Source organism: Molothrus aeneus, chromosome 3 (genome assembly GCF_037042795.1).
Source record: "Molothrus aeneus isolate 106 chromosome 3, BPBGC_Maene_1.0, whole genome shotgun sequence".
Classification (NCBI taxonomy): Eukaryota; Metazoa; Chordata; class Aves; order Passeriformes; family Icteridae; genus Molothrus; species Molothrus aeneus.
In genome coordinates, this window is record NC_089648.1 from 62,212,260 (window position 1) to 62,354,404 (window position 142,145).

Consider the following 142,145-nt stretch of genomic DNA (forward strand, 5'->3'; position numbering starts at 1 on the left):
AAAAGATACAGAAAATGTACAGAAGAGGTGAATAAGTGTCCTTGTGTCTAAAGCAAAGCATACTACAAAAATGACATTAAAGAAGCACATAAACACATTACTGTAATTTACTGGGCCTCGCCTCTCATGGGAAAATAAAAATCTAGAATGAAATACGGTCATTCAGCAGGCAGTGCTCCAATGTCACACAGCCTGCTCTATCCTACCCTGGTTAATCTCTCCTGAGAACAGAAACATTTTGCTGAAGAAAGGGACATCTCTGTGAAGAGCTAATACCACTTCTCCCTGATGTGGCATCAAAAGAAAAGTCAATGAACATGAGACGGTGCCAGGGAACACACTACACACGAAGCTTAGAGGCAGGAGAGTAGGAATTATCTTGGAGGGGGAAATGAGCTTTTCTTGTGTTGCACCCCTGGTGATCTTCACCTGTGAGATAAGAGAGACTTCCAAGTGACAGTTCAAAATGGTATTGTAAATGTGAAATATGTTAACTCTCTAAAACTTACTGATGAGTGGAAAGCAACATTCAGTGTTACCAGACTTTCATGCTGACATGCCACTCAGTATTTTTCTTTCAATATCTTGGTAAAAAAAATCAGTTCACACAGTTAAAGTATGCCTTCCATATATGTTTTACCACAAGGAAGCCAGACAAACACTCCCATGTACAAACACGAAAATATATATGTATTTTAATTTTCATTTGGTCATATTTTATTTAACAGAATGTCATTCTTCCTCAATAACCAATGATGATTCAAAGTAGTAGCACTCTCCAAAGCAGCCCATTGATCACAGAGAACTGATGATATTTCAATATACAATATAAAGAGTGATGTTTCACAAAGTTGCTTTATCTTCAGACTTTAGGTTAGAACACAACAGACCAAAATTAACCATTTCACTAGGTCCAAGAATAAAATTTAAACTGACAGCAAGTTGTGAAAAGAGAACAGTTATTGAAACTTTGCAGAGAAAGAACACGATTAATAAACTTGTCCTGGCTTTACAAGTCTCAGACCCCCTGAGTCCTAAAAATACTAAACTGAGAAACAAACAAATTTTATCCTGAGGATACAAGCATTGTTTGTAAATTACTCCTGCAATTTAATTTTGAATTTTGATATGGTGCTTCAATATTTTCCATAAGGCTCCAAAGTAGTGCATGCAAAAAGAACATTATTCAGTAGTTACTGCTATGCAAGTACTACAGATCACAGGAGCCTTAAGGCACAGATTGCCAATCTGCAATTTTAGATGCCACCACGACTAGCTGTTAATCATTATTGTCATAACAGAGCTGTATTAACAGATTATGTGAGTGCTTTTGTATTTGCATGAGTGCAGAAGCAACAGAGTTAACATGATTTGCGCACGGCTTTCACTGGGACACGAGTACTTCCGTAATATGTTGTTGATTAAAAGTTGGGGCAGTAGTTCCTATGTGAAGAGTGACAACTAACAGTCAGGGAAGGTAACATCTTAAATCACAAGAGTTGTTTCACCTACACTTCTAGCCAGACTCTTTCTGGCTAGAAGTTTTGTATTCCTTTATGATGTGGTTTGTCTTGGTCTCATTTTCCAGCTCACTCTGTTAACTAGAGATTTATAGAAGGGAAATATTTCAAATACTGATCCTCAAGATCTACTCTGCAGATTATCAGTATGTTTGGGTTTTTTTACAGTTTTCTTCAGTTATTCATAGAATAAAGCACACACAGAAGACAGGATGCTGTTGAACACAAGAGGGTAGGAGAAGGGATAAAAAGCTGGGAATATTTTGCAGAGCACATTTCACACAGCAATCCTTAGGGTGAAAGAGCTAGAGAAGCAAATGATTTAAAAGAGCCATTATTCTCAATTTGAACACTAGAAAACTGCAAAATAATTTTTCTTATTATTGTCAGGTAATCTAAATGTGTCCCTCTGAATATATTCATAGCTTTAGAAAATTTTCATTTTCTACTGTTTAATTCCTTTTACCATTGCTGCATCAAAAATGCATGTGAAAGTCAGGGACAACCATAGTTAAAGAAAAGTGATTTTACACTAAGTCCTATCAAGGATACAATGCAACCAAACCCTGGAAGTCTTTAAGTTATCATAATCTTATGCATTACTTGTAACAATCACTGATTTAATATTCTTAGGCATTAAGTGTAATGCTTAAAGTTGTCAGTTTCCTTTAAATCATCTCTGCTCTGAGTGACTAATGGCTACAATTAACATCACCAGCAGCACTGTTCAAAGACACAGGACACAGATCACCAGCTACAGCTTGAAGGCTGCATAATTAGCACAAGACACAGAGGTTTGCAGGGGAGATTCCCACACCACTTCCACTCACACCTTTCCACAGAGTAGGTGATGATATTGATGTCAGGACAAGGCAAGCTGCAACTTGAGCAAGCGCTAAATTCTCCTAAAAATTTTTCTCTGCAGCAGGGTTTTACAGAATACGTCCCTCTCTTCTCTTCCTATGGACAGATTGGGGGGCTCTGCCCTTCCAGCTCCTGCATGCTACATGATACCCACATCCTGAGAGCTACTGTGGAAACAGCAGCACCAGAGGCACTTCAGGTTTAGCATATGCATCAGCTTTAAACATATCCAACTGAGTTTGTGTGGGAAAGTGAGAAACATGTTATGTCTCCTTCCTGATAACAGATGTGTCATGGGGTTTGTAAGTCCTCTCTAATATTACTGAACAGGTGAAAGCCTCCCTCATAATTAAAAAGGTTAGCCAGTTCACTCCAAATACCTAATGTTGCTTTCTCCCTAGGCCTGCCACCTTTCCTTACAGCCATAGGGCTCTTGTCATTATCTCCTTCCATTACTTCTTCACTCAGGCAGGACACAGCACTTCTCATAATCCTGGGACCCATCTACAGGTGTCTCTGCTGTCTTGTTCTGACCCCTAAAATTATATTTGCAAGCTCAGCTACAGCACCTACTAATTTACGTGGTAACTCATTTTCTAAAGATTTGGGAAACTCCATTGTGGCCATACATGGTAGACCATGTGAAAAATGGAAACTCTGATCATAATGTAGAGGGGGGGACTCATGATAGGCTACTGATTAATTACTTGGAAGTGTTAATGCAAATTCTATCACATAATTTTTGCCAGTCATATGGCTTTCCACTGCAAGCTTGCTTCTTTCTGTTTTGTTTTTTTTTTTTTTAATTATTGTGTTTTATCATCTTCTATTATCTCTCCCCTTGATTTTTTCTACTCTTAAATTTTTATTAACCAAGGGACCTGATTTGAGATGCCTGCCTTTAGGCACTGCTGTTTGTTGCTGATGATGCGACAGCCTCTTTAAGGAATCACAGCCGCATTTCCATATCAAATAAAAATCCTAATTAACTCCTGCCATTTGTCTACTGCAAATTGACAGATATGTCAATTCCCTGGAAGTGAATTCTCTACAAAAGGAAGCTTTGTCAAACCTTTATTTGAGAGGACCTAATGTGAGCCAGTGGTTCAGAGAGAACAGATCTGGCTGACCACAATCTCTGCAGACAAAATACTTTGGCCACATTTTAAAAAATGTGTACCATAAGGAATTGCCATCATCTTCCTTTGGAGGTCTCTCTATTTCCCCTGTGTGCAGTGCTTCCCCCCGGCTTTGGATTCCACAGCAATAGCTGATCAATTCATATTTTGAACTCACTGCAGAAACTTCTTTTTTCTCTAGTTTTAAATTCATACCACGCAAGTGTTAACATGTCTTTTATCAATCAAAGCAGTTTACACGCACAAAACACTGGAGGAGGAGTGACAAAAGAGTGGGAACTTCTCACCCATGTTTCAACTTCACCACTGCCCAGCACTGCACAAGTTGTTATTTTTTAACAACAAAAAAAAACCACTTTGCAAATTATGCAATCCAACAGGGGTCAATGCAGTTTTGTGTCAACAGACACCTAGGAAAGAAATAAATTATGATCCCAAAAGCTGATAGAAAAAAATTTCTACACAACTGAAAGCTGAAATGCAGACTGAAAGGAATGTCCAAAGCAATCTGCTAAATACAGATTTTGACACAGGATTATTCAAAGTTACAAGGCAATATAGGACATGGGATTCTATCTACCTAGCTTGCACTTTCATTTGGGGTCACCTGAGCATGCCTCTAAACAAAATGTTGATGTTCCTTGTATAGTTAATGGAAGATAAGTAGCTTGTTTTGTCTCTGACAGATTTCTTTATGAGGAAAATTTCAAAATTCCACTTTGTAGGAGTCTTTGGATTGAACTACCTTTTTTCCCAAGAATGAGACAGAGAAGAAAGGGATTTCATTTGGAGGACATACACCCTCTTTGCCATTTTCTCAGCAGTAATGCTTAAATCTACACTCAGATTTAACTCCACAGGAAAGCAGATCACCCCTGGTTTGCAAAGGTCTCTTGGTAAGGTGTTTAAAGAAACTAGACATGAGTGAATCATCAACAAGACCTTCTTACACAGAACAGGGACACATCTCCTGTTAAAATCAGACTGGGTGATCAGTGTAATCTTTTCCACACAGAAAAATGTTTTCCATTGAGATATGTCTCTAACTCGCTGTGCTCCTGTTTTACTACCTGAGAAACGGGATGGCGATTATTTTCTCAATTTCATAGAGTGTTTTGAAGTTTGTGGACAAAAGAGCTATTCTCACCACCAGAAGTACACACTCCCATGCTACTTGCAAAATACCTTTCTTTAGAGGGACCTGATCCAGCTAGCAATGTGATTGTTTTCTTCAGTACAATGCTTTGAGACCTTTGCTGTTGTCTTTCACATTGATATTTATCTTCCAAATTTATCTTGGAACCCAATGCTGCTAATAGCTCAGCAGGACATTCCCCAGACGCAATTTAAGATTATAAAATCCAAACTCCCCTTAAAATCCCATTTTAATATTCTAAATAAAATCCTGAAGCCTGATTGGTTTTGCTTTTTTCTCTCTTGCATGCTCTTTCAAACATGACTTTATCAAAAAACTTGACAAATACATACATCAATAAACATAACAGAAACAATATAATAACAGGGATATGACCAAAACTTATTGCAAGGTGTTTTCCAAGTAATGCTAAATGGTAGTTCTTATGATGCTTGACTTTAATTTCCCAAACAGAACAGGAAAATAATAAAAGACATGAACAAAATACTGTCAGGTTACAATTTTGTCAGGTAATATGCTTAGGCTTGGCTGTGACTGTGATTAAATAATACAAAGAGCATTCCATGCAAGGTACTGAGCTAAAACATTTGAGAGCGACATTAAAGTGAATCTGCTCCTCCACATATCAGTGACCTCTTGAGGTCCCTTTTACTCTTCTTTTCTTTAATTCTGTTTTCAGTTTGTGACTAGGCATAGCATGTTTGTAGAGTGCAAAACATCTTCTTAAATATGCTATACAGTAAATTTACATTTCTGTAAAGACATCTCAAACTATTTTACAACTAATAACTATTGAGAGGAAGTCTGTGTATTTGTTGGAGCTTAGTGGGTCTGATTACCTGTCTCTATAAAGCCAAGAGTTTATTGACATCTCTAATTACAAGTAGATTTTGGTCATGGAAGTTTCCATAATTTTTCCATATATTTTTAAACATTTGTGTCTTGGAAGAGTCATTATGTAAGAGGATATTTTTAGATCATCAAAAGCCCAAAACTATCAATTTTTACACTTTTTTTAATTCTCCTTTTTTTTACATAGTTGGACAGGTATATCCAGTTTCTCCACTAAGTTCCTTATATTGCAGGATATTTTTATATGCATATCAGCATGCATAATTACAACAAGTTTTTATTCTACCCAATACACAAGAAAGGTAAGAAATTAAGAGGAGTTCCTCCCAAGCATGTGCATTCTGGTTTTAGCACTTCAATTCTGCTATAAAAATTAGACAGCAATTCCTATGATAATAAAGATTGGAAAAAGTTTTCAGTCCAAATTCATCTAATAAAAATTGAACAACCTATAAAGATTTTCTACAAGAAAGGTGGAACCCTTTATGTACCCTGATATGTAAAAGAGAAATGCCTTCAAAGAATAGTGAGAGCAGGTAAAATATATTTATTTCTTTTACCCATTTCCATATTCTTTTTCAATGTCACAATTGCAATTACCACTGTCAGAATTTGATTCAGCGAAATAAAAGCTGCAGCCAAGATGACCTGTAGCCCAACTCTTCAAGAGAGAGGATCTTATTGAAAAAGTAATTTTGTTCTTACTGAAAGATGAGGTCCCAGTTACACAAAATTATAATATATCCTACTTCAACTTTCTGGAAAAAATGTATTCATACTCATTACCTTAAATTGGAATCAGACACCAGAAAATATTACATAAATTACAGTTAAGTGCACAAATAAAAGATTTTCAAACAAAAATTTATAAGCTTCAAAACAAATTTCAAACTTCATACAGTGGAACAGATTTGCATTTTGTGATTAGACAGGTGGTGTACTCTGAAATCAGCATTCTGCTGTCTTATACCAGTCTGGCCCATGTATGTAAAAGGATCCGTGAAGATTTTTACACATTGTGTCACAGCTTGTGTAAATGTGGAGTACTGACTAAATCCTGAAGCCCTTATAAGGAGAACATTTCTACTGATGTTTTAGTTTTATCTGATAAGAATTTTTAAATCATAACCATGGCAATACACTATTCCACTAACCAGAAGTGTGGAAATATATAACATACATTCAAAAATGGCACTTATGCGAATACTGGAGACACATCTCACTTTTACAGCATGATTTTACAAGGAATGTGAAAAATGAAACTGAATAAAAGAGTACATAAGAACTGATCATTTTTTCAAGTCTCTCAAACCACAGAAGTAGTATTAGGACAGTTTTTACTACTGACAGCTTTTAGAACAGACTGATAAGAAGTTCAGGCTCCATATCTTTCCTCTCTGCATTTCCTAACACATACCATGAAAACAGAATTAGGAAAGCAGAAAGGCAATGAGTTGTTCAGACAAGTTCCCGCAAGCTGATGGCATATTAGGGCATGCACTATTTATCAGTGCTGCTAATGACCTGTGAAGTAGGAAAACTTTATCTGTGATTTGCCTGGGCTAATCAAGGGTGATGCTGGAAGAGTCAGGGTCGTCTCAGCCCTGAGAAACGCTGGAGCTGCCACCACAGGAGTTACAGCTCAACTCGAGACGACAGACTTTCAAGTTCTCACTCTCTGCTCTTAACCCATCTCAGCCTACCAAATCTTACAGCTGTAATCATCCCGGATGAGAAGAGGTGACCTACAACCAGTAACTTGGAAACTCCACCTATCACTGGAGTGATGGAAGAAATGTTTTAAACTCTAGCACTCGGGAGGCAGGGTTGCTGTGAACAATCACCTCCAGTGTGGTCAGTGTTTTCATAACTAATCCCTGCACTGCCTGAACATGCTCTTTCAATACCTTTAGTTATTCAGATTTCTTGCTGGGCACCCTGTGTGTCTTCCCACTCTGACAGTCAATTTAAGCCCTAATAAGAAATTACATTCTCGCCTCAGCACGCCGCTGGCTGCACACACATCAGCCAGCGCACAGAGATGACACAGCTCCTATGTTTCAGCAGATTTACCCAATCACTAGTGAAAACTGTTGCCCTTTTGAGGTAAAATGTATTTCTCTATTATGGCACATGTTCAGTATATACAGTTGCACTACAACCAAAACAAAGGTGTCCCAAACTATAGGCTGAGATGTTTGACTAAAACTTATTCATATTAATCTTTGCTTGGAGTGGGGTGCTGTTGATCTATGGAAAGTTTTACTATAGTAATAATGACAGTGTCTCAATATACAATCTATAATATATCTAAGTACATTGAACGGGTATGATTTCTTGTATAAACCTTCAATGAAATATACTTATCTAACAATGTCACCTCATATGCTTGTCAGAGATTGGTAAAAATATATATATATATATATATGTATCCAGTCTCCCAGTGCACAGGATTCAGTGACTAACTTCTGCTGCCAGGCTTTACTTTCAGGTACTGGTTATTCCACTGTAGTTAGAGGACTAATGTCTCACTCCAAGGGAGAACAGAGTTCTGGAAAGATTCTTGATGTGCACCCAAAATGCAAGAGAAGTAACTCCAATGTGTCCCACATGACAACACCCAGATTAGGGTACTAAGCCAGGTTACTTGTGTAAATGAAAAGTTAGGGATGAAACCTCAGAGACCCATACAGCTAAATGACAAAGCTATCCAAGAGTTGGTTCCAGTTCACCTGTGATCTTTCTCACAATGCACATTGTTTATGCTAAATAGCAATCCTAGACCCCAGTGTTATTTGAGAAACCAATTCCCACAGTTCTGAAACATTGCACTGATTACAGCATCTCCCAAGCACGTCTATTCCCTCTTTATCTTAGCACACTATGTGATCATTGCAGAAAAAAATCCAGTAGTCAATGTACTAGTTGGCTTCCCATAGGAAGGACAACTCTTAATTACCTTGGATGTTTTTCTTTGTTCAGTATGTTTCTCTCTGTGCCATCTGTGTGTGTGCATGTGAGAACACACACGTTTTCTTCTCTTTTTTATGGTGCACTTCACAGACATATTTAATAGTCACTCATTTCCATAGCACTTGTTTATCATAACTTACAAAGTAAAATTGGAGGATTATATTGTATTTACAAACAAGTTGGCACTTACAGAATAAATTATTGATTCCTTTTTTTAAATTTTATTTCATTTTCTTTTTTTTTCTCCACTTTTTCACCAAAGGGCTTCCAGAATTCAGGCAGAATAGTAACACCTGCTGCCAATATGCTACATTAACATCAGTAAATAGGATTCCAGCTGTTACACTCTTTCCCAGTGATTTTCTTGTTGCTGAGAGGCAGTGCCTTCCACCTCAGTTCATGTCCAATGCCCAAAAACTGTTAGTCAAGTGAAAGCAAGGGCTGCATGTTTTCTTCCTCATTCTTATCCATGCGTTTCAGCACCCCAGGATCCACAACTGACTGAGACCTGCAGAGGGACAACATGTTTATGTGACATTTCTAGATCAAGACAAATGAGGGTAAACCTCAGCTTTCTTTTGTTTATTTTAATTTCTGTCAGGGTTTAAAAATAAGGGTACAGCATTACCCAAGCATCTGATTATTGCAAATCATCAGGAAATACCCTCATAGAGGGATAACAGAGCTCAGTGCTGATCTGTAAATATGGGAGCAAAAGGTGGAATAAAGTAGATTCTCTCTTCAGTTAAATTTTTAAGCAGGGAGTATCCTCCACCCACAAGAGCAAACTAAGCTGTCCTCTGTAGTGACTTAAGCACTGACTGTCTCTCCAGAAGGTTATAGAGCAGTGGGCTGGCAAAGAAGGTACAATTCAGCCACCCAGCTAGCTAATCACACATTGCAATTAGCAGGATGTGTTAGCTGGAAGCACAGGTTGCTCCTTTTCTGAATAGCATCTTAATTCAACAGTGCGAGATCCTAAGTCAAACCTAGGAATGGTGCCATGGTTAGCAGGATTTCTGAAGCAGCAGACAAATATATTAAACTCACTTTTCAGCTCAACTGAACAGGGCAGGGCAAATTCACTGATTATTGTAAAATTTCTCTAGATTCTCTGATTCAGTCTGGAAGCATAACATGATACCCGTGCCCTGCAACAGCCATATGTGAGAGGCAAAGAGGAAAACTGAGTCTCCAGCAAAATCAAAATGTTCCATTGAAAACAAAGCCTGGAGTGTTAAGATGGGGTCTCACACCAGCCATTGCTCAGCCCATCCAAAAGCAGCCACTTTTGGGTGAGCTGAGTAACTGCAACCCTGGTTAGATGTTTCCTTTAGTGAGAAAAATCTCAAGCAGGAAATGCCTACTTCTCTTTCCTTCTGTAAAGATTTGAGATGACTAAAGAGCATGCGTACATCTCTACAATGCAGGCATTTATTTTTGATCAGTGGAAGCACACTGTGCCTGCAGCATTGCTGCAGATTTGCCCATTTAGAGATCTACAGTGCAGAGAAAAACCTTTACAAATTCTAACCTTTCCTAAGATAAGCATATGGAGTCAATTCCCCCCCCCTTATAAACTGACATCCTCCAGTGAAACCAATGAATAAGGCTGATGAGGTCTTTCTCAAAAAAATTTAAAGAAAGCTCACAAAAACACAAGAAAAACATCTGAATTAATGCTTGGGTGAAAACTTTAGACTCAAGGATATTTTCTAATAATATTTATCCCATTCTCATACTAATGCTAAAATCAAGAAAATTAAATCATTTAAAAATATTATCATCTCTCTTGTGCATAATTTAAACTTTTTTAATTAAGAGTGTACAATAATACTTATCCTGAACACTAGTCAGTTCCTCAGGCAGAAAACTAAACCAGTGAATTAAAAATGCTTTTTTAAAAATCTTCACAAGGTACTGTGCCAATGCAAAGTTGATTGAAAATTTGCTGGTGGAAAGCTGCACTCATGGAAAATCCAGTTCATCATGATAAGAATTGCTGTAGAAGCAAATTAACTTCAAAGGTTTGCCAGCTAAGTGCTAAAACTGAGCCTTTTCCTTGCCTGCCAGTGACTGAGCAGACAAGGTTTCCAGTTCTCATCTGGGGAGAACTGAAGGGCAGCTGGAATGGCTGCAAACCTGGCCTCCATTCCCAGTGAGGAAGCTTTGGCCATAAATTCCCAGGGCCTCCAAAGCCCCCAGTGCCAAGGCAGGTGTGAAAATCCAACTGCACAAATCCTGATCTATGTTTTGTAAACTCAGATGCCCAAAAGCCTTGAAGAAGAAGGAGATATAGTTTGCACTCAGTTTTAAACAGAAATTTACTGTCATGCTTCATCAGCAGCAATTCACAAATGAAGGTACATGAAAAGAAAAACATTTATTTAAGTCTATAGCTCCTTCTCTTCTGCCTACATCTCCCAGATAAATTTACAGACATTACTGAATACATTCTGAGAAAACAGAGTGGACCTGAGTCATACTACAAAGTGCCATTGCAGAGGTGAGGAACCAAACCACAGATCCTCTGCAAAGTTTATCAATACAGACACCTGCCCTGCTGGGTTAGGTGAGAAGAGGATGCAGGTCTCCAGCTGGGTGCCCCAGGATGACAGCCACGGGTGAACACAGCCACAGGCTAAACCTGATTGCTGAGGCTGCTGCAATGTTGCCAGATGACAAAAACAAGTTTTCCCCAGAGGTCTGTGCTACAGGTGGCATTAATTCCTCCTTATATCCATCATCCTCCCCCAGTCAACCTTTCATTCAAGGTGAGGGCATCCAATTCACCAAAAATTCAAGGAGATCTGGAGGAATGTCAGTGGTTCACACTGGGGGCAAAAAGAAATGGGGCATAAGAAAGAAATGAATTCTCAATAGCAGTTTGGTTTTAAAAAGACATCCTTTCAGGAAGTAAACTAATTTTTAAATGGTAAGCCAAATTAAACAAGATAATTGTTGGAGAGCTGCTAGATGCTTGTAAAATTTGTTCTAAGCTAAGTACTTTTCATTGCCTTAGTCAACATTTTTTTGTATGTTAAAAATTTTATGGACTAACATATACTGACTGTGGGTTTAAACTGAGAGAAACAACCCATCAGCTGCTGAATACAAGTTAAATTTAATGTTTAATAAAATAGAGTTTATCTGTTTTATTGTAACTTTTCTATTCCTGCCTTAGCAGAGTCTGTGCACTTAGTACATTGAAGTCTTGGGACTTTCTGTCAGTCTTAGTATTAGCACAGTAAGTCTACTTAGTACTTTTTACATCCAGCAGCAGGGAACAAGGATTCCAGCAGATGCTGGAGGCTTACTAACTGAGAAGGAATACATACAAGGTGAAGAAATTTTAGCATATTATATAGATACAGATTTCAACATGTTTATTTTCTGCACTAGGTCTCCTACTGTGTTAGTTCAACCAGAATGAAAGAATATCAATTTGAAGCTTATACTGAAGTGTAATACTGTATGAAAAGAGTTTTCAAGAACAAGTTAAATGAGAATAAAAATTATTTGAGAAAGAATGAAGAATCTGGTCAACTCACTGGTTTTCCACTTAGTAATATTCTTGCCCAGGACAATCTGGAAAACTCTGCTACAAACAGGATACTTCAAAAAGACTTGTCACAGGCCTTGTCATATTTTATTTTGTTGCACCCTTGGATGAAGTTATTTACTCTCCCAACATTATTTTACAGCAGAAAGACTTTTGCATTTCAGTTCCTTAATTCCATCCTTCTGTCTAAGACAGCTTCTGTTGTCTCATAATTCTTGTATTATGTGCAAATCATATATAAGTGCATTGCTCACTTTTCCCCTCTCCTGGCTCTTTTTCTCTGTCCCATTTTCTCCATTAATTGTGTTAGTTACACATTTCTAGCTTCCTATATTTGGGCATTGGGGATTTTGGAGGCTCTGGGAACTTATGGACAAAGCTCCCTTACTGGGAATTTGAGACCAGGTTTGCAGCCGTTCCAGCAGCCCTGTCATACAGTTTCAGAACCTTTTTTAACTTCTTATCTTAGCTCATTCCTATCCAGTTTCTTGCCATTTCCCACTTTCAATAAAGTAGAGGCTTTTTCAACACAAAATCCCTAAACTTTATTGGGTTTTTTCTTTTTTAATTTCCTATAGCAATCTTATGTTTTCTCCTCTGTATCCACAAAAATAACTCCCTTTTAAACCACACTGTCCTTCCCAGTCTAGGCAATATTTTCCAGCCAAAATAATCTTCCTGGCTGAGAAATCTGAAAATACTTTATCCTGCTTGATTTTTCTCCAAGAGTTTCTTTCCCTTCTGTATCACATGCTGTCTCCTGAAGCTGGGTTCTCAGCCTAGCATATCCTAACTTAATTTTAATAACTTTATATATTGGTTTCTACCTTGTTTGTTATTTTCTGATCCATTGCTAGGCCTGTCCCTTATAAGCTGTACTCTGACTTTTGCTGCCCTTTCTGCTACCTTTTCTATCACAGTTGTAACCTTTACTCTTTTCTCTCCTACTGCCCTGACAAGCTTGGATCAGATTCACTCCTTCCAAGTTAATGACCTCACTGCTCCCATAGCTACTAAAGAGGTAACTAAGCTCTTCCTATACTTCATTATGAATGGTAAAATGCAGCAAGCAATTACACCATACCTTCTCAAAGAGAAGAATATCAGCATGCCACAATCTTTACCAGACTTGAGTATAACAATTGGCACTGATTTTGATCCTGGTTCTCCTCATATTTTCTCAGGCATGCACTCACTGTGACTGATGGTTCAGATGCCATAAATGTCCTGGCACCTACAGGCTGGTAGATAGGATACCAGGTAGTGGGCTATGAGGTAGAGGAAGATAAGAGCTAACATCACCACCCAGAAAGATAATTGACCCAAATTTACTCTCTGCACAGAGGCTCACTCCAGCTAGCATTGTTTCTCTAATAAGTACTGTAGGCTGAGGTGAGATAGTAGCTTATTCCAAAGACAGTGCTGCATATACAACCTATATGACACCTCAGAAAAAAATCAACTGCACTGAGTTCACAACTCACATGTGTAATAATCACAGCCATGATCTCTCATCAACACTGACCATTTTAAGAAAGGGGAAAAAACCCCAATCTTCTTCCTATATGATAGACTGAACTACCTACAGCTTCATAAAGGATGAAGAAGGCAAATGTTAACCTTATGGCAATACTAGAAGACAACAGTACCTTTAACTCACCTTTTCATGGATTTGGGAGAGAGGTCCTTTTCTATGTCCTTTGCAGGAGTGTTGTAGGAGTCCGCATTGCATTCACTGTCATCGTCGTATTCGTGGTCGAGCAGTGTTCTTGCCCACGTGCCCATGTCATAGGGGGGCAACATTCCTCCAAACTCTGAAGGCAGGATCTCAGGGTGTATGAGCTGATGCAGGCTGTTGAGGTTGTTACCATGCAGGAATATCTGTATGTAGGCATGCAGGTAAAAACACAAGAGTATCACCAAAAAACATCAAAGTCCAAATGACATCGTCATTATTAGGAGGATGCTGTACAATTTAAACATTCTGGTTGTGTTGGGCTGGCAGAAGAAGGCACACATCATCTCTGCCTTAAGCATGGTCGTACTATGTTCATAAATCTCCAAAGTGATTAAAGCATAAATAACTTAAAATGTATTCAGGGAAAGGGACTCGGGGAGGGTAAGAACTGGTGTCTGGTAGCTAGATGGACAGAATATTAGATTAGCAAGACAAACTGCCTTGTTAATCTCTTGTCAATTGCTCTCCCTAATCCTGTAAATTAAGTTAATAAATTAAAATTATAACAAATGAATAAAAATAATATTCACCATATACAACAAGGAATATATATTGACTTTCAGCATGTAGCCATGAGTTCTATAAATAGATAAATTGTGTAGTGTAACGATAACAATGCAGGAAATATTTTCCTCCTTAATCTAGTCTTACCAATAACTTGCCAATATATGAAGTAAGTAATAAGAGCCAACCAGTGTGACTACACTGAGGGAATAGCTGATGGACTATTTGATATTTTCCATCAATGTTTTGGTAGACTGATATTCATATAAACTTTGCACTTATATATCTGTCTATTAATATGGTGTGATATGAATACTCATATTTATGTTTACGTTTAACTTTAGTGTTTCCCCTCAGAGATCTTTCATGTTCCACTTCACCTTGCAGGGACTCCTCTGGGCAGCTACACCCTTAGCATGATTTATAAGAGTTAAATTCAAAAGGCAGAAAGACAAAGACCAAATATATGCTTGTCTTTTATTGCTTATTTAAGACCACCTTCCAGTCAGCTGTGGACCCAGGAAAGTTAATATGACCATGCAAAACCAGTGATTTTCTTCCATCTCAGGAATGGATGGATAAAGGAATTTATCCTTTTGTGAAAGAACATTTATTAATGGTGAAAGTTATTTGCTTTATGGTGCCTTTACAGCTAAGTGTTTCACTTCTTAGCAGTTGTTTTATATATGCCTAGTACTGTATTTATCTGAATTTAGCTATCACTTGCAAATCTATGTGACAAATTAAAAAAATACATAATAATTCAGGATAAAAACAACGGATAAATAATAAGCCTGATAAAAAAAATATAAAGAGAATTCTTTTGGATTTGAAGGGTTTTTTTCCCAATCATTTGTTCTGCATCTAATAATTTTTTTTAAGGCTGATTTTAAATTTTATGTGCTGGTCATAACTTTCACATTTTGACACTAAGTTTAGAACTGTAAATCAATATTTAACCACCTGACTACTTTTTATAGGTATTTGCTATTGACAAAAAACGGTTGTAAAAAGTCTGCATTTCTGAAAATATATGCCATTGATTCAGGTGTCTAAATAAAAATTTAGATGCTAACTGATAAGCCTCCATGTTCAACTGCCTTGTCACTTATTTTTAATGCTGTAGCCCTCCCATGAGCTGCACTTTACTCACTAGTTATGCATATGCAGCACTTGAGTTGAAAAGGCCTCAGACATATCTGGCGCTACAATGTTCTTTGCAGAAGCTGCAGCCAACTGAGTGCAACTGAATCCTGCAAAATGGGGCTTCATTTGCATATGTATAACAGATATTACATAAAAGGCTTTGTGATCTATAGTTCAAAATCTGTAAATACCAGAGGCCTCTCAAGCATAATCTGTCAGTAAAAAACAGCTCAACACCAAGGATCATTGTGGCCTTGCAGAGTGTGTTTGAGGAGAAAAAATACAGAGCTGCTTAAGGAGCTGATTCCATTGAAAAAAAAAATCATCATGTTCTTTGTGGTGCCGTTGTACATGATGTTGATTGTATTTTCCTGGATGACAAATTTCCTGTTACAGAAATAATATCATTCTATACGCTATCACCACCAAGCTCTAATTTAATTGCACTGATGCAAATGGTACAAATTCAGTAACATCTCGGAGGCTGCTCATGCTTATGCACAGATGCATGCACACAAATTCCCTTTTATTGGTTTTCATTCAAATTAGTATTTGCAAACTAATACTACTAGATGCCAGCTGGGTATTTTAGCTCATGCTAATGTCAAGCAAAGCACACTAGGAAAGGACTATGTAGTCACTAACTCTGTTTTTAAAAGAAAGACACAAATAATTTTAACAGAAATTGAACAGAACTGAATTGAATACAATCTTAATAGAAACTGTAATGTTGGCAGTATTTTTTTATATAACCCCCAGGAGCAAGCATACGCTTGCATTTTAAAATACATTTAAGTGCGCTGCTTGACTGTGTCCTTAAAGGATAAGGTTGTATAAGTTTCTAAAACAGTTGAAGGTACCCTGTACAACACAGATATATTTAAACATTTTCCACCAACAGCAAGCTGATATCTCATGTTAATCTACTTGACTAGAGTATGATGCATCTGCTGATGACGACTGCCAGGAAATGGACAGTTAAAAAGAAGAATACCCTTTTTCGTGTCTTCTCCTTCAGAAAGGGCCGGATAACTGTGTAGAGGGCATGGATATACCATGGCTGATTGACGAAATGTATTCCTCCAAACCGAGCTGGAAAGCTGTCCTGTGTGCCACAAAAGAAATACACAAAATTTGAGCTGATTCTTAACATATGTAGCACATGCATCTAATACCTTTTTTTTTTTTTTTCTGAATGCCTTCATCTTAATAATAAACCTTTAACAAGAAGAAAGATTATTCAAAACGGCATCCTCTCAGTTGAGCTCCAACTTTCCACACCAAGGAGCAACACACCTTGGACAGGGTAAGTGTGGAGGAAGTGTGCTGAGATAGCTTTGCTATTCAAATAAAGGCACAGCATTTCTAATCTCCAGAAATGGTTGAAACATTTATGATTTGCCCATAATCCATCTATACAATGTATTTTTCTCTTTTCCACTTCTATGGATTTTATTCATTTTTAATAGTAACAGTCTCAACTCTTCCAATGTTATTGAAGAGTGCTAAAAATGTCCCTTGTCTCCTCCTTAAAAAGAAAGTGTAAATCTAAGCTACTATTCAGAATGTCTCCAATATTATCCATATTTCATAAAACTGAGGCTGCATTAAATATTATGCACAAACCCTTATGCAATATCCACGACAGTAATTCTTGTCACATAGTCTGAGGCCTTCTGGGAACATAAATGTAAGGATAGCATATCTGTATTGAAGCAATGGCTTTTCTTTTTTACTTGCTGAAAATCACAAGGGGCAGATAACTCACTAGGAAAAGATTCTGATATGCATTTTCAATTTCTAAGTCAAGAGAATATGCCACAGGGTTTGGCAGTTTCAGGAGGGCAGCCATTCTGTCCTGGAATATAATTGCTAAATTCCTTGTGTTGTCCTCATTTTGTCTTTGCCTGGTTGATCATATGCACAAACAATGCAATAAGTCAGCTCCTATGTTTCCTAGAGTTGCACTACTGAGGAAGGAGGAAAGAGGTGCAAACAAGTGCAGTTGATGCATGCTCCCTTTTGTTTTCATGGCTTATGTCAGAACCTTCTCAGTGAAGAACCTTCTCCTAGTTATACAGACTCCCTAAATTAATGGCTTTCATTTGAAGCTTAATTCAACAGGTGACACAGCATAGGCAGCCATGGCAGTCACTTGGATCACAGCCAGGTTCCTCACTGCAGCAGCAGCTCCTGTTTGACCATACAGGTAACAAACAAGGACATCCTTTCCAGCTACACCCCCTCCTCTTCCTCCTCCTATGTGGATGCAAAAAAGGCGAATTCAGGTCTGTGCCACTGGGATCAAAGACTTAAAAGGAGGCAATCAAAGGGTCTGACATAGTGCTTTGTGCTAACAGACCTATTTTGCCTCCTCTGAAGACAAGAGAGGAGGCCCTATAGAAGCACCCAGCAGCCTCGATGTAATCTGCAAAGCACCACTTGAAGCATAGGGTCATAAGGCACACACCAACAAAATGGCCAAGAAAAGAATTATAAACCATTCCAACCAATCAAGAACTATCACAAAAGAAAAGCAGAAATTGCAGGAAGGAAATCTTCCATATTCCAGATAGGAATATACTTTGAAGAAGTGCAACTGCCTGCATATCCACAGAACCTCTTTAGTTCTGTGAATGTGCTTAGCCCTGTGGGAATAACAAAGTAATGAGTCACTTACTCCTTTCCAAGGATCCATCCACATCCTGTCAGGCATGCCTAACCCAGGGGCTCTTTACAGCAAGGTACACCTTGCCTTCAAATTGTAACAGCTTGCTGGATTTTCCATCAAGGAGGCAGCACCTTGACAATAACTTACAGGGAGGATGACAACCACAGCACACACTATTCACATCTGGCTGGCCAGAGCACAAGTCAATACAATCAATGGTCGGTTTTGCAGCCTTTTCCCAGAAACTTTTGATTAACAGCAGCTCTGAAAGAAAACAATCCTATCAAAAGATTGCTGCAGAAGCCTCATTCTGCTAAATGCACAATTCCTGTCAGCACTAACTAAATGTCAAACAGGATGGTTAGTAATTTGACACATAATTCACCCTGATCAGTATTGTAAATCCCCAAACACCATTCTGAGGACACAGCTATGATGTGCAAAAGGTAGTAAATTATGTTTGTATCATAGTGATCCAACAAATCCATTTGGGAAGGATAAATCACCAGATGACACCTTAACCTTTAGTTACAGGAGATAAAATTCATCTACAGAAGGTTGTGTTTATTTGGATTATCACAGCTGGTTCTCCAGTAAAGAAAACAGGTGCTCCATGCTGCATACCATGCACAAAAGAGCACACACTTAGAGCTGGAGAAATCTCAGCAGAGCTGAGAGTCACACAGAAACTGAGGATAATTTGTGAAGAACATCTCAATAGGCAAACTGGCATGTACAAACACAGATTCAGAGCAGACTGCCAACAGCATTTGTATTCTAATGTGGCCTCAGAATGCTCTGTATCTTTTTAAAGATATAAAATTTCCAGCAGACAAAAGATTATCCTTAAAAACTACCACTTTGATGCATCTACTATATTTTCTTGCATCTTGGAAACCATTTACAAGGAGGATCACAAATATATGTGGAATGATCCTCAAACAGAAGATGCCACTTGATCTTAAAAGACAGTTTATTTCAGTGTTTCTCAGAAATTCTGAAAGCATTTTCTGGAACTAAAGAAGATGGGTATTTATCAGTCTCTGTGACTGAACCAAGGTGCCAAGATTCAGAAGCAGTTCCTAAGGTGTAATTAGGACCCCCAAAAATTTGTGCCAAAAACCGGAAAGGGTGATTTGGTCAGACTGATTCTGCACTGTATACAGTGCTTAAACTAGTATTCAAAAGCTGCTGAAAGTAGATCCAAAAGCAAATCTCAAAAGCACCTGCTGAAAAATATAAGCAACTACATCTGATGGAGAAACAGGTGTCAGAAGGTTGTCTTGCTTTTCTCAGATGCACCTGATTTCCACATGGGGATTTGCCAGACAGATGGTCATCCTTACATAAACAGCAGGTAGGAATTTCTTTCAAATCAGTGATTCTTCTGGGGATTTATGTAGATTAGGTTACAAGCACAGTGGCAGTCACAACTTCCTCTGCAGACACACAGTACTTCAACAGATGAGCCTGTAACCCATGAATCACATGAATTCTAAGTAAAAGGAATCTCTTGCCAGAAAACAGTAAGAAATGGAGATCAGATAAAGTGAGCTGTGCTTCTGACTGGAAAAGTAATAAATCTGATGGGGTATTGTCAAACTGCAAAAAAGAGCTAATTATGTCTACACAGTGGGTGGATTTTTCTTCACATTCACTGTAACTTCTGCTTCAGCGGCAGAATGTAACTTTTTCTTTTCTCTGGTGAGCACAGCCTGTGACATGGCTATGCCAGAGACACAGACAAGCAGGCAGTTTTTATCAGAGACCACACACCCCCATGACACAAGGCTTGCAAGTGACAATTAACAGCCAAGGAAGAGGCACACCCCTACACTACTGTCTGCAGCACTGGGGGACTACCAGTGCACTGGCAGCACTGCAGAACGATCCCTCACTGGGTTTGCGACTCTTGTGAAATGGTTCTGTTCACTCACAGCACACCAATTCTACCCTCTCTGCCAGACATAATTTATACAAACTATCTTTACAAGCTTTCTCTCCAAGGGCCCAGCTGCTATTGCCTGCTACCACCCTTGCCACATACAATGAAGCCAGGTTCCCACTTGCCAAAACACTGCACATTCCACACATTCCACCCTGTGCTGGGCTCAGCCATCGCCTGAGCCAGCTCTCAGGGTTTCACTGAGGGTCCCCTGCTCTGCTCTGGCCTTAAGGAACTCTTATGGCGCAGGCAGTAACAGCAAAACCAGTATAGGACATTTTCAACAGTACTTATGAGAAGAAAGTGCCAAATTCCTACTGAAAACCAATGTGAGTCTTAATGGTATCAAGACTGTTATCATAAAAATGACCCATCTTTACCAAATGCAAAAGATCAAAGAACTTCTTAAAGGCCACAGCATTCTTCACTCCTTGAGCATAACATCAACATTTAAATCTCTGAAGTCTAGTTTAAATGAAGCAGCCCTCCTAGGTGAACTCAGTACTGTAACCAAATTTGTTTGCACAGCTTTTAGAAGTGTAGTCTCAGAAACTGCTGAGTCCACTGTGTGACCAAAGGTGCTTTGGCAGCCCATCACAGCCTTAAAAGTATACTGCACATCTACAGCAAACAGACTGTCTGGACACACCTTGCCACATATTAACACGAAGAGACTGCTTGGGCATGTGTGCTCTGGGGTTATTTTTGAGGGTTTCCTGTCCTTTTGTGCAGTGAAACTGTTTTTGCAGACAGTCTAGAGACATCCTTCAAAGGACAGTCTAGACAAACATAATGAATGTGCTCACACCCTTTACTTAAGGCTGCACTTGAGCACCCTGATGAATTCAGGCTGTTGCATCTGCAGACAACAAGAGGTTACAAAGTCAAAACTCCAATAGCTGTATCTTCATAACAAAAATTGCAAGTTCAAAGAAAGCATACAAAACTGTTAATGTCTTAACTGTGACTTAAGACTTACTCCTCAAGATAATACATTAGTCCTCTTTTAGCTTTTCTGCTAAGTCAAGCACTTAAGGGAGAAAAAAAGATACTACCAAAATAGTATCTTAATAATGGAAAGCTCCACTAGAAAGAAACTGAAACACTCTGTCTTCTGCAAAATGCATCACAACTAAATTTCATTTTTAGCATGTTAAAGAGAAAACTATGGAAACTCATGGAAAGAAAAGACTCTGACTAGAAGGAATAGTTCACATCCTTATCCAAGAGGTGAACTATGAGAGGAACCAAGAGTCACTGCCATCTACATCAGGAAAGGACACCCATCTTCCTACCAAACTGCAACTTCCACCAAAAGTAGGAGAGAAAAAGACATTCCTAATACCAGACTTCCTGCCAGCATCCATCCATGAGGACTTGCAATGCCTCAAACAAACAAACTTTATGTCAAGACTGATCACCTACGCTCAAGACACGACAGGAACCAGTGGTGAGATTGGATGATTAGGAGACTGGAAAGTGAATATTTGGCATCTGAAAGAATTTGGGTTGGATTTTTTTAAGGAAACAGATGCTAAACACACCAGGAAGAATAAATAACAGGTGAGGAAAGAACCTTTCAAAACAAAGGACAGTGTTGACACTGAAACAAAGGAGAGAAAGCTGACCAGGAACACAACTAGATTGGAAGCTGGTAGACAGCTTTGAATCACCAAACATGCAACAAGACTGGCACCCTAACTCATTTTGAGAAAATTACTAAACTCTCAAGAATCTAAGCTTCACCTTGTCTAACAACAGGAGACATTCCTTTTGTACGTCTCTGTTAAGGTGCTTTTAAGGTTCAGATCCAAAAAAAGAAGACTCAGGTGGTGAAATTTTGCTTGACCCTGGAACAGCTGCACTAGTGATTTCCCTCTGTAAGACTAACATGCTGTTTTCTACTAGTCTGAGCTTTTCATTTTTATTACACAATGTTGAGCCATTTCTAAGACAAACAAAAAGTGCCCAAATAAATTTTTGTTACTGTGTTCAACCAAAAGGACAGTACCTAAAGGCAAATTGCATCATTCAGTGATATTCCTACAAAATAAGATTTAATTACCTAGAACTCGATGTTGTCATTTGGCTAAGAAGCTTCCAATGAAGCAATTTGACTTTTGGCAGTCCTTTTCATTTCTATTAGTCATTTTACCTTACAACTCATATAGAAATATGTTAAGTTGAATGAAAAGAGAAGAGAGATGGTATCCATCCAGTAAGAATATTGCTTTTTTTATTGAAGTATCTGTTTTAATTTCAAATAGTCTTCCACCTTTCATTTCAATATGCTACTCATAAAAATTATATATTGTTTAAATTAATTAGGTGGGATTTAAAATTCATTGGACTGTATGTGTCTGCAGGCTTATATATAAATATAATTTAAAACCTACACAGATTTTGTGTTTTCACTGTTTGGATAAAGGGATTATATCACTCCAATTTTTAATTAGGTAGGCTCGATAAAGAAAGTGCTTTATGCAAAACCTTCACTTTAATTAGAAATTGCTTTATTTCTTTACAAATTACCTTCAAGAGGTTTTGACCTTACTTAAGTTTTAATTAGAAATTGGAAACTCTTTTAGAAATTTTTCTTCATTTTGACAGGGGACTTGGGGTTTTGAACATTGGTCCTTGCCCTATTTGTTTAGTTTAAACCTTGAAGATTAAGGCTTTAATTTTAAAGAAGAAATTAAAAATGCTGTTTTTCAAGGACAATACTGTTTTCAACAATCAACACTGCCTCTTTTCTAACACTTAATTTGGAATGTGAGATATTAAAAACAGGGAAAGGAATGCAAACATTTTAACAGGCTAATGCTATTTTCCAAATAAGCAAAGCCAGAAAGAGAGTAAGAAGGAGGGTAGAAGTAGGTTCTTCTGTTCTGTTTTCTACCCTGTGATGAAAATTATTCCTTACAATAGACAATTATCAGATGGTGATTTCTTCTATGGAAATTCCCATAGGAAAAAAAAAAAGTCTGTTTTCCAGGCAGCTTGTGAGTGTCTTATTAGATTAAGATTACAGACAAAGAGAAAAAAAAAACACTATACTGCAAATTGCTGTGCCTAAATACAGTAGCAATACTTTCATAATACTGGTGGAATAAAAATAATGTGGAAAATTACTGTCCATAAAGGATTCCACACTCCAGTTCCTGAAGGCAGAACTCTTTGGCCAGGGACTGCATAGCAAGAGCTGAAACGCCACACCAGCATCTCAGCTTGTACCACCCCCGTCCTGAAGTTGCCCTCTTTTTGTCAGTGACACTGTCCAAACTGCCCCTGGTCTCTGCCAAACTGCTGACCACAGGATTACTGTCAGGATGCTTTTCATCAAGCAGAAAGCTTCACACAGGCCTGAGGACACATCAAAGAGGAGCATTAGTAGCTATCAGATACCACCCCCCTTCCTTGTACCTGACCACTTTCAAATATGAGCAGGTTAAAGAGCACCTGGGAACAAAGGGATATTTTAGGATAATGTTAAGATGGGGATTGAAAGAAACAAGGCAAGGCAGAAACCATAGAAATAAGATAAACGTGAGGAGCAGAAGAAATTAGCTAAAAAAGCAATTCAGGGAGAGATATCAAGATACTACTATGATCCACGAGAGAAAAACATTCATCTTGTTCCTTCTCTAGCCCCTTTTCAAAATTTTCACAGGAAGGTAGGGAAAGAGAAATAGAAAGTATTCCTGCATGGAGGACCCATATTTTACAGTCACATGTCAAGACTGATTTTAGGTGCAAACCTGAACTCAAACAGGGTAAATAAACACCAAATCCTGTCTCTTCCATGTAATTTCATATATCATTCCAGCTGACAATTTCCTAGGACCGGACCCAGCCTAAGGATTTTCAGTTCAGGATTGACTTCTGTCAAAATCTGCAAGAAGTTAATCTGAACCTGTCCAAGCAAGGGGGCACACAGGTCTGCTGATGCATAAGATGAAGAAAGATCCTGCACAGAGGCAAAAATGCATGTTTTCAAATAGCACTGCATAGCTATTCAGTACCAGTAAGTTACCGAGTTAAAAGATACCATTTTTCCTACCATAATATTCACTTTTTCTCCCCTAGAAATGGAGAACTTCTAAACTGGTGCCTACAAATTTATTATTCAAAGCTCCTCCAAAAATGCAACTCTCAGTTTCAGACAAGATGCATTAAAATTGGATTAGCCCTTTGTAAGTTTCAATTTACAACAATACAATAAACTAAAAACTATAGTGTTTCAAGAGTTATTTAATGAGCCATGTGTTTCCTCATAGTATGAGGAATCAATCTCCATCACTGCAGTAAGCACTAAGAGCCATAATCATTTTAGCCATCCAATTTTAATCTGTCACTCCATGCAAATGACAGTCCTGAGAATTGAACTGAACCGTAAAATTGGAGTTATAGTGATTTGAGAAAAATCAGCTGAGGACAGCCACTGAGATCTAGAATGCAGCATAATTAAGCTTTAAATTACTGAGGAAATTGAATAACTGACTTGAGATCCATTAATAAGTATTATATTTTATTAAGAGTAGAGGTATCATGAACTATGCAGCATACACAGTTTCAAGAGGTCAGTTCCCCACAGGACAAATCTAATTTGAGTTCCATAAAGAGTTCCAATATCTTTCTCATAGTACAGAATGAAGATTTATTTCAGCCTTTCATCTTTAAAGAAAGCCTTAGTCTGAACTGCTCAGCTACACTTTATCTTTACAAAGGTGCTTGAAAAAATATGGCTTCCTGCATGCTAACTCCAGCTTCCCTCTTCTTCTGCACTCCTGAACAACTGCTGATGGCGCACACATGCAATATGTGCCTGGGAGTCCAGGGAGTTGGAATATTGTTTGAGGGAGAACTGTCATTCAAGTTATTACTCTAGAGGACCATAAATCATTGTTGTTGAATTCTAACTTCAGACATCAGCCCCCTGTCTTTGTAAAGCCAAACAAGCATGGGTGTCTCTGGAGGGCAGAGACGTCCTTTCCATGGAGGAAATCTTCCAGTAAAACCAGAGATTCACAACAACTGGGAAAATAAATAGTTACATGTTTTACCATACATATCTAGGACAAGGCTAATGTGTGTGCTAAGCTATCAGGATATGCCAGTAATGAAGAAATGTGATGGCTGAATCTCTCTTAAAATCACACTTTGGAAACTCTTGAAAATTCATGTGCAAGGAATTGGGAGTTCAAAACCAGAAATGCAGATGTCTTCTTGCTAAGATAAAAGTGGAACCCATGTGAATGTATTCTCAGCAAGAGACAACAACAATAGCCTCAGCTCACATCACATGGATACCCACAGAGAAAAGAACACAACTCTGAAACTGTCTGGAATGTGGGATCTAGTGCTGGGCTTCCCAGTACACAGCAGACAGAGACATACTGGACACAGTCCAGCCAAGGGCCTGGAAGATGACTCAGGGATTGAAGCATCTCTGCTATGGACAGAGACTGAGAGCTGGGAATGTCCAGCCTGGAGAAGAGAAAACTCTGGGGAATCTTAGCAATGTACATAAACACCTCAAGGGAGGGTCTAAGAAGCTGGAGCCAGGCTCTTTTCAGTGGTGCCCAATGACAGGATCAGAGGCCATGGGAACAAACTGAAACACAGAAGGGTCCTTCTGAATATAAGGAAACCATATAAGAGCACACAGTTCTAAACAACACTGATGAAAAACAAAATTACTGAAGTTAAATAGTCTTTTTACCTGGTATTTTTCAAACCACTTACTACAATTGTGGTATTTTCGAAATTCCTCACCAGCAGAAGTAACCAGTGTGATGACAGACTCCTCAAAGGCAATTAAAAAATTATTTGCTGGTAGATGTTAATACTTACACTATGCAAGTTACTCAAGCTTCTTGGCTTGGCTGAGGTCACTCATCTTAACAAGTTACTGTCAAAAATGTGCTTTGTTTAGGTGCTTTCTCCACCTAAACAAAGGCTTACCTTACCTGCAAACCATGATATTTCATGCATCACACTCTTTGAAACAGGATTACAAAACATAGCCAAAGCTGTCTGCCCAACACTAAACAAGTTCAGTTTCCAAAGGCTGGGAATGAGCTGCCTCCCCAGTTCTGGCACCCACCAGTGAGCCCACCTTTTCTGAAATCTCAGAGGGCAACACAGGCAGCTCACGGACCAGGGAAAGTCAGCAACAGTCAAATTAACTCCATTCATGAACCACACCTCGAGGAAAGAAGTTCAATTTCCTTTTTGAAACTGACAATTTGCTGCTCTGCTCTTAGCTCTAGCAACATAACAAAGAGTGGTTGCATTTGAAAATATGTCTTTTTTTTAAGTATAGCATTATTTACAAAGATATTGCTTATGCATATGTAACATCTTCAGATGTTTATAACTGGAGATTGCAAAATGTTTATTGCTCTACTGCTAAAACCTTATTCAAATTGTAGCATCTTAAGGGCAATGCAATATACTAGAGCAGTGTAACCTACTTTTTCCACGAAGCGTAAGAATGTATGCAAAAAAGATCCTCCCTTCCTTATTGTATTTGCGGGGTTCCCAGACAAAGGAAGGAATGATAAATCTGACTCCATGTTCTTAGAAGGCTAATTTATTATTTTAAGATACTATATTAAATAATGCTATACTAAACTATACTAAAGAATACAGAAAGGATACTTACAGTAGGCTAAAAAGATAATAATGAAAACCCGTGACTCCTTCCAGTCTTGACACAGCTTGGCACTGATTGGCCAATAAGTCAAAACAATTCACATGAAACCAATGAAGTGATCATCTGTTGGTAAACAATGTCCAAACATGTTCCAAAGCAGCAAAACACAGCAGAAGCGAATCAGGTAATTGTTTTCCTTTTTCTCTGAGGCTTCTCAGCTTCCCAGGAGAAGAATCCTGGGCAAAGGGATTTTTCCAGAAAATATGACAGTGACACTCCCTCACCTTCCACTCTACTTTTCTGATTTAGCCACATTCTGATTTGCAGCCCTCTTCTACAGCATGGCTTAAATATTCCGCTTTCCTCTACTCCTTTCTCTCCAGTGCTAGCGGTTGGTGCTACCCAGAGAATTAAATCCCCAGCAGAGGGATAATGGCATATGGCATGCGTGAGTGGACTGAAAGGAAGGCAGAGAGCCCTGCTGGCTGTCTCTTGCTTCCCATCCATCAGCCCCAGAGAGGGCATTGTGCCGCACTGTCCGGTGCATCCGCGCTATTAGCGCCACAGCCATGCAGCCGCCATCCACGACATGCAGGCTGCAGCTGGCAAGGCCCCTGCTGTGACCACCACATGTACCTCAGAGGGAGACTGAGATTACAGAGCTCCTCACTTCAGTGAGAGTATCATTAAACATTAAACCATAAACAGGCTTCTACCTCCGCCTAGCTGAACAGGCAAGAGTCATTCCTCAGCAACACAGGATGAGCTGAAATAAAATCAGAGCCAATGCTAATACAAGCAGACACAGTCTCTTCCAACCTATCCATTCACAAACGGATGCTGTTGTTGAGACTGTGTCACAAAGCTCTTGCACCTGTACAAAAAAATAGTTTAAGCAAGCAAAATCTTTTATTAGGTATTACCAGGTGTGGGGTCACAGCAGGATGCAGATACAGACTCAAAATGCACCATGTTTTCTAGAGATAAGACATCTTCAATTGCCGATGAACAGAACTGCATTGAAATCTAAAAGGAACGTGTCAAACAGTGCATGTGTGTATGTGTATGAAAATCATTATGCCTCAAACAGAAAATTAATCTCTTAAAAAAATATTAACATGGATAATTGGGCAATATCCAGTAGTCTATTCACTTTAACATAGATTTAAGAGCTCAGGCTATGAGCATAAGACAAAGAAGGCATTTCCTATCTAGGAACAAGAATCAGTTCCTTGTGCCCTACTGGTAAATCAATTATGTATTAGAGCTGCTGCTGCTTGACTTTTAATCCACATTAGTTCACAGACCTTAAACAAATTTGATGCTACCATATTAAAAAGGGAAAGCATTAGAACAAGTTATACATAAACAAAAAGGAAAACAGATCAAGCAAGAGACCAATTAATCAGTCAGATGCTGGCAGTGAGGGGACAGGCTGCCTATTGCCAGCACACAGAGAAATGAGAAACACGCAGATAAGTAACTTAAATTTCCTTAAATGTAATTAAATCCAACCTGGAAAAACCATAAGATGATTTTTTAACACGTTTCTTTGTTAACCTTAGATTTTGGCAATTCAGACAAAGAAATTTGCTGATGTCTATATATGTGTACAGTGTAGCACTATAGATTTATAATACCTGTTCTCATCCTGAATGAACTACATTTCGAGCCACATTCTGGACATCAGACACCAGCTGTATTCTTAGCCATTTGAAGATCCTGGCTGTGCATTTACTGAAATAGACCATTTAAAGCAGTACTTCAGTCAGCTCTGCTCATTTCAGAGTCTGGCTGATAAACCTTCACATGTAGCCGAAGCATTAAAAAATCTTCCATTTTCTGAGCCCAAATTCCCACATCGTCGTATCCACTACAATCTTTCAGCACTAAAATTAAAGGCAGCATGAATATTTAAATGTTCGGTGACAAGAATGCAGCAGTTAAATCTGCCAGTATACAAAATGCAAAGGCTACCTTAGAATTTGAGTTCACTGGAGGGAGGGAAGGAAGGAAGGTAGATGTAAAAAAAAAAAAAAATGCAGGGGGGAAATTATCTCAGAATTCTTGCTAGCTATTGCTACTGCCCCCCAGGAGCTGTAGTTTGAGTCCTCTAGGCTTGCATTTCCTTACAAAGTCAATGTTATTTGGTTGAAATATTTTTTCCTACAGTGCACAACAGTGTCTCCTGGAGACAGGAAAAGATACAGCCTAGAGGTAAATGGGGATCTGAATGCTCCACTCAACACTGGCAGCTTTCCCAAAATTAAACACTTCCATTTTGACCTGTTTGATACTTTTCAAATAAAAAAATCTCTAGAAGGGAGATATTTTACATAAACATTTTATTTTAGTTGTTATGGAAAATTTGGCATTCTTCTTAGAAAGGCTTTGGAGTCAAAGGCTATAATGTTTCTGTTTAAATTTTTAGAACTAAAGCCTATGTTTCTGTGGATAAGAATGCAGCATCTTCGAGCTATTCTAACAGATATCATTCTGTAACTTGCTAGGATCATACACAACACAAGCTTACACCAGGATAAGGAATTGAATTTCATGCAGATCTGATATGGAGAGTTATGTAATGCAATAAATCATAGACAAGCACAATCCTGTGTGTCCCAAGACACCCCCAGTATTCAAACAGATTGCTCTGTTATTTTAAGCTGTCACACTGCTGCAAATTTCATCACCCAGTCCTGTGACTGTGACAGACCTCACCTGCAAAGTGAGGCCATGCAGAACGACCTCCAGGTGGAACCCAAAGTGATGCCAAATGGATGTTGGCACTTCAGTAATTGGTTCTTCTCCTCTGGCTCAGCTCTGCCCCAAAGTTCCAGCACAACTGAGCAGTTGGTGTGCTCACTGAAGCTGCCAGCTCACAGCAGGAAAAAAGTAATGAAGGTTCTTGACCATTTCTGGGTATATAAAGTCCCATGGTGCCAATGTAGACAGAGAAGCATTAACCTCAATGCCTTGGTCAAGTAACAACTCAAAGAACCTCATTCTGCATATCTGAATCCACTCTATACTTTCAGCTGACTCCAGCATTTTACAGCAGCATTTAACTGCCTCAAAGTGTCATCAAGAATGAGAAAACACCAGACACAACAACTTACCCAATGTAAGATGTGATCATGTCATCACTATGAATAAGAGTTTCTAGCAAGTGGGTCTGATGAGCCTGACTAACTCTGTGACATTCCAATCCTGCTACATCAGCCTGCAGGGGTGAGTTCAGGCTCATAAAAAAATCTCCAAGGCAATGTTCTTCACATAACAGCTCACTCATTTCAACTCACTGTGGACTTGCCGTAGTTTGATTGTATCAGGTGTACTCCATCATTTCTAACTACAGAGCCAGACCTTTCCCTAATGAAATGTACCCTAAGAAGTACCAAGATACACAAAGTAACATTCTACAAAATCCCAAGCAGCATCTACACTGGACAATTAACAGTGCCCAGAAACATCTCCTCTCCATGGAGGAGAAACTCAATTATCTATACTGTGAAACTGTTAGAGTAAGTCACAGCCACCATCCCTCTCCCAAATAATTTGGAAGGTAAACAGAAACCAAACACTCTTTCCAAAATGACCTTTAAATGTAGCTATATGCTTAAGTTAACAAAAATAATAATAGGACACAGCCATTACAGCAGAAGGGAGCAGCCCTGGGCGTGTCTGTTTTATTAGTACATAGTTATACTCAGCAAGAAACTCAGGAAAATACAAAGCAATTTTAAATTATTATGCCTTATAAAAAATAAACATATTCCCTTTCAAAAGTTAACTATGGATTTTTAAAATTCTATTCATCACAGATTAAACCTTTTAAATACCATTAATTAAACAGAGTGGCTACTCAAGCACTATGAGGTCTATTGTGTAAATACACAGTAAGGAGTCCTGAGAGATGATTTTGCTCACTACAGTGACCTCTACTGAATAGCTTTTTTTTACAAAAATTGGTATTACACCAAATGCTTCTGTTCCTATCATCCCTGTTGAAATTTTTATTGTCCATATTCTGTACAGGTATAATAGTGACTAGAAATGGCTGCAAGATATAAACAATTCTCCATGAAAAATATGCATCATTATTACTTCCTTAGCCATCAGGTCTTCAGCATCTCAGTTCCTTTTCAACCTCACTGAAAAATGTATTGTCATTTACATTTACATAAGGTAAGTTATAATTATATAATAATAAGTTATAATAGTAATATATAAGTTCTGCCCGTATTCCAATTAATTCAGCAGGTAACTCAAAGGTTTTAACCAAGAACCCTGGGATCAGTAACAACATTTGGTAAAGGGGGAAAGTGAGGGAGAAAAGCCTAGATCTGAATATCAGTTACCAGGGAAGGACACCAGAACTCACTCACAGATAAGCAGATCTAGTGAGAGCATGCAGGGGTTTGGAGAACCTCAGTCACAGCAACATAACTGTCTATGAGGAGCTGGATTCTGCATTAGGACCAGTCTGGGTAAAGTGATAAATCCAAAAAAAAGTGATAAATCCAAAATTTAAAAAATTCACATGCAGGGCTGTAAATGTTGATGGTAATAACTATTTCTGATAGTCTTAAAGAATAACTCATCTGGGCTATGTGATTTTCCATTTCCAGAACAACATATCTGTCTGAAAACAGTTCTCTTCTACGAAGTATCTACTGAATGCTTTTTCTATGTAAGAGGCTCCATATGCATATAATAAAAACAACTTATTTCCTATCATCAGTAGGGTGAACAGCACAGCCCCAGTGGGAACAGGAGCTAGATTACCAGACAAGCTGAATTCATAGTAAATAAAAAAATGTAAGCAAGACCTTGCACGGTTTTGCATTTCAAAGAGAAAAAAAATATTTACAAGCATTTTATACTTTTGAAATAAAACTCTCCCTCATTGTGTTGGTTTTCTTTGACACTAACAAAAATACAGCTGTAGATGTGTTTGCAAAAAAATTATCTTTTCTACAAAACTATTTTTCAACAAGTGTTGACAGATCAATATAGCTCAGAATCAGAGCAAAGACCTTACAATATTTATTCCAATACAGCACAAACTTTATAAAAGAGATGCATTGTTGCATGATCAGCAGGCTGTATATAGTTTTATATAGTCCACACAAGCTATAATTATACCTGATCCCTACCTATCATACTGATACGTGCTTTTCAGTACTACGAAAAGCAGTAAACAAGTACAGATGCTATTTACTATCAAAGCATGTGCACAAGTATGTGCATCATCTACAATTTCTGCAGATGAAAAGTATTCCCAGTGAGGATCATACTGCATTGCCCTGGACATGGCTTCCAATCAGGTAGGGAAGATATTTTCTCTTCAAATGAGAGATCTGAAATTATGCCTGAAGCAAGAATCAAACCACAAGTCAAAATTTTGAAATTCAAGCAAGTAACTCTCTGTCCAACCTGGCAGGCCTAGCTTTGTTCAAATCCACATCAAATTGACACCAACTCTGATGATCTCCATGGGCAGGCAACCGCTGCTAACTCTCCAAAGCTGCAGGGCTTTGGAAGCACAGGAGGCTGCACCAGAGCTTGCAGGACCATGAAGATGGGCACAGAGAATAAAGAGAACACATAAAGGCACAGAAAGACACCAGCATCATGGATGGGAAAGTTTGGACCTCCTGCACTGGAACATCATGTCTAGCTCAAAAGGAAATAGGGTTTGGATCAGTTTTGGTGAAAGTCACCTGCACACTCACTGCAGGTAACAACTGAGCTTTTTCTGCAAGGATGGAGAGCTGCATTCATTACTTTAAATGTGTTAACTAGAAATTTAATTGTTAAAACTAATTAAAGATACTGAAAATCTGGGTTTGACTCAATGTTATGTAACACTAAAGGAAATTAGATCTATTTTAGGACTCTAAAAAATAAGTGCAAAACAAATGGCACACACAAACATGAGCCTCTATCCCCAGGTCTCACTTCACAGCCTGGACATCTCCCAGCCTCAACACACTCACCTGTTACCTGGGAAACAACATGGAAATTTTACTTTCTATCACCAACACCTCTAACTCTATGCCCGATGACATTTTCTTGCAGTGACAGCTCCTATTTTCACCCCTCCTGCTCCTTCTCATTAACATATAAATGCATTACAGTACATTTCATTCTAAAAGAACTTGCTGTTCACCCCATTTCTATTTTACAGTTAATGCTCAAGAAACAGCATGCCCTCAATTACTGCCATTTTCCATCCTCTCTGCCTCCTCCTCAGTCTCCCTGATCCATGCCAACTGTCCTCCCCAAGTTTCAGTGCCTTGGGTGCTGTGGGTCATCTTTCACCTCATCACCCACAGACTTCAGCGCTTTTTCCTTGCTCACTTCACACTGAACATCATCCCTAGAGAACTCCCTTTTCCTATGAGCATTTCAGTGTCATTCCTGTGTCAATACACATATAACCTCATGTCTTCCACTGCCAAGCCTCACTCATCATTACTACTTGTCTGAAAGCTCACTAACAGCACTAAGCTCAAATTCACTCTGTTTTTATTTTTTCTAGTGTTGCAGCAATCCTCACACTGAACTCAGCCAAACTCACAGCCCTGGGTTTCTCTGTAAAGTCCTGCTCTCCTCTAACACCACTCTATCTGCAAGATCAACAGGGGTTACCAAGTCTTTCCACATACAATGTTGTGGGAAACCTGACCCTGTTATCTTTAATATCCTACCGCCACATTTCGTGCTGCCTAAAAGTTATTCTAAGGGTTGAGGTTTTTTTAATCAATATGTGTTTGATGAGCCCAGGGCTGTGAATTTCAGTCCATATTGAAAAGATCAAACCCAAGGGAGAAAGGACAAGAGCGCATTACTCACCTAATAGAAGCAAAAAGGGAAACTAGGCTGACACTATTTGAGTGACCAATTTGTGATCTATGTGAATCCTGACTGAATTCCCTTCTAAGTTTTTATTGTGTGTTGAAAAGAACATCAAGGTTCTGAACAAGGAGGGGTGAGAGAAGCAAGCAACACCTGGCCCAATATGATGCACAAATAGCAAAAACATTCATTTTGAAACCATCTGCTCTGCAGCAGAGCACGCTTCCTGCAATACAATATGTGAGTCAAAGCAGATTATGCCTGGGCTTTGCTGCAGAACATGGAACAAAGCAAGTCATTCCAAATCAGCCCCCCCATCAGACTGCGATGGATGCAAGGTCGGGAATGCCAAATAAAAAGCTGAACAGCCTGCCAGGGCTTCCATCGGCCTTACCTCAGGAAGAGGGACAGATGGTGCCAGTGACTCAGAAGAATGCCAAAAGGCTCTCATCTCACAGCAACGACCTATGTCCTGGCCCTGTGACAGTCTGTCATCCGAGCAAATGATATTTTTCAAGGACGTAAGTGTGAACTTGATGCTGGTAGGAAAACATGACAGTGTTTTCACGGACAACCTCTCCTTTTGCAACCCAGGCAAAGATAATTCTATTCTGCAGTTTCACCTGTGAGCTCCTCTGTGTGAGAAGGCAGGGCCTTGGGTAATAATGCCTGGCAACATAAATTACAGCTTAGGGTACTTCTTCTGACTAACTTTAAATTGTCAAAAACCTATCCAGGAATAAAAAGCCTTGGGGAAAGCATAAAAGATTTGTGAGCAAGACTTCATAACCTTAAAGGAAATCAATCCCAACTTTAAAATGTGTAAAAATACCCCCAAAAAACCTCCAGATTCTGCTCTTCTCTTTTCTAGTTTTTTTTCAATTACTGTAGTTGCAAAATAGAACAAAGCAATTGTAGGTCTTTTTCCTGCCTCTTTAATTTTTTTTCCATTTGCAAAGTGCAAAATAATGGCTTCCAATTTCTACTGTGGGAAAAAAAAATGCTATTGCACTTCTTTTCCCCAAAAGCAGGCACTGAGTGAATAAACACAGGGAAACACTGGCTCAACATCTGGTCACATACAGGAGGCAGGACTAATTTAGGACAAACAGAACAGGGACAGAGCTTTGTATTGGTAGACCAAGACCTGGGCACAAATGAGCTGCTGAGAAGACCTGTGCTAGTAACAGCTCCTATGATAGCATTCTTAGAGACAAGATGCTGTAATGACATAAGCACATTAAGCTTCATTGGGAAGAATAATTTTCTCCTATTAGACAAAATAGCACAGAATGAGACAGCTACATCTTGGACCAAAGTGCTATTCTGGGGAGCTGTTCCACAACAAAAGCTTTATATTGCACCTTTAGGTCCCTTATAACACAGACACTTCTACTCTTCCAGTCTCAGCTCAGTACACCAAGCACTTGGGGGTTTGTCAGCAACAGCTCAGTTTCCATTTGCCCTCCCAGCTCAAAAGCTGTTTCTCGAAAGACCCACCCTGCTTCACATGGGCCCTCAAGTACTCTGCCCTCTGTCCCATTCTTTTTTTCCCATGTGTCAGTCTGAGTGTGAGTTCACACATCACCTCTGTGCTGGCAGCTCACACAGAGACGTCCCCAGTGCCCTTCTGAAAAATAATTTAAATTTGCAGTGTGTTGTACTTAGAAATGTCCAGCTAAAGCCCAATGTAGCAAGAAAAAGACATCCTAAACCTGCCAGCCTTACCACCATTCTCAAACCTTGCACATGACAGAGCTGAGTCATTCATCACATTCAGGCCCTGTCATAGTGGATTTCAGCTGCTCTCAAGCCCCACACATCCCACCTCTGTTTACATTCTGCAAATTCTCTTTGCATGGTGTTGCTTAGACAATGTAACTGGCTGAGAAAGTGTGCTCACCAATGCAGCAAATTATCTTTTTTTTTCCAGAAACACAGAAGTGTGGCTTTCCTGTTTTTCACAGAAGACATCAGTGCTGCAGATACACATTTTTTAATCTCAATCCTCATGTCTGCTTTCCTAGCCTGTGATTTAATGAAATATTAAAGACTAGCTTATGAAAGTTCACCACGGCAACTGCTGATGTCATTGGGAACTGGATTCACAGTCAGGGCTTAAAGAAAGATGAAGACCATATTGATAATTGACAATATTTCTGACATTATTCATCTACCTAATTAAGCCACAACTCCATGCCACTACATATGCTCAGAACCAAATGAACAGAAGATGTAACACCATTAATACGCTTAGCTATTGGTCCTATGTAAAACTAGCCCACAGAAATTAACTGTTTATGGAAGGTGTAGATTATTTACTCCTTTCTTATGAAGAAGCAGAAAAACAGAATTATTCATACATGTACTTCATGATGCCATGCCTTTAACAATCCTAGTGAAAAAAGTACGTGCATTCTAAATGCTGCATCCTACACGCCATAAAATGAAGCAAGATTGTTTTATTCATTTAATTACAAGCACATTCAAGTACTGAAGGAAAGGAGACAGCTTTGGTGGTAATCATTGTCGTGTTTGCCATCCTTAGGAAAGAGGTAAAACTTTTGTGTACATACGAACACAAGAACAAAAAGCACATTCAAAGTAACTGAAGTGTACATATGTTCCCCTTCTGACTCTTTCTGAAACAAGTTACTGCTAAAATGCCTCCATGGTAGTTTGTTGCTTGCTTTATCCTTCTACAGCAGCTCAAAAGCAATGAGCTGATGGGCAGTCAGCCCACAGCATGGAGATACACCCAGTAAAGGAGAATATCTGCCACAAACCCATAACCTTCAGGGATGGTGAATAAGGGGCTGTTCAGGACTTTAGCAGATTTCATGAGGAAACAATGCAATTAGGGGAGCAAGCAAAGGCTGATTACACAGATTTAAGAAACACTAGCAATGAGTACAAACAGTTATGCTTCATGTATCTACTCTGACTACGAGGATTTTGGTGACAGGAATGAGGATGGAGGGAGACAGACCATCTTCTCCCTGCATTTAAGTGAAAGCCATGAGACCTGGAACTGTGCCTGAGTGCTGGACACACAGCCAAGAGGCTCTGCAGTTCTCCTACACAGTGTGGCTGCCATGCTCATTACAAAAACAGGGTAAGGTTGTCAAAGGAGAGCTCTTAAAAGAAGAAATTTACCGTCCCCATAAGAAACTAAAACAATCCACCAAGAAGATTTAATGGGACAAAGAGGATGAAGAAAAAAAATACACAGTAAGGCTCAACTTGCATGTAAGATGCTCCTTAGTTTGGCTTCATTCTTACAACCTAAAGCAAGAACACACATGGTCCAACATGTTCCCATGGATCATCAAATAAATTCATTCTTAACTGGCTTTCACACAGCTGTCTTTAAAGGCTTGTGTGCTACTTTCATTTGATACTGCATTGATTTTCTCTGAAGTTTTCCCCTACCATGGCTACCCTGATCAATTAGTGTGCTGTAAATAGAGCAGTCACATTCCTTTCACTGGTCTCATTAAATTGCACTCCTGCTGAATTTCTGTGGAGAACAGAATTGGATCATACTGATAGCAATAGTATGAAGACGTCCTAGCGTTTTCCAGAGAAAATCAATTGCTCAATATTCCTAACAAAATGCTTTGAAAAGCATGACCCAATGGATCTCAGCTAATGCCCAAAACATATGTCAAACCTTGCTTGCAGTTCTGCATCTCCAAACCCCTGAAAAATAAAGGATGAGGAAATAAGTGGTTAAGAGGCTCAGGCAGCTTCTCACTGGTACATAATCCCTCATCAATCACAACTATTTAACTGCATCCCCTCATAATGGAAACATGTTGCTGGAGGTATGTAGTTAACCCATGTAATCCATGTAAAATGAATTAAGAATTCAAGGAGGAACACAGTCTCAAGGCATGCTTGGTGCCTGTCAAAGTCACCATGTTATGGTGGTGTGCTCAGTGACTAAAACTAGAGGGGAATGATAATATGTGGTGCTGTGGTAAAGCTCAGTTACTGCAGCAGATGTGTGACAGCTATGATTTCAAAAGCGTTAATCTTTCTTTTCCAATGGTACATCTATATAGCTTTTAAAAAATTTGTTTTAGAGATGACAATTTAGTCAATGAGATTGATAAAACCAAAGAAGAGGAAATATAATTATCTACTTTGAAACACTTCAAAATCTAAACTGAAGCGCATTTTTTAGGTCTGTCTTCTGCCCAACACCTTGCTCTATCCCTTCATAATTATCCTGTCTTCTCCTGACATCCTTAGTGTCCCCTTTTTCCCTTTGTTAAGCACTATCCTTCAAAATCTTTTCCATCTTCCTTGCAGACAGAATCTAGATTTTCACCATATACTCTTCTGCAGGTTGAAAACCCCTCTTGCAAAGGCTGGGTGTATAACTGCACTTGAACTACTCAATGTATCCAGTGTTTCTACATGAACTCACTGTGTCTGGAGCATAATCCATGGGGTTTCTGCGTAAAGACCAGAAAGATCCACTGCAGATTTCAGAGGACTGGCTGTACCCTGCAAAGACTTTCTGAGGAGAATGCTGGAGGACTACCAGTACTTGATGATTTACCCTGGGTTCTTTATCCTTTGCACGGTGGCCTTCAGCCAGAAGATGCAGTACTCTACATTTATATTATACTATTTAATCTATACTTTCAGCCAAGTAGCTTAGCATGAGATGAAGGCAGGTCCCAACAAACTCAGAAGCTTTTGTAGGTAATAAGGCACAATCAGTGCAATGTCAGGTAAGAATTAATGAAAGCTGCAGTTGAAACACACCTTTAGGGAGGCTCTCCCCTGAATCAAAGCAGAAACACCTTCTCCTTCCAGAAAATGGTTTCAATGGTGGACACGGCCAAGAGTTGAAATGCAGCTCTCAGAAGGGAAGCTCTTTCTGAGCCCAAATCACTACTACCCAATCCTTTTCATTACAGAAAACACTGGGAAAGATAAAAAGCAGTATTTTCATTTTCCACATAATAAGAAGAGATATTTTTTAAGAATATATTCTGACTTTTGCAAAATATGCAGGAAAAGACTGCAGAAATACTTTTCGGGGAAGGGAGCTTTTTTTTAAGCATATTATCCACATTGTTGTATGATATTTTAGAAAGAATTAATACTTTTTTCTTCAGAAATAAAATTTTCCTCATTTGTTATATACCTAAACTTTCAGCTCCTGAACCCCTTTAAATCACTTATTTAAACAGTTATGCCTATTAAAATTCAAATAAAAATTGAATTTTCTAAATTGTTTTATGATTAGGAAACATGAGAGAAACCTTTACTAGCCATATAATTTCAAATTTTTTATGGTGCTTCCCCCAGAGAAGTTTCCCCACAGTTGTTTTCAAACAACAGTGAATTATGACAGCAGTATTCTTCTTGCACAGCAATCATTTATAAACAAAGTCAAAATTTTGCTTATAACCAATGGCAAATTGGATTCATAAAAAATAGTTGTCAGAGGAAGTGAACACTTGCTAAGGAATATAAACCAAAATTACAAAAAAATACATTGTATTGTTTTGTGAATGGAGCACTGTAAGATTTTGCAGAGGCACCATCTGCATGGGCAGTATATGCAGAAGACACTAACATAAAGACAAGTGTGCACAGCCTAAGAATATCACAGAGTATTTATTAGCATCATGGAAAATAAAGGTTAGATTTGTTTCAGAAAATAATTACAAAATTATCTAGTGTGTACTTTTGAGGTAAATGTGAAAGATGCATATATAAAATGGATTGATAACACAGGTAAATTGAACACTATAAAAAAAACCATATTTAGGCTCTCCAAATAAAGAGGATCCCACTGATTTCCACAACTCAACATCTCCAATGCCAAAGAAGTCAGAAGGAACATCTCCAGGTCCTGATTACAAATCGCTGCTGCTGGAGATAGGTACTGCATCAAAACCATTCCCTTCTATGCGTTACTGAGAGTCACAAACCAATTCCTACTTTGGACCCAACAGCACACAGTGAAATAGCAGAGGGTTTTATAGGAGTTGACATTTTGAAATAGAAAAATTAGGACTAATGCCGAGAGGAAATATGAAGAGCAAGAAGTCTTAGAGAGGTTTCAAAAGAAAGTGCCAGACTTGCCTTCAAGCTTTTAAATTAAACTGTGGGAAGCACTAGAAAATATAGTGCATGGGATAATCTTGCCTTAGCAGGAAGGTGAACTATGATCTTAAAACATGTCTTCTGTCTCTAACATTACAACTTACAACAAATTAGTTTTATTTCTGCGTGACCTTACAAGGAAGACTACTATTTATTCCTTTTATTACCTTAAGATACTGAAGAAAAGAGAAATATTTAGACCTTGACTGAGAAAAATTACTTTCAAAAATAAATAGATATCCTGAAGCTGAGGAATGGTTATAATCATATAGTTGTTGAAGTGTGGTTTACCAGAGACAACAGAAAGTCATTCACAGTGACAAGAATTAATTGCCTATACTGAGTTTGTGCTACAAGCCCTTCATGTTTGTGTCACCTTGGTATTGCATTCATTTTTCAGCCTAATCAGAGCAATTAAGTCACTCTCTTTAGTTAATGCATATAGATTCAGTTTCCTAATAAAAAGAAAAACAGAAATGTGGATAGCATTTAGCAAAAGCTCAAGAAAGAAGCAACCCCGATGTATGAGTCTCTTCTATTTTCCTTCTCTCAAGATACAATAATTTTATCTGGATGTTTTTCTCTGTTGACAGAACTGATGGAAAAATGTAAACTATGAGCATGTTCATTGGTTTCTACACTAACCACATATACTTTGTTGAGCAGAAGAGAACATCAGATTAAAAAAAAAAATCTTTTTCTAGATCACGCCTTTTTTTTTTTTTCTAGATAATTCTAGTAACATCCTCAAAAGCTCCCAATGTCTCCTGCCTGGGCCCATGAGGGGCAAGTCACGTGTACCAAGCAGGCCAGTTCTGGTGTGAGGAACTAAAAGGAGAGTTTCCTTAACAGCCTGGTGTCTAAAGGACTCACTTGGCATGTGAACAGATCAGGACTCGCTCTCCAGTGCTACTTTCATGTTATGAAGAGCAATGGGAGCACTGGTTAAAAGAAGATTTGGAGATGAGAAGTTTGAAGGTGATTGGAAGCCAGATGTGGAGAGCATTTGGCCAGTGAGATCACAAAAGGCTGAAATCTCCTAAGGAGTCTCAGAAGAACTTAATGTGCCATGCAGTCATCTATGGTGACTGAGGTTTTGGAGGATGCCATCAGAATAGAGATAAAAAACACCCACATGAGTGAAGACTCCTACAAAGTAAGACAATGTCAGCAGGAGTGGATGGAGGAAGTGGGGAAACAGTAGGACTGTGGCAAAGCCTGCTCAGAGCAGAAAGGGCAGGAGGAATGAGGAGAAGAGTCTGTGCCAGTTAGATCAAAGTGTCTGAATAAAAGCCAAGCTCCCCACAACTAATCACGCCTTGCTTACAGCAAATATCTGCAAACCACTGGCAAAGTGCCCTCTGTCTGTCTTTGTTCAGGTCCTTATGGAGTATGACAACCTACTGCAGGCAGATACTCCACCAGCTCCAGTAGCAGTGTTTGGAGGGTGGATATTTAACTCCATTAAGCTTCCTTGCAGTAAGATGCTACAGAGCAGAGTTTCTTGGGGGGAAAGGAGATTTTAGTGTGCTACTGCTTCTCATTTCTTTCAGAGGTAGCAGCCCACATGGCACTGTGTGCATTCAAAGAGAATCTAATGAGAAGCTCTTAATTTAGCCATGCTAGAATTCAGACTCCTGGCTTGGGTGCTCAAGATCAAGACTAAAGTCTTGAATCCTCCTGATCAAAAATAAATGTCAGCTGGACTCCAAATATATAAACTGTGACTGAAAATCAGACCATAGCCTGTCACAGTAGGCACCCCAAATTAGGAAACACTTAACAGTAACCTTGCAGCGGAATTATTCTCAGCTGGGGATAAGAAAAATAATAAGAAAAAAGGATTATGGCATCCCCTCATCTTAAAAGTGTGTTTGTGAGAATACATAAATCAACAGTCAGAAGGCATTCAACCATTTTTTTCATGAGCATCATAAAAGAATCTAGCAAGGGAAATAATTATTCTGTCTTCAGATTACAGTTTAAAAACTGGGACCACACTGAATAATGTCTGTGTCTACACAGACATGCCTGTTTGTAGCTGAACTCGAGCTATGGTCATAGAGTCCTTCCTCACCCAGCAGGTCAAGCCCATCCAGATAGCAGGCAAAGAGCTAGAAATAACAATCACTTCCAGTCTACCCAGTTTCCACAGTAAATTGCTGCTAAGCATTTTTATGGTCTTCTTACAAGTAAGGAAGACCAAGTGTAAGCAAACTCTTCAAAATAACAAGCTCTTAGGAAAAATATCCCATTAAATATCCCATTTAACTGCTGTTGCTACGGAACACGAGTTGAACTGGTATGAAATTGAGCTGTTTACAAGCACATCCCTCTGTTCTCTGGGAAGTTCTGGGCTCAGGGGACACTAGCATCTACAAATAATTTAATTCTTCGCTTAAAAAAAAAAACTGAATTAAGTTATTTACTACACTTCCTAAAAATGGAAGATACTTCCATTACAAGTTTGAGTCTGCTACTTTTTAATGTTCTGTCAAGCAATATGTGAAGTGTCAGGACCCTGTTCTCAAAAAATGGTAGAGAATTCAAGTACTGAGTGAGAGGGGTGAACAGTTTTAAGTCTGGATGTAAAAACATTTAAAGCTCTATTTTGTGCTTTGCAGCTCACTGCTAGCACAAACTGTTCCTCCAGCTCATTATTAACAATCTCATGCACTGCATGGAGCATGTGACCATGTAATTATATGAAGTCATGATACTGTTTCCAGAGGAGTCCTTAGTTCTGGAAGTTCCTGTCTTAGGAATCCTTGGCACTGCAGCAGGCTGGTTGCATAGATGTAGCCCAGAACCAGGTGGCAAAGTTTAAGCACTCTGTGCTTGTTGAACCAAGCCTAATGTTCAGCAAGATTCCCCGCAAGACCCTGTGATAGAGCTCACACTTAAAGAAAATGGGAGCAGCAAGTCCTGTCACTGTCATCACCAGCCTGTACATGGTCTGTGTCTGGTACTTCCACCTTGCACTGCTGCAGCAAATCTGGCTGGGGATATTGTTCCTACAGCTCACAAGAACAGCTGAGTGAAAGACGTTTTTGAAAGCAATTCTAGCTGCAAGGATACTGCCTTCATTTACTTTCTGGTTTGCTTTCATTTTTACAGGACTGAGTTTGTTTCAGCTTATGAAGCCTTCCTCTGTTACAAAAAAGAAAAAGGACACAGTTAAAAGACCTGCCTTGTGCCCCATAACACCATCACTGTTTCTGCCAAACACCCTTGTCCCAGAGGTAAGAGTCTTCTGTCTTCTACAACGATGCTGAGTGTCCACATATGCTCAGCTCCCCATTTAAATGTGTATCATCTCTTTTCCACCAGCTTTTTAACTAGAGGAGAAGCATTCACATTCAGCCAACTACACACTTTTACAAAGCATTGAGATGTACAGCCTGCCTGAGTAAAAACATGCATGAAAAAATCTGTCATGCATGCAACTACTATTATGCACTAAATAGAAATCCATATTTAAGGAGGAATTAGTGGTCCAGGTTTTAGAATACTAAATATCAGTAAATGCAATTCATGCATATCTATAGTGTTTCATTTTGCAAAACTCAATTATAATTACCCCCAAAGCCGTCTATCAGAGTTCATAGTAATTCCAACTTTCAATATAATTTTCAAATTGAATTTTCAGTCTTTGAAACTGTTTTCACCTGCCTTATGAAAAGATTGCTGTCTTAATAATTAAAATAAAAAAGCTTTTACAAGTCCATAAAGAGGTTTATGTAAAAAAAGGACTATCACCAAGAAAATAATAACACCTAGAACTCCCTCCCTCTTTCTTCCCAGGAGTTCTCAGCTAGGTGTTTTGGTAGCAGGCGTCAGGCCAGTGCCAGAAACAGTAAAACAAAAGGCAGGTTTTCAGAATGGGCAAAGGAGTGGAATATAAAAAACTTGATTTAATCATGCCATACCAAAAGTCCACCTAGCCTTATATCCTGTCCTTAAGAGAGGCCAAAACAGAGAGCCTAGAGCAGCTACAACTTGGACAACATATGTGATTATTTCCACTCCGTATCTACCTCATCTCCAACTTTGTACAGCCTAAGGAATTCTGAACTTTGATTTCGTTTTTATATATTTACCAATTCTCAGTTCATCTCTCTTTTCATTTTCCCTAAACACAGCTATTTAAGCATCCAGAATTCCTTATGGCACAGAGATCCACAAGTTACCCAGATGTTGCACAAAGGTGTTTTACAAAGAGCCAGGCCTCCTCCTAGTATCACCTGATGATGCTCATTTCTTAAAATGTAAATAACAAATAACTGCAGCTTGTCCACTCTCTCCAGCCACCCATGATCTTTTTTGCATCCTGGTCTGACCTCCCCACCCCTATCCATAAGGGACCCTGCTTTAAGGAGGAGGTTAGATTGGCCAAGCCTCTGAGGTCTTTTCCAAGCTGAATGATTCTATGGTTTTACAGATTTCTGTATTTTCCCTCTACAATTTTTCTTCTTCCATCCAGATGAATTCCAGCCAATTTAATTATTCCTTATCCAGAAACCATCTGATGCATTCTGGGCTTTTTGCTCAGAGTTCATCACCATCTACCAAAATTTAGGACTTGTTTTCTTCAGAGCTTTTAAAAGTTCTCTCTTCTATGGGAAAAATAGCTGAAGCACACAGATTGCAACCCATTACTGGTGAAGGAGGCAAAATTTTGTAAAGTTTTTGAAAGAGACCTTATAAGGCACACAGGTATTGAAGCACAAAATGCTGTAACATTCCCTGCTTGTTGCCATCCTACTGCATATCTTCCATACTGTCTCATTGATTTCTAATGGGCAGCTCCTCACAGCACTGACTCCTTTTTCTTCACAGCACAGCCAACAAACTCCAACTCTCTCCTCACCCAGCTAACCCACTCTTTTGTAGCACTCGTCTTCTTATTGGACACAGCTGTGGCCTGTTAAGGGCAGGCCTGCTCCTAATCTTTGGTTATTAGTACAGCTGCAACTCCTCAGGGGTGAGAAAACCTTCTGCACTATCTTTATTTTCTTACATTCTATCCCTCCACACCTGCCTTCAGGAGCACAGCTGCTGAGTAACATGAGTGTCTTCACAAGCCCAAAATCAGTGATTGGCTACAGAAATCAATGAATGGGGAAAAGTGGGCACCTAAAGACTGGAACTCACAAACATCCACATACTAAATGCAGTAGGGAGAGTCAACACAAAGTCAAGGCATATTCCAGCTCTTAAAAAATAATTTCCTTCTGTCTTTAAACTAGGTAAAGTGTAGAACCTCTAAGTGCAAATTCTCTTTCTCAATGATGAGGAGCAACAGGAATGCTGTAGGAACAAGCATGTGCAAGGAAGTGTTGTTTCTTTTTTCCAAAAAGCACACAGCCAGTGTATGAACTAGGAGTGGAGCATCAAGAGTCCCAGCTGAGTGCCCCCACCTCCACATAGTTTCCTTGTCTACCAAAACCATTTGTCCTACAAATCAGCACTGGCCTACACTGCACCAATTGTTTGGTACAGCACTGTTGTGATGGGTATGCTAGAATTTCACATCAGATTACAGACAATCACTGTCCTGTAAGTGTCAGGATCAAAAGTCTCTTTTCCTGGAAACAGCTACTAAGGAAGTTTTCCTAATTTATACAAGTAAGTTTGAGGTATGATTGTTCTTTCCACACTCCCATTTAACACATATGCAGACAAAGTTTATACCAGAACTCATCTTCTATACAGTAGAAAAGTGTATATTTACTTCTCTTACTTTCAAAAGCAATTTCTTAAACATTAGGCCATTGTGAAAAGCCAAAAAATGCCATAGCTTGTAAAGCCTTTGGTACATATCATATTGAGTATTCTGCTCACTATGGAAGCTAAGCAAATATAAGGCAAATTCAGTAGATTTCATTCAGGAGGCAAAGGGATTTGGTTAACATCAAATTCAGTGGTCACTAATCCCACTCTCACTGTCCTCTTCTGCCTAAGCAACCCAAATATTTAAATTCTTCAAATGGTAAAGTTCAGCATCTTGAGCCCTGTTAAATCTTATAAGCCAAAGCAAATTTCATTTCTCTGATTAAATAGAAAGTATTTACAAAAATCATAAATAAATAATGTGTCTGTGTTTTTCTTGTTCTCTTTCATTCTACCTGATTAAGCACTTTTTACTTTGACATCATCAAACGAATGATGTTTTCGCTATGCATTTTTCTCCAAAGTAAAAGGCAGTCATTAAAATGCCTTTTCCATCTTTCTGCTGAAGCATTTCACACCCACTTCTGCATCTCTGCAGTAAACAGTACTGAAGGCAGTGGGCACAAAATGGTGCCATATGTGCTGGCCACCATCAGCCTTGGAATATTAGAAACTACAAAGCTGGGGTCATGGGCAAGTTAAGTAAGCCAAAGGACTTCTCCTCAATTCAGTCATGAACCCATCAATGGCAGGAGAATGCTGAGTCTCAGAGCCCACCTGAAGTTTGGTAGGTCACCCCTCATATTTTCAGATGCAATTAGTCACTGCAGCTCTCTTCAAAATAACCATTTCTGAATAATGTCCAAGAAGAAACACCACCATTTGAAAACAAAGACTACTAATGCATTTGCTCATGTTCTAAACCAGTAAACAATGGCTAACTTAGAAAAAAGCACAAAAAAGAAAGCAACTTTGAAAGCAATAAAAGGAAATGCAGCACTTCTAGAGCACAGGTCTCTCTGCTGCTTTCTAAGGTAGTTGAGAAGATGATGAAATCACACTGTTGCATAAGGAAACACAACAAAATGAGACCTGAGATCTTTGTCTCATGTTAGTACCCTTCTGTGTGCAACAGCAGGCTGAATACTAGTTGAGCCATTTCATCAGTTCGATCAAAACTCCGTATTACTGCTGTACAAGTTTCTTTAGAAATCTCACTATCACAGTGAAAAAAAGTTCAAAGGTAAGGCCGTTATTTTGCTTTATGAGTAATAAAAATGTATAAATTATAGAAACATTACAGAAGAGGAATACATGTCCTTCTAAAAGCAAGGCACACTGCCACATGAGTGAATTAGATATTTTTAAGCCTGGCAACTCAGGCTTGTGTAGAAAACAAGTACTTTAGTTTCTCATTTTAACAAGAATAAAATACCATGGGAAAGAGGTGCGAGTTACACAGTATCCTTTTCACCAATGTGCCTGTGCCATGTGAAATGCAGTTACAATGAGCTGAAAAGAATTTAAATCACTGCATACTCAATCCCAGAGGCTGCTGCTCAGATTAATCCTGACCCAGAAAAAGAGCCAAGCACATGCTGAACTTTGAGTAAATAAATAGTCCCAGCTAATCGCAGGCCATACACTTTCATGACAAATGATCTAGACCCTGTCCCCAAAAGAATCAACAAAAAAAAAACCAACCTGGCATGGCATCAGCAACCCCTATTTCATTAGCCCTGTGCATAATTACAACATGAACTGATTGCTTCTAACTTCCTGTTGCAGAAGCTACCATCTGAATTTACAGAAAGACACGCACTTTGGAATAAAGACAAAAAAATTACCTCATATTTATAGCAAGGAAAGAGCCTACACATCAGGAGTTACTGCAGTTAGCTGACTGAGTTCACACTTTTGTCACAAGCAGCTTGCCTGTACACCCACACGTTAAGGTGTTAATAGCCTTGCTATTCATAAGTTGTTGGAATTTTGTTTTGCTTCGGTCTTTTTTATCAACCTAGATTTGTAATGAACTGCAAAACGAAGAAGAATTGGGAAAAGAAAGAAAATAAAAATGGTACCTGAAGGCCCTCTATGGCTAATCTAAGCATGCTTGGTGTGAGCTTGGAGGCCTGCTTGAAAGTGAAGTTGCTCCAGTCTATAATCAAAACAAATCCATTCACTTGCAGCTCTGGGTCTTCTATCATGGCTTCTAAAGAAAGAAGTATGGCACGCAGAATATCCACCAGCGTGTACCTGAGAATGGGAAGAAGAGATTTGGTTAGGAAAGGAGCAACAACCACAGAGGTGGAGAAGTTCTGACCAGTCTCCCTTTGTCAAAAGTTTAAATCAAAGATTGCAAATGTGCCCTCAGATGCACCTACAGCTGGGAAATCTTCAAAAACTCCATTACTTGAGCTCATCTTCTGGAGCAGGATTATGTACCTGTAGACCATCAGCCCGCCAGAACAAACTACAAGAATGTAACACATCAAAAACACATTTGAACTTCTCTGTAGTATCCTAAGCTGCTTTAGTATCTTTATGTGGAATTGCATTAATAAAAATAATTGCATTGTCTGTATAAGATCTTCTACACAAATTGTATTTTTCTAAAATCATAATGATACCAAAACCTGAGACTAATACTAGAAGTGTAGATACAAAGTTTCCTCATATATTTTCCTAACTAAATGAAATAATAGGTCCTAAAAAATTATCAACTAAAATTGGGAATTTCTACATGCTCTCCTTATCCTACTCTCTGTGTAATTTTTTCTCTTAAATCCACAAGTACAGAAGGCTGGTTATTCAAGGATCTTAAAAGCAGAAGGTAACATACACTAGGGCTTTGAGGTGTTTGTCTACTGAAGGTGCCCCTGCTCATGGCAGGAGAGTTAGAACTGGATGATCTTTGAGGTGCCTTCCAACCTAAAATATTCTAGGATTGTGGGATTTTATAAATAGTTACCAAAACAGACATCAATTTGCCAGTCCACACACACAATATCAAATGACACACTAGAAAGTTAAACCTGTAAAATATCAGAAATACAAATATTCCAGAAATGAAAGAGTTAAATATTTAGTGTACAGATATTTTTAAGCAAAGCTCTTTAAATGCCTTCCATGATGACATCAAACAGAGGTTTTCAAAATTGTGAGTCCCCTAGAGAATTCTTCACCATTCTGCATATGTAGCAAAGAGCATGTGTGCCTACTTAGAAATTAAATTAAATTATACTGAATTTGACTTGCTTTAATACAATGAGTATACTGCTCTGTTGTGGACAGAACTGTATTTTGAAAATATCTGCAAAAGGAAATAACACAAATGAAATTAATCTGTTGTAGCTGACTCCTCCCATCTTTCCATCTTTGTTTATTTAGCCAACTAAAATTCAGTGAACTTCCCAATTATGCAGTCATAGGAAAGGGATCAATAAAGGACTCTCCTAATGTGTGAACAGGAGAAAGTGTGTTTTCTCCAGAACACAAAAGGGGAAGCATTAAAAGTAATTTTATAAAAACAAAATTCTTCTTTTCATTTTGGAGATACTTTGGTTTTTTATTTTTGTTTGATTGACAGGGATAAAATTTTTCATATTCACTCCTTTGAACTTTTCTGAGATTTAACTCTTTTCTAATGCTTTACTTTTATGAGATCTAAGGTTTACAGGAAGTTTCGAATGCCTTGGTTGGAGGACAGTTTTGACCACAGCTCACACAAGGAATAGACATTAAAAATGCTTAAATTCTAAAATTAGCCTCAACCCTACCTGACATTTAGGTTGTCCCATTCAAAAGATCTCATTCTCCAGAAGGGCTCCACAGTGCAGACCCCTACATTCTGTCCTGGAATAAGGGTCCCAAGTTCCAGATGTACATCTCTACTGTCCTCCCTAAGGAGTTTAAGGAGACTTCACATGCCTTGGATTAACAGCTTCCTAGTGGCACAAGATTGCTAGAAATCTGGTGCATCAGACATAAAGATTCTTTGTTTATGAGGCCAGTCAGCTCTCTAAGACTGACCTAAAAATGCTTTTTTTATGTATACCTAAAAGTCCAATACAAGACGTATACACGTAAACAGAAATCATGTGTTTAATTCACTTAAGTAAATGGGAAAACTGTCAGGCAGCAATAGGAACAGGATTTCAGCTGCCACAGAGAGTAAATAAGAGTCACAGGGCTGGGTCTCCACAAATCTGTGGCATATTCACTACCACCATAACTCCTATTGTAAGTCTAGTGTAAGAAATACAGTCCACAACAGCAATAATATTTATGTTTACTCACTGAAAATAAGAGAGAAGCTCTGCACAAAACAGGTCCAGCTAAAAGCAATCAAGAACATTTTCTGCCAGAGGGAGGTACCTGAACTATTCTCAAAGTCTAAAAAGCTACATCAGGAGTACACAGGGACATGGCACTAACAATCAAGCTTCCCACCTCAAATACCCTTCAGGGCAATTAGTTGAAGAAAGGAGTTATTCTTCACTCTGTACTGGATCTCTTCTCTTGGTTTCAATACCTTACTTAAGTACACTGCAGAGCACCAGAGAGACAAATCCATTAGTGAGTATTCACTTTTACTCCGAACACATGCTAAGGTGCCAGAAATTAAACCTGGTGTGGTAGATGAAATCTCAGGTGATGCAAAATGCTGAGTATTGAAAGTATCAGCTAAGCAGCTCAAGAAAAAACCCATTTGGGTTTTGGTTGAAGAAACTGCACAGAAGCTTTCACATAGCACAGAGTTATTTGTGTAAAGACTCATCTTTTTAATCCATTCCAGCCCCATGTTGTCTGACATTTCACCTCACTGCTACCACTAGGATGCACAGGCTCTGCCATAAAGCACTCTCCACCTCTGGCTGGACTTTGGGGAAATCAAAACCCTACATAAAAATAAGATGTAAAAAATTACTCTGTATTTTGTTGCTGAAACTTCTGTTCCACACTGAAATTACATTCCATACAGATACAGAAATATGACCAGTCAAAAGTGAGAAAAACAGAACAAGCTAGTGAGTGTGAAATATATTTGGTCCAAGGCAGCTTTGACTGCCTTTCTACTTTGAAGAAAAAGAAAAAAGAGAAAATATTAGCCTTTAATTTGAAGAGACTATGGTGTACAGTTGGAGGGGAAGATGGTTCATTTTATTCTTACCAATCTGTGCTAAGTAAAAACATGTAATTAAGGAACAGCAAGCCACACATTTTGCCCTGGCACCAGTTTTCTAATGACTTGCCCCAGTGCTGTCAGATATGTGGGGTGTGCTGGGCCCAACTGGCTGCAGTGCATGTTCTGTAGCAGCCTGAAGTTCTGCTGTGAATAAATAAATCCTAATTTATTTATGGCTAAATCCAGTTGCATTCACTTGTTTAAACAGACTCTTATTGGACATATCGTAGCTAGCAAGATATTACTAATTGCTAGGATAATCAAAACTCACAGTTAATTTAAATGTATTTAATACCTTCTATTTATAGAACCATGCTTAATTCAGTGGAAAACTTGGTTAAGTTTTTTAGTTCTGTTATTAATGTGAGTAACAAATGCTGGAAATATGTTATCACATATATAATGCACTCTTAATATTCCTCTTTTATGTGAGTGCTAGTTTGAGACTGACTGAAGCAGGGACTGGTGTGCAAGACATACTCTGCTACCTCTTAAAATTTTTTATTCAGGTTGACTTGAAAGTAATAGAGCTTGAGAAGGTGTGACAAGTTAACAGCCACACTGACACTGATTCTTTCAAATGCTTTGGGACAACTACCATTTCTACCCCAACAGTGACACAGCTTTTGAGGGAAATGCCTCACTGGGGTCTTTATTTGTCAAGAACAGAAGACCTCAAACAACTTACTGAGCATCCCACTCTCTTGTAATTTAACAGTGGCAGCAATTTCCCTTCTACAGAAAAGAAAAGTTATATGAGATTTTTTTTGTGGGACATGAACAGATTCAACATATTTCCAAGGATTTCTGGGGAAAAAAGTCTGGAAGACATGGCTGTCAACTCTTGGTACTACTTCACCAGGACCTTTCACCTTTACCTCTAAGTTAAGTGGTCTATGCTCCTCTTGTATGCATCCACTGTGACCTCTACCAGGCCAACATGAAGAGAAGAAACAGGGAGAATGTACAGATGTCTCATGTCAAACTCATCTGTGTCAGCTGTTTTCAATACTTTATGCCCTTGATGATGAGTGGCATCAGCCATATCATCTGTTTAACCAGATTCTGGTTCCAGTCAATTCACTTTTGCCCTGAATAACAGATAATCTGATTCAGCAGAGTTACCCTACTATCTCTATGGCTGTTTGTCATGTCCTCCCTAAAACAAAGAAATTTGAAGTAATTTTGAGAATTAGGACTGAATGGAGTGAATCTGCCTCTCAGGATGTGAACTAGAACAGATAAATAGAAAGTCTCCTTTGCTTGAATTTCAGCCATATGTCTCTTGAAGGTCTGAAACAAATAAAGAATGCACAGTCTGTGTTTTAAGCTCCTCACCATTTGGACAAGAAAAGGCTTTTGTCAAATGAGCTCTTGTGCCACTGTGATTTAAAAGAGAAAGTTGGTCAAGTCTCTGAGCCATCATCCCATCTCTAAGGTACTGTTCTGGCTCAGTATTTTTAGAATTTCACCTAAACAAGCACCCTCAAGATACACAAATGAGTACTTTGAAATGGTGCCTCATATCTCCTTGGTTTGTCAGTCTGGGTACAGATTTGAATGCTGAGCAGATGGGGGATTGAAAGTTCTCTTATGGCTATTCTGCTTAAATAGTGGCAGCATGCCCTGAGGATATCTTATTCTAAATACAAAAAGCACCACCACTGTTACAAAAAATGCAAAGAAAAAATAGAAATAGTTTCAAGTATTTTACCAGATTAGCTTTTAGATTCAGATTTAGTACCATTAATTACGCCACATATTAGCCCAGTGGCTACCAGTCACAGCCACAGATGAAGATTCAGCTGGTCTAAAGTTTACATTGATAATAAAACTCCCTAGCCAAAACCCCTACAGTCTAAATACAGGTGATGATAGGCAGATAGGGATACCTGGGAAAAAACTAGGAAACAATAAAACAGCATCAGTCAGCAGGAGTAACTGTAGCAAAAATGACAGTGTTTAGTTATTAGTTATCATTTGGAAGATATAACTTCCAAACAAAAATTGACTGCTAAACAGTTGTGTTTTTTACTGTTAATATGTTGCTACTGTTAGCATTGCTATTTATTTTGTCACACTGCCTCCATCAGAGTTTGAAAAACACCTTGCCATCTTACCTGTTGTGATCTGAGGAGCAGACCAGTCCCCTCATAGCTACAGAAGTTACATTTTCATTTAACAGGGGGAAAGTTTCTAGCACTTGTGCACATGAAAGCCTAGTTTTGAAAGCAAACCTGTGGACTCCTCTTTGCCCTGCTGTAAACTGTCTGATGCAACAGCAAAACCAGCAGTAAATGAGTGCAGGGGATTTCCATGTTCACTGAGGATGGTGTGAGCTGACTGGGTCACTGTGACACCCACAGAACTAGGTACCATTTCATTTTTCTAATGCACTTTTTAGGGAAAAATCTGATATAATTAATACCAAAAAGGTTTCAAACACATAGCATAAAAACCAACTGATATTCCTGGGCAATGTGTGTCCAGGTGCCAGGAAGAATACACACCATGCATGACAACAGATCCCTTGAAGCTGAGAGCTGAAGTTAATTGCACTATTAATTGAAAAAACTTCACCAGCTGGACACATTAGGAGAAAGGGAGTCTTAAATGCACATAGACACTTACAAGCCAAATGTACTTAAGAATCAACAATCTGGAAGATAAGAGGGAAGGATGATCCCTCCCTGAGTGCTATCCAGCTTCCTGGCAGGAATGCCACTGGCCCACATTTTCCCCATAGAACAGACAGGGTGGAGAGTTAGTCTGGGTCACACTGAAAAGCTGCTGGGCTACTGAGTGCCTTATCTTTCACCTTTCCTTTTTTGTTTGTTTGTTTTAAATACATGTCTGATTGGGTTGTTCAGATGGCAGGACATCTGGTACAGTTTTCAGGCCCTGCTTTAATTTAATGATTTAACATCTAGTACACAGGCTTGTTTTACCACAGAAATTTTTTGCCTCCCACACTTTTCTTTCTAATTGGAGCTATGTAAATCATAGGCTGACAGTGCTATATAAATCATCTCTAGTATGTCTGCTATTCATTTAAATAACAAATTGGAACTTTTTTTTTCTAATTGTTACATCCTGGCCATAATAATTTGCACATATATGATAAAAGTGGGGGTTTGCTGTGCTCTATTAACTTAGTTTATGAAGCACAAAAGAGCCTAACCAGACAGGCTTCAATAAGTAATCTCCTATTGATGCTGTAAGAGGAACACTGGGTTATGTACTGCAATATCTCAAGTCAGTTAAGGCATAAGCCTGAGACATATTGCATAGCAGCCAGGCATAAGTTCCACAGGGCTCCCCAGGTTCAGCCACTGAGCATCAGATAATGGAAGGCCCTAAATTAATTAGAAAAGAAAGTGACCTAGCTCCATTCCCAGACGTGTCACTGACTTGTCATGTGCCTTGGAGCAAGCCACTCCCCGCAGCTGGGCTTCAGCTCTCTCTGCTTTGTCTGAGTGGTCTGTGTGAAAACAAATCCCTCGCTCAGGAGGAGAGGCGTGCCGTGAGCATGCAGGGCTCAAAAGCAGTAGGCACCCAACTGCAAACACGTCCATTAAGTACTCTAGTGTACCCCAGCCACTTTGGTGTCATAGCATAAATAATATTAATCATACAGATAGGATTTCATGAAAAAAAACACAAAAAATTCATTGCTGTGTCAGCTGAGCCCATGTACTTTAAATATCAGCATATTCAACATCAAGAAGAAAATAAACCTATTCTTTCTACATGGCATTTATTATTTTAAATGCTACTTTATCTCTGCACTTGAATTCTTGGTATTCTTTTGACTAGGATCAAGTCAAGTAATATGACAAGAGTCCCCCAAAGCTTTAGGATTTTTCCACTAATAAGAAACAACAGTATACAGTAGGTCACGCTACCTTTAACATGGGAACTTCTTCATCATAGACGTACAACTTAATAAAAGTCCTAAACATGCATTTCTTTGCTAATTCTTCCTTCAGGGATTTTTAACAGCTTGTGGAGTCGTTTTTAAAATTAAAAGTTGACCTGGTCCTTTTGTGGGAAACAAGGAAGGAAACATACTCAGTGAGTCCTTAGCCTCATCACCACTGCTCTTCACTCAGCTTTTATGCTTCATCTGCTAGATAAGCAAAGCAGAAAAAGGACACTGGCCCCAGCTCTGCATATATTCATCCACCCTTTCTAGTCGCTACCCTGGCTGTGGGCAGTGCCAGACAGCTTTCTCCTAGTCCCAAGACTCGATGTCATGGGTTAGCAAGGGACAGGAAATTTCTCCCATAGACAGTGTGGGTGTGGCTGACGTGTCTGAAGGAGAGGAAAGTCAAGGTGGGCCAGCATCCCTCTGGACAGAGACCTGTCCAAAGGTGTAACACCATCCGGGGCAGGGAGCTGTGGGAATGTTCCCTGTGATGACAATCCACACAATCTGCAAGAAGACAGCTAAACAAACACCTGAAGGGCAAACAAAAAATGCCTCTCCCCCAGATTTTGTCCCTTCTATCCACACTGACAGTTAGCCTGAGTCCCCCCCAGAGTTTCAAAGTAGCTGAGCTGAGGATACCTGCACTGAACACTCAGCACTATGTTGATGGCAATAAGGATGGCAACTTACAAGATTCTAAGTTTTCTCACTAAAAAAGTGAGAAATCAGATCTTTAACCTCTACTCTGGTTGGGAGCCGAAGAAAACAGTGCAGTGCTCACAGAAGCAGGTTTTAAGAGTTTAAATGTTCTGAAATTCAAGCCATTTTGTGGATATAATTTTAGACTGCAGGAGAAACTGAGCATGACACCCCCACAATGTATTTAGAATACACAAATAGTGTGACATAATATCAAGCCAATTGCTAAAAAGGGCCCTCATGTGAGACAGCTCTTGGGTCACCCCACTAAATCATCTTCAGGTTAGAGCCCAAAAAAAAAGATCAGAAAGTGTTCTAGAGACCAGTCTCCAATTTGTCGTCAAAGCTTTGTGTACTCGGATTATTATGCAGAGAATTGACATTGGGAGCAGCAAGAGTGGAAAAAGAAGTGGTTACAGAAACTTCCATCCTGGCATTTCTAGGTGGCTCAGGAAGAGCTTTCTTCAGCTGAGGAAAAGGATTCAGAGTCTCAGCTTCCTGCACAGGCAAACTTTTCAGCTTAAAAGCCATACTCCTGTTCTACACACAGCATCTCCCACTTTCTCCCATGGTGCCTGAGCAGCTCTGTGTGTGCTGAAACAGGAAGACCAGCCGAGAGTGCAAGCAGCCTTTGTCTGGGGGATAAGCACATCATCTACGTGCCAGCTCACTTCGGCTGAGGGGAGGCAGAAGGGTGTAAACCTCCTAGCAGACAGTTGAGAAGAACACTCCAGCAGTGTCTACCTGCCTCCCAAAATTCACACACCAAAGGATGAGCTGCTTGAAAGGGCCCTAAGCCACAAATCGTGTTTCTCCTTTATTCTCTCCCTCTGCCTTCCAGGCTGCTGCCCAGCCCCCTGTGGGCAGCACCGGTTGTGTCCCTGCTGCCCACCCTCTCTCCCTCTGCGCTGGCACCGCTTTCCCAAGCATTGCCCGGGGAGAGAAGGGGTTGATGTGGGCGAGTGGCTCTGCTTTTACCTGCTCTGGTCCCAGTTGGCAGCAAAAAGGACGAGGATCTTCCTGCCGTAGTGGTCCAGGTTGGCCAGTCCGCCGGGGAAACCATCCTTCAGCGCTTGCTTGATGCCCGGGTCTGTGGCCTTGAAGCTCTTAAACATGTCCAGGTTCTGCTGGCGATATTCAAAGTATTGGGCCAGGAGGCGAAACGCCTCGAAGTGCTGAAACTTCCTGGCCCGCAGAAACCGCAGGATGAAGGCATCGTCGGTGCGGAGGAAGCCGATGTCCGGCCGGGTGATGACCATGTCCCGCACCTCCTGGATGTCCTGGTGCAAGGTGTCGGGGTTCTCGTTCAGCTCCAGCCGGGCTTTCTCCAGAGTCTCCGGGGAGAGACCTGCCTGCAAATGAGTCATGGCGCTGCCCTCCTCCTCCTCCCCGGCTCTGCTGCCTGCGCTCCTCAGCCTCCCGGCCGCTTGCCTCCCGGAGGCGGGGTACCCCGGCACGGCCGGCCGCCGCTCCCCCGCCGCGCCGGGCCTCGCCCCGCCGCTCCCCGGCCCCGCCGCCGCGGCCAGTCCGTCCGCCGAGCTGCGAGCGGCTCCCAGGCAGCCGGGTCCCGGGGGGGGCTGGCAGCGACACTGCCCCCGGGCTGCTGGCGGAGGCGCGTTATCTCTCTGACATAGCGCCCTCCCCGCCGCGGGGTCCAACGCGCCGCATCATCCCCGCAGCCGGTCCGCGGAGGCGCCGAAACCCGCCGGGAGCGGGGCTGCGAGCTGCCGGCTGCTGCTCAGCGCCCGCCCCCGCCGGTGCCGCTGCCGGTGCGGATCTCGGGCAGGGCGGCAGCGAGGAGCCCAGTCGCTAGGCAGGGCGAGCGGCCCCCGAGGATGCTCCCCTGGCCCGGGGCTGGCAGGGGAGATGCCCTCCCCGGAGCAGCACCATTTACGTAAGATCAGCGCTCACCCCGCTTCAGAAGCGTCTCCCTGGATTTGAGGGAGGGTTGGGAAGGAAAAAAAAAACCAAAAAACAAAAAAGCTCCACCACGACCAAACTGAAAGAAGCCAGCGAGGAAGAGGAAAGCCGATCCGCAGGTACTTCGCCGGTACTGCTGCCGAAGCGCGCCTCCCGCTCGCCGGCGCGGAGCCCGGAGAGCCGAACGGAGCCTCGGCCTGGAGGATGCTCGTGCCCCCCTCCCGCGCCTCCTCCGCTCCCCGCCCCGCTCGCAGACGGCACCAGCCGGCGCGGGGCTGCCCGCTGCGCGGCCCCGCCTTGTGCGCGCCCCCGCTCGGGCCCGCACCCGCTCCCGCTCCCGCTCGGGCGCGCTCCCGCCGCGCTGCGCCCCCGGCCGCGGAGGCAGCGCGGGGCTGGCGCTCCGCCGCTCCCCGCACCGCTCCCTGCTCCGCTCCGCCGCTCCCCGCTCCGCTCCCCGCACCGCGCAGCGCAGCCCGCGGGGCGCGGCGGTCCCGGCGGCGGAGCCGGACGCGCCTGCAGCGCCGGGGCTGCGCGGAAGAAGATGGTGGTGATGGTGGTGGCCCGGTGCGGGGCGGTGGCCGGGGGGATGCGGGGCCAGTGGGGCCACGCGTGCGCCCCCACGGAGCGTCCCGCGGGAGTCGGACCAAGCGTCCGGTGTCGAGGTCGTGACAACAGCGAGCTATTATTGTTCATCAAACGGTGGTTTTCTGAGCAATCCTCTCTTGTGATCGAATTTCCTAACGTAAAGCACCGTGATCTCAAAAATCTGGGACTAAAAAAAGCAGCCTCTTTTGTGGCCTCGTGTTGGAGGCGGCATGTCTTTAGTTGCTTTATAGTGCGAAGGGCAAAAATATCTTACTTCTGTGTGCAGAATATTTCCCTGAGGAAAGATGTCTTTTTTCATGCAGGAAAGTTTGATGCTGCTGTCTCTTTTGGGGAAAAGTTTCCACTGAAAAGCATTTGACCTTTGTCTGTAGGACTGGACCTTCCCGATGCAAATGTGCCTGTGAAAATCAACCTTACACAAAAGACATGGCAAACATGGGAAAGCCTGCAACATGTACCTCCTCCTCCTCCTCCTCCTCCTCCTTCCTATGGGAAGGGCAGCTCTTTGGTACTGCATTGGGCTCCTTTCCCAAGGTGACAAAGCCAGAGCATACAGGCTGAATTACTGAAAAGGCACTGAGGCCGCTGCTCCGTTCAGAGGGTATACATGGAGAATGCACCAGAACAAAGTGTAGGATGGGTTCTCAGACAAATAGCGGGGCTCACAGAAACATTTCAGTGATAGCTTGAGTGGGCTGCAGGCCAGTACCAGGTGCCTGGCAGCAGGAGGGAGCCCTCTGCAGTGAGGAAGGTCGGAGCAGTGAGCAAAGCTTCAGTAGCAAAATTGGCATTCTTTTGGAGGCTAAAGAGAGTTTTTTGGGGTTTACTGGATTTTGTAGGAGTTCCTGCGCTGGGATCAGACTTCCCATGTCCTAGTTTAGGGAGAAACTTTTGGAAGGACCAGTCTAATAATGCCCAGTCATTGTGCCCCAGCTCTGTTCAATCTGAATTTCATTATGTGATTTGAGATGTCTCACAAGAGAGAAAGATATGTTATCTATCTAAGGACTGAATCACTCTCTAAAAATGCTTATTTCTCTTTGTCTGATAAAATGACTTTAAATTACCCCCCTTTTGTAGATGTGATTCATCTGGGTTGATACCTTTTTCTTAGAGCAGTTATTGCTCCTGAAATAGTTTGTGCACTTTTTTTATTATTTTCTATTCTGAAATCTTCATTTCCCTTTGCTCTTACTATCTTCCCCTACATTACCTCCTCAGAGAGCCTTTCAGAATAGCAGTTCCCATCACCCCTGTGGAACAAACTGCCAGACTTTTCCTGCTATCATTTTCCATTTCTGATGCTTCTCCTCTGCCTTTTCCATTGCAACTAAGCTAATAAAAGAGTAGGTCATGTGACGAGTGCCATAAATTCACTCGGTGCGAGGCAAGCCGCAGGCATCCAGTGTCTGGCAAAATCAAGACCATAATGTATCCTGTCTGTGACCTTGTAGTGGGTTCACGCTGGCTGAATGCCAGACACCCACCAAAGCCACTTCTCCCTCCCCCCCACAGCTGGACAGGGAAGAGAAAATATAACAAAGGGTTCATGAGATGAGATAAGGACCAGGAGAGATCACTCATCAAATAACTGTCATGGGCAAAACAGGCTTGAATTAGAGATATTAATTGAATTTGTTGTTAAGAAAATCAGAGCAGGATAATGAGAAGCAAAGACCTTCTCTGCACTCTTCCCCCCTTCTCTCCTCCTCCCCCAGTGCCACAGGGAAAAACGGAATGGGGATTATGGTCAGTTCATCACACATTGTTATTTCCACTGCTTAGGGAAAGGAGTCCTTTCCTTGCACCAGTATGGGCTGCCTCCCACAGCAGACAGTTCTCCATGAATTTCTCCAATGGGAGCCCATCCCACAGGCAACAGTCCTCCTCAAACTGCAGTAACATGGGTCGCTCTTCCACAGGGTGCAGTCCTTCCAGGACAGGCTGTTCCACTGTGTGTCCCCCATGGGATCACAAGTCCTACCAGAAACCTCTCCAGCATGGGCACCTCTCTCCGTGGATCTGCAGGTCCCTACCAGGAGCCTGCTCCAGCACAGGCCTCCCATGGGGTCACAGCCTCCTCTCAGGCATCCACCTGCTCCAGCATGGATCTCCTCCATGGGCTGCAGGTGGATTTCTGCATCGCTCCATGGGCTGCAGGGGCACAGCCTGACTCACCATGGTCTGCACTGTGGGCTGCAGAGAAATCCCAGCTCTGGTGCCTGGAGCACCTCCTGCCCCTCCTCTGCACTGACCTTGGTGTCTGCAGGGCTGTTCCTCCCACATATTCTCACTCTGCTCTTCTCTGGCCTCAGTTACAACTGTGCAGTGACTTTTTTGCCTCCTGTAAAATCTGTTATCCCAGACGTGTCACCAACATTTCTGATGGGCCCAGCCTTGGCTGGCAGCATGTCCATCCTGGATCTGGCTGGCATTGGCACTGCTGGACATGGAGGAAGCTTCTGGCAGCTTCTCACAGAAGCCATCCCTGTAGCTCCCCTGCTACCAAAACCTGGCTGTACAAACCCAATTCAGAATTCTATAAGCCAATCCTTAATCTGCTTTAGTTTTGTTTTGCAAATGAATACATAACACATATATTAGATTTTCTCCTTTACTCCAGAGCATACATGCACTGAATAGACAAAAGAAGAAAGCTAGCCAAAATTAAAAAGTTAAAAATTTTGACAGGAAAGGCTATTTCTAAAGGTTCTTAATTTAAAATACAAACAAACAAACAAACAACAACAAAAAAGGATAATTTATCTGGAAACTTTCATTATTGTTCCATTTTTTGGTTTTCCCCATTTTGACCATATTTAAGGCAATCTTACCATTTTTAAAATTTAAAAATGTCCAAGAAAACACAGGAAAATGTATGAAGCAAGAGAATAAAGAAATATTGAAGCCAAATGAATTAAATTAATCAAAAACTCTCCATTTTCTATACACTTACTTTTTAAAGACAGATTCAGTCTCCATAAAAATTGATTTTAATCATGTAACAATTTGTAAATTTTACTCTGCTGTTTTAAAATAAGATTCGCTGAACTTGAACAGCATTTCAAGATAATAATTTTGGAAATGAATTGTTGAAAGACATATCAAAATACCCTCATGGAGGTGGAAGGAGGTGCTTTAGCCAGCTCTTTCCTGAAGTGAGTAGATTTAGGAGGTGGACACTATGAAAAGCACATGTAGCAAGGCAGCCTGAAGGCAGAGTATGTGAAAGAATAAGATATTGGTCATGTTCTATCTGAGCCACAGACAATAATAATTTTTTTTCAATATTTTGAGATATTGCATGTAAACACACAAAAGATCTGGTTTAAATATAAGTAACTTGGTAGAAGGAATAAAAAACTCTGTCATCTCAAACCAATTAGATAGGATAATGAAAAAATATGTGCTTTCCAACATGTTACCCCACCTGAATCATAAGGGGAAAAATGGAGCCACCTATGCAATTAGATGCAACCTACTGATGGCAGATTGTAATTTATTTATTGTGCACATGCACTTTTCCCTCTGTAAAACAGTAGGGGTGTCTGACTAAATCCATTATGTAAATCTCAGCATCTTTTCACTTGCACTTAGAAACTATTATTTTTCTTTGAGGCATTTATAGTCACTTTTGCCTGAACTTGATACAATTAAAATTCAAGTGCTCTGCAATTCTACAAGCACTGTAGTTAGGTACCTGATTTGAAATGAAAAACAAATAAGGCACAAAGGTGTTTGTGTAGGTGTTTGATATCAGAGATCTTAACTCACATTCAGAATTAAATTGTTTAAAATCAGCAATAGAGCAGTGTATTCAGGACCAAAAATAGAATGCAGAAATAAAACTTAGAAAAAAAAATAATGTTGGTGGATAGGAAAATAACTGTATTAAGACCAAGGCTGCTACCACACTTTCTCTGAACTGGTTTAAGATCCTACACAATTCTTGCTGTTGTTTTTGATTTAGAGTAACATTGTCCTCAGCATTCTGCTCTGGGCATTCCTTCAGGACAGTTGTTCACTTAGGATCTAATTTCCAAGACAGTTTGTCCTACATAGCTGTGATATAGCTAAAGAGCTGAGAAATATATTTAAAAGTACATATAACCAGGAATGTATATGCTCACATCCACTCCTCTTCAGCAGCGTTCTGTGGGTACAAGGACATTTGTGTGTCCTTGAAGCTTTTGAAAAGTGCTAAATACAACTTTGTCGAAAGCACCTAAATGACACCTAAATCAAAACCAGCTAAATTCAAAGTCTAGGTCCCATTTTCAGAATCAATTTAGAAACTTAATTCAAACATTTTAAGAGCATAAGAACAACTATAGGTGGTCTGAACAAGCATCTTTGTCAGTTCATAGTGTGCCTCCAGAGTGATTTAATGTGGATGCCTCAGGAACAGTACCAGCTAATGTTAGGTTCTGTGACTCCTGAAATATTTAATTTGGTGTGAGTTAATCTTTGAAGTCTTGCTGTGACTTAACAAGTTCCTGTACTACAACCGGGACTTGGGAACTGATTATAAAATCATAGAATGACTTGGGTCAGAAGGAATCTTAGAGATCCTCTAGTTCCAACTCTCATGTCTTGGGCAGGAATGCCACCCACCAGATCAGGTTGGTCAAAGCCCTGTCCAATGGGCCTTGAACACTTCCAGGGATGAGGCATCCATGATATCTCTGAACAATATGTTTCAGTGTTTCATCACCCTCACAGGAGAGAATTTCTTCCTAATCTAAACCCACCCTCTTTCAGTCTAATGCCATTACTCCTTGTTCTATCACTTGTGAAAAGTAATCCTTAACCCCTGTCAAAAGTCCCTCTCCAGCTCTTACAGGCCCACTTTAGGTACTGGAAGGCTGCTATAAGGTCTTCCCAGAACCTTAATGATCTCGTTCATGACCTTGTCTCACTACAAATAACTAATAATTCTTTGCAGTTTTAATGTCAGTGGAAGCCACTTGAAGCTGAGGATGAGCTCAGATCCATTCTGTAACTAGGTGAGTTACAGGAATGCAGCCCTGTCTCGGAGCATGATGGGAGTTCTTTACTTAAGCATATTTGTAGAAAATGTCAGGATGCTTGACCTAGAAAGTCCCATTATATCTGAAACAAAGGAACTTCTAGAACTGAGCTCTGTAGGAAATCTGGCTGCAACTACAGATGCCAACTGGCTGAAAAATTGGCTTCTGAGAACAAACTAGGCATCTGTCTTTTATTCATCATCATAGGTCTCTAACAACATAGGATAAATAGCTTTACAGGAGCCAAGGCATAGCATCAGACCCTAATCAGAGAAATATTTCAGTATGACAAGCCTACTCACAGAATCATAAAAAAAATAAAACTGGAAGGTATTTTAAGAGATTGCCTAGTTTATCTATCCCCCATCCTGATGGATGGTTGTCTGAATGGCATTTAAAACCTCCAGCAACAGACACTCCACAGCTTCTCTAGACAATCTGTCCCAGAGTTTCACTATCCATTCAGTACATTTTTCCCAGTGTCGGGCTTATCTATCACTTGCTGCAATTTAGCCCCTTTTTTTTAATCTTATCTACTGTAGACTGACAGAATAATTTTTTCTTTATTTAGAGACTGGTATAAAGTCTAAGGTAAAATCTCCTCCTTTTTTAGTTGCACAGCCTTTGCTCTGGCCTTTAAAACACCTCAGATGTACATTGTGAGGGGATGGTGTCAGGAGGGCATTAACATCCTGGGAATAGCATTTGGATGGGCTTTTGTTCCTATCTACAAGAGGTCATTACTTTATTTATGCAATCCTTACTGCTGGGGCAGATGGACTTCCAGAGGTATAGTTGTAAGTAGCAATAATTAATCTGTGATTTAAAAAATCCGGCATCTCACAAACAGATGATACAACTTTTACTTTATAAAAGTAAAAGTTTCACCTGGCAATATTGCCAACCCAAATATCTTAACTGCTGTATTAATTTGGAAAAAAAAAAAAAACTAAAATAAACAAACCAAACTTAGGTAACTGCAGGATTCTATCAAGCAAGTTCAAACATCAATTTAGTGTTAATAAAAAAGGTATCTGGAAATGTAATGAACTTCATTGTTATATTAATAACACATTAACTGGGAGCAAAGCACTTAGACATATTTCACTGCTACAGAAATTTGCATCACAGAGATATGTAGGGAATAAAAGATAATGAATTCATAACTGAGCCAATGCTTCCAGTAAGCTTAGTCAAACGATGAGTTAGGACACTAAACATTCCATAGTTTTGGTACCTAATTAATACAGAATGCTGAAGAATGCTAAGGTTGGAATAAATGTACATTTTATTAAAAATGTATGAATGCAGTCCTGGAACAAAATTATTCATTAAATCATTTTAATGCAGATATGAGAACGACATATAAGCCTGAAAATCTTTCAGTGATGAGCTGCGCCTTGGGTTTCTTGAATTCAATATTCAGACTTGCATACCAAAGTAGAAGGTGATCAGTTTTGTCCTTGAACACATCCCAGCACATGCATCAGATGGATGAGAAGCACAACTTCGGATGAGATGTAGAATGACAAATCTCAGTTCTTTCATTGAACTGGCATCGCCTATGCCAGAATAACTGCAAATTCATGTAATTGAAAAACCAGGTAATGTTCAGTTTGGCTGTGCAAAGTGTGTGTGTTTGTGATTTCCATGTGCCTCACTCAGTTTACAGCTCAGGAAGCTGAGTGCCTTCCAAACTGGTATCAGCTGTTTTCTTCAAATGCTGATGGGAGAGATGCTGTAGCATGGATTCAGTGCTGTGAAGGTACTCAGAAAATTCCTTTGCCAAATCTGGGGACATGTTTTCTTCTGTTATAACTTCAGTATCTCCAGCTTTAAAATCTCCCTTTGAATTTTCTTTTAGAGTAAGTTATAGCTTTCATCTGACTGGAAATGCTACCTTTGTTTCATAAAGAATGGTCTTCTGTTTCTGAAAATCCAGCCTTTGAAAAGTTCTCACTGGGTTATTACTCTCCCGACTTACTTTTCTGTCTGTCTGTGTGTTTTTTTACCTATTTATCTTGTTTAGAGCTCATTTTCTACCAAACAAGTAAGCATTTCCTATTACATCCTGGCTTCAAGCTCTCATTTCCTGATGTTTCTTTACAGTATTTTTTTAGTGCCTGCTTTGTCCACATGGTCAAGTAACTCTGTAGTGTTCCTCACTGGATGTCTGTTTTGCTTGCTGTGTGACGTGGATCCCTGCTGGCACACACAGCACCACACATTTTATCTCTAGAGGTGGCACTTTGTACCACATCATACTTCTTGGTAAGGCACACAGGAATTTTTTTCTCTTTAACATAGCACCTCCTGAAGGATACTTTTCCCATGGTGTATAGTTTCATAAACAGACCCATAGGTACTTCTTGGTACAGTATTATTCCTAGTGTTCTCTGGGCAACCTTACTTCAAGTCATACCCACTGCAATAATGATATATGTGACTCTCCCAGTTGCAAGCTGGATGCAATTTCTGACATTAATCCTACAGTATCACCACACCATTTCTGGCACTGTTTGATCCCCAACATCTAGATGCAATAACAAATCTGTCATTGTTGAATTGGTTACAGCCATTGATCAGATTACTTGGTACAACCTGCAAGTGAGCTCTTGGTAAACATTCACATCACCCTTTCACACACAGCAGCTTTAAACTACCTCCTTTCTGTAGAAGTCGATGATTTTCATCTACTACAACAATACAGTATGGACAGAAACATCCATTCTGATCTTAAAGGTCATAATTTATACCCTTTTGAAGGACTGAGTTTGTGAATTTGGCTTGATTCTGTCAGTTACTTTGAAATATCAGAAACTGCTTGAAAGCAAAGCAATTGAATAAAGCTGAAGTCAGCCTGTTCTGTGGCAGCATTTTCAGCTTGTTCAGCAAAATGTACCTCTACTCCATCACAGCTCAAATACTTCAGTCACAAGATAATGTAACTACCATAAGCTCTCTTTAGTAATATAATTTCATTAGGATTTTCTAGCTTTCTCCTTTCTTTCAAAACTTAGTACTTCATCCATATATTTTGTGATTTTCTATTTTGTTTTTAGAAAATATCATGAAGGATGAAGAAGCTTTCTGCCTTTTAAATTTGTCTCTAGCCTTTTTTCCTTTGGTTAAAAAATTCAGGCTGTTTGAGAGCTTCATCTATTTACTAAGTCAAAAAAACAGATTGCACCCAAAAGCCATCGAGTGGCAAAATTGCCTTCTGCTGTAACTTGTCTCAAAATAAATGGAGCCATTGAAAGTCATTAAACCAGAAGGGGAAGAAAGGTGGCCTTGTTTTCTAAACTTACACACATGGAGAGCTTGTTGTCACAGCATCTTACAGACAGTAATGGTAGCAGGCAACAAAATTTCAGTTTTCTTTGAAAACACTGATGGAAACAGCTCAATGCTAACAAAAGTAGACACTTTAGGTTTTGGAAATTAAGTTCATTCTGCTACTGCTGCAAGTGATTTGATTTTAGTACCTTAAAAATGCCACTTAGGATTCAATTCTTTTGCCAAAGCACAGGCATTTAGGGTCTTTTGAGATGGCTTCAGTTAATAGCACTTGGTCTCCAGCCCAGCCCTATGCAGGTGCCATCTGTATCTCAGGGAATCTCAGTTGGTGGTGGACACCTGCCCCTTGAAAAGCAAATTAAGGACTATTTAATAGCAGCAATGTAGGTTTGCATGTTTACTTTCAGTCCAGCTTGAACACTTAGCTGTCTTCTGGCTGTCAGACTGTAGAGCTATGGAATGGTAGGAGGGGAAAAGGACACCTACACCTGACCTGTTAATTAATGAGACAAGCAACTACTTTTAGTTTTGCCTAAGTCTAAGGTGCCTTTATCACTGAGAAATTCAAAGAAGGACAAGTAAAGAGTTAGATGGCTGGCAAGCATTTTTAATAAACTCCCAAGATCTTTCCAGGCACTCTTTGATTTCTGCTAGAGGCTAAACAACATTCATAGGTTGCATGGCTCACCTTTTTTCTCTGCAGCGACTTTGCCCAGAAGACAGGAGCAAAAAGAGCTGGGGCTGCACTGAGGCACACAGACATATCTGCAGCAACAAAGGGAACCCTTTTTGTTGAACTCAGACCACACAGGGAGAAACCCCAACATTTCTACAGTTGTTCTGGGTGACTGAGAGACCACTGGGTAGAAGAGATGCACTTTCAAACAGCTGAGATTATCAGAGGACTGAGCATGTTCAGGACTGAGAGAAGATATTGTGAGCTCATTTCTCTGCCTCCAGTTGGAAGTGTAGGGAAATAAATAGAATCAAGAGGTAACACCATGGTGTTTCCAGGGCTCAGCAGGCTTTGCCCTCACCAAGGCTGTCTCGCACTAGTAATACTGAAGGTGAGATACCTTGCTATCTTCTCTTTCAGTCTCACCAAGTTTACCAAAGAGCCTAGAGAGGACCTGAGCCCTAACTCAATAGGTTCTGTAAATAAAAATAAAATACAATCTGCATTTTACCAGTCTTTTTTATAGCCATAAACTTCCCCCAAGCCCTTTTCCACCTCTCTAAGTTCTTTTGAACACAGGTGTTCTTTTCTGACTTTTAGTTCTCAACTTTTTTCAGTGGATTATTTTAGTGAGGTGATAGCAGCAAATCTGGAACTAATTTACTTGTTTTCACACATCAGTGCTATGAAAATACCATACTCACATGAAGTCTTGGTCCACAAAGTCAGAGGGACTTTTCACATTGCCTTTGAGAAGTAAGGGAATTCACTCAGTTCCTAAACTTCTCTAGGAATACTTCTTGCAACACAGCTTAGACTAATACAGCAGTCTCCATCACCTTGGTTGTCTAAAGCATAATGTTCATGAAAAGTTTGACTGTCTTACTGTTGATAGTGAAATAAAAACAATTATATATATACCACAGTGCTAACTAAGAAACCTACTGCTAAGGAATTGACAAAATTCAGAGAAAGGTAAAACCTGAATCATCAGATTAAATGAGCATCTTCTCATTTCATATTTTGATATTTATTTATATAATAGTTTGACTATTTTGTCAGAAGTTCATAGAAAATGCATCTGAATGGATAGAAAGTGGTACTGATGAAGCAGCAGGTGTACTTCCACAGGTTCATTGCCTTTCAAGAAAATGGGCATTGCATCATATAGCACTTTGTTTCTTATAGCACTTGTATATGAAGTGATACAAGTGCTATATGATACTTGTATAACACATTATATCATACAGCACTTTGTTCATTGGACAAAAGGCATTTGATTTTCTAGCACCATAGAAGTGTTAAGTAAATCTTTGAATACCTTAAGTCAGAATGCCATCAGATTTTAAACTATCAGGAACACAAAATGAGTCCAAAATATGCCCGTGCCTGTTGTAAGAGAACTTCTCAAAATTAATTCTGAAAGGACATTTGGCACAAGCAGCATTTCTGACTTTCCTTATACATTTTCATAGTCTATGGCATAGAGGTAAATTTCAGTTTAGCACAAAAGCATTCAGCTTCTTAGCCGCCACAAATGTTAATGAGAATCTTTTGGCTAAACCTCTTCCTGCAAATTGGAAAGTTTACATTTAAAGGTCAAAAGGTTTCCATGGCATTTGAAGGCAATGAAACATATTCCCAGGGTACTCTTTATTCTGCCACAGAAAATCAAGTTGCTGAGACTCAAAAGTCATCCCAGTAGCATTTCTTATGGTTTATAAGGAACAGAAATCTACACTGGTTGTTAAAATATCAGGAATCCAGCCAGATTCTCCTGCACTTTACTCCAGAAATAACCACAAAAGCAAACGGAGTCTGTATAAAATGAGTGATACAGAAGCACTTCTCAGCTTGCAAGTTTGGGTGAGGTACACGGGTGGTTTTGAACAAGTTTCTACCTGCCAAGTTTGTTTCTACTGTGAAGTAATGGCAAAACCAACAAAAAAAAAGAAGTCAAGAAACTCATTTACACTGTAATGCTGTTACATACATATAAGCCAAAAAAAAAAAAAAAGTGGACAGCCCCTAAGTGGTTCTGAGATTTTTTGGGTGGGGTTTTATGAAAATCATTCTTTAAACCTCCCAAGTAGACTGTGTGGAGAAAAGGATGACACAGAAGTCTCTCTGCTCTCAGGAGCTGAATGTGTCCTATAATTTGAATATGGCCATTTATCTGGTTCTGTAGGATTTTTGGTAATGGGCTTCAGAAGAGTGGTGAAAGACATGCCATAGTTTCCTCTTCAGAGAAATAATTACTTTATGACAGGTAGCTCACATTTCTTGCCATTTAACACACAGCAACCCTCCAAAGAAGTAGCACTCTGTCCAAAAGGATTGGAACAAGAAATGCAATAGCATCTTCTCGATTACTTTTTCACAACATTATCCCACAGAATCTGTCAGGCACAGATTTAAAGCTGTTTTCTTCAGATAGCTGCAGCAGCAAATTGATTCTGTCTTTCACAACTTTATGAAAAAGAGTTACAAAAATATAATTCTCCTAAAGGTTCCTTACCGTCATCTGTATTGTATGGCCACATGCTGTATTAAAAATGCTAACGTTGCCTGAAGAAGGAGGAAAGAAAAGTAGATAATTGGATTTTCTTCTGCTTGTCAGGAACATACTACTCAACACCAGGCACTGAATGGAAGAGATACCACTGTTTGGTAAGTCATGATAATTGAACAGCTGACCTAAAAGGGCATTTGACTGTGAACAATAGGTATCTGTTAAGGGTTATCACTGCTCCTGATTATCAAAGCCTAGAAAAAGTCACAAATGTTTAAGAGGAGCAAGCACTTTCTTCTGTTATCTGAATTTTTATTCATATAACTACACTAACCTTAGAAGAATTACCTGTGATTATAGTAACCAGAGATAAGAATCAAGACAAAGATTGCTTCTTTAAGTTAGATATGTGTCCCATCTATTTCATGGGGCTATTTCAAACTAAATGTAATAAAACTGGATATGTTCTGTTTGGGCATAAATCTAGATTAAAGACAAACCAGAACATGTTCTTGATGAAAATTGACACAAGAGAAGATGAGCTGCATTAACTGAATGTCTAAGGTAATAAATGGTGGACAATGCTGAAAATGCTCCTTCATCAGCCAGATAAATCACAAGTGTAAGAAATCTTGTTCTATCCACTAGCATTCTTATATGGATCCCTTTGTTAAAGTTTGGATAATGAAAAAATTTCCTCAATAAAAGGCATAGTCCATTCTCCAACAACCTTGTACTCATGATGAGGAACTTGAAAAATAAACCTTTTTTTTCTGTTCTTTGCATTCTGTTGATGTAAAATTAGGCATTTTTTATTTCTTTGTAATAGTTGCAATAGTTTCTACTGTGCCTTTTATTGAAAATTGTTTGAAATGTGCTGAAATATATTTCATATATTTTTATCCTGTACTCCTTTCTTTCCTGTGTCACTAACTCTCACCCCATTCATCCCTTTTATTTATTGCAGTTAGACTGGTGGCTTGCACAGGAAAAGAAGGAATGAAGGTGGAGGAAAATTAAAAGAATGAGAAAAGGAAAATTGAGAAGAAAGAAAAAGAAAATGCATGAGTCAGTGTTATAGTGTAAGTTAATTAGGAAAATAAAGGATCTTTTTAAATAAAGTGCCTCATCTCCTGAAAGATTTGTCAGCTGTATTTTCTGAGGTCATGTCACCCCAGTTTCTCTGTTCTGTGAGTCACTATCATAAGTATCATAACTATCAACTGCAAAAGGCAGTAAGTTCTGGGTTAGGAAAACAGAGCACACCTGTCACTGGCTAGGCTACGTGGGATGTGCTGCCATTCCTTCTGTATAGTAGAGGAAATGTATTGTACTTGAATATCTGTACAACTGTTAACAAGTAAAAGCAAAGGGGGAAACATAGTAGAGGTGGCCTTTGAGTCCTAGCAAAATGCATGTATTGTACTTGAATATCTGTATAGAGGCTTTGCCCTGGGAGGTCCCGGTTGTCCTTGATGGGCTGCAGCTGCGATGTCCTTAATTGGGCTGCAGCTGTAACCAATGAAGATAACTGGGATAAAAGGGGGTGGGTTAGCCAGTCAGGGAGAGCCTTGGAGGAGCCCTGAACTGAGAGAGAACAAGATGCAGAAGAAGGAGTCTGTACTGTGAAGATCTGCAGCCATAAGGACACACCAAGGAGGTATTGGACTTTAGAGATCCAATAACAACAGTATGGGGCTCCAGAAATAGAACCACAACACTTCTGGGCAGCACATCCCACACCAAACCCACTACACCATGCAAGAGGACTCCCAGTTTAAGACAATTGCCATCATAGTGATGGCTGTGCTGAAGCCAGTGGCCACAAGGAAGTGTCCCAGAGCCCCTGATCGTCATCCTGAGTGGGTGGCACCATTTGCACTCAGACTTCCCAATAGCTGAGTGCTTTTCCAAGTGATCCTCTCCTTTTCAAAGTGATCAATTACTTAGTGAAAGCCAGTGCCAAAACTGTTGCACAGAATCTGAGCTACTGCACTCTTTCTTCCCTTGTGCAGCTCCTTCCACAAATGTTATAAAATAATAATATTAAACTGACACATAACATTAGGCCCATTAGCATTATTCTCACAAAAATATGTGCCTGCTCTTGGTTACTTAGAAAAGATCCCATTTGAGATTGCTGTGGCTACTCAAGCCAGCTGCTTCTGACTTCCAGGGTGTGCTAGCTCTTTTTACCTAGTAGGGACTATGATTTCTCCAATTTTACTCTGAATTTGTATCTTCAGTACTACGAGTTATTTATATGACAAGCTTGCTCAAGTGAATTTGATTTGCCATTGAAGTGTTGAAAATAAACTTACAGATGTTTGGAAATTTAAACCTGACCTTTCAAACCTGTGGAACATCATACTTTATACTACAACTGCTTGCCATGTAAGCTCCAGCTACTGATGATGAGTAAGCACAGATAACATCAACTAATTTAACGCAGTGCTCACAGAAGCATCATTGTTTCTTTATTGACATCTACTTTTATTTCAGTTGTTTTTTTCTCTATGACATATCTGCATAGACAGCTGACATATCCACATCAGCATTTGTGACAAATGGCAGTGAAGGTAAGTTGCCATGATAGGAATGTCAAATGGCGTGGACATAGATACAGAATGTCAGCTTCCCAGTTCTGAAGTGGAGAGTCTCTGTTTTAAAATAAAACTCACTCAGAATGACAAAAATTCAAAGGGATATGTTAGCTAAATGCTGTGGTTTGATTTAGTTTCTATCAAAGTCAGTGGTTTATCTTTGGATAGTTAGCCTTTTTCAGAGTGTGCTGATCTGTAGTTCCTTTGAGCATTACTGCTTGGACTTAATTGGCAATATAACTGAATGATCAGGGTTAGTGATGCCAGTGAACATTTTTTTCAGAACAACATAAAGCACTTGGATCAGTAACACTAGAAATTACCTCATCAGTAACTCCCAAAAAAAAAATCTTTTTTTATTATTATATAAGAGCACATATATGAGCTTTCATGCTCTACAGATCCTGTGTTTCTAATACAAAACTTCAGAATATCCCTTGTTGCCTCTGTTTTACATGCTAGTGGAATAATGGATTCTGTATTAATCCTCTAAAAATGCATATTACAGAACCCTCCTGACAGAAACCAGAGTCAACCTTTAGCCCACTGAAGTCAGAATACAGTCAGATTGATTTCAATGAACACTTTATTGTATCCTAAACACACATATGTCTCAGCATAGCTATGAAAGTACTTGGAAATCAATTAAACTTTTCAAGACTTGAGGAGCAACCTGGCCACTTTCCCATGATTTCTCTTTTCAGTTTATGTAGTAGTGGGAGGTCACGGGATAGACTTGACACTTGGCATTTTCTTCTTCTTCTCTGTGTCTTTGCAGAATTATGCCTGACACCCTCAGGCTGTTGCTGAGGTGTCTGCAGAGGGCAGAGCAGAAGAAATGAAAGGTGATTCTGGCAGGCAACAGACTCCTGTTAGTCTGTCAAAAGAATTTGTGCTTTAGGTATTTTTGCCACCATTCTTGTCAGCTTCAGGTTGGCATCTTTGGAGTTTACAGAAGTCCTTGTCAGAATAATACAAGCAGAATTATAGAAAGAGAAATGTAGGAGACAATGCAAAAGGAGACTTAAGATTAATTGCAAAACTGCACTTTTCCATTTCAATGTTTTTTCTGCTAGCTGGTCTCAAGCTGACACTTGACTCTTGTAGGTGTCCTTTAGCACAGCTAGATTACAGAAGTAGAGGGAAAACTGAGGGAGGAGAATTTCTTGGGCATCATGAGGAGTTAGGCTCTTTCTCTGTGCAGAGAAATTAACTCTCCTTGGAAAATCTTCCTGAAAGCATACAAGCTAGTTAAGTGGTTTGGGTTTTTTTTTTGGTTTTGTTTTTGGGTGGTTTTTTGGGTTTTTTTTGGTGGGTTTTTTTTCTTTTTTAGTACTTCTAGAATTTTAGATTATATATCTATTTCATGTCCTATAATGTGCTTGAAATCCTTCTCTTTTAGAACTGTTGCAATGCTCAGTAGGCAAAGAGTAGATTATCCTAAGCTCCAGAACATTTGAAAGGGACCAACTCTAACATTCTTAAATTGTATAGGATTCTTGGGATTTTTCTCAGCACACACTATTTCAAAGGCAGTACCTCTTGAAAAGACAAGGGCCTGATACAGCTCATAATCAAGATTCTTAACTCTCTTCTCAAGGTAAATGAGCTCTCATGCAATCAGAGGAAGATGAATGCACAGTGTAAAAGTGATTGCAGCAATGTTTCCCCATGTTCTTCCAAAGTTTTTGTGCTAAACTAGTCAGTGAAGCTTTAAATTGGATTTACTTCAATCTTTTTCAGGCAATATTTGGAACACTTTCTATGATTTTGATCAATTTAGAACATGTATATCCTTTATGTGGATACATAACATAATATGTAACATTTTGTATACCCAAAGTGGCTCAAGGATACCATTCTAGATCGTGGTGCAGCCCAAGAACATTGAGGAAATAAGTTCTATGCAAGGAGATATAGTTGGGGTTTTTATGAGGACACATTTGCATTTCATCTGGAATCAAAACCTTCTGGAGGCAGAAGCTCCACTCTCACTTCTTGTCAATATTGGTCAATTTGCAAACATCAGGGGAGCGACATAGCTGAAATACTACTGCAGGACAAGAAGGAGGAGCTATATTTAGATTCTACCTACTGGAAATGAACCACTAAACAATGTTTCTGTCTATAGTCCCATCTTGAATGCCTGTGACTTGTTGGGAAGAGAGGTGCACAAAGGCCATTAGTGGCCTCTTCTTTTGGAAAGGGCAGGAAAGATTTCATTGTATTACACAGCAAGTAATTCATGTTAAAACACTTGTCATTTCTAGGAAGGAACTTCCATATGGGAGAGTTTTGCTGGCCAAAACAGGGCTCTGGTAAACATGAGAAGGCTGCTACCAAAGTGCCTTATGATCACTAAAAAGAAATGGAGCAGTATATTTCACCTATACATTATGGAAATAAACAGTAATATCGTGAGGAAGGATAAGGTGGCATGGGTAAGTATATAAAACAGATATGACAAAGACAATGCTAAAAGTTTTTTCAAGAGGGGTTGAGGTTTCTTTTTTAGTCAACAGCATAGTACAGTGGTGTAGTGAACAGTGGCACTCAGTGAGACAAAGTATAATTCACCAGACATTTTCAGTAAGGTAACTAAACACACTTATATGACTAGTGGCAAATAATCAAGAAATTTTTATAGATTGGTCCAGGAAATCACCAAATGACATTGAACAATTAATTTAAGCTTATTAGTTCTGCTCAGATGTCCAAGAAATTAGATACCTCATGATCCTGTCATATAAGTATTTGCCTCTAGCTGAGACCAAGACCCTGAATTATTTTTCTCAAACTATGCCAATTTGATACAGCTTTTTTGGCAATTTGCTTTATCAAAAATGTAAAGATGCTAACTAGTCTCTTATTGACTCACTTCTAAGACTTGTATTTTTCCTGTTTTCAGTATTTTTCCTTCTTTTTTTTCATCAGTCTAGTCTATATGAAGATAGATGTTATCTGTAAGCCATGCCAGCCTACAGGCTGAAAACCTGTGTCAGAATGGGCTAAATATGCACACTATTGCAATAGGAGTTATTAAGATGCAAGCAAAACATATCTCTGTATCACTGTTCATACACAGCTGAACAGTGCCAGAATCAAAGTTATCTTGTTCCTGAGGTTAAAAAAAAGGCAGAACTGCTCTTGATGTGTGAGGACCAGCATAGGGAACATTTAGGCAATGCTGAACATGCACAAGTCCATTTTCCCATGAACACTGAGGAAGGTGGCAGATGACACCAAGAAGCCACTATGAAAGCCATAGCAACTGGGAGAGGCTTCCTGAGAAGTGGGAGAAAGAAAATGTCACTTCTGTCTTCAAGTGGAGCAAGAAGGAGGATTATGGGAACTAAAGTGTTTTTACCATCACCTCTCACCTGGGGAAGGTGCTAGAGCAAATGAAATAATTTCCAAATATATTTGAACATGATTGGGCATAGTCAGCAGGTATTATAAAGGGGTCCTGAGCTTTCTGGTCTACCCAGTCCTGTTCTGAGCCAAGGGGCTGGGGTAGATGATATCCAAAGATCCCTTCCAATTTCAGTTATTCTGTGATCCTGTGATGTTTGCTTTAGGATGATATTAATTCCCACAAGTCCTACTTCCTAAGGAGAATCATAAAATTTACTGTTCTAGTCTTACCTTGAAAATTGAAGGGATAATCCTCAGGGGTTATTTCACCTGAGTAAACTTTAGTTAAATTTTTCAAAGAAAGCATATTTCATAGCTCTGTCAAAAGAGATGTAGTTAAATATATTCTTTTAACAACTTCAATAAAGAACCTCCACAAAACCAAATATGAACAGGGAAGAAAATCAGACAGTAATCAGCAGTTCCACAGAATTCAAGGAAATAAAGACATCCTGTAACCCAGTCTAAAATCTCTTTATGTCAGGAAATCTCAGAAGATACTCAAATGTCATTAAGAGTGAGACAGCTTGCTGAAATCTACAGATCACATTTTCTCAGACACGATTTTTATTCTTCTTCATGTGATTTTTGGAAGGAAGTGTAATTTCTACCTGTGATTATTCTCACATTGACCAGAGACACTATTTTAGTGAGCACGATATTGGAGACATTCTTTACGTACTACTGAGAGAGCAGACTTTCGTTAGCTCAGTCTTATTTCCCTCTAGGTTGCCCTTGGATTGCATCCATCTCTCCACCCAGTGAGATTTAATATTCCAGCTTTTGCAACAATATCTAGAATTACGTGGTGAAAGCCCCACAGTCTTACAGTAACCTAGTTCATTCCATTCTATCTTCTGCTCCTCTGAATTGATATTTGTCTCTGGAGGAAATGAAAATTGAACATTACTTTCCTGAAGGCAAGTGGGTTTTTATACATTTTTAAACCGATCACAATGGTTATTTCATTACTTAAACATTCAAAGAATGCAATAACCATTCCCCTCTGAGAGTCACAGCTACTGCTGCCCCTTCTCTCCCCATTCTTCCTGCTGTTAAGGAAATTACACAGGCAGGTACTCCAGGCACTTCAAAGTGAGTGGAATATGGATTCTTGAGTAAGTTGGATGTTTATAAAAAGTTACATCTGAGAGAACTGGAGATAAAAGTGTGCAGTGGCCATGGGCCTCAACCTGGAAGCTGAGAAGTCTAGCAATACCTAGTTTTCTATGGAGCATTGATGCTCCCAGTTCAGATGTAGCTTCTATACCATTTGCCTTTTCAAACCCGTAGCATGACTATGGCACTACTGAAGTCATCAGAGATGCCCTTTGAAGCCATGGATTGAGGGACTGACCTATAAAACATTTCACCAATTGTATGGTGTAAGGTGATGCAGTTGGATCAGCTCTAGGTCCTTTACAACACTGCTGCCAAGAGATCCAGGTAAACTGGTGGCCCAGGACACCACTACTTCACAGACCAGCCAGAGCACCTGACTGTGGGTTCTCAGGACAGACCCTACTCCTGTGGCCTCTGAGAGCTGGAAAACCCCAGCCAAAATGCCAGTAGCTTGTTGGAGTCCAGGCGCTACTTGTTCACTCCCCAAATATACATTCCACAGGAGCCTGCCTGCTTACACCTCTCTTTACCCTTTAGAAGGCATAAAACCCACAAAAGTTTAATCAGCCCTTGCACAGTCTCCCCTGCCCTTTAGTTTTTTGGGGTTTTTTTGTTCTCTTGCCTTACCAGTTGCTGGTGATCATTCCTAACCATGATCCCCTCACTTCCCCCTTTACCAGATTCTATCTGCTAGCACATGACAATGGAAAGCAAATTCAATTTCCCAAGGTTGCTTAACACATTGGACTGCCTGCAACAAGAGACTGATTTTCTGGAATTCTGTCCTATCATAGTTAATGGCAAAACCCACCACAGTCAGCCTAAGAGAGGATCACACCTATTTAAAAATGAAACAGATGAATGTTTTTGATGGAAAAAAAAAGGGAATACTATTGCTGTAATGCTTTGTATCTTTTGTATTTGTTGTAAAATGCCTCCAGGCTTCCAGAGATCTTGCAATTATTAGAGTAGACAACAGAATATATTTATGTGTTGCTTGGAAAGAGGAAGGTTTTCTTTACTTTTATAAATAAATCTTCTGTATTTTTGACACCTGCAAGAATAATTTCCCTGGTTCCACACATTACAATAATTTTTGCTTCTTATTAAACCTTTGTCTGCATTAAAACCCACTACATATAGGAAGCTAAATATAGTTAAGAATCAATATTATTATTTTAGTCCTATAATTTTAATTTTTAAAAATTGGCAAAGTGCAAGAATAGTTTTTAAATATTGTATAAGCAACAATATAACCAAAATCCTAGAATCATAGAATCATTTAAGTCAGAAAAGACCTCTAAGATCTTCAAGTCCAACCATTAACCCAGTCCTGCCAAGGCCACAAATACACCATGCCCTTAAACATCAAACACATGCATCTTTTAAATACCCCTAGGGCTGGTGGCTCAACCACTACCCTTAGCAGCCTGTCCCAATGCTTGACAACCCTTTATGTAAAGAAATTTTTCCTAATACCCAACCTAAACCTTCCCAAGCACAACTTGAAGCTATTTGCACTCATCCCATCCTTTGTTACTGGGGAGAAGAGGCCAACCTCCACCTTGCTACATCCCTCTTTCAGGGAGTTGTAGAAGAGTGAGTGGTACAAATGCATGGTGCAAAAAGTTACTATGATAGGAAACACAGCAAAATGTGTTCTGCTGTTTAGACAGATATCCCTGGGATTCAATCCACTTAACTTCAGCCAATCAGAAATGTAAATCTTGCCTAGAATAGCAGTCTAATCACAGGGGGGAAAAGAGGCTCCTCCAGGCAATTCACCCACTCTGTCCGGAGATGGACATCTAAGGCTAGGTCAGCTTTTGGAGAAGGTTCTCTCTTGCTGCCTTTCCTGCTGATTAGAAGGAGACCAGACAATGAGCTTAGGTGAGATATTGACCTTTTAGAATACGATTAGGTGAAATTAAGCCCCCTCTAAATAAAGTCGCATCTTTCCCAGGGTTTTCGTGTTGTTCACGTGATAGACATTGTGCATGTAAGTACAATAGGAAGGCCAAATGCTAACAACTTTTTACATGGGATTCCTCTCAGAGATTGAGTGGGATTTCCATCAAAACCATTGGAAAAGAGGCCACTGACTCTGAAAGCATACTCACTATAGCTCTATTTATTATTAGGCTCCCCTAAGAGCAGCAGCCTCAGGTTCTGAATTTTCCCACTGTGCATCCATCCCAGCTCGCTCCTTCTCCTTGGTCTTCCATGACTACCAAAATAGCTGTCAGGATCTTTTACTTCAGGTTATGAACATTGCAGCCAGAAAAAATATATCCAAAATCCAAATCCTTATTGATCCTTTTAGGTATTGTGAACACTAATGATTTTTGTTTGTAGCAAGTGCTTCTTTGAGAAGAAGCTTCAGGGAAAAATACAGCGCATTTACATACAGACTTACTTGAGAAAAACTGCTTCTCTGTATCTCAGGAAAAGGGAGCTGAATGAGCTGTTTCTATGGTAGAAAAAGTAATTACTGTTCCCTGAGCCAAAGTGGATCTGTCTGGCCTTGCTTGCGGTAAAGCTGGACGCTGAAAACAGTGCTCAGTCTTTAAGTGCTTGTCTTTAAGCATGAGAACATCCTGGAAAGAACAAACAAACATCTTTTCTTACAAGCAAACATCTTTTCTCAGAGACACGTGCTTTTTTTGTCCCAGCTCGTGCTTTTTAGTCCTGTCAGTTATTAAACGAGCTCCTGAGAGCTCGAGGGTGGTTTGGCTGGGCCAGCCCACAGGTCAATATGCCAGCAGCATGCTCTCCTTTGAATTCCCCAGATTTCACTGAAAACACAACCAACAACTTGGCTTTAAAAGCAATGCTCCAAGGTACTTCCCCTTGGCTCTCTCAGTCTCATCCAATACATTCACCAGCACTTGCTCTTACTGCAATTTTGTTTTTCATTCATAAAGTCACTTTGCTCTGACTCTGGTTTTTGTTTGCAATTGTCAGTCAGGCTGATGCTTTGAGCCTTGCAAAGACATTCAATATTTCAAAGCAAAGGTCAATGGAAAAAGCTGGAAGGGCCTTAAATATTCTTGTAGGCTTTGGTAGTCACCAGGTGCAAAAGAAGGACTGAAAAAGAACAAAGAAGATGCTTTTCACACAGATCTGGAAAAAAGAATCTTTAAAAATCCAGAGGTAATCTAAAAATTGTATTATTCCAAGAAAGAGGGCAGCACAAGATACTTGTCAGTAAATTTAAATTACAGGTTAATGGAGGCTGTGACTGTGGGTTCAGCAAAAGCAGTTGTTGACATTGTCAGTGCAAATGAGAGATGACAAACAGGCTACGCTTTTAGGGAAATGGTTGCAAGAATGGGTAATGTAAGCCTGATGCACAGGAAAAGAATTAAAACAGCACGTGACTTTGTCTGGAGCAAAAATTTAATGCACAAAATACTGTGGTGATACAGTGGATAATTGATTTCTTTGACCTCATTTATTGGCTGATATTCTGTCAAACAAAAAAGAATTTGCAAGGACATTTTAAAAAATCATAAGTTAAATAGTTAAGCCAATCATGCATATGGCATACACAAATGTATCCCAATATCACTTGTCTTTCAGCATTTCTTGTAGTTCCAGGAATGTGAAAGACATTAGATAGAAGACAGCTCCATTAATCTTCCTTCTGAAGCATTGTATAAAAGTACAAGTGGTTTTAAAATGGAAGTTACAAAGTAATATTTAGCTTTTCTTTTTTCTTTATCATGAAGTCCATGAATCCTGACAATGAGGGACACCACAAAAAAAAATTCTGCAAAAGGAAAGCAATTGCCTTCAGAATTCAAACTGTCTTATTTCACAGTGCTATATATGAACCAGGAGAGCTTGGAATTGTTCCCATAGAGCAAACCAGAAAAATAGCTCATGTATCTTTTCCTTCATGTAAAAAAGGGTTCATATTTATCAGTGTCTTAATTCACCATTCCAAATCAAAATCGTAATGCTAAACACATCCCAGTCTGTAGAGATAAATTTCCTTCTAAATTTAAGAAAAAATTTGGAAACTATGTAACATTTGTCTTTTTCCTCACTAGGCTAGATAAAAAAGCGCAGAAATTTAGAGCATATCAAATTACAGTGGCTCTTCCTGAATCCAATGGCATATTATGAAAAAAACCATGACCTCCATTTGTAATTTGATTACAGGAAAACAGAGATGTAGAGAAAGTAATTTGTCATAAGTGGCTGTTGATACCCTGCAACTAAATGCTTGGTAGGTTGATTTTTCTTTTGGGGGGGGTGGGGGAGGGGGGAGTTCATTAAAAATGGATGTCAAAATGCTTGGATAAAATCCATATTTTTAATATATTTCATGCATATGAAGGTGCAATTCTATTAGTTTTTACTAAATCACTGAGAGTTGCTTGTCAGTGGTTTTGAAAATATTACACACAATGTCCACCATAGTACTATCAATGAAACTGCATTATTTTGACTGTGTGTTTAAATTCATGTTATGATTTTGTTGAAAATCATAATTTTTATTTAGGATTTCATATGAAAAGTGCTTTTCATGAACAATCTCACATCTTAGTACACTAGGCAGTGTTTTGTTTTTACTTAGGGAAATCTTTTTCATCCAACTACAGCTATCTGGCTCACAATATAACAATAGGATATATTCTTTTACATATGTGAGGATCAAAATACAGGTATTTGAGGATTTTTTTTCTGGAAAGCCCCTGAAGATTATAAAGTGAAATGAGTACCATGACATATTCAAGTTACATTCTCTTTTTTACATTTCCTAAAGAACAGTAAGTGCCAGACAATTTCTTATCTTTATAGTGTCTCAGCCATAAAGCTTCAGTTAAATTATAGTTTGAGATCTGAACATTAATATGTTAATTGCCTGAACATCACTTTTTACATATAATATGACAGCTACTGAATAGCACAAACTACGTATGTATACTAATGCACTTTTTCTCGGATTCTTGTATCCTTCCAATTTTGTGAATATCTTTGAACAGAAACTGTTTATTTTTAGCAAGAACGTGTTCTTCTACAGGTCCTGCTTGTTTAGGAAGGTATTGATGTAAATGCCACTTGGAGTCCTTTCAGTTTCAAAGAGGTTTTATCAGAGAGATTTTAGAAGTCATGTATGCTGCTCTGTAGATTAAAGTTACATTCATTACAAAATAAAGGTTTGTGCGCTGATTGACAAAGCTCCTTGCAAACTTTGGCAACTTGTACATGGGTTTAATTGAACCTTGCTTTTATATCTGTGCTGAATAACTTCTAATCTTATCAATGCTCTGTGCATCCCACATGGTCTAAAATAATCTGTAGATATTTGACCAAAAGCATTGCTGCAGTGAACAGACTTGCCTTTTCTTTGTTGTTGTCTTCCCCTCTGCAAATCTGTTCCTTCTCTCCCTCTTTTCCTCCCATACAAATCCTCCAGTCTTCATTTTTCTCACATTAGAACTGCTCCTGAATACAGCAAGCGGTTGCACACAAAGAACATTGAAAATAAGAATTCTTGCCAGTCCAATAATGACATGGCTCTGGCTCTTGGACCAAGGCAAGAATTACCCTTTTAAAATCCACCATCTCCATGAAAGCTTAACTTTGGACAAGGAAAGAAAAATATTTTTTCTTATACTTGGTGACAGAGAAGTAAAAGAATTATCTCCCTCTGCTGCACATCTCCAAATATTAGCCTGTGAGAGAAAATAACCCATTTTCAATATTCAGTGCTTCAAGGTAAAACACCTGGGACAAAACAACCCCACTGACACAAACACAATATGATTTATTACCACTATGTAGGAAAGAGATGCTGTGTCACAGTATAGCACTGTGAATGTCATCCCTGCTCAGCAGCAGTCAAAAAATCCCCAAATAAGGGGATCACAGTTTATGACAGCCTCACATCTTAAACACTGGGTACACCCCACATACACAGTATAATAAAATGCATAAGTGATTTTTAAAAGGGGACAATAAAAGGCAACAAACCACAAACAAACAAGACCATGACCACACAGTCTAGAAAAAAGGCAAGTGAAATAAAGCTTTTTTTTAATCTAAGTCTGAAAAAAACAACCATTGAATCTTTCAACATAACAGCCAAGAATGCACAATCTACTGATTAGACAACAGCTGCATTCCATGCATAACTAAACTGGGGAAATCACTTTCAGTGTCAAAATTAATAATGGGCTTAAAAGTAGAGGAATAATGGAGGGCTGGGTTAATTTGTAGTTGTTAAATGTAATGTTCTTAATAAAACCTTAAAGAAAAAAACCCTGCCACAAGAGGCTGGAAACTGGGAGAAGAACAAGAGGGAGAACCCTACACATTTGCTCAGCTCCAGAGCATCAGATTCCTGTTATTGAAGGAGTCAGGATTTGAAGCTGGACAGTGCTTTGATCTAAAGGAGCAGGGTAAATATTGCACTCTTGTGATAACCCATAAATAACTAAGTGCTTCTGCTGAGATTTGTTTAAATTCAAAACAGTATGTAAAGTAGCCACCTGCTTCCCTTTTCCCAATAATGGTTCTGGTGACAATTGGAAGACTCAAAATGAGCCAGATTATGTTTTATGCCTTCCCCCAGAGGCCCTTCCTTCTCAGTGCAATCGTACTCTGCAGCCTGTTATGATGTTCCCATCTGTCTTAGTCATTGTGCAGCCAAGCTATTTGTATTTAGCTCCTTAACCTTTCTGCATGAATCAATTTCTCTAACTTGATAATCAACACTGTCTGGCAGAGAATGAAAGTAAATCTTGGATTTAGAAATAGGGCTTCAGACAGCAACTCCTGAATCAAGAGATGCAGAAATTCTCTAGGTCCCTTGTACTACCTTTGTTTGCATGAACTTGAATACTTACAGGGGGAAACAATGAAGCAAAAAGGATTGAACATGTTTGGAAAAAAAATTGGGCACTGTATAGGAAAAAGCACAGAAAAGTCTAATAGCAAAAGACAGGATTATGATGTGCTTTACTCTTTCCTGCTGTATTATGAAAAAGCATCCATCCGTCTGTCCATCCATCCCTCCATCCATCTCTCCATCCATCCTTGCTCCTAACATCCTGTTACTAACTTTAATTTTGACTTTGACCTAACCAAAAATATGGTTGTAATATTCAAATAATGTTCATTCAGTGAACATGTACACTCTAATCAGTTATAAGGGTTATCTTGTTTAGCACTGCGCTGCCAAGAACCAAGAGCTGCAGCTTTCAAGAAAATTTTGGAATCAAGCTTAAAAACAAAGACATGCAAATGAACTAAAAAGTATCTGTCACTGCCCAGTAGTGAGAGCAGCCATTTTTGAAGCACTAATGAAGCTCAGTAGCTGATACAGTTGCTTCTTGACTTTCCCAAGCATTACTTTTCCACATTTACATTCTTAACAGTTCTCTGTTGAGGACTGCTTTCGAAAAATGCAAGTAAAAACTTCACGCTGTTCAGTTCCAAAATGAGTTAAAGAAATAGCATAAAACTGCTCTAAAGCAATTTGTTGTGTTTGGAGCAAGACCTCCTCATGCTTGCCTTGCCATGGATTATTTGTCTAGATTATGTTCATGGTTGTCTCAGCAGCTAATGTAACAAGACTCAGGGTGAGACCTTATGGCAGGAGAAGTATTATCTGTCACAGGTGGCACTTGCTCATCTTCTCAAGCTGAAACACTCACAAGAATCAAGAGGAATGTGTCCAGAGGAAGGTGTATGTTCAGGATTTCTTGTGTGAAGCCCAGGGGGAAAGGAAGAACAGTGACTGTGGGTCCTCACTCTGTTCTTTGGCTTCCTCTTGAAAAGCAGTGACAGGGTTGGGTTTGTCCACACCTTTGAAGGCTCCCTTTAGGAGGCAAACGATTATTACTGTGGGGTCATTCATCTCATAGCATCACTGTCCACGTCCTCCATAAATCTTAGACAAGGTTGCCAGGCTCTGCCTTTGGTTGCTTCCTCTGGGTATCTTTTTGGTTACCACCTGCCTTTTGGTTTGGAAGGAGAGAGCACAAGAGCAATGTGAGCCTGTGTGTAAAATTTGTTCACTGAACAAGTTCAGCCAAAAATCAGTACACAAACATCTCGGCAGAATGAGGGCTAAACAGCACAAGCCCATGCAGGGGGTCTTCTCTGCTTCTATAAATTGATCATCACATTGCTGGAACTGAGAGACTCTACAGAAAAACCTACAAGGTGTCATGCCATGTTCATTACCCCCAAATGGAACAGGAACGTAGAAGACTTCATGCTGTGTTTTTCTGTCTCTCAGACTCCCTCACTCAGAAACTGATGACATTAAAGATAGATATCTATATATCTATATCTATAATAAATAAAAGAAGTTTAGCCCAAGAGGAATCCATCCTTATTTATGGACTCTTTCACTCAGAATAAAAATAATGATTTGATCCCACCTCACACAGGTGTCTCATCCTTTTGGAACAGGCAAAAGTTCTTGTATTCTGAAGTGAAAGAATCTTTTATCCTTATACTTCTCACTCTCACAGAAAATCAAAAGGCTGTCTTGAATTGCCAAGACATAAAATCCATTTCAATGATAGAATTGACTGAGTTGGGGATGTGAAAACTGGCTTTACTTCACAACATACTATGCTGAAAAGAAAGTTGGTATCTGCACATAAATCAATGCTGCTACTGCTGCTGGTCTGTATTGCCTTCCTCTCTTATAATAGGATCACTGCCATAATCTTGGCAATTTTACCTGGATATTAATGGCATAATTAGTTCTTTTTTAATGCACAGAATGAATTTGGAAATTAATATCTATTACTAGGAAGCATCAGTGGAGAGAGGTAATTTAGCTTAATGCAGCCTTCCTGAACTGTATTTTCTGTCACATTTCATATCACATAAACTGCTCAATAGATTCATTTTTCCATTTACTTCAATATTAGGAAATTTTTCCATTAATAATTGTAAGTCTGATAAGAAGAAAAGATTATACGAAGACCAAAAGGAAAATAAAGTAATTTCTTCAAGATAAAACCAAGATGAAAATTTAAAACCAAGATGAAAATTTAAATCATAATAAACTTCAATGACATTTTGGGCATAACAAAGGAGGAGAAAAATATGTATCATAGTCCACCAAGCAAGGAGAGGGGGAATTTGAATAAATATGGATTTATAAAATAGCAGTTTAGTAATTCAACTTGTGAAAAATTACAGCTTTTAAAATTTCTCAATATTCTGCCTCACTTGCATTATTTGAACTTTCATTTGCCATTGAACAAACAGCAATATATTAATGGACCCATAAATATTTTTTCAGAATTATTTTAAGATGCAAGGATAAGAAAAATCATTAAGTATTTGATGACAGTTGCAATATCTGCCTGATTTAGAAGCAGATCTATTCCCAGGAAAATACAGAGAGGATGGCAAAAAGATGATCAATAAAACTCGGCTTATAAGTATCATATGAAAGAAATAAAATGAAGGTAACCAGATTTGATGGATTCATAAATTAAACTGCAGGAGGAATATTTTTTTTTATTTCTCTTGAGTTTTTATTCTACTGAAAGAACAAAACCAAAACCAAATTAATTAGAAACATTTTAAAATAAAAATTTCACCCTGTAAAGTCCAAGGGCATTTTATCACTCCCTTCAGCTGGGATGGATTATCATTATTCTCAGCTCTTGCTACAACTGGATCTTTATCTTTGTGGACGTAAAAAAATTGTTGACACAATACAATTCACTGGCAGATCTCTCAACAAGTTTTCCGTCATTTAGCCATGTTCAGAATAGAAAGTACTGTACAGTGCTTCACTTGCTTTGCAGTGGCAGAGCAGCAGACAATGAAAATGGCACTGTGGGTGGGATGAAGACATCTGTTGTTGTTTCATGTCATTCTGCCCATGTAGCTAGGTTAGATTAAAATTATTTTAGTCAGAGATGCATGTGCTTCAAATGTATTAACATTAAGCCGTACACTTTATTTATTCCAGTTGTACTGATAGTAAAACCTGAGGTAGGAAAGTGGTGTGACACTGAGCAAATTAGAGCTGGGAAGGAGTCAGAAGTTGGTTTCCTCATCTATGGTATACCCAAGCTTCCCAGCTGTTTCATACAGCCAGGCCCCAAGACACCATTTTCTGGGCACTGCTGATTTGTTGCTTGGGCTTTTTATTTGCCAAAGGAAACATGCTTGTAGTGCATGGCCTGAAATGTTACACAATAATTGACCTATAAAATTTTTTGGTTGCACATTTTCTTCCTCTCTGCTTTTATTCTCTTTATTTAACTGACTCTTCTTCAACAGAATGTCTGAGCATCTTCTTACGAACAATCTGACCCACAAAATAAATTTTTTCCTACCTCTTAAAAATAGCAAGATTTTCTTCTTTCTGGAGAGTACAAGAAATTTAATTTCTTTTTCAAGTTCAGGGCAACTTCATTTGGCTGCTTTGGTTCTCAGATAATTCATAATTGACTTGGAAAAAAGTCAGATTCAGCTTGGATCTAATCCACATCACAAGAAGCAAAATCACAGCTGACACTCTTGTTAGCAAGTCAGCAGAGAAACCCAGAGCCTGCTTCTATAAACATTAGTCAAGCAGAACTTATATTCTGAGTAATTTATTGTTAAAAATTTTGCTAGCATGAGGGCACTCATGAAGTTGAGACATTGCTCCTTTGAATGAGACCCTATCTGTTCCCAAAATTACACCAGTTTAACAGAAAAAAAAGCTTTCTGAAGCATTTTTGTTCATTGCTTATGTAGGAGTTAAGAGGTTTTTTGGTTGAAGTAGAATTTCTTCTACTTAGAATAAACATAAATTAAATAATCTGCTTTCCACCTGATTAAAAATGTTCACAGTGGTTTTTGTATTGACTTTAGCTGTAAATAAAAGCAACCCACTAAGGTAAGCTAAGGCAGAACCACTTCTTCACCAGAAAGGTTAATTGTGCCAGGGAAAGGATGATGCTTCACCTTGTGTCTAATCAAGGCACTCTCTTGATAATAAACTCTCATTATTCTTACTTAACCTGCAGGAGAAACTGGAAAGTCAGAGTTTATGGTGTGCCCAGCTGATGAAGGGATTGCTTTCCTTTCCCTGCCTGGCGCCTGGGTCTGCTGCGCAGTTACACAAACTCAGCCACATCAGATGCCACAGGAGCATATGTGCAGCACAGGTTGGTGCTGATGCAGCAGGCTTAAGCTCCTTATCTCCCTTCAATCCATGCTGCATGCTATATCATTCATGTTTACTCGTTTTGAAATGTAGAATAAAAAGCCCTTTTTTCAGTAATATTTCTTCTTTCCTTCCCTCTGCCACTTTTATTGCTCTGTCCCTTAATTGCTTTCTTTCACCAAAGGTTTCCAGGTTTCATCATGCCAGTAAATAAATTATTTCCATTTATAACTCCAAATAGTCTGTTCATAGCTGTCAATGGCTAATATACTCATTCATATCCTGAAAGGGCCCCACATCAAAGCCTAATTAACATTTACTGAGCAGAAGAAAATTGTATGGAAGAAGCAGTTCTCTCCAGCCTGTGTAATACATGCTTACTCATTTTTCCTTTCCTGGATTTGTGTCCTTTACCCATATTTGAATGGATTTGTTCTGACTCCCTTGGCTTTAGGCATGGCACATACAGACCCCTGTTCCCCCCCAGCTTCCTGTGAAAGGCATCCTTCTGAGAGCAGTGAGCATCCTAGTGGTATGGGAAGGCTTCCCACAGGTCTCAAAGTTCATTGTGAGCAGACATGCAGAGCCATGCCAAAAGCTACATTCCTGTCTGCTCCCAAGCTGTATTCCTGCACTACTCCTCCTGCTCTCACAGTCATATGTTTGAGTAGAAAATTTAGCAGACCAAAAAGTAGTTTAAAATTAAGATCTCATTTAATAGAAGAGGAACCCCTTCTCTGGTGGTTCAGACCATTTGAAACTGTCTTAATTCCATTCTGGGGGCCATCCCTCTCTCTCTGCTGCAACAGGTATTCTTTGTCTCCTCTGGCAGTGGACAGTAAACAACCTAATATCATATTCTAAACATCCCAGAGATACAGGGTGCCTCTCATGGGGTAAATGCATCAGCAATCAGCATGCATGCTACCATTCAGCTGAGACCTTCCCCACCTGCACAGGTTCTCTGCTTGGGCCATGGCAGCTGGAAACTCGGCCTGGCCCCACTCCCACCCCTCCCTAAATCTAACCCTATAGAAAAAATTCCTATAGGAACCCTATAGGAAAAAAAAGCCCTATAGGAAAAATTCTCTCAGTATTCAATAGGGGAACAATGCAGCTGAGTCTTCAATAATTTGGCACTAATCTCATACTAACTCTCTTTGTTGGAGGGGTCTGGACTTTCTGTTGTGACAAAAACTTTCCCAGACTGAACTTTGTTCTCCTGCCAGGTTTTTTTGTTTGTATTTCATTTTTGAGAGTGGTTTACCCAGAAGAATTGATATGTACACACACCCACTTTGCTCTTTCACAGTCAGAATTTGTCCATGTGAGTGTGAGAAAACTCAGCAATCTCTATTCAGTTTCCAGCACCAGAACTACTTTGGCTGAACATTGTGGAGGCAAAACCTACAGAGAACTTACTCACTGTCCAGAGAGCCCTTAGAGCAGCTTTCCAATACCTAAGGGGTCTGCGGGAGAGGGGGAGAGGGACTTTTCCCAAGGACATGCAGTGATGGGACAAAGGGGAATGGCCTCAGACTGAAAGAGATTAGATTTAGATTAGGTACTTGAAAGAAACTCTTTGCTGCGAGGGTGGTGAAGCACTGGAACTGGTTGCCCAGAGAAGTTGCGGATGCCCCATCCCTGGGAGTGTTTAGAGTCAGGTTGGACAGGGTTCTGAACAGTCTGATCTGGTAGATGTCCCCACCCATGGCAGTGGGGGTTAGAACCAGATGATCTCCAATGTCCATTCCAAGCCAAACCATTCTGTGATTCTATGAAATTAAGACCTTTCTGTGAGTTTCAAAGTTGAAACTGGTATGCACAAGAGAGACTAAAAATTTCTACTGAAAGAAGTTAATGCCCTTTGGAATGAGGTAATTATTATATGTATTTTAATTCTAGTAGAAGAAGCTATATTAACAGAAGAATTTCTGTATTATTTTGTCATTTAAAGATATCATCTTGTCTTGCTTCAGATTGGAGGGCACAACCCATTAAATGGCAAACAATAGATGAAAAGTTCATTCTTGCTTTTCAGTGACACTGATCATTGAGTTGTCATAAATCTGTGAAGTGCAGCTCTACTTTCTTCATGAGCCTTGGACCTACTGTTTCTGTGGCACAATTATTTAGTGATTAATTTACATAGAAAAAAGGAAAAATTAATAAAAGTACTTGCAGCTGAATTTTGTCATTCAAAGGTCTAATCCCAGAGTGATTCTCTTTTCAATTGTTTAGAAATTAACTACTTGGTTTTTTTAAGATGTAAGAGTAAAGAATTTTTTTAACTTAAAATATTTTGTCAGGTTTTTCTTCTAAAATAATATTAAACCAAATGTAACAGGCAGGTTTTTTTTAATTATTGATTTTACGACTGTAATGTAGTGAAAGGGTTCTGTTTGAACAGATACTTACACAAAAAAATATTTCCCATACTGTATTTAAATAACTCAGGCCAGAATCATCAGTCTGCATGTGACAGTGCTGGCCACCAGTGCACCCCGTCTCTAGGGGACTGTTGTAACAGGTGTTACTCAGGCTTGTGTTGCAAATTGCTTGTTTAATTTGTAAGCTTGAGCACCTTTCTGCCAATAAAGCCTTTGAACAACAAGAGCAGAAGGGCACCCTCTCACAGGAACATGGCAATACCCCAATGCCCCACAAACAAAATTTCAGTATGAAGCATCGTGAAGTCAACAAAAAATTATTTTAAAATTACACTTTTTTAATTTTCCTAAGTGGATGTTTACAATAACAGTTTACATATTTCCTTGAAGGCTTAAATTTTAATAGCACACTTTGAGAAAATGGTATCAAATGTATTCCAGGGAGGGGATTAAGGTACAAACGCAGAAGGGAATAAGGCACTTGGGAAAACTCTGGGCAAACGGATTAAAACAGGGATTCATTTTCCCTACTTCCTAAGGTACTAACCAAACTGGTTGTCTAGATTTCCTGTGTATGGAAAGAATACCCAGAGGGCAATTCATCACAATCTGCTTAGGAGGTTATCTTAGACTGAGACAAAATAAATGTGCTCTGAAGGTATCCTTTCTCTCCATTAACTATAGGGGAACTGAAAGATGTGGTTTAAATTAGCCATACAGGTTTTTGACAGCAAAGTGAGGTGAGATATATGGCTTGCAAAGTAAAAATGGGAGCAACAGCAGCAGCTGAGAAATAAAAGGAAACTGCAAAGGGCCTTTGGGGTAATAGGAAAAATGTGGAAGATGGGAAATAACATAATTAGGTAATCAAGTGGGGTCACACAAAAGGATTTGAAGAGCAAGACAAAATGGTTTCACAGCAACCAGGTGAATCTGACTGGGCTGTCACCCAGTATAAAAGAAAATAGAGAAAGTGATTAGGGAAAAGCTTTGCAATAATAGCTGCAAAAGTTGCTCTGCTCAATGCATGGATACAAGAGTCTCCTGTATGGATGCAAAAGAATTGCCAATCTTTGGGATATTGTGAAAATACAAAGGGTATTCAACTGCAGTGTCTTCAAAAAATGAGAAGGCGCTGAAGGTGAAAACGGGTTGCACTTTTACTGTAGTGGAGATAAAAAATATGATATGCCAAATTGAGTGAGAAAAGATTTTTTTGTCTCTGAACCAGATCTAAACATTACAAAGAGGAAAAAGTCCATTGCATGTTAATAGGGATTTTTTCTGTTCACCTTTTGGGGCAGAATTGCTGGCTGAGATATTAGAAATGAAAGAAACATTTACATGGAAAATCTTTGATCATAGACTACAAAAGGGAATCTATTTCATTGAAAAGTAAATAAAATCTACATGATTAAATAAAGAAATCTGTAAATCTGTTCCTTGTCTATGCATTATACCACCTAGTCTTAACAGTCTGACTGTACAATTAATAGTCTCAGTCTGTAATATAACAATAAATATTACATAATCCAGACAAAGAAAGAGCAGATATGATTCAACCAAATCAGAATAATGAACTGATAAATAGCAAGTGACTGCAAAATGGCTTCCAAGGCTGGCTCATTTGGACAGTTTGAGAAATTGTACTATAAAAGCCTGTGGTGATCATCAATAACCTGTGTTATCTGAAATCAATCACAGGGTAACTGAAGGTACTTTTAGAGGAAATCACTGCTTTATGACTCATATTTAACGAAAATATTTTTATATTTTCCTTGCCCATCTTCCCAGCTCAAAATCTGAGCTGCACTTCTTTCTGTTTTTCTAGGAATTCATCGAGGACTCCTATTTTTCTCTGTGATGTTTTGACTGCATTTTAAGCATAAATATTATGAATCCTTCCCTGTCAACTTTTGATTTACCAAACGTTTGGCCAAGTCAATGAACACATTAAGCTCACTACATAACACCAGATGGCTTTATGGGCTTGTGTCCTCTCCTGGGCAAATCCTGCTGTCATCTCTGAGCATCTGCACGGAGCCACAAGGGATGTGTGCACTTTTCATTCATTCAGCTGGGTCACTCATCATTAATATTCGGAGGAGGAAAGGAGGTGTCAGACAAGAGAATTGGTTCTGGCTTCTGTTAGCACATTGACATGTCAATCATCCACCCTAGAGGCTGCCAGACCCAATTTAGAACAAAAGTAACTGCTGGGCTGAGCACAGCACAAAAGGAGACGAGGTTTCTTTGTGTTAACCAGTCCCCACACAGCGCAGAAACGCAATTAGAGTCTTCCTCACAAGCAATAACACACGAAACCCAGTCACTGTTGGGATGTACTTTGAGATAAAATCTCTGACCCCAATCACGTTAGGAACGATCCTGCTGCAATCATAGGGTGTTCTCAAACTGAAATTGTATTTAAAGTGCCTCTCTCAGGAAAGTGGTCCGACCCAGCATGGTGATAACTGGAATACGTTAAATTCCCTGCAATTTCTTACATGACAGCTTTGATCACTCGTAAAAGGTACTGTTGTTTTCTAGATTAATACAGTCACCTTTAAAAGAAAAAACAGCAGAAACAAATTAATCCTTAAGCTGTTTGATCCCAGTGCAATTCCCCAGCAGCTGCATGTGCAATAGCCTCCTAGTGCTCCCTACTGGAGTCCATCCAGCATGCCTCCTGCTTCCACAGGCAGCTTTCAGGAAAAAAGGTGGGTATGATAGCAAAACCCACATGGGCTGAGCTGCTTGGACTAGGAAACAGGAATTCCAGCTCCATGAACCCTTCAGCCTTGTCTTCCAAAACTTTGATTTTTTTTGGAACTTTGAGACAGTCAAAACAAATGTAAGCATCAGCAATGAGAGCATTTGCTTTCACAGTTCATACCTGTGTACCATCGAGGGGCAAAATTTTCATTTTGCTCTGGTAGGTGGCTTCTCTCTCAGAAGATGGGCTAACATAGGACAGCTTTCTAGGGACTGCCTTTATAACAGCAGATTCAAACCCCTCAGACACTGGGATCTGAATGTCAAAGTTAGCTTCTTCTCTGGCCTCAGTTGAACCAACAACTAGGCTGCAAATATTCTGTTGAAGGTTAAATATTTATTGTATTGATCAGCTCTGTGTGTAAAATCTTGTACCCCCCCATTGATATTCAGATAAACATTTTCTCAGGACAAGGCACATGTACACCAGTAAATCTCTGTCAGAATCAATAGACAGACACCTTTCTATGCCAGCTGAAGAATTGGTTTATTTAGTTTTAATATAAGGTTGTCAAATACATGTTCTTTTCCCTTATGCTTGCAGCCATCTGCTGTTTACTACATGTCACACAAGCAATCCACCCTGAACTGCTGCCTGGGTCTGAATGTGGGAAATCTTTCACCTTCAGCATTTCTCATAACAGATAGCCATTGTTTCATATACTTAATTTATTTCCTCAGGAAAATAAATGGGAAAAAAAAAGTCTATCAGTGTCTTTAATTCTCTTATCTCCTTCAGCCCCACTGACTGTATCTGACTGCATCATGAGAGATGCATTCTAACTGTGGCCTGGTTTCACAGTGAAGTTTTATGGCCAGCTATATTTAACCCAAAGTATGAACCCCATGCCTCTATTTCAGATCCTGTAAAACAAACACAGAACATCAGCAGCCAAAGGCTATAGCCAAACTGCAGGAGTGGCAAACAGTGACAGCAGGAAACAATAAACTACTTCTCCTTTAGCTCTCATAGCTATATATTACTAATGCTGTTCAGAGATAAGTGTGTTTGAATGGCTGCAACTCACAAACGGTGAGAAGGAAGCCTGACCTCCCTACTTATGTAGCCACCCTGGGTACAAGCAATGAAATGTTTGTCTTTGCCTCTTACTTAGACTGGTACTTTATCTGTACAGATATTTTGATATTCAAGTACCTACAGACATTGTTGTATGACTGACTACACAAATTATTCTGCATCTCAATAATATGATGCCATGCCCACAGAAGAGTAAAAAAACAGTGATTTGATGAACTTTTAGGAGTGCATTTTGATCATCAGCATAAGACCATTTCCCTTTTATAATCTAAGAGACTAAATAGGCAGCACAGTGGCACTTTTGCATGCCTTAATAAATGTTACTATTATGTAAATTATATTATTCCTACCATTAATATCACCTTCAAATAGCATGTTCTTGCCTATTTAATGTACTGTTGTAGTTTACTGAAAGAATATGGCACACAAACTCTGGCCAAAATATCAACATCAGTGAAGTACATACCATGGCTAAAGAAAGAGATGCAGGGGATCTTTTGTGCTCTCTCACAAATGGCCAAGTCATTGTGTGTGAGTCCAGCATCCCTTCTGAAGCTAAATGATGTGAGGGACCAAGGAACTAATGTTCACACCTTTTTTCTCAAAGATGTATCTTCAGAAAAATGCTGATCTTTCAATACTTCAGACAAAAATATTGTGCAGAGGAAATATGTATATCTTAGGTCAACCTGAAGCCAAATTTCTCCACCACCTGTCACAACATGAAGAAAGGAGGCTAATTCAGCTCAGAATAAGTGCCATCACTGATGATGTAAACATTTGTATGGCAAGTAACTCAGGGTGCAGTTATGTTGTTATACATGTCAAAGCTATGTTACAAATACACACGTTTAGATAGCACATCAGAGAGGAAGAGCACATCAGTGCTAACCTGTCAGAAAACACAGGATCTCTCTTTGCTCAGCAGAGGTTTGCTGGGTTCATTTGTTCTCTTGTGTCCCTCATCTCTAAAACTGATATGAATGCATTTTTTTACAGATTAGGGAGATATATGAGGACCTTAGGAACAATATGAATAGCATTGGTATAAATATCTTTTCACTGAAATTGTTTTTCCACAAGGAATGTTGCTGTTTCAGGATAAAGATGCTTGAATTTTCCACACACTGACAGCATTTGGATTAGTAACACTGTGTTTTCTTCCCCTTGTTTCCATCAACATGATTTTTACATAAGACACAACTGGTCCCTCTGTAATTCATCTCCATACATAGCATTTCCACACAGAACTTTATGAATTCAGAGATAAATAGTTTGAGAAGGCCGTCTGCTCTCATTTGCATCATTCTCTGTGTGCCCTCTGATCTGAGGTTAAGTTTAGCAGCTGCCTAATACACAGTCCCAAGACTGAATTATCTCTGTTACTCATGAGGACAAGATCTCTTCTCATTATGAAACATTCTGTCTGTTGCAGGACAGAGGAAAATATATACACCAAATGGAGGGATGAGCCACCATTATTGTTCACTCCCAGTTTTAGGAAGTTTTTTAAATTTAAAAAAAATGCGTACGAAAAGAAACTTTACCAGAGTACTGAAATAGTCAAGATTTCTGAGTTGAATTTTAAACAATGGAGTATTTTCTAAGAAAACTCACACCAAAGCATCCAAGAGAGTATGCAGTATTTAATGTTGAAGACATGTTTAAGAACATGTCCAATGGAGACTCCTCAGCCACAAAACAGAGCTTATGTTGAGCAAGCAAGGATATAAAGTTTAAAAATTTAAGAAAATTTATACAATACTTTGATTTTCAGAGATTAAAAACTGGATATATTACAATAATATTGAAAATAAAATGTTTCTTGTTAAAATCAGCTATAAGTCTATATAGGACTAACAAAACACAGCTTCTTTCAGTGGAGGTTCAAGAGAAAACTGTCTCCGAGAAGACTATGGCTCTTGATTTTTGATTAAAGACACAGTCACAGCAACCTACATCTCCATAATTTCCAGGGTAGATCAATACTCCTCATCATACTGCTTTATGCACATGCTGAAATTAAAAAGTGCTTCTTCTGCTGGTGCAAATCTCAGCAATCTCTTGTAATGGCAGCCTTGAAGAACATGATCCCCCAGCACTTTGCTCCCTAGAACAAAGCAAAGAAGCCAATCAGCCTTATGTGGCACAGTGCTGAGCTCCAGAGTGAGCTTTCTCAGCTGATGGTCCAAGAGCTCTTAACCATGATTGGAGGCTATACTCACAAAGAGATTTAAGGCTAAAAATTCCTCTTCAGGTGCTGGAGTTAAGTTGCAGCAGCACTCACAGTTGTGGCTACCACTAGGTCTGAGCCCACAAAGCCCCATGGAAGGGAAGGGAAGGGAAGGGAAGGGAAGGGAAGGGAAGGGAAGGGAAGGGAAGGGAAGGGAAGGGAAGGGAAGGGAAGGGAAGGGAAGGGAAGGGAAGGGAAGGGAAGGGAAGGGAAGGGAAGGGAAGGGAAGGGAAGGGAAGGGAAGGGAAGGGAAGGGAAGGGAAGGGAAGGGAAGGGCAGCTGCTGGGCAAAACCCAGGAGAGTGGCAATAGTAATAGTCTGAACAGGGAGTGACTTTCTGGAGGTCAGGCTGAAAGAAATGGCCTTAAGAGAGATGAGATGACAAAGACTGGCACAGGAGAAAGAAAGAGAAAAAACAAAGCACAAGGCAAAGCTTAAAAGATCAAAGCTCTAAGATGAGTATAGGAAATGTTTCCATGAAAAACATCTGAGAAAGAAAGATCATGGAGAAGGATACTACAGACCTGAACCATAATCTGCTCAGATGCAGGGCTTCATGGGCTTTTGAGAAAAGATCTTTGAAAGAAACTGAAAAGAAGAAGAGACAGGAGCTGATCCAGCACAAAGGGACAAGACACAGGCACCAGAAGTGAGTTAATCACCAGGTCAAAGATGATGCGCTTCAGCAAAAGATTTGCTACAGAACAAAAGCTTCAAAGATCTCAAGAAATCCTGGATCAGCTGATGGAGGAATGGACTAGGGAATCAAATGAAAAATATTTAAAGGAAGAAGAATGAAATTCTGTGGCCAAATTTAGAGTAAAAGAGAATGAGGATGAGAAGACATATAAATGTGCTGCTAAATATAGCTGAGAGGAAAATTCAGCAAGCCCCAGAAATTCTGGCCAAAAATACCCAACAGAAAGTAAAATACATCAAGGAAATTGTTTGGAGGAAAGAAACCACTGCTCTCAAAGACAAAGCTTGGTGGTGAAAAATGTCATCAACAGGAGACAGAAGAAAGAATAAGAGATCACAGAAGTTAATATTTCAGCAAACAACTAGATACCTTCAAATGCTTCTTATAGTGCAGATAATCTTAAAACTTAAAGAAAGATTACAGCTAATCTTTCAAAGATTAGTCCAAAAAGATAACTTGCAATTTATTCTTTTCAAGATTTGTCAAGAACTCTGGATTGTGTTGAACTAAAATGGTTTCATTTTAACCTTGCTGCATCCAAGGAATATGCCAACCACCATCTCTCCTGGCAGCCTGGCCTACCTCCCTGCTGCTCTGATGTCCTTTGGTGGCACAACACTTGAAACACATGGTAAATATACCTAATTACTATAAATTTCAAATATATTTAAATAAATTTTACTAGATAACCTGATTTATGCAGGTAAAAAATAGAGATCTCTTCACAAGATATGTTTACCTTTCATTAACTTGGCAGCTTTGAGGAGGAAGAAGTGCTTGTATCTGTTGTACAGGTGTTTTTGCCTCTGGAACGCAACATCAAATACAGAAATTTTTCAGAGTTCAGAACTAGAAGAGTTTGTTTTAGGATGAACTAAAACAAGAACACAAATATATTTACTCTAACATGTAACTAGCTAGTTTGCATTTCTGTTGTTGAATATACCATTAGTCAATACCTGGACAAGGAACTGTGTCACCTGAAAAAGTGAAGAGCTTTCTTTCCTAGAAAATGAAGGCTGAAACAAATTCATGGCATTAGTGTCTACACCTTTGTGAGGAAGAGCAGCAGAGCATTCCAAGAGCTGGCAGTTCCAGCTGGTGGCAACTACACAAATGATGAATGGTTAGTGGGAAATAGACTGCATTTGAGAGCAAGCCTTGGTCTGGATGTTATCAAAGACATTTAGGAACTTCTGCCTTGAGAAACTAAGTTTGAGTTTTTCCAAGCATGTGGCTCAAAAATAATGTCACTCTTCTAGAAGAGCAAAATTCTGAGCAAAGCAGAAAAATCTAGCAACTGGGAGAGCCTAACCCTTTTACAACCACTGCTGAACATCAGTATATTAGTTTTGTTCAAGATCCTGTGTGAAATTTCCTAGCTTCAGGCTGCAGCCCAACAAGTCAAAAGCACTTTTTGACAGAAAAGAAAGTAAAGTTGCATTTTGCCAATATAAATCAACTACAATTTGAAGACTTTTTCCTGCTAAAACTTCAAAGAGACTGTAGAAGCAGGATAGCCTGTCTAAGAACCCTACAGTTGAAAATACACATTCCCAGTAGAATTGAGGAATCTAATCTGTAAATCATAACAGCAAGATATTTGCATACTTTGAAATCTACAACATTTTTTACACTGCCTTCCATCATAATCATCTGCTGAGAGATTCTAGTTAAACCTTTCTGCTTTTCAGAATGACTTGGAAAGTGTCATGGCTGTGATTCTGATTCCTGTGTGCTGAGACTCCAGTGAGGCACAGGCAACGGACTGGTTTGCTGCTTGCCATGCACTTGTCCAGCAGTATAGAAACTTACTCCAGCTCAGTAAGGAACCCTAATACTACACAATTCATGTTATTTCTGGATAAATATAGAACTGTAACCATATTCTCTTTCAAAGAAAACATGATGTTACCTCTTTCTGGCCTGAGCAGAGACCCAGGAGTCTGGAGTCCTGTGAGTTATTTCAAATGCAGAAGAAGCTCCCAGGGGCCAGCATATCTTGGATATAAATTATCTTGTTACAAAAAATGTTCAAAGTAACCTTTCCTCAGTGCAAGAGAAAATAAACAACAAGAGCAGGTTTCTCAGCAAACAGGTAAAGGTTGTCCCTTTTTGAACAACACTTAGAATTCTCTCTCTGTTTTCTCCCATGCCTGGTTATAATTGTCTTTTGTAGACTTTTCTCCTGGTTATTTCTGTAATTCTGCATCCCACAGATTTGAACATCATCATATTACAAAACCCATTTTTGCTGTGACTTTTTTCAATACAAACTATTTTCATTAAAGTTTTCCGAATACCTACAGAAGCACAATCTTTTCTTACCTTTATCCCTCACAAAAACCTTTTGTTAAGCCTCTAAGCATTTAATGACATCTAGCCAACTATGACAACATCCTGGTTTTGAACACTCAGCAGCAGCTACAGAATTTCTCATTGCTGTGAAGAGCAGCCATATCCAGCCCTGTGCCCCAACATCTATTTCAGCAAAAGGCAGACAAAGATAAATTACCCTGGTGTTTGGAGATAAAGAAACAGCAGCATAATGGTTCTCATAAGTTTCAGTGCTTCAGCTTCAGAGGTGACAGAAAAGGAATTGACTCAGGAGTCACTATGGACACACAGCACAACAGGATAAGCTGGGTGCAGGGGGAGGAAGAGATCACAGTAGTGCTGCCTTTGGAAATCCTGTCAGTGGGTGAATGCTGTGAAATATACAACATCCAAACAATAGTATGGATTCATGCTCAGCAAGACCTTGAAACATGATCTTACTTGTCTTTCACGCTGCATTTCTGGAATACTGTTATTGTTTTGTAATAACCCCCCCCCTCCTTTTCCTAATTAGCCATATCTGAGAAGAGAATCCACTCTTCCTTTTAGTTTTGAACAATTATGGGCAGACATCTATCTAGATGTCTGTGAGTGTGCCTGCAGTGCATGTGAAGGTCTTGAAGCCTTAATCCTAAAGTGAACTCTATACAGCAAACAAACAAGCTTTTTGTTGGATTTCAACTGGGACACACAATATTTGCAAAAAATATTTACAAAACTATTTTGAAATTTAAAATAAAATCCATGAGGGATTTCAAAGCAATGTTTATAATTGATTTGGATAAGCTCAGCTTTTAGGATTACTTCCTGCTACTTTTTAAAATAACTGGATTATCTGAAGGATGAAGAAATCTTTGACCTATATATTCTAGTTACTGTCTCTTTCTCCCATTTCCTTCATTTTAAAGCATATTAAGACAAGCTAACCCATATAAGAGTCTTGTGGGACATTAGATCCAATTTTAGTCATGCAAAAAAGTACCTGTGTACCACAGGAAGACAGATGGACAGACTCTTATTTTAGCACATATTGCAAGGCAGAAGGAAACCAGTGGAAAGCAGGACTTGAATTTCTCTCTATCTGAGAAAAGTACAATCACAGAATTAACCCAGAAAATTATAAGATGATAAAACAGTACAAACAAAAACCACCAAATACAAAACACCCACCAAACAAACAAACAAACAACCCCCCCAAAATCCACAAAACCACCTTCATGCTGCTTGTATTGATACTTCTCATATCAGTGTTGGTTACATGTTCATCAACCTACAAAAGCTACATATTATCAAGGAGAAAGGACAGACAGGAATGTAGCAACTTAATTCATCAGTGAATTCCCATTCCTGCAGGGAGGATGTGACAGGCAGATGAGAGAGTAAAATTAGGGGAAATTGTTCTTTACCAGGAAGGAAATGAGATATATATTACGTAAGGAAATACAATAGAAGCGCTGGTCCAAGGGTGTGAAGCAACAATCGTTTTCCAAGCAAGGACCACAGCTGTTTCAGGTAACACCTCCCAAAAGTCCAAGGAAATCTGAGTCTCTTGACAGTGCATCAAACCTTCTTGCTCTTCCATAGGACTGGCATAAAGTAGCACACAGTGAGGCTGCAGAGATGCTGCCCTGGCTCTCCACAGGGCCAGTTAAGGGTCAGTTTAGGGCCACTTAAGCCATCTAAAATTATGCATGATGTGAGTCTCCTGCATCGGCACACACAGTAGATATTTGACTTCATTTTCCTGCACACTGGCTCCACCACCTTTACATTCATTCTTTCTTTGAGCAATGTGTTGATTTAGATAGCACACCTGTCCTCCCTTTCATCCAGGAGAAATGCACACAATTTTCAATGCTAAATGACCTACATGGAAGAATATCTGACTGACCTAGAGAGTGGTAAGTTTTACTGTTAACTTATTTTTTTCCACTTGGCTCTCTGACATACCTCACTGAGAAGTCAATATCATTATGACCCCTGGAAAAGAATATGTAAAACAAAAACATGGCACACACAGAGTCCTTTGGTGGTTTTGATTTCTTGTTCCCTTCTCCATTTTAAGACCAATGGATTGATTTGAGAGATAAAACAGACAACAGTAACATTTCAATTTAGTAATAAAGTCACAAAATTATTTTCTTAACTATATTTAAACAGTTTCTTTACCAAACATAGGCATTTCCACACTGTGACAGGGGAGGGCACTAAAGAGTTATACATAGATCTGAAAGCTGAAGCAATGCTTTGTTCAACACGTAAATTGGCTCGACAATGATTCCAGGATCAGCATGTACGCTTCTTGAATGAAAAAAAAAAAGCTTTGTTACAGCCTATTTTAGTTGCTTAAAGGGCTTCCTTAATCGTTGGGAAAAGCTGCTGAAGCCGAGCTTTGCTTTTGTACTTTATCTAATCTTTCAGCCAAGTAAGGAAAAATACATCCCTGTCAATAGTTTTCTAAGAATGTGTGGGACTCTGAGAGAAGTAGATGTGGTTTGAACAAGATTAGTGTGTTTAGGCATTAGTTTTATTTGTTTCTAGTCAATCAAATTAAGTTTTAGGATTAAAAAAAATCGGTTATAAGATCCTGGTTCTACCTGAGCTAATACCACTACATAATGGAGACAGTTCTTGGATTGTGTCAGTTTGGACAATTGACTGCAACCATTACTGCACTGTCAAGAAATGTCCTGCAAGACTATTTGCAAACTTACTGCACTTGTTAGGTCCTTATGGGAAGCAATGATTCATCTTCATGTGCATGTGTGTTTTGTGGACAGAAATGAACAACACATAACTATTTACATAATTAATTACCATCAAGCTCCGAGTAGCGTATGAAGCTGAGACAATTCTTCCCATTTTCTGCCTGTCAGGGTCCACTGACAGCTTCCATCACAGCTCAGAACATGAACTGAGGTCTTTCTTTGTACAAGGACATCTGAATGAAGACTCTTTTAATTATAGCAACTTCTTTTTAATTAGTGGATAATTCTGTAACCAGTGGTAACATTTGTCATGGTGCAAGGCTATAATCAGATCTCATGCACTGGTGGATGAGTTTATCACTGCAGAGATCAGGAAGGCTTTATGAACAGCATTCAATAGTTAAAAAAAAGTACAAATTCTATATTTTTCTAGAGACCTTTTTTTTCTATTTTTCATATTATGCAACATGTAATAAAGCAGGGGTAAACTTGGGTGTGTTGGTCAATCACCAGAGAGTTATGAGGCAAAGTTGTGCAGTGCACATGAGGAAAAGAAACGCTAACAGAGATGGAGAGGCATGAATGTCACTTCACAGGCCACTGATACAGTGCTGGCCCACTGTTTTGGTCAACCCTGATCAAAAATATAAAATTTTAAAAATGGAGCAGAGATATCAGAGGAAGGCTGTTAAGCAGCCCTGAAGCTTTTGTGTTGATGGATATCCTGTATGCAATGAACATATATGTAACACATCCTAGGGCTCGATTTTGAAACACTTCCAACTCTGCATCACACTTTTCATTTAGCAATTCCAACAGATGCTCTGGGGTAAAAGGGGTTCCTCTAGCCATCTGGATTACATCCTCCTTATTGACGTTTTAGAAGGAGTATCTCATGCACCAGAAACAGAACTAGGGAACAAAGAGAGGCGAGGCGTGGAGGAGAATGTCTGCCTGGAGAGTCCTAGACAACAGCACATGCAGAGATGTGATGGAAGAGTCTAACAGCAGAAGTCCTCCAAGAGCTCACCACCCCATGGCCAAGCTCTGCTGTGGTTTCCAGAGAAGGACAAGCTTACTACCTGCCTTCATGGTACAGAGGGACAAGTCCCCTGACAGCTCACAAGACTTGTTTTTCTCTCCATGATCACAGTCTCCCATGACAACCGTGTTTTTTCTCCACAGGGACACTATGCCTGGCTGCCAAGAGATGGACTTTTGTGAGAAACAGAATTTTCACAGAAGTTGGACCTGTCCCCAACAGATGGAAAGGGTTCAGGTGCTTATGGTGTCCAAAGTATATATAACATGAACCCTTTTTTCCACCTTTGAAAGAAGCAACAATGAAAACCACATTGCAAACAGAAAAATTAAGCTTCTTTTGAGTTTCAAAACAAAGCAAAGAAGGAATCACTTTATCTTAAGAAAATACCAGGAGCTTGCAAAAACAAGGACGGGCTGTGCAAATGTAACCATCTTGACTTTGTGGGTGTAATAGAAAACAGGAATCATAAATGCACACCATGTGTTACAATATTTTTTTTGAAACAGATCTGGCTCCTGTGCTACCATACTGATACAGACTCTCCAAATCAGTTGTAAGGACATTGCCATGAAAAACAGGAGAGAGGGAAGTGCTCGGTTTTCCCAGGAGCCGCTGGGGTTACTGGAGGTTATTTCCTCCGCACACTGCGCTGCCTTCGCCCCGTCCTTCCGATTACACACCCTGCCTTTGTGCCGCCCGGCTTGCCGGAGAGAGAGAGAGCTCCGCGCGTTCGCCGTTTTGTTCCCTTCATTACCATGCAGACAATATTCGGCTGTTCTCAAGGAAGGTCTGGGATCCCTGCTCTTTTCCCAGGCTTTCTTCTCGCCCATGAAAAGAGGAAAAACAACGAGGAGCCTGTTAGGCTCCGTCTCGCCAAGCCATGGGCTGATGGTGATGTAAGAGGAAGGCGGGCGGTGAGTGGCTGCGGCCGGACTGGTCATGCTCTGTCCAGGCATGGCGTGGCCATGGCCCGGCAGCCGCCGCCTCACACCTCGGCCCCGCCGCCGCACAAAGGCGGCCACAAAGCGCCAGCCAAGCATGAAGGGCGAGGGGATCTGCCCCTCGGCACAGGGACGGCTCCCAGCTCTCGCCCGGCCGCCTGCCCGGAGCTCGCACGATTCCTGGCTCACGCTGGGGTGCCCGCCTGGGGCTGCCGATAGGATGATGATGGTGATGATGGTGATGGTGATCATTATTAGCTGGTGGAATGGGATTTTGTGAAATTGGGGCTGCCTGGGGGAGTAAGCGCAGAAGGAAGAAAACTAAATCTGTTTTCGTTTCGCAGATCGCAACCGATGTAAATCAGCATAGCCTCATTGCCTCCAGCGGCAGATACATTCACATACAGATCAGCTCAACAGCGGGTCCGCGATGTCAGATATGTCAGATATGTCAGATAACCGAAGGCAGTTTATCTCCGCAACTGTTGCACAGTTCCTTGTCGGGCAAGTAAGGAACTAAGGAATTTCTCCGAGTAAGCTAGATGTCTACTAGCACAGATTTAAACAGAAACATTAAAGCAGTAGGTTTAAAACCAGTCTGCTTTTTTTTCTTCTTTTTTTTTTTTTTTGTAATTTTTGAAAATTCATTTCGCCAAAAAAATACTTATTATTCTCAATGGGAAAAGAAAATCCTTAGGCAATCTTTTGGTGATTGTTTTCCCGTTTTAATTTTGAAAATGAGTTACATTATTACAACTAGAGATAGGTTGCCATGAAAAGACAATGAATAATTCTAAGGCTTGTTGTGCAATCTTGCCAGACACCCAACACAGAATGCAAACCCCCAAATATTTGGGGTTTCTTCACAGTAGAATGTAGTAAATACAGGATTTATCTTGTTAGCTAGGTCTAGTTTTTCAGTCTTCATTCTGCCTTCACTCTGCCTACTAAAGACTGACTCCTGGGGTGACACATTCGAACACTTTGTGTCTCACAATACTTACAGCCTCTTGACAGATCCAGGGGGAATGCAAACAATGGAAGTTTGTGGCTTGTTTTCAGAGGGGCAAGACACTGAAAGCACATAGCCAAGTTTTTCTGAGAAAATATTAGACCTAAGTGAAAAAAGAGGAGGACGAGTGGGAAGAATTAAGTATTCCATGTTATCTAAAACAACTCTCACCTTAAAATTGGACCAACTTCCAAAGTCAAAGTACTTTTCAGATGCAGCTTCCCAAGACATTGTGGTATCATTTAAACTTGAATAAGGGGTGTCAGACAGCATGCATGTTTTACATGCCTTCCAGAGCCTTGAGCTTGAAACGTGCTGTATTTTAATTCAGCCAAATTATAGGTGGTAAAATAATTAATTGTTAATTGTAATGAAAATAAGTGCCCAGGTACCTAACCTGCATGCCTTTATACTCATTAGAACACAGAAAAAATAAACAGTAAAGCCCTAGTTATCACCCAGCAACACAAATATTCATCAAAAAAGCCTCCCCTCAAGTTTGTCATCAGACTTTTTAAGTGTTTCACAATGCATTTGCAATTTTCTGTCTGCTACATCCATTTTTCAAGAGTATGCAGGTGCTGGTTGTTTCTGCAGCTCAATGACATACAGTGCATGCACAAAAAGTCTAATTAACATTTTCATTTGGGAGATCAGAAGTTGTCAAGTTGTCTAGTGTACAGTTAAGGCTCTCATTGGCATTTGGACATTGGCACATAAAAATGATGGTGCCAAAATTGAGATTTACAGCAAAGCCATGCACCCACCAGGACATTCAGGGTCTCTTCTCTTAACCTTGCTGCATCTCATACATACACACATGCAGATGTTTATGACAGCAGGAAATATGTGCAGTAGAGGGGCTACAATTGCACTAGTAAAATCAGAAATTAGAAGTGTTTGGAAATTGGAAAGGACTTCTGTATTAAAAAGTAAAATTAACAGCAGCTGGCGAATCCCCTGAGCTGGCCACTGTATGTTCTTACGGAAAACAGAGCTGGGGAGAGGAGTGTTTAGGGTTGACTGTTATTGAAAGAAAAAGAATACTAAACAAGTCACAACCTCGAAAATTTCAGTCTTCCCCCAAGCAGTTTTCTTTGCTAATTAGGTTGTTCTCATCACTAGACTTTTTTCTTTTCCTATAATAACGAGCTATGTTTTATGACCTCACCCTTTTTCTTCATGGTACTTTTCATCTCAGTGCTCTGCTCTGTAGCAAAAACTACAATTGACACAAGGTGTTGCAGTCCTGTGCTGTTAGGATTCTCATTATGACCTGGCAATTCACTGTTCAACCTGATTTTACCTCACTACCAGTAATTCCTTCCCAAAACCACCTTTCAAACATGAAATCTGAAACAAACTAACAACAGTGATTTCTTAAAAGTTAGTCCTGTTCTGGGTGTTACCCAAAGCAATGGCTTCTGGATGTGGATGCCCCATCCCTGGCAGTGTTCAGGGCCAGGGTGGATGGGGCTTTGAGAAACCTGGTCCCGTGGAAGGTGTCCCTGACCACAGTAGAGGGGTGAAACTAATGATCTTCAAGGTTTCTTCCAAGACAAACCATTCAGTGATTCTATGATCTTTTGTATTTCTCCAACCACTTCCTGTTTTTCACTGGGTCCTCTAAGCAAAGTCAAGAATTGCTTGAGCTGTAATTTTTAACATCTAAACATTTCAAGTGACATACAGAAAATGTGTCTAGAAAGAGCAAGGTGAGGCCTGTGAACAAAGCACGTTGCTTTGGTTTTATCTACTTTGTTATCATGCTCACAATTGTACTGCAACAGTTTTTTCCTAGGCAAAAACTACTTAGTGTTGATACTGATAGTGACTGAAAAGCAGCAGAACAGAAGGTAGTGAAAATATTCAAACAAATCACAAAAGATAACTAGGGCACTATGCTACTTGAGAATCCAAATAATGGATTGCTTTGGTAAAATTTATAAATTATATTTAAAAAAAAAAGATAAAAAATCGGTAAAGCCTACATAGACCTCCAGAGGAAAGAAAAAGAAGCCATCTATTTGTACTTATATAAATATGTGTTTGGTTAGTTGTGACAACAGTGAGCTCCATTGTAGGGAATAAACATTTCCAGTTCCAGAGGGGAAACCTTCACACTTCAGAAATGCAGAAAGCAGAAGAGGCCTTTCATTCTGCTGTGAGATGCTGGGTTTTGTACTTGTTATGTGTGAGGAGACCCAAGCTTTCATGTTCATGGGGAAGTAAAATAGTTCTTTATGGAGTATTTTATAAAGGACTATCAATCATTCCAGTATGAGTCTGAAGCAGAGGGGAAGCAAAGGAGAGGTCATGCGCAAAAATGGTTGTGTTTCAAGCCATGCAATGAAAGATTTGACTGTGGGAAAGCAGATTCACATTCATGCAGACCCTGAACTTGGCCTTGCAGAGCGGATAAGTGCTGCTTGTGCCTGCAGTATCCTCTCACTGAGGTCTACCACCTATAAAATAAATCCTGTAATGAAAGCAGATCACCTCATAATGCAGTCCTGGAAGGGGCTGATTCATCCAATATCTCTTGCTTACAAATGTACCACGGGGTTACCATAGTTCAGGCAGCCTCATTAAAAGCAGTGCAAAACACACCGAGCCTGAATGGAGATGAAATAAAAGCCCTATAGATGGTTGTTACACATAATCCATTTGTTACTATGCTTCAGGCAGACAAAGGAGCACATTGTTTATAGAGCTGCTTTCTGCCAGCAGCAGAACAAATGCTTGTATGATTCTAGTGAATATTTTACAACATTCAACAAAACTAAGAGTGTGCCTCCCCCATAATGCTAGTAATTCATAAGTGGGAGAGAGATGAGGGCTGAATAGAGAGTTGTGAGAGTAAAATAGTGAGATCTGGTAATTTTTAACAGGGAAACCAAAACCATAACTAATTCTGAACACCTTAAGACTTGCACTGGAAAAAAGATGGAATTTTTCATTCTTTTATATGCATTGCATATATTATGTATAAAGTTCAGAATCTATTCCCTAACCACTAAATTCAATGGTTTATCATTTTGCATATCAATGGGTGAAAATGTCTAAGTTCAGAAAGGCAAAAATAAAAGGATATTATTGAAATAAAAGTTGGCCAGACACTAAAAAACACAACTGAAAGCATTGAATGAATCAACAAATTTAAGTGTAGGACCTGTCTAGTAACACAGTAAGAAAGTTTAAAATATAATTGCTATTTCTAGTTCTATATTTGGCATGTATTTTGAAGACTTTTTTCCTCCTGGAAAATTATTCAAAAACATAGTTTTCAGTCTATGTATTATTTGCTTTCTCATATCCTGAGTTAAATTATGTAGATGATGTATATGCAGACTTCATCCTGACCTCACTGGAGTTGCACCAGAATCTAAACATGCCAACCTAGGTGTCAGCCTAACCAATTAGCACTGATTAATTCACATTTTTCACCACTCCTTACTTTGTTTGTCAAACTGTGTCTTCAGGAATACACTGTCATTGCTCATAAATGTGAACGAACAAAAATTCCCAAATCTGGATTTCTAAAAGGAGGCTAAACACTCCTTAAGCTGGCATAAACTGAGAGGTGGGCCTTATACCTAACAAAGAAAGTGTGTGATTATTCTTCAAGCTGAACATGCAATGCTCTACATAGAGCTAACCTTTTGCAATTTAAGCAGAGGACACTGGTCTGTAACCACACCTACAAACCAAGTGTTAAGAAAAAATTATCACCTGAAAAAAAAATCTAAGAAAAGGGGTATCAGAGACAGAGCCCAAAAAACCCCAAACCTATTGTGAGGTTTTATTTAGCAGCAGTATGTCAACAGTTGTGCAACTGCAGCTGAAGGAAGAGATTTTTCACTTCCCCTGGTCATCATATGACTTACCCTGGCTTAGAGGAGAAGGGGCAGGTCTCTCTCAAATGGCCTTAGCTCTCCTTCAGGAGGGAAAGCAAAGCAAAGAGACCCTGAATGCAGTTGGGGGCCTCAAAGAGGGACTCAATGTATGTGCAAGGAAATGGCACACCATGAGGCCCTGGCTGTTAATGCTATCTTTGTCCTGAGAAGAGAAGTGGCGGCAAAACACAGCCTGTGAAAAGACATGAAGACAGCACTGGGGCAGATATGCAAATTTCTGTGGGAAAACATCTCCTTGGAGGCATTGAGAAGCACTGACATGTTTTCACATAAATCATTAGGCAAGACAGTATCCTATTTCCCATCCAAAAGGCACTTCAGAAGCTGAGGGCCACCCCTCTTCCATGCACAACCACCCACTTTTGCCTCTATCCAGCTGCTCACACAGCAATTGCTTTTCTGCATAACTATATGAAAGCAGCAAAAATTATAAGGATTGTAAGGAGTTTATTGTTTGTGTATGTGTGGTAAATACTGATAATTGGGATACAGGAAGAGCCACATTCAGATTTTCCAATTGCTGATTTTCTGGGTTCTAAGTTTCCAAAGTCATTCAAGTCACTATGACACTGTTTGTGTCAGTGCAGCTAATATATTCAATAAAAACTCCAGTGGGATGGATTTCTGCTGCAGCTGAAAGGTCTTATGGACTAAATAAGCAAGTAAATTCAGTGAGTGAGTGGTAATTTTTTGACTGTTTCAATGGATCAAATCTTGATTGTAGAATCCATATTCTGAATGATGGACTTCCCTGAAAACTTGAACTGATACTACACAAAAAACCTAAGTAATAGATGGCATTTAGCAATTAAATAAAAGAGGGAATATGACTGGGTGACAGAGAAGGTTGCTGAGAGAAGCTGTGGATACCCCAGTCCTGGAAGAGTTCAAGGCCAGGCTGGATGGGGTTTTGAGCCACCTGTTCTAGTAGAAGGTGTCCTTGACCACGGCAGGGGGATTGGAACTAGATGATTTTTAAGCTTCCAGCTAAACCATTCCGTGATTCTATGACAGGGAAAAACCTGGGGCCTTAGAGAAGTGACTTGAAAATCCTGGGTAGAGGGGTGGGCTTAGGAGAGGGGTGGAGGTTGCCCAGGGAGCTGCTGAGGGCAGGGGGCTTATGTGTACTGCCACGAGCAGCAGCACCTGCTGAGCAGCACTCCAGTCCCAGCACCTGCAGGGATGGAGAACCGCTGAACAAATGCCCTGATGAGCCCAGTGAGAATGTTCTGCTCTGCCCTGCTGCCCCACCAGCCTGCCTCTGACCCACTCCCCTGGCAAACTCCCTGCTCCTAATCCTCCTTCCCCTGACCAGACTAAAGGGAAAACCCTCGTTTCCTGCTGATAGAAACCCTTCTGTCCATCCTTAGAGTCTCACACACTACAAGTAACACACTCCACTTCCTACCGTGGGTCACTTTGTGGGGAGCTCTTCACTACATATACAAATATTTAGCAACTGTTTTCAGCAGAAAATTCCCAGCATCACATGGGATGAGACTGTGGGCTTGGGGCAATGTAGTGACTAATGGGTCCTCTGCAGAACAAAACCTCCTCAGCTCTGTCACAAGATAGTTGCTATGGTTTTTTGACATTGCTTAGCAGAAATTTACTTTGGCCATGGGATTGGAGGAGGGGAAATATAAAAAAAAATACTATAGAAAATCCCTCCATTGTACACCGGCAATTATTCTGAGCAAATCCTGTGCCTGTCTAGAATTTCAAGCTCTGTATAAATACTTTCAATTAGATTTAAAAAAAAAACAAAACCAGAAACAACAAAAGAGGAGACTTTGTTAAGAACAAATGGCTTGAAACATGTCTTGTTAGCTATCAACAAAGTCATTAGAAATGCTGGAAGGTTTCAGCTAGGTTGATGTAAAAACAACATCAAATATCCTGTGAGAGACTAAGTTAAATGTTCTTTGCAGTAACTCAGTCAAAGATACATAAGAATGCACACTTCATTGCAATCAGCTCCAACAACCTCAGAATCTTTTACCATGATATTTTACCAAGGTCCTTAATTTCAGCTGGCTCTGTGGCAGATGGCAGCTTTCATAGATGTAAAATGTTCTAATATATCAGACAAGTTCTGCCAAAAACATCCAAGAAAATAGAAATGAGAAGTTGGCCAAGGAATGTTTTTGAATGTGCTTTAAAAATGGATGCTTCCCATTTTATACAGCATAAAAAGGCCAGAGCAGCATGCAAGAGTTTTAAAGCACTCTACCCATCTGGAAGAGGAGTTTTTCTGCATATATTCTGAGTGACACAATGACAGGCTTGTATCACCTCCCCCACTTGAAGGAAAATCCTGCTAGACTGAATACCGGAGATTTGGGTTTCAAAGCTTATATAAGATCATAGAAAAACTGCTATTCTTTAGCAGCCTTAGGCATGCCTGAATTGTCTTGTAAACTCCAATCCACAAGATGCAGAGTGCTCTAACTGTATTAGGGTGTTCCATCTATAGTCAACAAACATCAAACCAGAACATCTGGGAGCACAATTCATTTGGGTTTGTACAGTTACATACTGTTGGTATGTATCTGCATGTCATAAAACAATGTTATACAGGCAAACATCCAGGGGAACTTGGAAGGGAAGCAGGACAGCTGTGTTATCATGTCACTCTAGGCTACAAGGGGAATTATTCCAGGAAAAGCAGTATACTGATACAGATACTCTGCTACTGCTACCTGGGTCTGTTTATTCAGTTCAGGAAGGACTGCATTATGTCACACAGAAATACTTTTTTAGGTATATTTGAAAACCCATTCCTGAATCTCAAGTAGAATTATTCATTTCTTTATTAATTCATCACTTTACTAATTCCAGTGCTCTTAAGTCAGTATTTACCAGCTGATCATCTGACCTGCACAAAATATCAAACATCTTAGGCTAGTCAGGACGAATAAAGCTGCTGCAGCTTTATTGGCATCCATTGGCATGTACTCTGTTGGACAGGCAAGGTGTCAATTATAGCATGTGGGAGAAGTTTTGAGGATTGCTTTACAGTTTCAGTGGAAAATGCTGTATCACTATCAGAATTTCATATATAAATATAACAATCCCAATTAAAAATTTAATTTAGAAAGTAGTTCAGTTCCAGGGCAGAAGAAGAAAGCATAGTCAATACCATGACAATGCTTAGCAAATGCTTGAGGGGAAGGTGACAGGCTCAGGTGCAAATCCCCACTTTGCACTTCTGTGCCTAAAACCTTGACACAGTCTTGATTTTATTCCAGTGGGGAATACTGAAATATCAGGATGCTTTTCAGGATGGGAGAAACTTTTTCTGCCCAGGTCCACATTTGCAACTTCTCCAGCTCAGTTATTCCTGATGTCTGAGTGGTTGCTTTCAAATCCACCAAAGAGATTATAGGGTATGAGAATGGTGTCCAATTTTCTTACCCAGTGCAAGTTAGAAGGCACAATGGGGGAATATTTCAGTAATTAGATGTAACATATTTGACAGGTAGATCCAGATTAAATTTGATACAAATGCAGATAATAGAAGCAATTTTCTAAATGTTCTATAAATACAGCTCTATCACTGAAGGCAACATAAGTTGAATTTGAACAGCTGCAATTTGACCACATCTGTAAGCACATCTTATGCTCTTCCCACTGCTTTACTAAGTCCTTGAGGCTGAGGTTGCCACATTTCCAGTAGTTTTCCTTTCAGCATTTTTTCAGTTGATTACTTGGTTGTATTTTAAGTCATCAACCAATGTTCCATTGTACATGTGGCTATTCTCCTGATACCTACTTTGGCAGGAATTCATACATGGTGATCAGTAGGACAATAGTAGTGTTTAGTACAATGGCTTCACTATTCCCACAACCACCAGAAACTAATTAAGCATACATAGGGTACTTTAAATTTTGGGGGGATTTTTCGGGGTTTTTTTTTGAGTTCCTACAGTTGTGATATTCCACAGACAGTATGAAAACAACATTCACCTTACACTAGAGTTCTTTACAGATCAGGAAATAACTAAACTGGTGGAATTCATAGGTAGGATGTTCCTGCAGCAGAATAAGAAACCTAGGCCTGGTAGATGACAAATTAATTACCTAAAGCAGTATTTTCTTGTTGAAAGCTCTAGTGGTAAGCATATAAAACCTAGTCTTCAGCTTTTGGAAAATAAGGAAGAAAAGCAATCTTGAAAGTTTCTTTCTTCATTGACAGTGGCATAGTTCATTTTGACTGGGAATGAGAGGGACTCCCACGAGTTTTATTTTATTCTCAGACCAATGTAACAACTCACCTTCTTGAGATTGCTTTTCCATGGAGGGAAATTAGATACAGCATTAAACTAGATACTTTTCCCTTGGAAATGCTGTGTGCTCATCATTTGTCCATTTCACCACAAAAGAATACAAAGTTACCTGTTTCTGGTTGTATGCTCATAAATTTTACTAACAATACGTCACTCACATATGCTCCAGTCCCATCTCCTTCAGTCATTTCATTTCTTCAGGCTGACAAGTGAAAACAATAGAATTGATGAGATCACATCCAGACACTAATGAGTGCAATCTAAAGCAATTAACATATCCGTCTGGATGCACCTTCACTTCGGTTTGGATCAGAAACACAGCTTTGAACACAGTTTACTGATCATCCTCACTTACTGTGCCTTTATTCATGCTGCCCAGAGCTCTTGGAGAGTGTTCTTTCAGATGTAACTGCACCTGGCAGCTGCATTTCAAGGGTACATCTACCATCTTTCAACTGCTACTGAAATGTGCAGCAGTCAGATCAGCTCCTCAGCACCAACTCTCCTGTTAAAGAAGGCACTCCTATTAGGCTGCAGTTCCTATTAATGTGGACATAAGCTTCCACAGGATTCCCTGTGGAATTTCACTCAGTTCTTCCCTGGGTGGGGGCTGAGACCTGTACCTACCACAGGGTTCAGGATCCATCAAGTGACATGGCCTCTTAGAAGCCAGCAACATTTAATACCCAGAAGTGCAACATGGCAGTACTGCTATAAAGAAATAGCAGTACTTCCTTTGAAAACTAGTTACCTTCAAAACCCAGGATTTAAATCCTAGAATATTTGAGAAATCCTTGTTCATATCTAGCTCAACTGCAGATAAATTAAAACCTTTTTACTCCACTAGGTGGTGTAATCTGTCTTTCTGTCAAATGCAGCCTTACAAATATTCACCCTAATTCTTCATTTCAAGATGAGGCCATAAAAATATCACCTGAAAAGTGAAGTGGGAATCTGGTCTACAAGGTCAGCTACTTTATCAGGTCATGATTCCTTGACGTTTTCCATGATTCCTTAGAAGAGCTTCTGTCAGCACAGGATAACTTTCTTGTAGAACATTCCTAGATCATGAAGGAATAAAGTAGGAACCCAAACCAAGAACGTCTCCCTCTATTTCCCCTTATACCCAGGCATGTTGCCTAGGTATCTAAGCTATTCCTGTGATTTATGTCATGTATTTTCAACTGCAACATCTCTGGAAGTTCTCTCCTTGGTTTACCTCCAAGTTACAAGATGATGCAGTCAAACATATAGCTGGATCTTTCTCGTCCATTTATGCTTGCACTTCCATGGCTATAGTTACATACAGAAAAATCAGAGAATGCCAGCCTCCGTAACAGTATGTATCTTGGGGGATATATACTATGTCCTGGCTAAATGTAACCCTGGTAGCTATAACCCTCTGTCTGAAACAAAAAAGACCTTGGCTGGTGCCATTCGACTCTTGGCTTCAATTGGAGTCCACATTAAAAAAAAAAAAAAGGTGTTCCTGGACCATAGCTTGCTGTTTAGACATTGGATGCATTCATTTTTTTTCATGTTCATTGAACAATATCTACTGACACACAGACAAACCAAAAAAAACCAAAAAAACAAACAAACAAAAAAAAAAACCCCAAAAAACCACCAAAAACCCCACCTAATCTATGCAGTATGCCCAACATCCCATGAGCAGAATACCCCTCTTCCTAGAATTCTGTAGCAGCTAAATCATCACGTGGTCCAGCTCTCCCTAAAGTTTAGCAATAAAGAAGCCTGTAATGGAAAAATTTTTACAATGTTTCCAGGACGTCTTGTAGGTATTAAGCTTAAATAGAAGCCACAGAACTCACAGAAACAAACCAGCATGGTTTAAAGCTCAAGACTGAACTGAACAAAACCCATCTGGCAAATTGGGGGAAGCTCAGCTGTCCTACCAGTTCCAATTGTCTTATGCTATCCACCCACAACTCTGCTTGCCTCCCTTGGAAAATGGGTACTGGTAACAGGCATTTTTTAAATAAATACACCCATGAGAATCACAACCAAGGGAGAGATACAACACACAGGGAATCATGAGCTTTCAGAACAGAAACTTTATGGCACTTCCTCACAGTCTGTACACTCACAGTATGTACAGTCCCTACTTTAATTTAGATTATTTACATATCCATATCCATCTGAGGCCAGGCAGAGTAGATAGCTCTAAAGAGTTATGTTCACCATATCTTCTCCAAGCACTGAATTTAAAATACAGGACTGCCTGCTGTGCACTGGAGGATTTGTTTCTGAATGCAAATTTAACAAAGCAACCATCTCTTCTACGGATGATTGATGCATGAGAAACCTGAGGTATCTGGGTCTACAGTTGTGCATGCTACAGACTGCAAAACTGTATCTGAAAATTTTCTGATGCATATTTTAAGCTTGAGTAGAAACAAACCCAGGAAGCTCCTCAACAGCTGCAGTAAACCCATCAATTGGATTTGTTTTGTAGCCACTTCTACAGCTCCCCTTACTCAGGGATAATATAGAGCAGGGTCTGTATTGTATTTTGTTGACCAAAGTTTCCAAAAGAATAGCTCTTCATGTGGCAGAAAAATGGGTAAAGGTCCTTCATGGTTATATACACACACCAAATAAAGGGCCATCTTAATAGCACATATTTAGCCATAAGAAGAGGAAGAAACACATATTTCGCCATAAGAAGAGGAAGAAGCAATCTCTGCAATTGTAAATTTCAACATGTGATAATCTTCACATTAAGTGAAAGATTAAAAATTGCTCTTTGAAAAAAACCTAAGAAACAGCATAAGTAAATGTTTACCTGTGCCACACAGAGAATGTATATGCTGAGCTCAATTACTGATGTTGATCAATTTAAACCTGATATATGGTCTGCTGCAAAATCTCATACCAGGACACTTTTTGGTATGAGACACTATGGTATGTACATAGTCGATTGTAAGAAAAAAGCCCTCTGTGCTGGGCAAATATATTCTGAAAAATTAGATTAAGCATTTACAGGATTGAGGTTTGTGTTCCATTAAGTCACTTTTATGCCATCATTAGAAAATGCCCCTAAGAAGTGGGTTTGAGGGATTAACAAGGAAAACTTGGCACAGAGAGATATATAATACTGGCTTTGAATCAACAACATAACTGCACTCAAGTCTCAGCAAATGCAGGTTTTGCCGACTTCAGTTTGCAAATTTTGACAGCCAATGGTTGAAACCTGCCCCCATAAAAATCCCGTGCCTGGAATGGCATTGCCTATGTTTACACACCCTGAGAAATAAGACTTGGCTTGAGTGAGCAACTTCTATTCCCACACACTGGGATGCCTGTTAGAGAAGGTACAGTACAGGACACTTGAGACAACAGCAAAGTATCTGGCCACTATTACAAAGCAAATAAACTTTTATTTAGATGATAAAGGAAAACATTTGCCAGAAGAAAGATCTAGGGAGTTTCACTGCACCCCTGAAATGTAGAGAAGTCCCGGAGGCTCCCTGTCAGCATGTCAGTGCTTGAGCGAAAGAACAAGCAGGTTCTTTAAATCACAGGCTAAAGTCACTATCTGCATTAACTGCACAGAGATTTCATCTCCACATTGCCTCCTGATTGATGCAATCTGTGTATGAGGAGGAATCTAAATACTGGATTGCACATATTTGGCAGGTCTTGCACCCCTCTTCGCAGAGAATAGTTTTGTCATAACTCACAATATAGTTACTGTAATACTGCTCAAACAGTGTGCTGTGTGGCATAGACAACTGCTTGGCCATTTCATATAGGCTTTCTGGCTTCAAGTCTTCAATGCCATAAGTTTTAGTCAGGATGTATTCTAATTTCCAGTTTGATTCATTTTTCTTGTTGGCGTCTCTGAGGTCCAAGTAAAACTGCCAAAGATCCTACAGTTAAAAAAACAATTAAAAAAAGAATGAAAGAAAACATAAAAACATAGGCACTGCTGTATTGCTTTCTTCCCTGCTTCATTAAGTCTCTGGAGTGATATATTGATTAGGAAGCTGTCACTCCTCATTATTCACATGTGAATAGAAGGTCACGTCCCACCCCAAGAGCTGGGCTTTCACCCAAAGCTGGTACTCGCAGAGCAGTAATGGTGGGGGGATGGGGAGGAGAAGAAAAAGGAGCCACAAAGGCAGCAGTGGCAGTGTTAGAGGTCTTTCCTGTCCAAACTCCACAACATTCATGTCTGCCTTAGGAGTGGAGCAAAAGGGTGAGAGACAGAAGGGTGAGAGACAGAAGTTTCTTTTCTGTGGGCACTACTTAAGGGGCAGAATGGACAGAAAAAGAACGGCCCAGAGAGAAGTTAAAGAAAAGGAGAGATGCCGATGCAGGAGTGAAATCTGCACAACAAAGGAGCAGCCTGAATTAGCATGGGTCTTCAGAGAGAAACCCCAGTCCCAATCAAACTGCAGGGTGCATTGTCACTGAACTCGGCAGGGTCAAGACTTTATCCTGAATTACAGAAAGTCTAAACCATTCACAGCCAAGATAATTACACAGGATTCACTTTATCTCCAAAAATCACATGAAACTACAAATTAGAAGTCTTCTACTTTTTATTTTCCTTCTAAATATATCTAACATTTCCTGTAAAAACTCTTTATAGGAAGTTTTGTGATTGCAAAAGACATCATATGGTCAAAAGTGCTTTCTTCATCAGCTCTTTTACACCCTTTAGAAACATTTCATAGGCTGCATCCCAAAACTCAGGCTATCACCAGCAAACAACATTAGTATGTAAGCATGCCCAGGATTCAGGTGAACCTCTTTCACTCTTGCAGAGCTCCCTGCAAATAGTTTTAGCATTTTGGCCAGAAAAATTATGTCTTTGATCCTACATCATACGACTATTTGATATAGACCAGAGAGTACTGGGTAGTTCCGCAGGCACAGAAAAACCAACAAAGTTATCTTTCAGATTTCCTTTCCTCTGCCCAGGAAGAAAAACTAAGAGTAGGCACCAAAATTCCATAACCAGCAGCCATAGTACTACAAAGGCTGACATCTTGCTGTAATTTTTATTGACACTATAATGTCTTAAACAATGCTTTAAAATCTTTACTTACCAGCAAGCTATAGTCAAAAAGATCATACTGATACAATCTGACACCAGGATTATTGGACTCTGTTTGCAATACACTCTTCACTGGGGTTACAGCAGGTGCCACAAACAAGGAATTGACTGGCTTTTCTGCAGAAAAAGGGAAATTGAGGAGAAAGTTTCCTTTTAAACTTTTCTTTTTCAAACAAATGTTTTTGTAGAGTACCAACACAGCAAAAACAAGAGCGACAGGCTTAAAGGCATTAGAATTTATCTGCATCACTGTGAACTGCCATACTTCCGATGGATAGACTAAACCCTGTGTGGAATACCATGGTACCCACTCCAGTGTGTACCACTGTTTACACTAGAGGCTTCCCAGCCAATTCAAATGCCTGTACAAATTTGCAAAATGGTCTTGCCTATATGTGAAGTCTCTGTATTTTGTATATTTCTACTAAAGAAATATTTGAAAACTTTAGTTGCTGTTTCTATACAGTATTTTACATGTTGCTTTATGTATTTAGGTTGTTATCAGAAACAGCAGGGTCTGTTTCATCACCTGACCCTTAGTAGCCCAGCACCTATTGTGCGAACACCAACTTTTACAGCAACTGAAACATGAGGATGTGAGTTTTATTGGGACAGAATGTTCAGGTGAGTACATTGGGAAGTTCTCTGTGGAACAAAAAGGAAGCCCTAACTATTCCCATCTCTGACAGCGTCACAGCAGTGAAATCACAAGGTCAGCCTCCACATATAGGCAGAAGTTTTGAAAGTTTGAAAATCAGTAGATTCTTCTGGAGAAAATACAGATGAGTTCTATGTCAGTACACTGGTGTTGGCTGCAATATTGCATTTATCTTGAATTCTCTAGAATTTTGTCAAGAGGAAAATGTCCTGAATAGAAGATAGTCTAAAACTGTACAGACAAACACAATGCGTAATTGATTACTATTTAAATTTTGTCAAAAGATGCAAAATTACTAAAATAATTGGGAAGTGGTTACTTGCACATGCAAACTTTAATAACAAATACTAAGATCAGTCTGTTCCCAGTGAAATTTGCAGTAGAGATGATGATTTCATGAACAAATGGGACAGTGTAAAAAAATACAGGTATAAGACTCCATGGAGCATCATTTTAAAGAAAAAAATAACGAAGGCAGTTCTTTCACTGGGGTGGATTCTTTTTTACTAGAGATTAACACCATGTAAAAAGGTAAAAATTTGGAATAGTATTACCTAGTCAGCATTTTGGACATTGCTCATATGAGTTCATACAAATCATGGATGAAGAGGCACTTAACAATTGGGTATTTTACATAAATCAAAGCAATGAACCTCTTACTGTTCTATTGGGAAGAAAAAACTTCTTCTTTAGAGATGCTGAGTGCTCCATATGGCCATGCCCATGCTTAGAACTAAGGGATTTCAAAGCAATAAACAAAAATTTCAATGTGGGTGATTTTCTTGAAGGGAAATTAGCTGATCTAAGAGATGCAACAGGCAGAGACTTTCTTTCCCCTACCTCCTGCTTACCCTTATCTTAATTAACTTTGAAGCAGCAGGGAACTCAGCATAGAGGCACAGTAATGATGCAGGAAATACAAGAACATAGAGCATGTCTAGCTGGCCTGAGAACATTCCCTTTGACACATTACACAATAGCAACTGGCTGGTATAATTTGCCCATGTCACTGTGAGAGCAGAGAGGAAAGACTAGAAATTCTTGTCTAGACATAAGGATTCATTAAAAAAAAATAGGAAGCTTAGGGAGTCTCTGCTGACACCAACAGAAAAAGACAGTCACCCTTTCAAGGTTCTCTTTGGAAATTGGAGTGTGTGAGACTTGAACTCCTGCAGATAAATAACAGTATTTCTCAGTTTACTTTTTTTCAATTATTTATAACACAGGCTGACTAGAAAGAGCATGCAAGAAAGTATTGATTTGCTTTTAATCAGGAAGGAAGAGTTCAAAAGTCAACAAGCAGCATTACCTTCTTCATCCAGGAGGACCATGATACTATCTCTATGGGTATGTCCAAAAAACTGGCCCGCAATAACACTACTGTATTTGCGAAAAATCTTTACCAGTCTCTCATTGTAATACTCCCTGATAGCTGTAGTATTCCTTGCATATGGCAAGTATCCTACTGGGACATGACCTATTATATACACCTAAGGAATTAAATACAGAAAGCACAATTAGCACCTTCATTTGAAACTTATAATCGTAGCTGTATCCTAGAAGTGGTTACCACAGTTTCATAATAATGCTGCCTTTAAAAATGGCATTCTAAAAGCTGCAAATCATGACAGGTTTTTTTAATATAAAATCCCAACAGGAAAATTGCTTACGTTCATAATATCAGTTTAGTATCACGCTGGGGAGAAAAAATGTTCTACTAAATCTATGCATGATTTTAGGCCTAAGGAAAATGTTATCAATTACTTCACATGAAAAAAGTAAGTTATTAGGGCAAGGCTTATAATTTGGCATCTCAAGGGGACACAAGAAAAAAATTATGTTTGAGCATTACAGAGTCTGCACCAGGGAGTCAGAGAGCCACCAGAAACATGGATAACTGGTTAAACCCCTCTGAGTTAGAGACTTAGTGCCAACTGCAGACACCACGCTGAAGGGTTTCCCGCAGAAAGGAAGTCTCTCCTTTCTCCTGATTGTAATATAATATTCTAAAATTGCAACACTGTAGCAAAATGTAACCATGTTTCAAATTAAACACAGTTGCTCAGATGATGATCCAATCCCCACACCAATCAATCAATCAATCAATCAATCCGGAGCCAACAATTTAAATCTTCACTTCAAAACCTGTGTATTAAAGGACAAGTTATTATAACACTCAAATCATAGCAATTACTGCAGCTTGACTAAGTTTTGTGCTGATAAACTCTTTTCTAATTTATATTTTTGATACCTTAAATTACATTACAATGCAAATAAAATATGCTAGCTTTTGTCCTAGGTCAAGAGCATGTTTTAAAATTAAAGGCTATGTGTAAAAAAATTCAGATACTGACTTCTGCAGTATTTTACATGGTAGGAGAGAAAAGATATTTTACTGTATAATTACTGAGAAACTTCATTCAACTAGTTTATTAATTGTTGTAGTAAAACGGGCATATTAAAGGAGGAATGATTAAAAAATAAAATTTTGAAATTTTGACTTTGTAGTATCTTTGGCAGCATTTTTAGTCTTCTAGAAGCATGTTTATACTCTCATTATCTCTACTTCTTCCTTCTTTTTTTCTTTTTTTCAAAATTGAAACAAATAATGATAGCTTCTGATCCTGATCCCTACCTTTTCCTGCTTTTGTGAAGAGGTTTCAAGTATGTCCTCCAGCCAGGCAAACTGGTTGGCTGGGTCAGTGATATTCACAGTTACCTTGTTAGGGCTGTAATATAAATTTGTGTTCAGACTGATTATCCTGAGTGGTTGATGGCTATTACTGGATTCAAACAGCTGTGTGTAAAAGCCACCTGTGAAAATAAGACCAACATCATATGACAAATCAAAGGCTTCAAAGCACAACTTTACAATCAAAGTACACACTGACAAAATTCCCAACTTTCCTCTTTCTAATAGAATATCATGCTTATTCAAGCCACAGTCACCTTATCCCACTAGAATGTGTTAACAATGTTTTCAGCCACATTTTACTAAAAGTTGACACTGAATTATTGCCTGTATTATCTTTGTGTTTATTTGACAGTATTTAGATACAATTATTCAACTGACATGGAAAAAGTGCCCTGTAATATTTCTTCCACTTTGACAGATACAGTAGCTGTTAAAGGTCCATACTTCTTGAAATACAGCAAACATACAGGCTCCTTCAGGAAGAACTGTTTAAGTTTAGTAGCCTTGTACTTTGAAAGTCATTTAACTTCAGACTGATGATATGATGAAAAGTAAGGATCACATTTTTCAACCCTTGCTCCCAAAACTCTCCATGGCATGCTGAGCTTTTTCAATAGGTATAACTTCATTGTTCATGGACTTCAATAGAGCCATGGCAACAGAAGCATAACAATATAATTTAACTGCCTCTTTGAGTTTTATTATCCTTATCCAAGTTTTTACTTTCACTCTTATCCAGAGTTTGCTCTCATTCAGGACACAAAAACACAAATTAAACTTCCAAATCCCTAATGTTTGAGTGGACTGGAAATTGGATTGAACATTTCAGTCCTTTGCAAAAAGGAAAAATTCTAATTAAGATATAATTATTCTGCCAGTTTAGTAAGCTGCATACAAACATTAATACCATAATCAGTACAGCTATGTGCTAACATACCCTGAATAAAAATGCACCTCTTCAGTATGCTCTGAAATACATATACCATTAAAACAGAAACAACATTTTAACAGTTTTTTCCCATCAAAGTAAAGTTTTTGTGTGCATCATATGTCCTTATCTAAAAAGTGTTATGAGGTCTTGAAAGCAGAAAGATATTTCACATGCATTGGTACAAAGTCAATAACACTAAACATGTTACAAGAAGTGATAAATATTGCAGCAGAAAGTAATAAATGCATTCTGAATATAGGCATTGCCATTCAAAAAGATAAGTAACTTCTTCCAGGAGAAGCACTAGAGATAATCCATTGTTCTGACTCATCCTATGAGACTTAGCTAAACAAACAGCACAAATCCACAGAAACATTAATTCTTGAAGCCCTAGCTTCACAATGTATTACTGCCGTACTTTACCTTTTCTGAAGGTACTGATTGCTTCATCACTTAGCCAAGGTTTCCAGAAATCTGCTACAGCATTGTAAACTTCACTGGTAGTTACAGGAAGCTGGTCCTGTGAGAGAGGAGAACCTGCCTAAGTCTTAGTATTCAGACACACGGACAAAAAAACCACTAAATAATCCTGCCTGACCTCTTACATAACATGTAAGTGTATTCAGTCATGACCAGGAGGAATTCAAGAAAGAAAAAAACTATTTCTGAATGTCTAGTATTGCTGAGCAGGAACAAATGCCTAAACTTAGAACTGACTGCATGGCATTGTTAATGCATTATTAAACTAATGCCAGAAATGTGTCAAGCCTTAAGAATACAGTAGAATGGAAAACCATACATCCTGCAAAAATTAATAAATATATCAAGTCTAAAAATAAAGTCATTTGGATTAATATAAGTTTCTTTTTCAACAACTTGGGTTACATAGCAGCTCCCCAAAATGCCACTTCTGCCCTCAGAAACATTCTGGTAAAATTCACAAATGTTTTCATGATGTCTTTTTTTCTCATAAGAAAGCATTTAAAAATGTACAAGAGAAAGTTTTGTCAATGTTTTCTCCACTGGCTCTAATTAGGACTGTAGCACTTTTCAGTCTGAGCCACAGGCTGATGACACCCATGCTCTGATCTAACCCTGATAGGAAGATACCAGCCTGTCCTTGTCTTTCTTAAAATATCTGGAGTCTTGGTGCTAGGAGGTAAAAAAACAGGGGTTGAAAAAATTGCAGTGCATGTTTTCTTAAACATAAAATTTGACCTTTCTAAGATCTTTGAAACTAAACTTATGTTATTAGAGGTTTAGGAAGTAAGTCTCTGTCTAGGAGCAGAGCAATCAGAAGATATCTGTTGAGACATTTGTTGATTGCAGTGCCCAGACATGAGTTGTTAGGACACACCTTTGAGCCAGAGCTAACAGCCACTAACAGACAAAAACCTGATTCCAGATAAGAGGCCATGTAATGGACTGAAGGTGCTTTGGCCCAGGAAGTCAGTGCTCTCTGAACTGCTAGAAGCAGTCTGGGGATTTGTTTGAAGCAGGAGCAAGAGTGTGAAATAAGTAAGGCCGAGGTCACAATATATGATCTGAAAGGTATCCCAATGCTTGATCAACTTGAGTAGTATTTTAACATGTTCTGCAAGAAAAATCACTCAGGACTGTTTAGTTGTTAAGCTCAGAACACAAGAGAACAATTAAACTCTTTGGTTCATGGTAAGTGCACAGATTTTACACTTGCTTTGGAACAGCCTACATTCAGTGTGTGGCTTGCTCCATATCATTCCCAGTCTACAGGACAGTTGCTAACCATATCCATATGAAAGAAAGAAATGTCATAAAGAGCAAAAAACAAACATTAAAAAATTGAACAAGCTGAAACGACCCCATAGTGGGGATTGTCTGATCCCATGCCTTTTTCAAACAATAACTGAAAAGCATGCCAGCTCTGCATATTAGTGAAGCATGCCATTTTGAAGTATCACAGAAACGCTCCTGAGTGGCTTTGTGCAGGGAGAACGAACAACAATCACCAGTTATTCCAATCACCAGCTTGTGTCAATTTTCTATTTGCTGCCCATCTGCCCCTCATGAGCATCTTTTCTTCCTGTCTTTAGATTTAATTTCACTAACAAAATTCACACTTGTTGAAAAAGTCCCTACATTCTTTGTTTACAAGGCTTTTGTAGGGTTTTTTTTCTCTACCAAAGGAGATTGCTGAATAACAACAATTCTCTGCTAAGACGTTTTTAAAACTGAAACAAAGTGAACATGAAACACTTTGTGACACTTCAGTTCAGGTGTTACTTATCGAAATACTTTCCCAGTCATTTCTAGTGAATCAACCTGTCCCCATGTCAGCGCATATGAAAAGCCAAAGCTTTTCCACCACAGTAAGAGCACTAAGGACTGAAGTCAGTTTGGTTCGTGCACTCACACTTCCGATATACATCTAGTGGTTACTTTGTCTCTCACGTTTCCTTTGCCCTGTCTCTCAGTACCTCTACTACACCCCTATTGGAAACCACCAACTCCAGCAATGACACAGGCTGTCACACAACCATCTGTTGCACCAACCTACACCCTGACAGGCCTAATAAATACCACAGAAAGCTAGAATACAAGTCTTGAGGGTGTGAAGGGGGGTTACTGAATTCCCATGAAGAATTTCAAACAAAATATTTCAGCTGACTCGCTTCACATGCCTTCTGATCCCCTCACATCCAATGACAGCATTTGCTTCTGATCCAGTGTGCTGCCAGATCGACCCACAACACACTTTAAAGGACAAATGAAGCAACTGTTTACTTTGGAGTATGCCAAGAACAAAATTCAGCACAGTCAAAGTGAAAAAGCACCATTCTCAGCTGAACATAACTAGTGAATCATCAATGTGATTATATCTGAATGTCCAATGAGGAAAGAAAAGTAGACATATTTTTAATAGCAATGGCAAAACTATGGGAGCTCTACAAAAATTCTGCCATTACTTTAGCTAAAAAACAACAAAAAAAATCTAGTGATGCCAGCTGACAGATTTCCAGTAGGCCTTTGAGTAGGTTTTAAACTTACCTCAGGCTCACAGTTCCATTAATGATGTCACTTCTGATAGATTTAAGTTACTGTATACACATGCATGACATACACAGTAAGGAAAAGTATGTGTGTATTAACTATGTTGACACATGGTGGTTCTAAGCCATGAGGAATGATTAGTGATAAATTTGTGTGACCTCAGGCCACGTACAGATTCTACCTGGCATCAACATTTCCTTAGGTAAGAGCACAGAGAGAGTGATGTAGCTTCTGTTCTAGAGTGGAACTATTTATAATATTAAATGCTAACTGAAGAGGTGTAGAATTTTGTTTCCAGAATAACAGTTACATATAATTAACTCTTAATTTTCAGATGTGCTTTCCCAGGAGTTAGGAACATACTCAATATGATGAACAAATTTCTAACTTGTTTTACCTGTGGCCAGTAGTCATGATTGCCTAAGGCTGGGAAAACCTGAAGATCTGGAAAGAAATTACGAATTGTAGAACTCAGATTACCAATGATGCTAATGACCAACTTCGTGGAGAGCTCTTTTATGGGAACATGAGGAGGGCTATCTCTGAGAAAGGAAAAGGCTTGATCAATAAAGGTTGTTAACAACACAAAGAAGGCAAAAAAGTCTGCAAGCAGATCTACATTCTAGCATCTAACATTACTATACACCTGAATTAAAATCACAGAATCAAAAGCTCTCTGCAAAGGCTTTTGTTTTAAAAACCACGAACAAGTAGACTTCTTTAGACAAGGCCTATATTATGATTCATATTTATAATAATGAAGATTTCTTAGACATTAAAGTCATCATTTTGAGCTACTGTGAAGTTTGCATTATATATCTTTCATCACCTGCACCTCATTGCTAGTTCCTTTTTTTCCCTTTTAACAATATCCTGTTGAAAATTAAGTACAAGATGGTAAGTGAAATAGATTAATCACTTGCCTTCATATATTTCTTAACACTTTCCCATCAAAAGTAAATGATATAACAAACAAACTAGTTCTCACACTCAAAAATACTAATCTCTTTGATAAATTATTCAATGATGTATGCCTTAAGAAATTGTGTGATGGTAGAATTGAGAGTTCTGCTATGGCAGAAGGGTAAATCAATTCTATCTTTTATGAATACCTAGAAAGTAACAACACACAGTACTATGCTTTGATAGCATAGTACTATGAAGCTACTCCCTTTCACACTTCTTTGTCTGGTCCCACTGCTATGGCACACAAAGCCTCACGGGTAACATCTCCATGAGGCAGTACTATCAAGCCCACATTGTAATACTGAAGACTGGAACAGGGAAGGCAAATGTTCTTACTCAACAGAGGCCTGCAATGGGTCAGTTACTGCCATGACCTTTCCTTTTGTTTTTTCTACTTCCCACCCTCCTTGCACCATTTCTATTAACTCACACTTATAGAGCCATATGCTAAATATCACAGTGAACAGTCCAGCAGTTATTACAGAGATCAAAGTCTGTTCCTGAGGCCTTATAGTCTCACTCAGGCTTGCACTTAGTCACCATTTGGACAACTAAAGGGACAACTAGCATTAGTGAGATACTGAACTCAAATCTGTTGGTGCAAATACAAACTCGTGAGGTGCCACACTATCTGGCTATCCAGCTTTAACTGCAGAGTGACTTGAACACTTACCCTGTCCAAATCATGAATGAAACCTGCTCTTTTGAATCGTTCATGAATGCAAATGCTGACAAAATAAGTTGATAAGGAGAATCACACAAAAAGTCTCCAAAAGGGCCTGGGTTGGAGGCATTGATTCCTTTGGAAGAAGAACAAACTTTGGTGCGATCAGGGGTAATGTGGTAAGTCGGATCTAAATGCAGGTCAGATACATGCCAGAATTGCCCTGTTTTCAGAAAACAAAGATTACAGGAAATGCATTATTTGCGTTTGAACTGGATATACCGGGTAATGCCAAGTTTACTCCAGTTTATCTACTGCTACTCCTATTCAAAGTTAACAAATTGATTAGCCTGCCTGATAAGTGTGGGCAAGTTCTTCCAGAGGAGTCCTTCCCATAAACCGCTCAGAAAAACTGAAAACAGAAGCAGGGGCATGGCTTTATGCTATTCACCAGAAATGAAATGGAGATTGGAAGGAACTGAAAAATCAGCTCCTTTCATTAATAGCAATCTGGAAACTGGATAGTAGAGGAGGCAATATAAGGACTTCTCTACTCCATTTGAAAAGAAAGGGAGCTGCTTTTTAATTATTTTTCCAGACATTCCCTGGCTGGAAGCTACTGTAAAAGATGACAAGAAAGATGTCTTGAAAGAAAGGCAAGAAACAGCATGTGTGCAGAGACTGGGCTTCTCACCATAGAGCAGTGTGTCAGCCTTTACCTACTCACTACTTTCCAGGCTGACATGCTTTCAGGCACTGTGACATGGCACTGTATGGATAAAGGACCTGAGAAGTATACGAATATGCTGAATACGATGCACAAAATCTGTGTTAAGACTATCAGCCTTCAATATTTCTTCTTATTTCATGTAAAATAAGATTAATTTCTTTCTGTCAGTTTCAAACCACTTGGTAAAGGCACACATGTATCTGGGGCAGTGGTTGTGAAATAGGGACAGATATAAATTGATTTTTCCCAAGGTCACACGCTAACTCTATAGCTGAGCAGGCACCACACGACTGTACCCCATGGAGTTTTATTTCAGGAATCAAAGACCAGAGGTGATCTTCAAAATCTCTACAATTGTGACGCCTACCAACAGGAGACAAGACAAACGCCGGGACATTGCTGCGTGCTTGTTCCAAGGCAAGTGTGAGTAACACGGAATGAGAGTTCTGTGGGAAACCATTTCGGAGCACTCACCTGCACGCACGCCCCGAGCAGGGAGCAGGCCAGGCAGAGCGTGTGTTTGCTGCCAGCCCAGCACAACCCAGCACAGCCCAGCACAGCCCAGCACGGCCCCCAAACGCGGTGTTTGCAGTGCGTGCCTCGGGACACCGCGCCAGAGGCAGGGCAGGGCTCACCTCACTTCACCCGCCGGCCTGCCCGGGCAACTAAATATAAACCCCGTGTAACCCCCCGTACCTCAAAAGTGCCCTGTTGACTGATTTAGCAGTCACGTGTGGCCGAAGTCAGTTGGGACAGGGAATGCTACGGCAGCAGGTTCTGTGCGGGGAGCAGTGCCAAGCGGGGAGGGAAAGGAGCCGCAAGCGGGGACCGCGCAGCCCGCCCCCCCCCCTTCCCGCAGCCGGGCTGGCAGCGGCCCCCGGCCGGGCCTCCCTCGCAGGGCCGCCCCTCACCCGCCACTCCCTCCCTCCACGGGCAGCCCCGGCCGGGCCCCTCAGCCGCTGACCCGCGGCCGACTCACCCACGGCGGAGCGCGGCCGCTGCGGGCCGGCCGGCGCCGCCTCCAGCGCGGAGCAGAGCAGCGCCAGCCCGAGCGCCACCCGCAGCTCCATGTCGGCCGTGAGGGAGCGCCCGGCCCGCCGACGGCTCCAGCCGTGTGACCGCCCCGGCGGCCGGGAAAGAGGCGAGCCCAGGCCGGCTTGTGCAAGCCCCGGCGCTCCGCGGGGCCGCCGGAAACCACCGCGCCCCGCCCGCACCTCCCGGGGCCAGAAGCTGCCCCAGGCCGCCACCCCGGTGTCGGACGGCGGCTCGGGCTGTCGCCTTGAGCCGGCCGTGCCCGGGGTGACCTTCAGGAGGTGCCACCCCCGGGTCAGCGCTAAGGAGCTCGCAGGAGCCAAGCCTGGCTGCGGGCACGGCTGCAGTCGGGGCACCGGCTGGTGCGAGGCGGCCTGAAGGAAGGCTGTGCTCGACACCCCACAGCAGTCTCAAGCATCTCTTGGAAAGAAGGTTTCTCATGGCATACATGTGAAAATGGGTCCCAATTACTTAAAAGGCAAAACAAAGGAAAAACCCCAAACCACTCAACTTGATGAAAAATACTATCAAGTACACCTTTACTACAGCTTAAGGGAACTGATGAGGTATATTGTAAATACAAGTCTCCACTGCCAAAGCTTTCAGAACTGCTGTTTATTGAAGTCAGAATAGTTCCATATTGAGGAAGAGAACTTGGTGTCAGTTTTAGGAGATCACAATAACAATGTCATGAGTGCTGTGGCTACCCTGAAATGTCCCATTGCTCACTGTGCTGTTCCTGTCAGGGTTCTGCAAAGCTGTGTCACCAGCAGCTGGAAGTCCCATTTGTCAGTATATTTCTCTCTTGTCTGCTCTAAGCAATGTCAGTTACTTCATAGGCACCACTTCTCCACTTTTCTTTCCCGTATTTGACACTAATATTATTTATATCTAGAATAGGGAAAAGTAACTTTTGTTTAAAGGACTACTTTTCTTCTTTGTTTAAAAGTAACTGTAATGCAAAATTTTTACCATTCAAGATTTGTTTATAAACCAAGTCTTAAAAATTTGCCTCTACATTCCTTTCCTAGTATTTAAGAAAAAAAAAAAACTAGGCTTTTTAATTCATGACCCCACAAATCTTTGTTGTGCAGATAAATGGCAGTATTGGGAAAGCAAGTCTGTTTACTCCAATGAGGGAAAAGCAGCTGCTCCCAACTTTCTGAGAAAAGGTGGCTGGTAAGGACAGTCATGTGGCACACGCACCCACAGGCAAGCAGGCAGCAGCAGAGGGGAGGCAGATGAAGACTGTACTAGGTACTGAAGCTGAGGATTAAATAGATGGAAAAAAACAAATGGCAGAACATGCTGCTTAAAAACATGCTGCTGGCAGATCTGAAGGAGGAGGCCTGGGAAGTTGGGCAAGATGCCCCTCCTGCACCTCTGGCTGCAGCCACACATACCACTCACAGAGCAATGACCAGCTAAATCCACAGCTCAGCTTTGCCTTTGTTTGGAGAGTCCATGTTTTCTACACACTGACTCTGAGAACCACAGAGAAGGGTAGCTACCTACAGCCATGTAAACAATCTCCTCCATGGTGCCAAAGACCTGTTTCAATTTTCCAAAGAGTAAGACAGTTTTTCTCACACTGACCTTTTAGGGATATATTGTTCAGGCATAAGGTTTTAATTTCTCATTTTAAAAGCACTTTATTTTAAATTGCTCACAGTGCAAATTGTTATCTCTTGTGCATATTAGCTATGAAACAACAGCTTTGAGAGGGAAGTGCAGTAGGTTCATGTTGTACTGGTTTTCCTCCCATTCCTGTGGAGACTGATGTAAGGGAGTTACCTTGTTGATCCTTTCCTCCCACCCTGTGAAAGACTTCAGTATTTTCATGCTAGCAAAAGAAAAAAAACAACAAAAAAAAAGACCCCCAAAACCCCAAATCTATCAAAGCAAATTAAAAATTCTTTAACTATTAAAATCAAAACACTACAAACTCTGGAACATTGCCTGTCAAACTACTGATCTTAACCTGTATTTAATAACAAATACCTAGTGAAGACAAGAGCTGAAACTTATGTGAACATCTCACTTCTCTGTCTACATAAATACAGTCAAGTTTAGATTTCTCCAGCAAAAAGCCAAAGCAAGTTTTTCATTTCCCTAAATACTCTACACTGCATAGAAAGGCTGCTGCATCACTGTGTAGCACATACTTTTCCGGCCTTTAGCACAGAAAAAGAAACTCTGAACACCTTCCTCCAGGACACCAGAATATTAGCTGATTCAATAAAAAAGAAGCACAGGTTCAAAAAAAACCTTTTAATTTTTAAAATTTGTTTAATCTGCATTCCAAAACAATTCAAATATTTACTGTAAAAAGAAAAAAAAAGAGAGAGGCAAGTGTTTCAGAAATTTAATGCCAAGTTTAACCTGTTTCACTATACAACACAAGCATGCCAATTTGATGGCATGACTTTTTTTTTATAAAAAACATCCCCCCCCCCAAAAAAAAAAAACCAAAAAACAAAAACCACTTTATTAACCTTTCATGCCAGAAATCCAGAAATGTGCATTTTAGCTACAGTCAGTCATGGACAGGACTTGAATCCATCCAGCTGAAGTAACATCTGGACAGAAGGCAGGTATGCTCTATGCTTTCTCATAGTGGCGAACAGCAACCACATCACCAAAGGTAAGAGTCTGCAAGTCCGAGGAAAAGACAGACATGTTAGAGGCAGAACCATTTTCTGTAAAGGTTTAACACATTATGAAATCCATGCTAGATCAAGGTTGGTTTATGTTATGTAATTTATAGAAAAACAAATCTAGATTGACATTTTAAATTAACAAGAAGCCAAACCTTAGTTATGGTTCCCATAAGTAATGATACTTTCTCCTTGCTGCTTTATCACCCAAGAAACACATAATGCACATTTACAAGGCAACTGTTAAAAATTTAACTTACTGTTTATTTTTTTTTATATAGGATTGTTTCAATACAGACTTAACACTTATTTTCCCAAAGCTTATCCCACTAAGATGTGCAATCTAAAATTCCAAGTCCTCTATACTACTATGCATAAATACAAACTCTAGGAGAACATTGTCTTAAAAAAAATGCATTCTGTACCCTGTGTAGCTAGAACTACCAAATACTCTTAAGTCACTGCAGTTGTGTTCTGGAGGTATTTCCTGAAGTAGAACAGGGCACCTCATTGTATTCAAATTCCAAAGGACAACATTTTCTGTATATGTGCGATTTGTGCATAGTGCTTCAAAAACAAAAGTATAGGTTTTCCCTTGAAACACTTGCCACATTGTGTATCAGTATGCTTTAAAGTTTGTATTATCTGCAAATCTTCATCCACACAGATACTCTGAAGCAATTAGGAAACAAAATAACAGGTCTTCTCCAACAACCAAGTTGGATAAATTAGTATAGCTGGAGACTTTTTTTTTTTGAAAGCTAAATCTCTGTGCCATGAAAAGTGCTATCCTGGACATTAGCTATAGTGACTTACAACATTTATGCACCCTATAGTCTTGTTTCTAAGAAGTCTGGAAAAGCAGGCAAATTTAAACTCAGACTTTTCTCCAGATAATTGCTGTTTATCATAGTTTTTAAACAAGCTAGGATGACTAAATCCTTTATTTTTAAATATGAGAATGTTATTAGGTCCTGCAATATTGAAATTTTATTTTCACAGAAAACTACTTGTTCTGTGTAAGTAAATACTATTTATGGGTGTATACATAAAACAAGTTTTCAGAGAAGTCTAAATTGCTGCTAGCAACAGATAACTTCCTATCTAATCAAGAACTTTGTATCATTACAACTCCCCAGGATTTTTTTATTTGGTTTTTGTAAAAAGTTTAAAAAGAACATATATACTCTGGAAATCCACAGGCTCACCTGCCTAAAGCCACTAGCAATTTTTAATTATTAGTAAAACAAGACAGACCAAACCAAAATAAATATTTTAAAAATCCCTGCTAGCTTTCCCCACCAACTAGTTTAAGGATTTGTCTAAGCCACAGCATGCACAAAGTTTGAGATAAGGGTAAGTTGGGAGTGTTTGCGGTGCATGTGAGTGCTCAGTGTGCTCCATACTTACCATTACCATTTTGCCATCCTTTATTTCTCTCACAAAGTTTGTCTCTTTGCCGTCCCATTTCTGTACGTGCACTAGCTTCTCTCCATCCAGGGTCACAACTGACTGTGAGATACCCAGAAACACAAAGACATGCTTTTATTTAAGGTACTCGGGATTCTGCTCACACATTCAGCATGCACTCTTCTATTGAATTCTCTTCAATAGATGGATGTGGATCGAGAATGATAAAGAGTCCCAGCCACTTTAAAGCCAAGGCTATGAATCATCCTCGTTTTAGTCATGAAATCCACACAACTCTTGCTTGTGTCGAAGGATGAAAAGATTGTTTTCTTTGAGTTCTAATCTCACAAGAACTTGCTGCAGATGTGCCTTGAAATAATATCTGATGTTAAGCCCCCAAAAGTGCAGGAAAAGAGGCATCTGACTATTTTGACTGGGAAGGATTATGCCAAATGATGTTTAGCTTGTGAGAAAAGCAGGCAACTAACACAATTGACACTGGAAGACAGACAGGGAGCTGGCAACGTGATACATTCAGAAAAGGAATGGTGTGTGTAAGCAGGCAGGGCAAGCAAGACTCAGTCTTGCCTTTTTTCCTGCCTTTTGCTGCGCTGTAACAAGTAGCAGCAGAAGTTACATCTTTTTCTTTTGACCCTACCAATGGCAGACCCTGGGAGGTAGGGGGGGCAAGAAAAAGAGGCGGCTGCAACCTGAGTTCACTTACTTTGCAGTTTCTGTCATCGGGGGTAGTTTCATCAAATTCCTCTCCGAGTTTAAAGCTGATTTCTGTGTTTTTGAAAGTGCTTTGAGTTCTGATCACGACTTTATCTCCCTCGGTGCTGATAATCACAGTGGGTTTAGTCACATTCCCCACCTGCCGTGTTGCAAACCCCACTCCTAGACCATTCAAAGGAAAAGAGAAACATCAAACTTCGGAATTTTCCCTTTTTTTTTTTTTTTCCCACATATCGAAGTACAGAGATCTTTCACCCCGCTCTGCAGCTGTAAGCTATCCCTGTGAAACGCTGCTTTCTGCTTTTCTCGTGCCCTTGTACCAAGAGTCTCCACCGCTACTGTCCGCCCAGCTGTAGCTCCGCGCCCTCCCTCGCCGCCGAGCACGGCAGCACCGCACTCCGTCCGCGGTCCCACGCACGGCCTCGATCGCTTCCGCTGCTCAGAGTTTCAATTCCTTATCACTCCAGCATAATGATTTCTTTTTTGCTTGGTTGTTTCAAAGTTATCCGTACGCAGCACGTGCTCGTCCTTCACACGTTTCCCTTAGCGCGGGGGCATTTCCCGGAGCCTCTCCCACACAAACACACCCGCCCCCCCCAGGTGAGTGACTCGCATCGAATTAGCTCTATGGATAGAAGCACGGCTGCCAAAATCACCCCCTCCATCACCACCACTGCTGCCAATAGCTCATCTACGTCTCTGACAATGGCGGGGAGCCTTTTCAATTTTTTTTTCCAGCTGGTGAAAAATTCCAGGGTATCCCAAGGTGCCGCCGCCCGGCCGTACCTACCCAGTGCCTTCATATACTCGTCGAAGTTGTGGCTGTCTACCAGCTTCCAGGTGGCGCAGAAAGCCTCAACCATGGCGGCCAGCTACGTGTTCCAAGCGCGGTGCCGGGGATAACAGGGGTGCCGGGAATAGCAGGAGCGCCAATGCCGCCAATACGCCGCTCCGCATTTAAAGCCGGCGCCCGGCGGGGAGCCGGAGGCGGGGAGCGGCCGCGGTCCGCCCCCGACGCCAGCACCGCTGGGGGAGGGCGCTCCCGCCGCTGGGGAGGGGGCGCGGGGTGGCCGGCCGGGCCCTCGGCAGGACGTGGAGGGGGCAGGGAGAGGGGCTGCCCCCGCCTGCCGCACCACTCATCGCCTGAGCCGCCCCGGGGACACCCCCGCCCGCCCGCCTCGCTGTCACGGGAACGCGCGGGCTAAACGAGAAGCGGGCACCCAACGTGAAAGGCTACTGAGTGAAAACACAGGATCGTAGCGGTACTGCAGAACGCCAGCTCCAAAAGTTTTCCCATGAAGATTTTCAAGGCCATTTTGGTGCTGGCCAAGCACAGATCCCTTTACCCACAATGTCATCTGTATGGATGCTGCCTGAACTTGGTATTTGCTGTTCTTGGCTCTTAACGGCATCTTGGCTCCACAAGTGTCATCATTTGGAGGTTAAGAATGAAGAAAAAGACCTTAAAACTATTTCTTTTTCTTTTTTTCTTTTTATGTCTTCTTTCTAGTTGTTCCTTGAAATTTGTTGAAGGCATTAGGTGGTCATCTTGTCTCATCTTGAGTGCTTTTCAGAAAGCAGCCTGTCTCTGTGGGACATCCCACGGTGCCAGCTTTTCCTGACCTATGGCTTGGATGGATTCCAGAATAGTGAATAGAGCACTTCAGGTCTTGCAACAAAACTCAGGGACTGAGTGAAAGAGAATTTACGCGATTTAGGAACAAAACCTCAACAATTTTCAATCTAGTTCAGCCATAAAAATTAGAAACAAATAGGAATACTTTTCTAACATTTTTTGAACTAGTTTTTGACCATCATTTGCATTTCTTTCAGGCTCTTGTAGTATGGCATATCCTTGGGTGTAGGGCAAATGATATTTCTGGTGGGATTTTAATTCAGCATGCCAGGTTGGATGAGGCATTGAGCAGCATGGACTAGTGAAATGGTCCCTGACCATGGCAGGAGGCTTGGAACTGCATGATCCCTTCTAACCCAAATCATTCTATGAATCTGTGATACTAAATTCTAAATTATGTCAGCAATATTCTCATGAACTGGCAATATCTCCTCTCCCAGTACTGACAAAAAAAAGTTTTCTGCTCATACAGATTTTGTTTGCTGTAGCCCTGGAGCCCTTGTTTATTATTCTGGTGCAGATGTGTGCACAGAGCCTGGGATAGCTCGTGCTGTCTTTGCTCACTGGGGCTTGTATACAACCAGCCTCATGGACTTTGTGTTCTAAAACTCCTGAAAATGATTCAGTGCCATCCCTGGTAGCTGGATTTCTCAAGGACACTTCTGCCTTGCACCTTCTTCCAGACAGTGCTGCAACCTGGCCTTTGGGAGGCAGCATCTTCAGGATCCTTCATAATTTAAGCAGTCATACCTACACTGATGGGACAGCTCTGTTCTGCTAGGATTTCTCAATGTATTTAAATAAGACAAGTACTTAGTGGGATGACCCACCCTTAAGGGGAAGGAAGCACATAAGAATTTCTTAAGAAAAATACATTTTTAACACTTTACACCATGCTTTAAATATAAAACAGGGCCTGTTAAAATGTTCACATTCCCTCTTAAGTGGATAGGTTGCCAGAGTCCTCACATCATGTGTTATGATGGTGAGATCCCACCTGTATGCGTTAGTGATGATTTGGAACCAGGGTAAATCAACAGTAGGAAATGTTACATTACTGACTCCTTTGTGCGGTGACAAGCCACAGTTCAAAATGTTTTCCATAGCATCTTATGCCCTGTGTTTGATTGTGGAGCCTTATGCAAGAGTTGTGCTAATGTCAAAAACTAGAACAAGTCATCTTGAGTGACACAAATGCTTTGCTATGGCTGAAACAGAGATCTTGGAGTGAAACACACGGACCTGGTGTGCATTTTGGGTTGCTGCACAGGATACCAGCTTGGAGTTTCTTTTGTGCTGTCAGTACTTGGATGATTTTAACAGACTGAGTACTCCTGTGACAAACAGTATCTCTGGCAATTCTGAACAGCCAGGGATTCATTCTCCTTTACACTAAACCCTTTACACCACCCGAGCAGTGTAAGTAGGCACATTTGCAGTCCCTGTACAAGGTCTGCTTAAAAGATGAAAATTCTGCAGCAAGATATCCCTGCGTAATGAGTAATCCTTGCTTCCAAAGGCCATCTAGTGAGACTGCTCTAACCTTCAGCCTTCAGATATAGGACAGACAAACTGATTTTGGCTACTTTTCCCCCCTGTTATATCCCTGCTTCATATGCTCTCACACATTCAGAGAATGAGGCTGTCAGCCTCATTCAGCCTTCATTCTGTACTCAAAAGAAAACAAAAACATTACTTCTTCAGAAAAAAAAAAAAAAAAAAAGGTGTGAGGGGTATGGGGAGGAAGGGAGCACCACAAGATGGTTACCAGGTGCTGAAGTAGAAAAGTCTGACCATGAGGTTCTGTCATATGTGGACTCCTCATAATCTGTGTCAGGAACTGCTGAGCATCTAACCACAACAGCCAGTCACTAAAGGCTTAGTGTCTCACTGTAGAAAAGTAAAACTTCTTCTCTGTCCCTCTCTGGATATAATGCAGGCACGGCTCTCTTGCTACACCAATTCAGTTAATCTCTGTCTTTTCACCATCTTTGTAGTACAATAGTCAGGAATACTATGTTAAGGGGATACTATGTTATAAGACCTTCAGATAATGCAATGATGATTGTATTATTCAAACATTTCTGGCAATGAAGGTCCAGGAACTGCAGAACATCTTGTACCCATATGTGCAACAAAGGGCAGCAGTGATACCAGGGCCTAACTCCCCTGGTACAAAAGCAGATGTAGGTATTCAGAAGCCTTTTAGGAATTGAATTCCATTGAAAGCCAACAGGATTCAGGGTCCTAGCTCACTTAGGCATTTCTTTAAATTCTTTGTATTATGAAACATATAGGGAACTACTTTTGAATTAAAGAAACTGAAAATAATGTGCAGCTGAAAGAAGTTTCCTCTATTTATGGACAACATGCTAGGGTATTCTCAGCAAATTTTAAGTTTGTTTGAAGTCCTGCTGTAAATCTTTGTGCAGCTTTGATCTCAGTGTAATAAAGAAATGAAAAGAGTTTAGTGGCTATTGTATCAGACAGGATGAGTGTGATTCTTCAGGTCTGAGTGTGATTTTGTTTTTGGAGCTGCAGAAAAACATAACGTCAAACAGGGCAGTAGAATGTTCTTAACTAAAATTATTGTATATGTCTGTTAGCTGTCTAAGAGATTTGCTGATCTTCCTAATAAAAATAAACCATCTCAGTGCTGTTGGTGAGTCACAGAAAATACCTAGGTTTATTTACTCCATCAATGGACAGCTAATTAGAAATCTCAGGTTCAAAAAGAGATAAATGCCTCATGGAGAAGACACCCAATTATGCAGCTGCACAAGCAAGTGGTCACAGAATGGCCCCAGGTACAAAGCATCTGTATGAATCCAGTTTTGAGCTGTGTAAATGCCATGGGAAGGGCTTTGCTGGAGCTTTGGACCAGATGATAGGTGAGTTGCAAGGTAAGGCAAAGTGCAGGCAGGAGCAGGAAAGACATGTTACTACAATATCCTTTCTAAGAGCATGACATATCTTGAACAAAACTGAGGTACATGTTCAGCAGGTTTTCTGCCACTGTAAAGCTCAAGGAAAATAATGCCAGGACAGGCTAGCATTAGACACAAGTCATGTTAAGGTCTAATTCTGGTGTTGGTTGCTAATTGGTGAAAACTAAATGGTCTGTGATCATGCATTTCATTCTTGTAGACTCTCTCTTCTGTTACAAATTGGTGTGACATGATTTTTAGGAGAGTCCTGGAAAGCAAACACCCACTAATACCTCGTTATGAACTATTAGACATATATTTAGATTGGTTTAAGCTGGGAGGACAGCTGGTTGACAACGATTTAAAGTAAGCAAATGCTGTGAAATATCTCCAGGGTGTTCTCTGCTTCTGAAAGGCATTTGGGAGGTTGTTATCTCTTGTTTAATATTACTGTGTCACTTACATTTAGATTACTCAAGTGAGACATTTTCCTCAAAGATTTAGCCTGCATTAAAGCCAGCCACTCTCCTGGCGCCCAGTTCAATTTATTGAAGATGAAGTTCCTTTAATTTTGTGCCATTAGGCCTTTGTTATTTTAATACTTGTCTTTGCTTTCTTTTACATTTAAGAATAGAAAAACTATTTAAAAGCCTTTGAACTGTAACAGAAATGTCTGATACTGTGTGTCACTTACAATAGCTGTCTAGTTACTGTAAAAAATCAATACAAGAAATCAGCTTTCCAGACTTAAAATTTCAGCACGGGTATACGTAAGGAAGCAAGAAACAAATTTGTATAAATAAGCAACCTGACTATTTCAGGGAGTAATAATAACTCAGAGAAATTTAGAAGGCATGTGAATACTATGAACATATTAAATTAAAATAATTCTTATTAGAAGGAATGGAAAAATAGCACATAGGTTTAAAGAGATTAGGTGACTTGCATTTCACCTGTTGCAGCTGATTCTGAGAGACATGTAGATTTGGTGTTCAAGGCAGACTAGTGAGAATATTATTAGAGCAGAAAGACCCTCTGTATTAAGGTCCAAGGACTCTGTATTATAGCAAAGGAGGGAATGATTTTTGTCATCAATATAAATTTTACAGTGTTAAAGGTATAAGTTTAAGTTGTCATACATCACAAATATCATGTTCTCTTTCTGTAGCCCTAGAATACGCCATGGAGGCTGTCAAATATGTAAATAAGCATGAGTATTTGGAGTTCAGTATAATGAATCTCAAGCTAATCAATCCCAAGGTAAATCCTTTCAGCAAAACAAGAAACAACTGTGCAATTTGCAGGGCTGAATTTAAGAAATTTTTGGAATGGCTTAATGTACCTTCATTTGGTTTGTCCATCTGAAGCACTCGATTTTCTATAATATACTGAAATCACTCTCAGTGCCAGCTGAGATTTAGGCAAGAAGTAAAATCAGGTTTATTTCACTGAGTTTCAAGAATTCAAGAATTTAAGAGAACAACTACTGGATTTGTAAAACAGTTGCAAAGTTACAACTCAGCTAATTAACTACCTGCATTTGGATATTACTAAGGTCCTCCTCTCTTCCACTGAGCTAGGGACTGACAGGACACAGTCACAGCCTTTTGGAGCCAGATATGATCTCCCAGATGCAGCTGGAGCCACACTCCTCTGGGTTTGTGTCCTCTAAATTGGAATCTCTCACTCAGAGCAAACTGTTTCCTCAGAAGTTTTAAAGAGCACTGGTAGTGCATCTGGAGAAATATATGAAATCCAGTCTTGATAAATAATTTAATTAGGTTATCAATTTATGGGCCTGTCACGGATGAATAAATGCCTGATACAGATCAGGCATTTGAAATGAAACCTCATGCTGGGTGACCTAGCTGGAATTACATACCTAACTTGATTCATTCAAGAGTGCTACCATATCCCTGCTTTACATATTGGTTTGTGACCAAACCCTGACTCATTGCTGAGTTTTCATGAGTCTAAATACATAAATTTCCTGAAACACAAAATTTTAGACCAGCTTGAGCATTGCAGGGTTACGATAGCTCATAACTAGCTTTAAATAAGGACTACAACCAAGACAAGTTTGGGGAAAATTTTGGTCATACTAGATGTTTGGAGACAATCCCAGAGAAATGGTGGTCTCTTCAGTCTGGTACACAAAACTCCAGTCACTGAAGGAAAGTTAGACCTACAGAAATTTATATTGAAAATGAAGTGCATATTAGCTGTGGGGAGACTTAAGCCTTTGGCTAGCTTTCAAACTGCCTTACAAGACTTTTCAACCCTGTAAATTGTAAACTATGTGAACAACCACAGCTATTGGGCATGATGCAGGAAGTAATTCAGAGAAGTTCTATATCCTGGATTATGCAAGAAATCACATGAGTTGGTCACAATAGACAAGTTTATACCAGGAAACTTAAAAACACATCCTACTTGCTAAGTGTAGGTTCGTAGTTTGCCAAATCCAGTCTGTTATAGGAAAAAGTACAGATATACACAGAAAGGAAAGCAGGCATGTAGTCCCTGCCTGAATCATCATGGGACTCACTTTGTGGACTGTACTGCACTAAGTGCCAGTAGGGAGTTATAGATACTGCCACTGTTCCTTTAATTCCCTACATTCATGTGTACATGTTATGAAAGGTTTCCCCCTCAGTGTGGCAACAGTAAACATAAACCAGACCCTCTGTGGTCAAAATCATTAACTAATCTTGTAATATTTAAACAAGGCTTCTAATACCATCTTCCTCCAGACCTTTGAAACTTTCTTGAGTGACTGATCAGCCTTGCACCCAGAGCTCAAAACATCCAGAGTCCAGAGCCAGTGGAGGGTGCAGGACCAGGCTGACTTGCTCGCACCATGACTGGCTCAGATGCTCTGATTAAAGAAGGGCTATGGAGCAGAAACATGGTGCAACTGTCATGCCTTGAACTCCACCTCATTGCCCTTTGTCTTCCCTCCCTTAAATATACTCCTTCTTACATTCCAGCATTTCATTTCATCCTTTGTAAAAAAAAAAAAAAAAAAAAGATGCAAAGTTCAAAGGCTGTCTGAAAGAAGATGCCTGGAAGAAACTTATTTCAGCACTTTTTTTAGATTGCAACAGCACCTCTACTTGCATAATGACATGTTATTTGTTTTCCACAGAAGCTTTCCCTGTCTCTGTGTAAGAGACAAGGGCCGTTCTGGGCCTGGCTCAAGGGTGTCTCATGAATCTGTCTGATAAAGTAAAATTTACCCAGTACTTTGTGAGAGGAACAGAAATGTCTTTCTACCATCTTATTTTAGTGAATATGGAGGTAATTAAAGAGATTAGTTTCTTGTATGGAGTTTTGAAAGAACTAACGCTGGATGTTGAGCTTGAGGTGTGAGTGAAGCAAGGGCTGAGCACTGAAGACAGGAAAGGAGCAGATGTATAAGCTTTGAACGGAATAAGAGGACAAATCAAGAGGGAAGGAAGGAACGGGATAGGATTGGATTCTTGAGTCCCCTTCCCCTTGCTTGGGAAGCCGCGGGAATTGCGGCGCCCAGGGCCCGAGCAGCCGCTAGAGCGAAGGCCGCGCCAGGCAAGGGCGCCCTCTGCCGCCAGCGCCCGGGGGAGTCCCGTCCTCCGTCCCGCGGCGCTGTCACAGCCCCCGCTCTTCTTCGGGGCAGCGATCCGGAGAATCAGGTCCGGAAGGAGATCCGAAGTCCACCGTGCCCAGGGAGCCGGGAGCCGGACAGAGGCTGTGAGGAAGGCGAGGGCCCGGCTGTGTGGCTGGAGCGGGCTCGGGCGCCATCTTGTGGTGCCGCCTGACGGCTGCGGAGCCCATCCCTCGGGAATGCTGCTGCACCCTTAGGAAACTGGGTGCGTTACTGGGAAACTGCTTTTGGAATACTGCTGGGCATTAGCAGCAGTTCACATGCTCCTTCTTTTTAGGTTTACACTGCTGATATATCATTGATAAACATGCCCGAGGAGTCTGGAAATAAAAGCACAGAAAGCCCTACACAGTAGGGTCAAGCTAGTCTTTCACAGATTAGCTTTCCCATACATTGTGTGATAAACTCTGGA

General features: G+C 39.9%; 3 protein-coding genes and 1 long non-coding RNA gene across 5 annotated transcripts; 1 reads left to right on the forward strand and 3 right to left on the reverse strand.

Moving 5' to 3' along the window:
- Positions 1 to 669: 669 nt before the first annotated feature.
- On the reverse strand, positions 670 to 57,354 carry CLVS2 (clavesin 2). The gene is made up of 5 exons (XM_066547062.1): positions 56,197 to 57,354; positions 47,482 to 47,656; positions 16,449 to 16,559; positions 13,727 to 13,947; positions 670 to 9,012 (listed from the first exon to the last, which is right to left on the reverse strand). The coding sequence occupies exons 1-5, from the start codon at positions 56,583 to 56,585 to the stop codon at positions 8,925 to 8,927; spliced, it is 984 nt and encodes a 327-aa protein (XP_066403159.1). The 5' UTR covers positions 56,586 to 57,354; the 3' UTR covers positions 670 to 8,924.
- Positions 56,817 to 70,380, forward strand: LOC136554786 (uncharacterized). The gene is made up of 3 exons (XR_010783378.1): positions 56,817 to 57,257; positions 69,368 to 69,417; positions 70,227 to 70,380. It is a non-coding gene; the product is annotated as an uncharacterized lncRNA (long non-coding RNA).
- A 45,934-nt stretch (positions 70,381 to 116,314) lies between these two features.
- SMPDL3A (sphingomyelin phosphodiesterase acid like 3A) lies at positions 116,315 to 128,849 on the reverse strand. 2 transcript variants are annotated; one of them, XM_066545775.1, is made up of 8 exons: positions 128,673 to 128,849; positions 126,973 to 127,186; positions 125,731 to 125,875; positions 122,727 to 122,823; positions 121,313 to 121,491; positions 119,987 to 120,167; positions 118,012 to 118,136; positions 116,315 to 116,826 (listed from the first exon to the last, which is right to left on the reverse strand). In XM_066545775.1, the coding sequence occupies exons 1-8, from the start codon at positions 128,761 to 128,763 to the stop codon at positions 116,515 to 116,517; spliced, it is 1,344 nt and encodes a 447-aa protein (XP_066401872.1). In that variant the 5' UTR covers positions 128,764 to 128,849; the 3' UTR covers positions 116,315 to 116,514. The 2 variants fall into 2 exon arrangements, with proteins under 2 accessions (XP_066401872.1, XP_066401873.1); XM_066545776.1 differs by lacking the exon at positions 128,673 to 128,849 and adding an exon at positions 128,390 to 128,489.
- A 2,132-nt stretch (positions 128,850 to 130,981) lies between these two features.
- Positions 130,982 to 134,475, reverse strand: FABP7 (fatty acid binding protein 7). Its single transcript, XM_066547064.1, has 4 exons — positions 134,318 to 134,475; positions 133,517 to 133,689; positions 132,793 to 132,894; positions 130,982 to 131,377 (listed from the first exon to the last, which is right to left on the reverse strand). Exons 1-4 carry the CDS (start codon positions 134,388 to 134,390, stop codon positions 131,327 to 131,329), a joined length of 399 nt encoding a protein of 132 aa, XP_066403161.1. The 5' UTR covers positions 134,391 to 134,475; the 3' UTR covers positions 130,982 to 131,326.
- Between the last annotated feature and the right edge of the window lie 7,670 nt (positions 134,476 to 142,145).

Bases quoted from the DNA above. Each gene is read 5' to 3' on its own strand.
- CLVS2 (XM_066547062.1), bottom strand. From the start codon at position 56,585: ATGACTCATTTGCAGGCAGGTCTCTCCCCGGAGACTCTGGAGAAAGCC. The intron at 47,657-56,196 runs GTAAAAGCAGAG...TCCCATTCTCAG, and splicing joins GCCAACTGGGACCAGAGCAG to GTACACGCTGGTGGATATTC. The intron at 9,013-13,726 runs GTGAGTTAAAGG...GTCCCTCTGCAG, and splicing joins TCTCCCAAATCCATGAAAAG to GTCTCAGTCAGTTGTGGATC.
- SMPDL3A (XM_066545775.1), bottom strand. From the start codon at position 128,763: ATGGAGCTGCGGGTGGCGCTCGGGCTGGCGCTGCTCTGCTCCGCGCTG. The intron at 125,876-126,972 runs GTAAGTGTTCAA...TTCCTTTCTCAG, and splicing joins TCATTCATGATTTGGACAGG to AGATAGCCCTCCTCATGTTC. The intron at 118,137-119,986 runs GTAATGCTGCTT...CTTTTTCTGCAG, and splicing joins GGTCCTCCTGGATGAAGAAG to AAAAGCCAGTCAATTCCTTG.
- FABP7 (XM_066547064.1), bottom strand. From the start codon at position 134,390: ATGGTTGAGGCTTTCTGCGCCACCTGGAAGCTGGTAGACAGCCACAAC. The intron at 132,895-133,516 runs GTAAGTGAACTC...GGTATCTCACAG, and splicing joins CCGATGACAGAAACTGCAAA to TCAGTTGTGACCCTGGATGG. The intron at 131,378-132,792 runs GTAAGTATGGAG...TCGGACTTGCAG, and splicing joins AGGATGGCAAAATGGTAATG to ACTCTTACCTTTGGTGATGT.